The 122399-nt window shown below is 43.7% G+C and overlaps 5 protein-coding genes across 6 annotated transcripts in view; 1 reads left to right on the forward strand and 4 right to left on the reverse strand.

Annotated features, from left to right (window-relative positions):
• The window catches only part of LOC311139479 (gonadotropin-releasing hormone II receptor-like), a gene marked incomplete at both ends in the record, with an annotated part of 4493 nt that extends 2232 nt beyond the window's left edge, over positions 1-2261 (forward strand). Inside the window, 2 exons of the mRNA XM_084174362.1 lie at positions 1467-1668; positions 1840-2261. Coding sequence (XP_084030488.1) covers positions 1467-1668; positions 1840-2261 — 624 coding nt within the window. The remainder of the gene's footprint in view (positions 1-1466; positions 1669-1839) is intronic.
• A 19094-nt stretch (positions 2262-21355) lies between these two features.
• Positions 21356-45263, reverse strand: LOC311139099 (immunoglobulin superfamily DCC subclass member 3-like; the record flags this gene model as incomplete). The annotated part of the gene is made up of 14 exons (XM_084173985.1): positions 21356-21472; positions 21598-21724; positions 21916-22045; positions 25577-25693; positions 25965-26153; positions 26482-26646; positions 26856-27106; positions 27251-27416; positions 32823-32981; positions 33351-33488; positions 33651-33781; positions 33866-34010; positions 34794-35099; positions 45212-45263. The coding sequence occupies 14 exons, from the start codon at positions 45261-45263 to the stop codon at positions 21356-21358; spliced, it is 2193 nt and encodes a 730-aa protein (XP_084030111.1).
• A 13591-nt stretch (positions 45264-58854) lies between these two features.
• Positions 58855-92291, reverse strand: LOC311140282 (DENN domain-containing protein 4B-like). The gene is made up of 27 exons (XM_084175264.1): positions 92179-92291; positions 78520-78837; positions 77766-78018; positions 77582-77651; positions 77199-77368; positions 73310-73551; positions 73089-73155; positions 72295-72353; positions 71963-72107; positions 70144-70319; positions 69928-70028; positions 69493-69708; positions 69132-69277; positions 68768-68901; positions 68414-68528; positions 67559-67894; positions 67296-67440; positions 66993-67148; positions 66617-66854; positions 66218-66500; positions 65779-66059; positions 65225-65372; positions 64890-65129; positions 64676-64775; positions 64407-64572; positions 62104-62162; positions 58855-62007 (listed from the first exon to the last, which is right to left on the reverse strand). The coding sequence occupies exons 1-27, from the start codon at positions 92229-92231 to the stop codon at positions 61862-61864; spliced, it is 4563 nt and encodes a 1520-aa protein (XP_084031390.1). The 5' UTR covers positions 92232-92291; the 3' UTR covers positions 58855-61861.
• A 3694-nt stretch (positions 92292-95985) lies between these two features.
• Positions 95986-113592, reverse strand: LOC311140351 (CREB-regulated transcription coactivator 2-like; the record flags this gene model as incomplete). The annotated part of the gene is made up of 14 exons (XM_084175374.1): positions 95986-97482; positions 97750-97951; positions 98091-98165; positions 100804-101418; positions 101980-102458; positions 106452-106690; positions 107606-107735; positions 107878-107904; positions 108093-108193; positions 108608-108676; positions 109754-109815; positions 110037-110150; positions 110396-110497; positions 113419-113592. 14 exons carry the CDS (start codon positions 113590-113592, stop codon positions 97286-97288), a joined length of 2586 nt encoding a protein of 861 aa, XP_084031500.1. The 3' UTR covers positions 95986-97285.
• A 569-nt stretch (positions 113593-114161) lies between these two features.
• Positions 114162-118709, reverse strand: LOC311139600 (zinc transporter ZIP1-like). Of its 2 annotated transcripts, XM_084174510.1 has the most exons (5): positions 118560-118709; positions 117776-118081; positions 115917-116047; positions 115365-115551; positions 114168-115259 (listed from the first exon to the last, which is right to left on the reverse strand). In XM_084174510.1, exons 2-5 carry the CDS (start codon positions 117966-117968, stop codon positions 114856-114858), a joined length of 915 nt encoding a protein of 304 aa, XP_084030636.1. In that variant the 5' UTR covers positions 117969-118081; positions 118560-118709; the 3' UTR covers positions 114168-114855. The 2 variants fall into 2 exon arrangements, with proteins under 2 accessions (XP_084030635.1, XP_084030636.1); XM_084174509.1 differs by having other exon boundaries at positions 114162-115551.
• Positions 118710-122399: the final 3690 nt, after the last annotated feature.

The raw sequence follows: 122399 nt of genomic DNA on the forward strand, positions 1-122399 counted from the left end.
AATTCAAGATCACACTGCGGGGCATCTTTTTGTCCTGTAAAAAAAAAATATATATATACTGTATATAAGTCATCTGATTTATAATGTAGCCTAAGGAAATACACTATACAGTACATAGCTTAATGTAGTTAGGATTGTTCTTGGGTATATTCCTGCACAGTATGTGAAATGGTTTCAAAGAATAATGGTATACTACTGCACCACAACTTCAAAATAGTCCAGGCTTCTCTACATTGTTTGGATGACTTACTTCAAGCAGCAGAGTGACTGCGCTTGAAGGGGGGAGAGTGTCAGGGTGTGGGACAGGAGGTTGAAAGGGGGGGAAATGGCACTCTGGGGGGCACAATGAACTAACTAATATCAGCATGCTAGGAATTAAAAGATTTTTTCGCTGAAATGCCTCCTCATTCCCATCTGTGCAAACTGTCCCTCATGAGGATAGATTTATGAATCTGAGGAGACAAATAAGCCTAATTTGCTGTCAGAGTGGCGCTGGGGCTGCTGTGAGTTTTATCAGTGCACCTGCTGCTAGGCGAGTGATTCACCACAGAGCATGAGTATCTTGAACGTCTCGCCTCAGGCTCTTCCCCTGTAATTTAATTTTCAGGGTTGCAGAGTGCAGAGGGGCGTGACAGGATTTACTTATCAGTGCCGCACCGTCAGAGGTCCCACGTAATCACCGCCCGTATGCAGCAGAGGGGCAAGGACAAGGGGGTAGATAGACAGATAGGGATATGCCTTCTGGAGTCTTCCTGGAAATGAGGAGGCATTTCAGCGAAAAAATCTTTAAATTCCTAGCATGCTGATATTAGTTAGTTCATTGTGCCCCCCAGAGTGTGAAATGTGATTATATTACTGAGAATTAGGAAAGTGCAACATCAGCCGGGGAAGGAGGGAGATGTTGTAAAAGCAAGTATTTAAACACGGAAAACAATCAAATGTTTTGTTAATACATAGGGAATTGGAAAACAAGTAAAACTGCATTGGTGCAAAAAACTAACACAACTCTGCCCCCAACTCAGATTGGATACAATTATAAAATTGTAAACCATAAATCAATTCAATATTTATATATGTCTGTCATGGTGATTTATGTCCCCAAATCATTTTGAAAGCCATTTCAGAATATGGATCCACCTTGAAAGTTATTGTGACAAGCATTCAATAAAATGCTACTGACCACTGCATTAATTCATCAGAAAAGACTGCAGACATGACTCAGCCACTGCATTTTCTCATTAAACCACCCCTTTCTGGCCAGTGCTCTGGCACAAAATAGCAGCCAACACCTCAACTGAGTGTTATACTTTGAAGGCAGATGAAATGATCCCCAACACAACCTAAAGTAGTACTGTAGTAGCCGAGTGTATACCTGTGTGAAAGGTACTACTGTATTTACAGTAGGTGGATTGTCATACATCTTAGATGTTGTGGTTGTTGTTACTCATTGACTTCCTGTTCCCCAGCTGTTCATCTTCCGGGCCATCAAGGCCGAGGGCGTAGACTTCACCCAGTGTGTAACCCATGGCAGTTTCAAAGAGCGATGGCAAGAGACGGTCTACAACATGTTCTACTTCGTCACTCTCTACGTGTTCCCGCTGCTGGTCATGAGCTTCTGCTACACACGCATCCTCATTGAGATCAATCAGCAACTCCACAGGAACAAAGGTACAAGCTAGCTATTCCAATCTGGCAACCACAATACTTGCATGGCCAAAATGGCAACCTCAGGAGGCCTATATGCTGTTCCAACATTAATTATACATTGACAATGTTTAGGAGAGATATGATAGCTGCATTAGCTTTAGGATGCTACTAACCAGTGCCATACTTTTCCAGCTGGCGAGTCCTGCCTGAGACGCAGTGGTACAGACATGATCCCCAAAGCACGAATGAAGACTCTAAAGATGACCATCATCATCGTGATGTCCTTCGTGGTCTGCTGGACGCCCTACTACCTCCTGGGTATCTGGTACTGGTTCCAGCCGGAGATGCTGCAGGTCACGCCTGAATACATCCACCACGCCCTGTTTGTCTTCGGCAACCTGAACACATGTTTTGACCCGGTCATCTATGGCTTCTACACGCCCTCGTTCCGGGCCGACCTGGCCATGTGCTGGTGCTATAGGAGAAGGGACATTGATATGTCGCCCAGGTCTCTGGACCGCCTGTCCGCCCACCAGGGCCCCCACAGCGGAGAGCAGGACTCTGACGCCCCCAGTGTGGACCAGACCAAAGAGACTGGAGGTGACGGTAGATGACTGGTGCTGACAGTAAGTACATCTGTAAGTTCGGAGGGCTGAGGGAGAGCAGACCTGGAAATGAGCGGTACTAAGGAGTATGTAGACTGACCTACTCATTCTGTCAGGTGAAGACAGTGACAGGCTAAACAGCACCACCAAAATGTCTCCCCTCTGACTGTACGCCCATCTTTGACATTTTGAGGACATTGTTGAAGCATGGGAAGAGGCACTTGAATTAGGGGCCAAGCCCAACCTGAGACAAAACTTTTATGGAAGCCAAGGGTTGAAGGGATCAAATCCTTCAGGATTACTTTACCCAGAAAAGACACATGTTTTCTGGGCCTAATCTACAGCATTAAGCACCATGGCTAAGGAAGTTCAGAGGTAGCCTTCGGAGCCACCCTGATCTTGCGAGCTTACATGAATGGTTCGTTGTATCCAAGAGGTCCAGAGGGAGGCAGAACAGAATCAACTGGGCTGCAACAGGTTTCTGCCAACTTTGGATATCCAGTTATACAGCAACAGTTAAGCACATGCCATTCTATTTCAATTACTATAAAATGGAAAGGCAAACTAATTTTAAGCGCCGTTCCACAACTTTCTACAAACCATTAAAACCCTTGGGTGTCCCCTGATATATACACCATGCTGCTTATGTCACACTGCCTGCTGTCTGCCTACAGATTGCTTTTCCATGCAACACTGTGTCCTTACAATGCCAGGCTGCATGAGATGATCTCCATAGCCACAAATCACTATACAGAACTGTCAAATTACAAAACAATGTACAGATGCAGTAGGTGGTACAATAAAATGGTTGGCCGTTTCACTCGAAAGACAACAGTCCAGAGGACTGTTACATTCAGTGCATGTCATGGAGAAAAACATAATTTGTATTGTACTTACTATTCATGCATTCACCTCAGCCATTCAGGTTTGAAAACCGAAGCACAACTACAGTATATTATAATACACTGAGTGTACAAAACATTAGGAACACCTTCCTAATATTGAGTTGCACGCCCTTTTGTCCTCAGAACAGCCTCAATTGGTCAGGGCATGGACTCTACAAGGTTTCGAAAGCGTTCCACAGGGATGTTGGCCCATGTTGACTCCAATGCTTCCCACAGTTGTGTTAAATTGGCTGGTAGTGGATCTCTACTCCGAATAGCTCATTCCATCTCATCCCACAGATGCTCAATTGGAGTGAGATCTGGTGACTGGACAGGCCACTGCAGTAAGCTGAATTCACTGTCATGTTCGTGGAACCATTCCTGGACAATCCTAGCCTTGTGGCATGGGGCATAATCCTGCTGAAAAACTCCACTCGCAGATGGATACACTGCTGTCATGAAGGGATACACCTGATTGGCAATGATGTTAAGATATCCTGTGGCATTCAAATGTTGCTCCACTTTTATCAAGGGGCCCAATGTGTGCCATGAAAACATACCCCACACCAACACCAGCCTGCAATGTTCACACGCGGCAGGTAGCTTAGTGGTTAAGAGCGTTGTGCCAGTAACCGAAAGGTCGCTGGTTCTAATCCCCGAGCCGACTAGGTGAAAAATCTGTCGATGTGCCCTTGAGCAAGGCACTTAACCCTAATTGCTCCTGTAAGTCGCTCTGGATAAGAGCGTCTGCTAAATGACCAATTATTTATTTTATATTTATTATTTATGTACTTGTTTGGTTTTCTCTATACCCTAGTCCTCCCATCAGCATGAAACAGCAGGAACTGGGATTCATCAGACCAGGCAATGTTTTTCCAATTCTCCAGTGTCCAGTGTTTTCGTTCCTTAGCCCACTGCAATCGCAGTTTCTTTGGGCACCAGTCTTTGGGCACCAGTCGTTGGGCACCAATGTTGTACTGAACTGTCAGTTGACTAACAGTAGCCAGTCTGTTTCTCTGCACAATTCGTGTCAGCCTCTGTCCTCTTTCATCAATTACATGTTTTCGACCACTGGCCTGCCATTGGCTGGATGTCCTTTGTGTGGTGGACCATTCTTGATACACACGAGAGAGAAACTATTGAGCGTGCAAAACCCAGCAGCGTTGCAGTTCTTGACACACTCAAACTGGTGCCCCTGGCACCTAATACTGTACCCCATTAAAAGGCACTTAAATATTTTGTCTTGCCCATTCACCCTCTGAATGGTACACAATCCATGTATCAGTTGTCTTAAGGCTTAAAAACCATTATTTAACCTATCTCTTCCCCTTCATCTACACTGATTGAAGAAGATTTAACAGGTGATATCAATAAGGGATCATAGCTGTCACCTGGATTCACCTGGTCAGTCTATGTCATGGAAATAGCAGTGTTTTGTACACTAGGTGTATATGGCAACAGAGTGCAGACAGGTGGAATCAATAATGCATCAAGCCCATTCATCTTACCATTGTGCTAAAGGGGTCAAGAAGATACTTGTTAGTAGGGTCACAAGTAGTGGGCTAAGCCAGTCATTACGCTATATACAAATCAATTCTCCTGACCATTCTCCTGTAGCTACAGTAAACTCGAGCTTGAGGCAGCCACATTGATAGAGTCATGTAATGTTCCGAATATCATATACTCAGAGGTATGAATTCACTTAGGGGTTGTTCCATCCCACCTAAAATCTGTATATTCCTGAGCCGGTAAGAGTTCTAATAAAGGGAGAGTAAGATTTGTGGATTTGCCTTGAACCTTGTGGGGAAAAACAGACATTTATCAAATTATACAAATGTTGACACATAATTGTTTTTACCCACTTCAAGTAACAGACATTGTTTATGAAGCAGGGTAGCAAGATAAAGCAAGATAACAAGGTATAGAAATGTGTTTAGAATAACTACACAATGCATGTCTGTGTAAAGCATTGGAATTATTGTGATGTTCAGTGTACAGTATTTGCTGTTTACTGTTGTTCGGAATTCACAGGGTTATAAAGTAACAGGATTGACAATAACAAGGTTGACGACTTCATCTTAAATCAGCCAGAAATCCCCGTGTGATAGAGGGAATGGAAGCTTGTGTGTGTTCAACAGGGAGTGGCAATTGAATGCAAGCTTAAAAAAATAAATACTTTTTTTTGTTAAAACCTTTCTAGCCTTTCTGTCTATGGGTAACAGGTTGACGTGTTATGCTCGACCCACTCAGTTTCCCACCACAAAACACCAGAAAATGCCCACCAGCTCACCTGCTTTTACACTGATTTGACTATTAATGTTCAATGTTCCACTATATTAAAATGAGAGTTCAGTTCACATAACAGGGTTGACGTTAAAATGAGGCACATACTGTAAATGAATCACTAATCACATTAAATAAATAATAATCTTCAGGAACAAAATAACTAGGGCTTTACAATGATCGTGAAAACTTGGAGAAGTTTGGGGTTAAGTGGGTTAAAATCTCCCAGATGTCACAGAAGGTGCACAGAGGGACTTGTCAAAAGTCTTTATTGATATAAAAAATCAGATTTATTGAATTCTCTATGTGGTCTGTATTAATGAATCGTATCATGAATAATCACCCTGAAAATAGATAAAGGGAGAGAGAGAGAAGGAGGAGGAGGAAACCAGTGTTAACTACACTGAACAAAAATATAAACGCAACATGTAAAGTGTTGGTCCCATGTTTCATGAGCTGAAATACAGGAGTATTTCTGTCTGTAATAAAGCCCTTTTGAGGAGAAAAACTCATTCTGATTGGCTGGGCCTGGCTCCCCAGTGGGTGGGCCTGGCTGCGAAGTGGGTAGATCTATGCCCTCCAAGGCCCACCCATGGCTGCACCCCTGCCCAGTCATGTGAAATCCATAAATTAGTGCCTAATGAATTTATTTCAATTGACTGAATTCCTTATATGAACTGTAACTCAGTAAAATATTAGAAATTGTTGCATGTTACGTTTATATTTTTGTTCAGTATTGAAATCAATGAATCTATCATAGCTACCAGTGTTAGTGACATGTGGTGGTAACATCCATCCTGTGGTCCATAGAGGCAGTAGAGGTGTGCTAAGCTGACAAGGTTTAATTAACCAGGAACAGAACAACACAGGACTGTAACAGCCCTCTTATCTACTGGAAGGTCACCATAATGACTCCCCATTGCAGTTCAAAGGGTCATACTGTCAGCCTTATCCAGCTTCATTCACACACACAAGCATACAAATTCACACAGTGCTGACACCAGGATCTCTGATATTGATCTCTGATACTGTTCTGATATCCTCACAGTGACCATGCGTACATATCCCAACCAGAAGCCATGGATTACAGGCAACATCCGCACCAAGCTAAAGGCTAGAGATGCCGCTTTCAAGGAGCGGGACACTAATCCGGATGCTTATAAGAAATCCCACTATGCCCTCAGACGATCCATCAAACAGGCAAAGCGTCAATACAGGACTAAGATTGAATCCTACTACACCGGCACTGACGCTCGTCGGATATGGCAGGGCTTGCAAACTATTACGGACTACAAAGGGAAACCCAGCCGTGAGCTGCCCAGTGACTCAAGCCTACCAGACAAGCTAAAAGCCTTTTATGCTCGCTTCGAGGCAAGCAACACTGAAGCATGCATGAGACCACCAGCTGTTCCGGACGACTGTGTGATCACGCTCTCCATAGCCGATGTGAGCAAGATCTTTAAACAGGTCAACATTCACAAGGCTGTGGGGCCAAACGGATTACCAGGACGTGGACCAACTGGCAAGTGTCTTCACTGACATTTTCAACCTCTCCCTGACCGAGTCTGTAATACCTACATGTTTCAAGCAGATCACCATAGTTCCTGTGCCCAAGAAAGTGAAGGTAACCTGCCTAAATGACTATCGCTCCGTAGCACTCACGTCAGTAGCCATGAAGTGCTTTGAAAGGCTGGTCATGACTCACATCAACACCATCATCCCGGAAACCCTAGACCCACTCCAATTCGCATACTGCCCCAACAGATCCACAGATTACGCAATCTCAATCGCACTCCACACTGCCCTTTCCCACCTGGACAAAAGGAACACCTATGTGAGAATGCTGTTCATTGACTACAGCTCATTGTTCAACACCATAGTGTCCACAAAGCTCATCACTAAGCTAAGGACCCTGGGACCAAACTCCTCCCTCTGCAACTGGATCCTGGACTTCCTGAAGGGCCGCCCCCAGGTGGTAAGGGTAGGCAACAACACATCTGCCACGCTGATCCTCAACACTGGGGCCCCTCAGGGGTGCGTGCTTAGTCCCCTCCTGTACTCCCTGTTCACCCACGACTCCAACACTATCATTAAGTTTGCTGACGACACAACAGTGGTAGGCCTGATCACTGACAATGATGAAACAGCCTATAGGGAGGAGGCCAGAGACCTGGCAGTGTGAGTGCCATTGACGGTATTAACTGTAAAATACCATATTTAGAGGAGGATTTGTTTTTTGGGGGGAAGTATTACATTTTACAGATGTTGGAATCTGTCCCCCCCCCCCCCGAACGTAGCATACTCTACACTGGTTGGTTGGTGACAGCTATGTTGTCTGGCGCAACCACCTGTCAATCATGATGTGCGTTACCAGGTTACAACTGATTGCAATGTCCATCAAAGAACACCAGCTGTTGGCTGTCATGGAGGGTATGTTTAAATGTATTTCTTCTATGACTAGGTAGCAAGCCTTTTTTCTTCTTTTTAATTTGTTTTTGAAAGCTATTGTCCAAGTCATTGTTATTAAGAGTTTGTAACTCTAGCGTTGTAGTCTGATACTAGCTACCAAAATCGATTAGGTAAAGTTATTTTGCAAGCTATTTTTAAGCTAGCTCGTTAGCTTGATTCTGTATGCCGCAATAGCTATCTAGCTAGCATAATCATTCGAAAATGAATCTTTCACCTGTTAAGAACTAGCAACTGACATAAATCCCATGGTTTATTATGACTTCAGTGGGCAAATTCTCACCTTCGATGGCCACTGGCACGCTGGAGAAGTGTGCTCTTCATGGATGAATCCCGGTTTCAACTGTACCGGGCATATGGCAGACAGCGTGTATGGGGTAATGTAGGCGAGGGGTTTGCGGATGTCAACGTTGTGAACAGAGTCCCCATGGTGGCGGTGGGGTTATTGTATGGGCAGGCATAAGCTACGGACAACGAAACACAATTGCATTTTATCGATGGCAATTTGAATGCATAGAGATACAGTGACGAGATCCTGAGGCCCATTGTTGTGCCATTCATCCACCGCCATCACCTCATGTTTCAGGATAATGCAAGGCCCCATGTTGCAAGGATATGTGTGACCAACAGATGCATATCTGTATTCCCAGTCGTGAAATCCATAGATTAGGGCCTAATGAATTTCAATTGACTGATTTCCTTATATGAACTGTAACTCAGTTAAATGTTAGAAATTGTTGCATGTTGCGTTTATATGCTGGTTCAGTACATTTGGACAAGTAAGGAATTGTTCAAATGTGATTTACCAATGTTGAGGAGTTTTCGAAGACAGCTGATCAGGGGATATTTTCCCTGTCCACAAGACTGTCCAGCAAAGTAATCTAGGTCCAGAGTCCAGACCATGGCCCCTCCAAAGCCCTTTTCCTTTAGGTAACGGACCTTAGGAAGGGAAAGGGAGAGCTTAAGATGATAACAGGAGGATGGAATTTTTACTGATGTCTTTGATGCCTTTGTAATGCATTAGCTTAGTTGAAAAAGCATTTTAGAGATGTTTGGTCTACCATTTTGGATTAGAACCCAGGAACACTGTTGTATACCTTTGCATCATAGCGCTCCCTATTGTCAAATCCCACCCACTAATTTCCTTTAGACTTCTTTGGTATAATGGAGTTTGCAATAATTAATGTGCATTCCGCCACTTCGGAGCTAGAGCCTTAGACAGGAACCAAATGCATTGTCTATCATATATGTTTTTTGCGGAGTCACTGGCCGTGTCCGAATACCCATGCTAGCGTACTACATACTTAAACTGCATACTCATATTTTCCGACTCACTTGTTTGACAGCTGATAATCAGATAAATTGACACGCTGTACCAAAATTAACAAATGGCGGGAGTTGCGTATTAGGAGTACTATTTTGAAAATTTCACATGCAATAAAATATATATATTTTTCACACTAGTATGGGTATTCGGACATGGCCAGTGTCAAAAGTTCCCAGGGTGACACAACTTCATTGTAGTATCTTCCTTATATAACCCTTTCAGATGACAGAGACTGATAGAAACATCATTCTCTTCATGAATATTAAGTGACAATTTGAATAACAAAATGTCTCATGTTGATAGAATCTGTGTGGGAAAAAGTGGAAACTCACCCAAGTGGCAAAGAGCCAAGCACAGACCTTGACGAGCACAGATTTAGAGTCAAGCACAGATAAAGAGAGGTTGCACATTACACAAACAGAATATACATGAACATATTGAAAATATTTTTACCTGCAACTAAAGTGAGCTTGCTCATTGTGCCTGCTTCTCTGCTAGACAGGTAGGAGGACTTCTTTATGTCTTTCTCACAAAGAGGATGAGGAGAAAAGTGAAATGACAACTATTTGCCCATGATATTTGGTTCCACTCTCTATGATTAATTATTAACCCGGGTTAATCATTTGACGATCCCCCAAAATAGCTCTGTCATTCCTGTCTGTCATAGGTCTGTTACAACAGAGCAAACAATGTCTCATCTTGTGTAAGAAAAAAGCTGTGTTGGTAAAACAGTACACACTTACACAAACAGCTTCCTGTTCTCATACTTTCAGTATGAGGTTTAATGACCATAGCTACAGTGAGGGAAAAAAGTATTTGATCCCCTGCTGATTTTGTACGTTTGCCCACTGACAAAGACATGATCAGTCTATAATTTTAATGGTAGGTTTATTTGAACAGTGAGAGACAGAATAACAACAACAATATCCAGAAAAATGCATGTCAAAAATGTTATAAATTGATTTGCATTTTAATGAGGGAAATAAGTATTTGACCCCTCTGCAAAACATTACTTAGTACTTGGTGGCAAAACCCTTGTTGGCAATCACAGAGGTCAGACGTTTCTTGTAGTTGGCCACCAGGTTTGCACACATGTCAGGAGGGATTTTGTCCCACTCCTCTTTGCAGATCTTCTCCAAGTCATTAAGGTTTCGAGGCTGAGGTTTGGCAACTCGAACCTTCAGCTCCCTCCACAGATTTTCTATGGGATTAAGGTCTGGATACTGGCTAGGCCACTCCAGGACCTTAATGTGCTTCTTCTTGAGCCACTCCTTTGTTGCCTTGGCTGTGTGTTTTGGGTCGTTGTCATGCTGGAATACCCATCCACGACCCATTTTCAATGCCCTGGCTGAGGGAAGGAGGTTCTCACCAAAGATTTAACGGTACATGGCCCCGTCCATCGTCCCTTTGATGTGGTGAAGTTGTCCTGTCCCCTTAGCAGAAAAACACCCCCAAAACATAATGTTTCCACCTCCATGTTTGACAGTGGGAATGGTGTTCTTGGGGTCATAGGCAGCATTCCTCCTCCTCCAAACACGGCGAGTTGAGTTGATGGCAAAGAGCTCAATTTTGGTCTCATCTGACCACAACACTTTCACCCAGTTCTCCTCTGAATCATTCAGATGTTCATTGGCAAACTTCAGACGGCACTGTATATTTGCTTTCTTGAGCAGGGGGACCTTGCAGGCGCAGCAGGATTTCAGTCCTTCACGGCGTAGTGTGTTACCAATAGTTTTCTTGGTGACTATGGTCCCAGCTGCCTTGAGATCATTGACAAGATCCTCCCGTGTAGTTCTGGGCTGATTCCTCACCGTTCTCATGATCATTGCAACTCCACGAGGTGAGATCTTGCATGGAGCCCCAGGCCGAGGGAGATTGACAGTTATTTTGTGTTTCTTCCATTTGCGAATAATCGCACCAACTGTTGTCACCTTCTCACCAAGCTGCTTAGCGATGGTCTTGTAGCCCATTCCAGCCTTGTGTAGGTCTACAATCTTGTCCCTGACATCCTTGGAGAGCTCTTTGGTCTTGGCCATGGTGGAGAGTTTGGAATCTGATTGATTGCTTCTGTGGACAGGTGTCTTTTATACAGGTAACAAGCTGAGATTAGGAGCACTCCCTTTAAGAGTGTGCTCCTAATCTCAGCTCGTTACCTGTATAAAAGACACCTGGGAGCCAGAAATCTTTCTGATTGAGAGGGGGTCAAATACTTATTTCCCTCATTAAAATACAAATCAATTTATAACATTTTTGACATGCGTTTTTCTAGATTTTTTTGTTGTTATTCTGTCTCTCACTATTCAAATAAACCTACCATTAAAATTATAGACTGATCATGTCTTTGTCAGTGGGCAAACGTACAAAATCAGCAGGGGATCAAATACCTTTTTCCCTCACTGTATATACAGTATAAACATGAACTCAGTGAACTCAGAAGCGTGAACTCAGTATAAAAAATGAGAACAGTTGCCGAAGAGCCTACAGATAGCTGTGCAATTTTAAGCACTCATACAGTACTATCCTGTCTTCTTCAGTACTGTATGCTCTGGTGTAAACTGAATGCAATTCCCTGAGGACTCCCTGGGCCAGAAGCTGCGGTGGGTCCTGTCCGGAAGAATCACACCTGCCACAGATCAAATGAATGCCAAGTTGAATTAGAAATGACAGTCTATTTCTGTGGTGTCAGGGGACAAATGGATGAAAATATACATATATGTATTCCCCACACAACCCAACATGTGACAACAGACACTACCAGAAATCGCTGATCCTAGTCCTATGAGAAATTAGATGGAAGGTTCCACTGAAAGGAGACAGGCTTAATATAGCTTGGATTCTGTATTGTTTGCTGTTATGTCAGGAACTGTTTGTGACTGTCAGGTCCTATGTAATATATTCTTCAATAATGCTCTATATGTAAGTGTTAGATGGTTGTCATGTCGAAAGATGCCATTACTGCACTACAACATGATTGATGGCCTTTAGATGGTGGTTATTGACCTTCAAAATGAATATTGATTTGAAGTTTTGGTAGCACCTTATTTGACAGTGTCAGTATAACATTGGTATGACAGTTTCTTATAAATAGAGAAGAGAACACAATCACAGGATCATTTGGATCTGAAATAAACGTCCTAAAAAACTGTCCCCAGTTGTGTCCATGGGAGATGAGGATATGAAGTGCCATGCTAGGCTAATAGTCAGACTGTCCATGAACCTGTTATGACATTAAGCTCATCGGAAGATAATTGAAATGGTAAATGGCCTGTATTCCAAAATGAGAATATGCATTTCATCACCAACAGGATATCATTACCAGACAAAACAACTAAATAAATTCCAAAGAGAAAGTGGGTGCATCTCACTCTAACATGGCTCCTCGTCTCCTGTCCTTACTGCATTGACATGAAAGAACAGACCAATGATGACTACCAAGAGTTAACTTTCACCTATCCAGTTCTTACACATCATTTCAGAAAGGAAAGGAGACAGGGAGAGGAAAGTTCTCATAGCTTTCCCCCTTTTTCTTTCCAATAGTCACATCTCTGCTAGCGGTATAAAAATATTAAGTTTGCTCCATAGGTATCTGTCTCTCAGTCATGTATGGTCAGGGCCAGATTATTGAATGGGCCCTGGGGCCCCGACCTACAGGCACCAACCCCCCCAGATAGCATATGATAGCAAAATGTGTAGAATAGCAGGAACGTCAAAATTCTCTCTCAGCCTCATGGCAAAATGTAAACAAAAGCAGAAAATTAGCTTTTTAAACTGCAACATTTTCTCTATGACCCATGGCAAAAGTGTAGAATTGCAGGAAATGTGCTATATTAGCCTCATGACAAAATGTGTAGAATAGCATTATAAAACTGCAACAACAAAAAATACGGTAGTCAAATACGGTAGTATGGCTCTGTAAATGGTAGTAATTAGTGGTAATGTGATGCAGACAGCAGTTTGAGCAAACTGCCTCCAACAACTTTATCAGAAATGTTTGCACCATTTTCAAGATAATGTGTCATTGGCGGTCTTAATGTTGACATCTGCAAGCTGGAAAATGTCTCCATGGGGAAATATTTACGTAGGTAGGTAGGTAGGCAGGTAGCTTAGTGGGTAAGAGCGTTGTGCCAGTAACCGAAAGGTCGCTGGTTCTAATCCCCGAGCCGACTAGGTGAAAAATCTGTCGATGTGCCCTTAAGCAAGGCACTTAACCCTAATTGCTCCTGTAAGTCGCTCTGGATAAGAGCGTCTGCTAAATGACTAAAATGTAAATGTAATGTAAAATGAAATAAATCCCAGTGTGGAGGAACATCTCCTGAGAGACATCTTCAAATAAATATGTTATTCCTGATTGTGAGGTAAGCAATGGGCATTGAGCATCTCATTGACTTTAGTACTGCCGAGAACAAAAGAGAGGGATTCAGCCGGACATCAAGAGCGTGTAGACAGCTTTATGCCTCTTATGGGTCTTGTTAATGTCTCAGTGATGTCTGGTTAAGCCTGCCACTTTCATGTCACCTAAGCCCACACCCTCCTATTTTTCTCTCCCCCTCATAAGGGCTATAAATACACATGAGGATTCACACACTGTGGATGGTCATTACTCTCTGAGCAAAGTTATATCCTGACAATTACTCACACAGGTGAGAACATGCCGCTAATTCAATCTTGTCTGAGACGTGGTGAAATTATGGTAAGCGTTACAGATAATGGTGAAATTAACTTTCCTTTTTCTCCACTCTCTTCTCGCCTGCCTACCTACCTACCTACCTACCTACGTAGGTAGGTAGGTAGGTAGGTAGGTAGGTAGGTAGGTAGGTAGGCAGGTAGGCAGGTAGGCAGGTAGGCAGGCGAGAAGAGAATGGAGAAAAAGGAAAGTTAATTTCACCATTATCTGTAACGCTTACCATAATTTCACCACGTCTCAGACAAGATTGAATTAGCGGCATGTTCTCACCTGTGTGAGTAATTGTCAGGATATAACTTTGCTCAGAGAGTAATGACCATCCACAGTGTGTGAATCCTCATGTGTATTTATAGCCCTTATGAGGGGGAGAGAAAAATAGGAGGGTGTGGGCTTAGGTGACATGAAAGTGGCAGGCTTAACCAGACATCACTGAGACATTAACAAGACCCATAAGAGGCATAAAGCTGTCTACACGCTCTTGATGTCCGGCTGAATCCCTCTCTTTTGTTCTCGGCAGTACTAAAGTCAATGAGATGCTCAATGCCCATTGCTTACCTCACAATCAGGAATAACATATTTATTTGAAGATGTCTCTCAGGAGATGTTCCTCCACACTGGGATTTATTTCAGTAAGGTTACTGTGGGTTTGAATCCTTTCATGACTTTCAGGCAGTCAACTGAAAATGTCTACCTTTAACATTGGCAGTGTTTCTTTTCTAGACTGATTTTGCAACTGTGGAAATGGCACTATAGATGTTGGGGTCACCAGGTCATATATGACATACTTAATACCAATATACTTTGTAAGGGCATTAAATGGCATTTGTTAGACATTTGTCCCCTGTACAGTATAGTTGTATGACAATGTTGCAGGTTAAGCAGATTTCTTCAAAACAAGAAATGAGCTCTCTCCATTTTCGAAGGCCTTATACAAACAAAAATAATTTTTGCTGGCATCACAAACCCTAAAAACACTTTTGAAGAAATACTCTCTCTCCCCTTGCTGAGTCTGCAGTGTCATTAAACTGCAAACCAACAGCAAAAACATATTTTCCCCATCTGAATTGGCAATGACATAAAATAAAATCGAATTGGTAAATGCTGACTCGGTTTTCACCTTGGCCAGAGCTTCTCTCTCCTCTACCTGGCATCAGGCCTAATCAGATTCTCAGCAGGTGTTAGTTGGGGCTGGCACTAGCCTGGACTCCCTGGGCAGAGTGTGGGGGCAGCAGGCCATATAGAAACATATGCATCTATGCCAGAGCTGAGTAGACTGGTACACTCTACACTGTAGCAGCATCTGATCGTTTTCGAGTTCAGTAAATATAATTAGGTGTTCACAGCAAAGCTGTGAAAACTATTTTATTCTTAGATTATGATCAAATAACTCAAGCATAAATTGGTCACTTTTTTTCTCATTTGGCACATAGAAACTAGAGGCCATAAGTAACTGATTGGCCTATAGTTGACACTGTTAAAAGCAGTCTAATTTAAACCCTCGTATCCACCGCCACATTTGACCCAGAGACTTGAAACTTCAGATAGATTTTCTCCATTTTGGAAATTCTGGAAAACCAAATTTGGAATGTAGGCCCATGGTACATGTCTTAACTTAGTTTGAGAAAGCTATGGGATTGGTCAAAATATGGCTGAGTTATTGACAAATCAAAAATCTGATTTTACGTGTCCATTTAAACCACTTTAAATCCACTCCAATGTGGCCTATCAACTTTAAACGTGGCGTCGCTATCATGGACGTCCCTAAGATAAAACACACTGAATTTGGTATTGATATCTCAAAAAACAAGGAAACTGTTAACGACTCATTCTTTGCATATGTAACGCTAATGCTCAAAATCTTCTCCTCATAAACCATATGTCAGATTCACTCCAGATGTTGTATTTAGACTCATGATTGCACATAAAGGAAGATAGTTCCTACATGATAAGACTGCTTGCTTTGTTATCCAGCTGATCTTGTGTCCTTTCTGTCATCCTGTGAACCCCCTGCTCGCTGCCATATTTTACATTTCTTTTTTAACTACATGTTGAACTGTTGCATTTCATACAGTAGATCTACAGTATATCACTGGGGCTGGAATTCAATCAAACCCACACTCTGACTAACCTTGCATTAGGGAACAAATAATTGTCGCTGCTTCTGAAAAAGGCACACTTTATGGTGTAATTAATTCAACAGGGTTGACTGGGTGAAACCAGGCATGACTCATTTTAAATTAAATCAGCTTTAACATTAACCATTACATTATAATATTCTAATTTTAGCTGGTTCAGGTCTGGGGTATATCTTTTTGATAAAAGTCTACAACACACATCTTTGAATCAACAATAAAGGTTATTGGAAGCCAAACCCACTGGCTCCAGGTCATCTATAAATCACTTCTAGGCAAATCCCCGCCTTATCTTAGCTCATTCGTCACCATAGCAACACCCACCCGTAGTATGCGTTCCGGCAGGTATATCTCACTGGTCATCCCCAAAGCCAACACCTCCTTTGGCCGCCATTCCTTCCAGTTCTCTGCTGCAAATGACTGGAACGAACTGCAAAAATCTCTGAAGCTGGAGACACTTATCTCCCTCACTATCTTTAAGCATCAGTTGTCAGAGCAGCTTACCGATCACTGCACCTGTACACAGCCGATCTGTAATTAGCCCACCCAACTACCTCATCTCCATATTGTTATTTACATTGTTATTTATTTTGCTCATTTGCACCTCAGTATCTCTATTTGCACATCATCTTCTGCACATCTATCACTCTAGTGTTAATACTAAATTGTAATTATTTTGCACTATGGCCTATTTATTGCCTTACCTCCATAACTTACTACATTTGCACACACTGTATATAGATTTTCTATTGTGTTATTGACTGTACGTTTTGTTTATTCCATATGTAACTCTGTGTTATTGTTGTTTTTACCGCACTGCTTTGCTTTATCTTGGCCAGGTCGCAGTTGTAAATGAGAACTTGTTCTCAACTGGCTTACCTGGTTAAATAAAGGTGAAATAAATAAATAAAAGTGTTAATACATTTAAACTTTCATTCATTATGAGGGTATCACCAGCATTATAAATTAACTCTCCGGGATGACTGATGTCTACATAATGATCTTAGTTTTATTTGGTTTACAGGTGTCATTTCATCTGAAAGGAGAAACATAAAGAAACAGTTTACATATTCAAACAGTCATATCAACCAGAGACCTATGGTATAAAAGTCAGGGACAAAAACAACTACAATGTGATCTTACTCTGCGTTAGTTCAATTCAATTAATAACCAAACAACGATCCATTTGTACAGTAAAAAAAAAGAAGAAAAAAAGATAAATGTTACGGTCTCTAGTTATGCTATAATAGTACACATTATACACGTCTTCCTCTCATCTGGTCTGTAACTAGTTTAAAAGCAGTTTAAAGCTTTGGGGGGGGGGGTTCTTATGACACACAAAAATGAATGTTTTTTAGAGAAAAGTAGGAACATTAAAGCATTGGTTTTTTCATTGGTTCAAGCATTTATTCACTACATTTCAGGTTTTTTCTACTATGTGTAAATGTTTAGCAAGAGGTAGGTTGTGCGTCTGGCATCAACAAATACTGTACTCAATTGATAGGTTCCAATTCAGTAACCTGATATCAAAGTATGGACTGTAATACACAACAGTAGTGTAAATTATGGCATAGGAAAACTCCTATATGGCTTATTTTAGTATGGCAAGTGTCCATCTTTGCAAATTAACTTAACAGGGTTGGTGCTGAGCTGCTGCTAATGGAGTTAAGAGAGGAAATATACATTTGGAGAATGCAAGACAGTTTGAGGTATCGTTCCTTCAATGTCAAAATGCTGCTTTTTACACTTCCTTTTGCTGACAATACACCATTCTTTTTAAAATTCTCAAATTTCTAGCAAACATTTTCCACATCATTCAACTACAAATAAAACAGAAACTAAAAGAGCCAACCAATATGAAAATCAAAAGGAGGGAATCCAAAAATGCCAATAATTATAATATTAATAACAATAATAACATTTAAAAAAGGAACTCATTAATAGGTCTTAATTTTGGCAAGATTTCCCATACACAGCAGGACAGCCTTGAGAGGGAAAATGTATAAAAGGAAAGAAGAAGAAATGTTCTATAAAAAGAAAAGCCAAACTTATTGTTAGCATCCTATTCTTTTCAACATTTGTTGTTTTGTTCAAATAAATATTGGGTCAACTTATGTCTTGTTATTCAAATAATAAAATATTGACCGCAATTCTTTTCCTTTTTTCCTTTTGGTATCACACATATCATACTCAAATAGAAAAAAAAATGGTAGATAAGGTATTCACAGTAAAAAAAAAAAAAAAGGAAGGCATCAGTGATACCTGGAGTAAACAGTTGATCTAGAACCTTGAGGACAGTGGCACTATGTGGCTTTGTTAGGGTATGTGGCGGTCGCTAATCCAATTCTGCACAGAATACTAGATTCAGAAACTGGCAATGAAAGATGGGCCTCCACACAAAATAGAGACATAACTTGTATTGAGGCTAAGTCTTTCACAGCCATTCAAACAGTTACAACACAATATATTTTGAGGATCTGAAAACAAATTTACTTAAATGGAATCCTCTTATGCTTGATGGAGACTTGCCCGAGTATCTCCAGCAAATTGACTGGAATTTTAGTCAGTAGTTACAAAAGGGGGAAAGGCGATGCTCTACCACAAGATTTTTTAACAACACAGATATTCCTGTGCTTAGGTCATTAATAAATGGAACATAAATTATTTAGAATGTTCGAATATGTATGAGTTATTTGGTCATAGTATTTCTATAATTCAAAGGACAGTTATTTGGCAATTTCAACTCCATCCTTCTTTTAACAATATATGAAAATATATATCCCATTTTCGGTTTTCAAAGTAAAATGTTATATTGAAAAGAAACTGAAAATGTGTGGAATTCCATGTCTCATGTGGTCTGTCAGTGAGAAACATGAAAAACAACCAGTGAACATTTTACAGTGTTACAGGTGGTTTCATGAATTAGCATTGAATTAGTTTTTTTTGGTTTATGTAAGCTGTTTATGTAAGCTTGCTTGTGTGTCTCGTCATTGGCTAATGGCAGCCCCTTAAAACAGGAACCCAACTGAAAACAACTTTTTTTGGGGGGAAAAGGTTAATCAAGGAAAGACTGAAAACCGTAACAATCACACATCTTTGGATATCGTTCGACTTGGTTTTCATAGAATATTTTGAAAGTTTTGTTGAAACAGTCTACGGCAAAAGCTAGTGTCATTCATGCCTTGTGAGTGTGAGGTAAGAATTGAATATGAATACACATGAAGACAAAATACAAGACAAATGAGTCATTAGAGAAATTGAACCATGGTCTGCTGAACAACAGGTTCCAATGACAACAAAGGTATTTGACGCACTGCAAACCAATCACCTTTAGTTGGTGACAGAAAGCTTCCTGAAAATGGCCGTCTCAGCAACAAAATACATTTATAATTACATTTTGGAATTCTGCAGGAAAGGGCAAGAACGTCAGCAAATTCATCCATAACGGAATGGTGAAACTTGGGCTTTATGTTCCTTAATGTCCATACTTTCATGCAATGTTCAAAGTTGAAAAAAAGCTGTGAGTTCATATTTATTGCTCACTTTCTGTCAGGCTTTCAACTTTGTTTCCTGTTGCACATTTCTGAGTCATGTCTTCCTCCAGCGAGATGAGATGGTGGCAGCAGCAGGTGGTGCCTTAATAAAGAGACATTCATCTCGCTTTCCCTGTTTGACTGAGGAGACATGTTGTTGTTCTTGACAGCTTGTTGTGACATCATCAATGATGGTGGTCTCTCCATCACCCATTTGTGAAGCTGCTGAGTCTGAGGTAGAATATGTGCTTGAATCATAGCCATGTGCTTCCATACTGCATGTCAGTAGCTGAAGTGGCCCAACTCTGAATGACCCGCTTAAAATTAAGGCAGAAGTTCAGGGTTTGGACAAATTGTTGAGACCCAATAGCAGGGTTAGGAGCTGGCAGTAGATTCAAGCAGAGAATCGGCGATCAGGAATCATACAATGTCAAACAACATAAGTGAACTTGCAGACCCACAGATCCAACCAGTTACATTCTGGGTAGAAATTGGGCCCAGTGACATTCAATCACAATCCAAGGCCTCCTTCTTTTCTTGACAGGAAGGAATCGAAGAGTGTACCACCCTCTGAACACAAGGAGTGGCAGCTGGCACAGGACTGACATTGGCACCCAAAAAGAAAAAGGAAAAGGGGGTACAGAAGTACCCTTTTGGTTGAGGTAGGTATGCTTGACCAGCAGCACGACAGGGAAAATGGTTACCTTGATAGCTCTGACGTTCTCGTCAGGCTGAGGTAGCTATCTTTGGAGGTAAAACGTTTTGGTGGGGGAGCAGAAAGGTAACAAAGAGTTTGGGATAGGGGTTGAACAAAAATGGCTGAATCTGTGATCCCTTGACACCGGACCGCCTCAAGGCTAACATGGTGAGACAAACTATCAACTCAGTCAGGTTCGGCAAGGCTAAAGCAGACCACGTTACGTAGCCCTGAGGTACAATCTTGTGGAGCTAACCAGAGAAAACCTATCGACTGACAACATTCACTATATCTACTGTTTCACAAGCTGAACATAGAAATCCCTTTGGTACTGGCCTCAATGTAAGATGGAGACTAATAGACTTTCTATCTCATCCATTGACTCAAGCTCAACATCTAATCATCTGAGAGCCACGTTCACTGTTCAAACTGGTAAAAGGCCTCAGTATATCTATCTGTTTTTGGCAGAACCTGAAAATGGCACCATTGGCGATTAACTTAAAATTACATAAAATGAAGCTATTTATGGGTTTTGGTTTTAAGAAGATGCACAATGTCCAATACCACACAGAATATACAAGGACTATAGTAATTTGCAGTTTTCTTCAGAGATGAGCAAGCAGCATTTTACCTAATGAGTCATTTTGAATAATAAATGGTCTGTGCCCATTTCTTCTATGGCTATCAATACATTTCCATGGAACTAAAAATAAAATGTTAAAATAAGGCTTTCAGCTTTGGTGTAAAAGACACAAGACAGTAAGTTGACTTGAAATGGGGTTAAAATCTCAATAGTTACTCATGACTACATTGGTTCTACTTTGTTTTTACTTGAAGCTATTATGAAATACCTTTTTTCCTTTGTGGTATTGGACATTCAACAGAAGTCCTCAACACATCATCTCTTACTCTCAATTTCATTCTCAATCTCTCTCTCTCATTCAGTGCTAGAACTATGGCTGGACGCTGCAATAGGCAGACTATGGCTAAGGCGTTGGTGGGCAGGTGAGGTGTGGAGGAACCATAGAACAGCCATTCATTTCTCAGGGTAAAGGGACTGGGGTTGGGGGAGGTAAGTGGAGTGGTGTTTGGGTGCTTTAGCCGGTGCCTGTGCCAGGCTGGCATGGTGGGGGCTGCTCGATGAGGACTTGGCACTGCGCTGGGAGGGCTTGACCCTTAACAACCATCACTGGAGCAGTGATAGAGTCACATCTCTACAGGCAGAAAAGAGAAGGATGGTTATTATTATACTAACCGCTCCATAGGACACAGAAAGCTAGAACTGGGAGTGTGTATGATGTAGAATATTTGTAGAATTGTGCATGTTACAGCTCCTTACCTGAGGCACTAATTCAATGACCTCGGGCATGCGGATCACCCCCTCTTTTGGTGAGCCAGCCCGCTGGTTCCTGTCTCCTCCTCGGGGCCCTGACCAGCCATCTTGGGTCCCCTTCCTGCAGAAGAAGCTGGGAGAGAAGCATTCAAACATGGCATGAGACCCATGTCCTCGAGTCAAAGTGACTCAATATCCAGGCAATAATAAATAAAGCAATGTGCAAATTAAAATCTAGAGTTATTACACTTCCTATTACTATAAAACCATATTAAAACCATATTCTGCTACCATATTCAATTTTACCAAAAAGTGCCTCCTTACCTGCGGCGGTAGCCAAACATGAGGAACAGCACACAGAAGATGATGCATACCATGCCAATGTGGATTCCCACCACAATGCCAGTCATTGACCCCTCGTCATCCTGCCTGCAATTACATGGGCTCTGCCCACCTGGACAAACACACACAAAAATGGGTTGCGTTAGTAGAGAAACAGTAGTGGGGTACACATTCATACGCACACGCACCCACACAAACGCCATGACTCACACCATCTGTGGTGTCGATACAGCGATCTGCTTTAACTTTAATATAATGAGGCAAATATTGTGCACTAATTACACCCAGAAAGAGTTGAAAACAAAAGTACCCAAAAAACACATTCCCTGTCCTTGTGTACAGTGAGGGATAAAAGTATTTGATCCCCTGCTGATGTTGTACGTTTGCCCACTGACAAAGAAATGATCAGTCTATACTTTTAATGGTAGGTTTATTTGAACAGTGAGAGACAGAATAACAACAAAAAAATCCAGAAAAACGCATGTGTTATAAATTGATTTGCATTTTAATGAGGGAAATAAGTATTTGACCCCCTCTCAATCAGAAAGATTTCTGGCTCCCAGGTGTATTTTATACAGGTAACGAGCTGAGATTAGGAGCACACTCTTAAAGGGAGTGCTCCTAATCTCAGCTTGTTACCTGTATAAAAGACACCTGTCCACAGAAGCAATCAATCAATCAGATTCCAAACTCTCCATCATGGCCAAGACCAAAGAGCTCTCCAAGGATGTCAGGGACAAGATTGTAGACCTACACAAGGCTGGAATGGGCTACAAGACCATCGCCAAGCAGCTTGGTGAGAAGGTGACAACAGTTGGTGCGATTATTCGCAAATGGAAGAAACACAAAAGAACTGTCAGTCTCCCTCGGCCTGGGGCTCCATGCAAGATCTCACCTCGTGGAGTTGCAATGATCATGAGAACGGTGAGGAATCAACCCAGAACTACACGGGAGGATCTTGTCAATGATCTCAAGGCAGCTGGGACCATAGTCACCAAGAAAACAATTGGTAACACACTACGCCGTGAAGGACTGAAATCCTGCAGCGCCCGCAAGGTCCCCCTGCTCAAGAAAGCAAATATACAAGCCTGTCTGAAGTTTGCCAATGAACATCTGAATGATTCAGAGGAGAACTGGGTGAAAGTGTTGTGGTCAGATTAGACCAAAATGGAGCTCTTTGGCATCAACTCAACTCGCTGTGTTTGGAGGAGGGGGAATGCTGCCTATGACCCCAAGAACACCATCCCCACCGTCAAACATGGAGGTGGAAACATTATGCTTTGGGGGTGTTTTTCTGCTAAGGGGACAGGACAACTTCACTGCATCAAAGGGACGATGTACCATCAAATCTTGGGTGAGAACCTCCTTCCCTCAGCCAGGGCATTGAAAACGGGTCGTGGATGGGTATTCCAGCATGACAATGACCCAAAACACACGGCCAAGGCAACAAAGGAGTGGCTCAAGAAGAAGCACATTAAGGTCCTGGAATGGCCTAGCCAGTCTCCAGACCTTAATCCCATAGAAAAATCTGTGGAGGGAGCTGAAGGTTCGAGTTGCCAAACCTCAGCCTCGAAACCTTAATGACTTGGAGAAGATCTGCAAAGAGGAGTGGGACAAAATCCCTCCTGAGATGTGTGCAAATCTGGTGGCTACAACTACAAGAAACGTCTGACCTCTGTGATAGCCAACAAGGGTTTTGCCACCAAGTACTAAGTCATGTTTTGCAGAGGGGTCAAATACTTATTTCCCTCATTAAATTGCAAATCAATTTATAACATTTTTGACATGCGTTTTTCTGGATTTTTTTGTTGTTATTCTGTTTCTCACTGTTCAAATAAACCTACCATTAAAATTATAGACTGATCATTTATTTGTCAGTGGGAAAACTTACAAAATCAGCAGAGGATCAAATACTTTTTTCCCTCACTGTATATACTTGACAAACATCTGTGCAGACCCACACTGACATGTTCTTTCTGTGATCTGAAAGTTTAACTAAAGAGATTTACATTACATTTATCTTTTCATAATATAGCTGACACACTTATCCAGGATGAGTATATGTTTTTACTTATATCCCCTGACTAGGTTTGCAAAGCCACTGGTAATTTACCAAAGTAATTTAGGTAATTAACAGAAAATATAAGGCAATCTATGGTAACTTTGGTAATTTACAATGCATTTAGGAAAGTACTCAGACCCCTTCCCTTTTTCCACATTTTGTTATGTTACAGCGTTATTCTAAAATTGATTTAATTAATATTTTCCTCATCAATCTACACACAATACCCCATAACGGCAAAGCGAAAACAGGTTTTTATACATTTTTGCAAATGTATAAAAAATTAAAAACAGAAATACCTTATTTACATAAGTATTCAGACCCTTTGCTATGAGACTCGAAATTGAGCTCAGGTGCATCCTGTTTCCATTGATCATCCTTGAGATGTTTCTACAATCTGATTGGAGTCCACTTGTGGTCAAATTTATTGATTGGACACGATTTGGAAAGGCACACACCTGTCTATATAAGGTCCCACAGTTGACAGTGCATGTCAGAGCAGAAACCAAGCCATGAGGTTGAAGGAATTGTCCGTAGAGCTCCGAGACAGGATTGTGTCGAGGCACAGATCTGGGGAAGGGTACCAAAACATTTCTGAAGCATTGAAGGTCCCCAAGAACACAGTGGCCTCCATCATTCTTAAATGGAAGAAGTTTGGTACCACCAAGACTCATCCTAGAGCTGGCCGCCTGGCCAAACTGAGCAATCTGGGGAGAAGGGCCTTGGTCAGGGAGGTGACCAAGAACCCGATGGTCACTCTGTCAGAGCTCCAGAGTTCCTCTGTGGAGATGGGAGAACCTTCCAGAAGGATAACCATCTCTGCAGCACTCCACCAATCAGGCCTTTATGGTAGAGTGGCCAGACGGAAGCCACTCCTCAGTAAAAGGCACATGACAGCCCTCTTGGAGTTTGCCAAAAGGCACCTAAAGGACTCTTCTCTGGTCTGATGAAACCAAGATTGAAACATGGCACCATCCCTACAGTGAAGCATTGTGGTGGTAGCATCATACTGTGGGGATGTTTTTCAGTGGCAGGGATTGGGAGACTAGTCAGGATCGAGGCAAAGATGAACGGAGCAAAGTACAGAGAGATCCTTGATGAAAACCTGCTCCAGAGCGCACAGGACCTCAGACTGGGGCGAAGGTTCACCTTCCAACAGGACAACGACCCTAAGCACACAGCCATGACAACGCAGGAGTGGCTTCGGGACAAGTCTCTAAATGTCCTTGAGTGGCCCAGCCAGAGCCCGGACTTGAACCCGTTCGAGCATCTCTGTAGAGACCTGAAAATAGCTGTGCAGCGACGCTCCCCATCCAACCTGACAAAGCTTGAGAGGATCTGCAGAGAAGAATGGTAGAAAATCCCCAAATACGGGTGTGGCAAGCTGGTAGCGTCATACCCAAGAAGACTCGAGGAAGACCCAAGAAGACTGTTAGAGGCTCTGGATAAATTACTAAAATAAAAAATGTACCCCTGACACACAAACTGACTAGAGATCATCATTGCTCCACATCGCCACCTGGTGTTTGACAGTACTCTACACATAGGGTACTGATCCTAAGGTCAGTGTTTGTGTCTCACCGGTGCTGGTCTTGGCGCTGGTACCACTCTCAGCCAGTGAAACCAGACGCTTGTTGGCAGCGCTGTCCCCATTGCCGTTGTAGGCCACCAGTTGGATCTCATACACAGCAGCGGGTTCTGAAACAGATGGCCAGTTACTGGGAGGTTGTACATATGGAGTGTGCGACTCTCTTTATTTTTATAGCTTACAGTTAGGAAAATCAACCATAAACAGTTTTAAAAAGCAACACCCTAATACACAGATTTTAGTTACATTCATTCCATTTCAAAGGTCCTTTTGGTACCAGTGCTGGCGCTCTGCATTGTGAAAATGTCTGCTTTGTGTGAGTCATTGCAATCTGAGACCCTGCAGTGACATTGGTTAGTAGTATGCTGCCTCATCACTGACCTAGATGGGAGATGGTGTGGGTGTTGATGTGACCAGGAAATGCTTCCTGCCCCTGGAAGTTGGGCTGGGGGACCTTGCGGTAGGACAGCTTGAAGCCCTCTACCTTGCCCGGCTTACTGGGCAGCTCCCAGAACACCTGCATTGCCGTCTTGTTCAGCACCTTGGTGAAGAAACTGGGAGAACTGGGTACTGTGAGGGGAAAGACCGGGGAGAGGAAAGAGGGGAGAGAGAGAGAGGGAAACAGAGAGGATGAAGGGATTAACATACACATTGAATTCCACACATGAGAAGACAGATAGAGAAAAGGGAAAGAGATGAGTGAGGCTTCGAATAGACAGAAACAAAATGTGAAAAACTGAAACTAAGAGATTTGACAGAAACAGGAAAAGATAGAAAGGTGAGAAAAATAAAAGAGATAGAGGAAAATATAGGAGCGATAGAGGAACATGAGAAATTAGGCACTCTGATATGCAACCGCTTATATCTCCTTTAATTTCATGATATCTAAATGACCTACCGCCCCCTAGTGTTGTAGCCACAACAGTGCTGGACTGCTGGCTGGCTCCCAGAGGGGAGTAGGCCTTGAGGTAGATGGAGTAGGTGGTGGCCGGCTCCAGGGTGGTGAACTCATGCTGGAAGGTGGTCTTACTGACGGCCTCCTGCAGCTCTCTGCTGTCTGGCTCTGGAGGGGACAGGAAACAGGAAGTGAGGTCATCATCTTTGCATTTTACGACAGGAAGGTATTCAAAAGAGGCAGTCTTGTGTACTTCTAGATGCATAAGTGTCAGCAAAAAAATGATATTCAATTCTCCATATGAATTACATAAGACAGCAAAAATATAGATTCACTTTGGACAATGAAGTAGTATTATATTACAACAGCCTCCTTACCGCCAAACATGCGGATGTGCAGCACATATCCGATGATGCCGTCGGTGACCTCTGGGGAGGGCTGGGCCCAGGTGAGCTGCAGGGTGGTGGGGGACAGGGCCATGGCCGTCAGGTCCTGGGGGGCCTCAAGCAACTCCGTGGACTGGTTGAGGGCCAGGCGGGCACTGGCCTGGTTGGTGCCAGCGCTGTTCTCAGCAATACACTGGTAGATGGCCTCGTCCTCCGTGGTGATGCGCGTTACCGCCAGCGTACTGTGGGGGGGAGGGTAGAGGACATTGTTAAGAGTTGGAGTGACCATGATAATGGTGGTGTAATGAATGTATTAATTACATTACTTAATCTTATATTGGCAGATCTAAAAGTAAATGTAGATGAGTAAAAGCATACTACTGTACCTGTTATTGTTGGTGAGCTTGACGTTGTCACCAGGCGTCAGGATTTTGCCGTTCTTCAGCCAGATAAGGTGAGGCTCGGGGACACCCTGGGCCATACAGGTGAACACTGCACTGCTCCCTGCTGGTCTGGAGACAGACTGCGGCCACTGCAAAAACTCAGGAGGAGCTGGGAATAGAGTGAAAGAAAAAGAAAGAGAGTGAGCTTCTCCTATTTCTCTATGTGCTATGTAATTAATATATGTGATGCAATGTTCTGCCATCTTTTACTATCTCAAAGACTGCTTTGCAATATCTACATTATGTTGTTTATTTAAATTTCATTTATTTGAGAGGGGGTGCGGAGGGAGATGGATAGGGGATGAGATACTGCTTGCCATTATGGGGCTCAGGGGCTGCTTTGACTGTGCAGTTTTGCCTATGTCTTGCAATTACTATAAAGCACAGTAGAGGGCAGCAGAGATGTTTCAGCAATGCACTTGACACAGATGGACTTGATGTTATACTGACCATACTGGCTGTGAGACTGAGATGAGTTATAAACTTGCCAACATTATGTTTGCGATAATGGACAGTGTACAAGAGAAGGGGAAAAGTACAAATGTGTAGATACAATCTTAATTTAAGTTCTAGGGTTCATTCAATATTTTATATACCCTGCTTGTGCTCAAATGAATATAGTTTAGGTGTCAAATATTACTTGAAGGACTTGAAAAGGACGAAATGTCATTCTGTTCTGTGTTTTCTGTGGTCAGGATGAGTGTTTGCCTCTGAATCCAAATCCCCAAATAATCCACAAACATGAAGAGCCACCATCTCCAACAAGGTCCAGACTCGGACTCCAGCTGAGCATGAGTCCAAAATCAAGTTCATGAGCCATGACAGCAGCATCTCGTCCCCCAATTAAAGCGACACTCCTGTCCGTCCCTCTCGTGACACCCGAGTGGAGAGGGGGACAGAGGGGGGACAGATGCAGTCTCTCTGCCACAATGGCACATATCTGTGTGCAAAAACCTGATGCCTCGCCTCCCTCTACACGCATCTCTACTACTACCCCCACCCCCCTCGTAAAAATTAGCCTGCTCACAAATCCATTGTCAGGACTCTGGGAAAAGCGGACCAAGAGGAGAGGGGGTGGGGGGTGTAGGGGTGAAGGGACAGGGGGCATGGGGGGTTGAGGCGGCCATTAATCAATGGCAGGGATGGATTTTATTTCTAACCAGGACGCTGAGCCTAAATCTCTTTGCATTAATAAAGGACAGGAAAATAAAAGATGATACGCAAGCTGGGCCTCTAAAGCTTGTGTACCGAAAAGATAAACAAAAATGCTTGGTTTTATCTTGTGGAGATTTGAGGATATTGAGGAGATATATATCGGTTAGGGTTCCCAGGGTAGCAGAACTTGGATATGACAATAAATTGTGCTAAACGTTTTTATATTACCACAGGAACACGTTTAGTCCTCCTTACAGTGTTTTCTACAGTCTCCCTAACATAAATCCACCTGAGAGCAAAGGGCCAAATATTGGTTTAAGTAAAGTTGAAACAGTAAGCTACCATAGATGGCCCTCTAGAGATATCCATCAGCAAAGAACTGTCCAATACCTTATGCCTAGCCTGACAGGAGTACTCCAAACAGTCTAGAATACGTGTTTAATAAGTGTGTATTTCACTTCAGCTCCAGCATTGTGGAGAACTGAAATTGAGTTCGAGTAAACCACTCAATCAATGGTGGATATGTGTGTGAGCCTGGTGACAGAATGGCAGTCAGGGTCATTGTCATTGTCATTCTATTTGCAGAGAGAGCTCCCCAGCTGTCCCAGCCTGCCCCTCTGCAGAAGGGACTGAGGGAGGAGAGAAGAGGGGGAGGAGGGGGACTGTGGTTAGGGTTAGGGTGCAGGTTTGCTGGTTTACTCATTTGCGAGCAAAAGAGATGGCTGCCTTTATGAGAGTGAATGGGGGCTGCTCCATACTACTGCATTTGGGGGAAGGACGGGTAATGAATCTAACCTCTAGCATCCCTCTCTCCTGTGCTAGAGTGCACTTCACACTTGAACATGGGCAAGGCCATTTATTTAGAGTAGAGATGCATTCAAGCCCTGTTATTTCAATGAGGGTTAGCGGTTCCTATTATTTCAGTGAACTAGAGGAGAAACCTGCAGTGAATGCTTTTCTTTGGGTCTGCCTGTCCCTCTGTCTAGCTGTTTGCCTACCAAAGGTGTGGCTGGACTATCTAGAGTTTTCTGTGTTTCTGTACGTCTTCAGCATCCTGGACACACACACAAATTTGGTCACACACACATTTAGGTCCTCAATCATGAAAACCAATCATAGATTGGTTTTCAACTGTTTCGCACCATTTCTCATACAGAGCTATACCGAAATATACTGAACTATCCAGAAATATACTGAATATGTTTTCCTCTCTGTAAACCTGATTCAAGTGTCATCAGAGCAATACAATGAGAGGACCATGACCAGGGCTAAAATCTAACGCAACACATAGGTCCCAATCAAACACCACATGACAATTGTGAATTGTCCTAACTTCCCTGGAATATTATGCACATATTCAGAAGGTGTGAATGAAAAGTGACTCTCAGCTTTCCCTATGCATGAGGATGCTAACCAGAAGCCATGGGAATGGGCCTGTAGACCTACACATAGACGTCCCTTAGAATAAGCTGTTTTGCAAACATACAATGGCTGTCGTGTCCCTTTGTGTCCTGAGCCCTTCTGTGTGTCTGTCTGGCACTCGGTGGCCTCTGTCCCCTGAACTTGGCCTTGCCTGTGTTTGTCGCCTGCAGCTGTGACAAAGACAAGTGTCCCCACAGGCCAGGGAGGTGAAGCGGGGACCGTCTCGCTACTCTATCAAGGCCTGCCAATCAAAGGCCTATAGCACCAAAAAACCCATCATAGCTCCACCCCCTAACACCATAACTCAAACCCCATCCCCAACCATCTCACGCATAATTTCATGAGGGCCTGCAGGGAGAGGGTCAGGGGTGGGAGGTCAGAGGTGATCCCTCACTCTGGCACGATTACTTTGCTCCCCCTCCTCCTGCACTTGGGCTTTGCTAGCATTGTCTGTTTTATTCTGTTTCTATATCTTATCTTTTTCCAGTGCTCTGTTTTCCAGTTTCTTCTGTATCTGTTCTCCCTCTATCTCTCTTTTTCGCTCTGTCAACCTACAGATGTAGGATCTTAATTTGATCACCCAGTTGCAGAAAAACTTTCCTGCAATGCACTTGTAGTGTATTTGAGGTTTAAAAAGGCTTCTTAAAAGGCTTGTTTGTAAGTTCGACTTTAACATTTCAGACTTGATTTTCCCCTAATGATTTTTTTATTATCAACCCCCTACAAAAATGTCCATTAATTATAATCCACAAAGTAATTCACATTTCCTGTTGCTGCAGGATTATTTTCCTTCTGTCGCAAACTGCTCAAATTCAGATCCTACATCTGTACTTCTCACTGTCTGTTTTCTCATTTCTTATTTTAATTATCCCTTACTCTACCTCTCCCTGCTCCCCTGTATATCTCTCCTTGCTGTCTATGAGTGTGTATATCTGATTACTGCAATACTCTATTTCAATATGCATTTGTTTCCCTTCTCTCTTGTATTTATTGTATGTGTACATGTATCTCTATTTCTCCATGCATCTTCCCCTCTCTCTGTCTCTTTCTCTTCCCCACAGATGGTGGCTATGCAGCCATTGTCTGACTGTGGCCTGCATCTGTCCTGGTCAGGTGGTCCACTGGTGCAGCCAATTTATGACCCCCGGCAGCCACAAATGAGTTTGGGGAGGGGGTCAGGAGGCAGACGCAGCCAGGGAAATTAAGTCTGAATGGGCATCCCATAATATGCAAAGTCAGCCCAGACCGACCCTAGACTTGACTGCATAACACTGAAAAGGTCTGCAGAAGCTAAAGGCTGGTCAAGTTTAAGTAGAATCAGTGAACTTGGGAGACTTTCAGGCACATTGAGGCAGATGGTATTTGACATGAGATATCAAGTGATTGAGTTAACTAGAATTAATATGGTATTTTTTATTGATGTTAGATTTGGGTATACCCTGGGTCCCTGATATAGATGGTGGTAACATTATAGACGGGATTGTTATCTAACCCCACATTAACTGTATGAGTAGTTTTAGAAAGAGCAGCAATTTTATCCACACTAACATACCTGTTTTGATCAAGTTATCAAAAAGCACGGTTAACTAAACCGATTCATATCTGTATATGAACATTGACTGCAATTGTCCTCCTCCAAACGTAGTTATGGTTTGACCTCTTTGTTTTCAAATAAAGTTATGCTCTTTGTTCCTTTTACAAAGTCAATCAATAAATGAATGAATATATTCACCAAGCACAATAAGGTTGCTATGCCAGACCCTGATGTTGAAAGACACAGAAAGCAGATATTGATTGATTGAGTTGGGTGGAGAGGACAAGCTGATAGACTCAGCCATTAACACCAGCTACCAGTATACATTTACAAATGTGTGTACTACAGTGTAATTTGGCAGTGTATTACTGATGTACAGGAAAGTATCACCTGACTAAACACTCCAACTATGAACACATACACACTCACTCTGAAACTCAAACAAACACATATAATTTGAGTGTGTTTGTGTTTGAGTGTGCATCTGAGTTTATATTTGCGTGAGCATAATTGTGAGTTGAATCCATGGGATGAACCACCATTAAGATTATATAGTATAAAACAAGGTATCATGAGCTAAAATAGGTAGAGCAGAGAGGTAGGTATAGAAAGCCTCGGTGAAGTAGAGGTAGGGTCATTTCAGCAATAAACGATATCTCCTCCTTTATCTGTGGCCAGCTGGAGCCCAATATCAACCCATTTCAATAGAACATGTTGGCCAACAGCAGAACATCAAGGACCCGTGCCAGGAGGTCAGAAGAGTTGGGGGATGTCAGTTCACCCTTAAGGTCATGATCAAATCCACCAAAGGTTAATATAGTCTGACCTTCCCAAAATAACCCCAGCATCACCCCCATCCTACATTCTGCTTATTACCTCTCTCCCTCCATCTCCCCCATCCCTTCCCCACATCCCCCTATCTCTACCCCCCCCCCCCCCCCCCCCCCCCAAACAGAGCCCTGGGATGGTCAGGTGCTCCACCGAGGGAGACTTGAGATGAATTTTCAAATTGACCACCAGCCCCTACTACCCCAGGCTCTTCTGTAGATCTGGAAAGATCACATAGGTTTGAACCAGATGCTAACAGTTTCACATTGTCTCCTGATTGGCAGGGTGGAATGTCTGCCATGTTTTTTCTACCTATCCACTCATTTGAGATCTACAGGAGTGTTTTGGGGTAGGAGATAGGGGGGCATTCAGCATAGGCCAGGGAGGCCTAGGCATTGGTCTATTGAGGTGAGTGGTTTCCTGGAGGCTGGTAATGGTGTGTGGGGGATATAATTTTGGGGGTGGGAGATCTGACAAGTGCTGTATCAACAAAGCCAATATTGCATTGTGTGTGTTTGGGATTTGAGGGTCAATACTAGTGTGTTTGGTGTGAGATTGATGGGTACTACTACTCACCCTGCACCACCAGTCTACCCAGCGCGGTACGCCTCATCCTGGTGCCAGGGCGGTTGGCAGAGCACACGTACACCCCAGAGTGTTGCAGGTTGGCATCTGAGATCATCAGGTTCCCCGTACCCAGCACCTGGATACCCTCCACCCCGATGGAGCGCCCGTCTGGAGGAGAAGAGACGGATAAAGAGAAAAGGGGGAGAGTTAGAGAGCTGAAGGTTTCATCTGTAGCAAACATGGATGACCTATTTAGCACAGAACTACTCAACAATATCAAAGCAGCGTTCAGTCAATGTTCAACTACCAAGGCAGCATTGAAGTCTTATATCATGTGTATGTTTGCTGTCACTTCTGTAATGCTAATAGGTGTCACAGAGGTGACAATAACAAATAGATTTTACCAGTTAGCGATAACAAATTGATGTTACAAGACAATACTCTCTGTGGTAGAATAATTTGGTATTGGGTTTGGACAGTGATGTAGGGTGTGTGAGAGGGGACAGTGATGTAGAGTGAGAGGGGGCAGAGCCCTACCCAGCCGACTCCAGGACACGATGGGTCGAGGGTTGCCAGTGGCGATGCACTCCAAGATGGCAGTCTGGTGCACAGTGATGGTCAGGTTCTGAGGACCCGACAGAATCACCGGCTCCTTGTAGATCCGTGGAGCTGCCACTGTAGAGACAAAAAGAGAGAGAGAGAGAGAGAGAGAGGACAGGAAATGGTGACAAAGTAAAAAATACAGATATCAGTAAATACACAAACAGATAGGCATATTTGTTATTAGCAGATCTGATCACTGACACATTCAGACTCAGAGAGGACAGCTTCTCTTACCAGTGACAGTGAGCTGGGCCTCGTGGCTGTAGCGAGTGTTAGCGATGTTGGAGGCTACGCAGCGATACACACCACTGTCAGCCCGCCTTACACCGGTTATCTGCAGGATCCCCGTGGGCAGGATGGTGTACCTGAATACAGGAAAGGAGAATTATAGTGTGTGTGTGTGTGTGTGTGTGTGTGTGTGTGTGTGTGTGTGTGTGTCCATGCGTTACCTGTTATCGTCAGTATTCAAAGCGGTTCTGTTTTTCTCCCAGGAGATGTTGGCCTCTGGGATGCCGTTCACCTGGCAGGTCAGTCTGGCAACGCCACCCTCATCCACCGACATGGACTCTGGGTGTATGTGGAACTTAGGGAGAGCTGTGTGTGAGAGAAAATAGATCAGAGAATTTAAAAGACATGTCCAAGACTGTTTTCAATGTCCTAGAACCCAAAAAACAACAAAGTCCCTGGAGACAGGTCTTTCTGATAGGCTTAGAGCAACTGCCCAACAACCTATGCGATTTTGTAATCAATACGGTTAGGGCATTTTTCTTAAATGAAAGTTAATCTCCATGGTAACCCCTTTCCCTGAGGGGAGCACCACCAATCCTCCCAAGAGCCATAATTCTGCTGGTTTACCCATAACCCCCTGCATCTCCCAACCCCCAACTGCCCACTTCTAGTTTTATTTGGCCAGAGAGAGGGGTCAGGGGAGTTAGTGAATGAAAGGTTGTCTACTCAGTGGGGGGTTTAGAGTGGGGGGAGGTGCTGTGGTTATTAATGTTCAGTCCCAACTGGGGGGCTGGTCAGATAATGGAGGGAGGATTAAAGCAGTCAGGTATGATTTAAAGGCACAATGGGCAGTATCAAATGAATGAACACACATAAAGAATGTCTTGACCAGCATGAGAGACGGTTTATGTGAGATGCTATGTTCACTTCAATGGCTTGCTAGCCATTTCAAAATAGTTTACATATAACTTCTGCATGACATGTAATGTGTCACACATGACTCTTACAGTATACAGTATGTGTATCATGTGTCTTATGTATGACTACTAATGTGTGTGTGTGTGTGTGTGTGTGTGTGTGTGTATATGAGCGCTCCAATATGTCTCTGTGCCTGTGTGTGTGTGGGTGTCTGTGGTGTGTGTAACTTACATGCCAGCTGAACCCTGGCCTTGCGGCTGATCAACATGCCATAGTGGTTCTGGGCAGCACAGTCATACTCCCCAGCGTCCGTCTCGTTGCTCTCTCTCCTCTTCTGGAAGCTCTTGATCAGGAGAGTTCCGTTGGCCAACACGCTAGCCTTCAGCCCGATGGGAATGGGCACGCCGTTACGCCGCCACGTCACAGAGATAGGCCCCTCCCCTTCCACCTGGCAGTCCAGCATCAGGGGCCGGTCACGCACGGCGATGACATCATTGGGCTCCTTCAGGAAGGCCAGCTCAGAGGCACTGCCCAACACTGGGAGAGAGAAGAGGAGCATGGGAGGTCAGGTACTGCTAAAGTTCTCCTCCATTCAGATGATGATGATGATGATGATGATGGAGGTAAGAGGGCTGATGAAGATGACAAGGGAGATCCTCAGGAAAGAAGTCAGCCACGGATGATGATGATGGTGGTGGTGTTGTTGATGATGAAGAAGAGGATAATGATGGAAGTAAGAGAGCTGTTGAAAAATGACAATGATGAAGAAAAGATGAGAATGAGGATGATAATAATGATGACACACACACACAAACACACACACACACAAACACATACACACACAAACACACACACATACACACACACACACACACAAACAATATTTTTTAGACTGAACAGGCATCAGGAATATGACCTATCACCTGCTATTACAGTACTAAACCAATCATTCAGTGATTCCAGTACAGCGCCTTCAGAGGGCCAGAAGTTGAATCTCTCCCTGCCTGCAGGCTTTACAATGTTAACCTCAAGAAGCAGAGAAGGGCCAGGGGTGGTGCTCCTCAGTTTATAGAGTCATGAACGAATTGAAGACCCCTTTTTACGATGCCACTCAACATCAAGGTGAGGGGAGGAGGAGGGAGGAAGACACTGAAAGATGGCTGATGAATCCATCCAAGTGCTGATATCATCAATCTAAGTGGACTTTTTTCGTAAATTATTCTCTGTTAACGACCTAACTATAGGTTTCGTGTAGTGCCTTAAGCACATATCACCTTGTGTTAGATCACCATTGTAAAATATAACTCCTAGATAGTTAGCAGGTTTAGGAGCTTCCAATACCGACAATATATGGCCATCTGGTTCTGGGGAAATATATTGAAGCACCTCGCTTGGTGGATTGATTTATATGAAATAAACAGTGTGTGTTAGAGTTCTTGAGAAATCTACCATTCCTACCCCATTCTCTACTGACATTTCGTATCTTGTTTAATCTATTTTCCATTATTCATCTTGCCCTACAGCTCCTTTATATATACAGTGGGGAAAAAAAGTATTTAGTCAGCCACCAATTGTGCAAGTTCTCCCACTTAAAAAGATGAGAGAGGCCTGTAATTTTCATCATAGGTACACGTCAACTATGACAGACAAATTGAGGGAAAAAAATCCAGAAAATCACATTGTAGGATTTTTTATGAATTTATTTGCAAATGATGGTGGAAAATAAGTATTTGGTCACCTACAAACAAGCAAGATTTCTGGCTCTCACAGACATGTAACTTCTTCTTTAAGAGGCTCCTCTGTCCTCCACTCGTTACCTGTATTAATGGCACCTGTTTGAACTTGTTATCAGTATAAAAGACACCTGTCCACAACCTCAAACAGTCACACTCCAAACTCCACTATGGCCAAGACCAAAGAGCTGTCAAAGGACACCAGAAACAAAATTGTAGACCTGCACCAGGCTGGGAAGACTGAATCTGCAATAGGTAAGCAGCTTGGTTTGAAGAAATCAACTGTGGGAGCAATTATTAGGAAATGGAAGACATACAAGACCACTGATAATCTCCCTCGATCTGGGGCTCCACGCAAGATCTCACCCCGTGGGGTCAAAATGATCACAAGAACGGTGAGCAAAAATCCCAGAACCACACGGGGGGACCTAGTGAATGATCTGCAGAGAGCTGGGACCAAAGTAACAAAGCCTACCATCAGTAACACACTACGCCGCCAGGGACTCAAATCCTGCAGTGCTAGACGTGTCCCCCTGCTTAAGCCAATACATGTCCAGGCCCATCTGAAGTTTGCTAGAGTGCATTTGGATGATCCAGAAGAGGATTGGGAGAATTTCAGATGAAACCAAAATAGAACTTTTTGGTAAAAACTCAACTCGTCGTGTTTGGAGGACAAAGAATGCTGAGTTGCATCCAAAGAACACCATACCTACTGTGAAGCATGGGGGTGGAAACATCATGCTTTGGGGCTGTTTTTCTGCAAAGGGACCAGGACGACTGATCCGTTTAAAGGAAAGAATGAATGGGGCCATGTATCGTGAGATTTTGAGTGAAAACCTCCTTCCATCAGCAAGGGCAATGAAGATGAAACGTGGCTGGGTCTTTCAGCATGACAATGATCCCAAACACACCTCCCGGGCAACGAAGGAGTGGCTTCGTAAGAAGCATTTCAAGGTCCTGGAGTGGCCTAGCCAGTCTCCAGATCTCAACCCCATAGAAAATCTTTGGAGGGAGTTGAAAGTCCGTGTTGCCCAGCGACAGCCCCAAAACATCACTGCTCTAGAGGAGATCTGCATGGAGGAATGGGCCAAAATACCAGCAACAGTGTGTGAAAACCTTGTGAAGACTTACAGAAAACGTTTGACCTGTGTCATTGCTAACAAAGGGTATATAACAAAGTATTGAGAAACTTTTGTTATTGACCAAATACTTATTTTCCACCATAATTTGCAAATAAATTCATAAAAAGTCCTACAATGTGATTTTCTGGATTTTTTTTCCTCATTTTGTCTGTCATAGTTGACGTGTACCTATGATGAACATTACAGGCCTCTCTCATCTTTTTAAGTGGGAGAACTTGCACAATTGGTGGCTGACTAAATACTTTTTTCCCCCACTGTATATATATATATATTTATATATATATTTATTTATTTTGGTCATTTAGCAGACGCTCTTATCCAGAGCGACTTACAGTTAAGTGAGTGCATACATTTTTCATACTGGCCTCCCGTGGGATATTGAAATATCATGTAAAGGTTTAGTCAAAAAACAGAAAAAGGCCCAAACTTTTCCAGTGCTCTATGTAAACCAAGTTATGCATCTCTGCCCAACTAGATGTTGGACACAATCCAGGCCCTTGTGTTCTCAATAACACCTTAATTACCGGTGAATAACAGGGTTGTTAATGAGAGATTAAGAGGGGAAAAAGAGGGGAAAAAGAGGACGCTGGATTACTCCTTGGCTGGGTTTATAGCGCTAGGCTGGGAATCACACACTGATAAATGGCCAGTTTCATTGAGCAAGAGCAGACAGCCTGAAGCCTTAACTCTTCCCCCACAATGAGACCCTGTGAAAAGTGGGGCTGCCTCTCTCAGTGGTGAGCACCTCACACTGTGTGCACTAGTGACAGCTTCATTCTCCAGACGGGGGTGTGTGTGTGTGAGAGAGAGAGAGAGAGAGAGAGACAGAGAGAGAGAGAGAGAGAGAGAGAGAGGGTATTGGACTGAAAAAGTGAGAAACAACAGCACAGAGGGAGGGGAGCAAAGAGAATGTCTTCAGAGGAGTCTGTTTGGGTAGTTTTCAGAAGGGTGAACTTGCACTTGACTTTCCTCCAGCCTGATTGATAGCTCTGTTAGTTACCTCCACCCCCCATCCTATTCTGCCTTTCACAGTGCCCCCCCTCCTTCCCAGAGCACGCAAACACAATTAATTCCCCAAACTGCCTTACAATAGTGCCGAATGCCATGGAGCCATTGAAGCAAGAGAGGGCCTGAACAATGCAAGAAGTGGGGAAGAAGGGGGGAGAGGGAGAGGGGTTAGGGGTCAAGTTTGGATGACTTCAATGGAGTCTGGGTGGATGACAAGTGATAGCCCCCCCACACCCCCTTTCCCCTTTCCCCCTCTGTCCCCGTTAGTCATCGCCCACTCGGATGAGAACATCTGCCCCCCTCTCGCCATACCCTCTACTGCACCCCCCTGTCCCCCTCTCCCCTTTTTAACTTGAACTTGGAGGTGACTTTCCCATGCCACCCCCATCGCTCACACTTCGCCGAACCCCGTCACCGATTCCGTCAACACGCCCGTCCCCCCATTATACGCACCATTTGGCGACACCCCTTCTGTTCTCCCTGATTTTTAACCCTCTCTCTTTCCCCTGACCTATTCTAAAGTCCAATCCACCTTTCCCAGCTGTTCAAGATAAAGAGGACAGATGCTGAGCCGAAGAAAAGGTTCCATTCATTTTCGGTCTCTTATGTTTACGTGGCAAGCTGTGGAACTGTAGCGTGTGACGTCTGGATCCCCTGACCCTGTGACCCCTCTGAAGAACAACAATACACACTACCCAGACACAACAAACATCCTCCAATATCAACACAGCTGACCACAGCAAACCTCTGCAACGTTCAAACATCCCACCAAAACACACCAGACAGCTGCTCTTTCTTTCCTAACTCCTTCCCCCCATCCATCCATAGTCTTCCCATCCTCTCCATAGTCCTCTCCCATAGCCCCCTCTCCCACATCAGACCATTCTGGGAGACCCAGTCTAAGCTCCAACTCTTGGCTCTGCTCCAACACATGCTGTGTAATCTCCATTGCCTCCAGTTGTTTTTTTGTTTGTCCAATTAGCCTCCCTTTACTCCATTTAATCCCTCCCCCTTTTCCCATTAATCCACCTCCATTGACTCCCTCTGTAACAAATAACAACTAACCAGAAACTACAGTCTATTCACAGTATAGCTGTGCATCCACACGGGACAGATCCTTAAAGCATCTTAATCTAAATGAAGATATCTTCTCGCTCCAGTAGATACCTGATCATTACATTTAGATTGTCGTTAGACACCTTATAATCACTGACATGCAATTATTCTCAATCACCTGCACTTCCAACAACTATATATTATATGAGTGCATGGGCCATTCTAGGTAAAACTCCATCACTTACACAATCAATGCACACATGGATGCATGCCAAACCAGCAGCCGCAGTACAAGGAATCTCAAACCCTTCGAAACATAACTTATTTTACAATCTCCTCCATATTTGCTCTGCAATATATATACATTCTGGATTTCAATACCATGACCCAGGACCACAGCCTCCTCTGGGGCAGATCACAGCAACCCAAGCCCAGGTCCAAGCTTAAACCACTGGCCTGGAGTCTTAGAACAGGCTCCAAGTCACACTTCCTGACACAGCTGGGAACTTTGGGCCCCAGGTCTTTGTAGTTCAGAACGACTGCTTGCACTACCCAGAGACACTCATTCAAGCTTAACATCTGATGTAAGGGGAAGCAGCGGATAATGGAATACCTGGGGATGGCTATGCTGGGGATGTAAAGAGAGTGAGATGTCGGTCATGGTAACTAAGGATTAGCTGCATGTCAGATCTTCTGTGGGGACATATTGGATTAGCGATACCTGGGGACTTCCATGCTGGGGATAGTGAGAGTGTGTAATGTAAGAAGAAGGGACTATGAGGGAAGCAGTTAAGTGCACAGTTAAGACTGATGTCAAATTGTGTTGATTGAGGCTTTGAGGGGTGAGAGCGCTGGAATCAGCACATGATTTTTGGGTTGCTCAAGAAGGAAACAATCATTTGTTTTTAGTGGTAGTTTTTTTTGCATTTGACCTTGAAATCAGAGGCATAAAGCAAATTATTATATTATTTATCATCTATGTATGCCATATAAAAGCAGCCAATCTCAGCTGTGCCTTATAAGTTCCCAGCTGTATTCCACACAGTCAGAATGCAAAGCCCATCTTTACCACTGCAGCCCTGCATTCACCCCTGTGCCCCGGAGTGTGATTAAGTGTTAAGTTTAGGGATAAATTCGCCACCCATCTGGGTGCTTATAATAAGCAGAAGGGGGGCTATCCAGAACCCTAGCTTTCCCTCACACTCCACCCCCCAAAATCCCAAATCTTCACCCTCAGCCCCAGACTGTGACCCCAGCCCCTAAAAGGTCATGAGAGAGTTGGGTGAGGGGACTGAGGGGGCCGGGGTGGAGGACAGCTTGCATTCGGTCACCAAAGCACCCCCCTACCCCAGTCCCTTCATTGTTTATTGTCGCCTCAGACTTGGCAGTGAACTTCACAGTTTCCATTGTGACTGTGGCGTGAAGGTGGCTAAGCCCCCCAGGACGATGAAAAGGGGGTTCAGGGTTGAGGCAGAGAAGGCAAACACAAGTAAATCCCTTCATTGGTTGCGTCCTCTCTATATTTATCCCTGTGTGGGTTTGTATGTTTGCTAGTGAGTCAAGCCCAGTTGCAAGTGTGTCGCAGAATCCTTAATTGACTCATCCCATACTATCCCCTCTCCCTAACCCTGGGAATCCATGCATGAAGGGGAGAGGCCAACTTTGGAAATAGACGGACACCATAGTGAAAATGTGCGCTTTACTTTATTCACAGCGCTTTCTCACAGTTTTACAGTGTTGATAAGCTCCATTAGGTGAAATGGATGAGATCAATGACCATGCTATAATGAGCTTGATAGAATTCTAAAGGCTTAGTTGTATTATCAGCTCAAGTTGTACCACAGGCAGACCCTCTGGTATAGGCTGAAACATGTCTTATTACCAGTGGATACTGCTATGGCCAGCAGCTTTCTCCTTTCACCTTTTCCTTCACTAGCCTCCTTCACTCTTCATCATAGCAGAGGGATAGGCACAGATGATGTCTACTGAATTAGGCCCATGCAGGCAGGCAGGCATAATGGATAAATTGGAGGGGGGTAGATAGGCCTGTATAAGTGTTGGGGACTGATTCCTGGGCCCAGCTGGAATTGAGGATTGGGGGTGCTGGGGGTGGGGCAGGGGGCTGTGTGGATTTGGGGACTGACGTCGCAGGGCTGGGCCTATTGTCCCACTAATAGGAGTTAAACTCCCCTCTCTACCCCTCTCCCAGCCCCCCTTGACTAGCTGCGTGGCACGCTCTTTTCTTTTTTATGGCTGGTGATGTTGCACCAACGGATCTGCTCCCAGCATAGCTCCTCTTCTATTGTTTAAACACCCACTTCTTCATTAATTGCCAGCCAATTTGGCATTAGTGTGTGTGTGAACACGAGACCCTTTTCCCATTCACTTCCGCCTACAAGCACTTCCTTACACAACCATGGGTGTGTTCAGCAAGGGTAGGGGGCATTTAATGACCAATAATTACAAGGGGTGGCATTGTAGGAATGTGGGCAATGTTGGCAACAGACCAGGCATCTATTATGCAACATTTTGAGATAACATATTTAACTTGTCTGTTATTCATCATTCTACAACCCTTAATAGCCTAGTTAATGACAATATATTCTAATGACAACACAATGAGATGATTAATTCATCAGTATTTTAACACTTGTTCTAACTACTTAGAATATGCTCCAAGCATATTTTCCATTTATTTTTAACAGAATCTGTATTAAAGCGAAACTCACTTTCCTCAATTTTTCTCACATCCAGTTTGCTATAAGGGGGTTCGGCCTATACTTTGTTCAGCACTCTGTGGCCATGTAAAAACAACACAATCAAAATAAGACAGATCCAAAATTAACCAACTTCGCTTTCCCTTTGCCTCGGCCTGAGTTCCTCAGAAACATGTTAGATTGATGCAGTGGAGCGCATTTTGTCAAAGCAATCGCAACCCGAATCGGGATGACCAAAATGTATTGACATTGTTGCACAGAAATTGTCTATGTCATCTTGTATTGCTGCTTGTGAAAGTGGCTTCTGTCAAGAAGTCAACATCAGGTCTCACTGACCACCAGCATCTGACCGAATGGATTTCACTTTTAAGAACATGAAGTCTAGTTTATCTTGAATTGAAAACAATGCCAGAACAAAGGTTGTTCCATATTTCTATTCAGTAAAAGGGGCATCGGTATTGTTTCAATTAAACTGGTAGATAGAGATGGACATGTTTTTCCAATACTGTCCTCAGAATTCACTTTTCAGGCTTTCTTGATAACTTTCTTTCTTGAGGTCAATAAACCTCAGTCTGTCTTTCTCTTGCTCTTATAAAAGGTTTAATTGTATAATGAACACAATTATATTTTCGATTTCTGTTCATCCCACCTCAAAGGGAATTGGGAGAATTTTGCTCTCAATGCATGAGACTCGTGGTGTAAATTGTTCTTTCACCAAGCCCATGATACACAGGCAATTTTGTTAGGCAATATCAATCTTATTGACTAGGTGGCCTTGACGATTAATTTTCCCCAGATAATAAAACGATTCACATTTGCAATGGAAAAAGTTGCGGCAACCATTGCATCACATTTTTTTAGGTCTTGCTAAAAGTTCCATAAAATGTAATGCATCTTGAAACGTACAACCTGCAAACTAGATGTCATTCATAACTGCTGTCAAAAAGGGTTATTGAATACCTAAAAAATTTATTTGGTCTATGCATGTAATTAACTCATTTCTTAAACTGTGGGGAACGTTCTTATCCCTCATACACACAGCAATAACTGCCAGCAGCACTGTTTATATGAGCCAACTTCAGTCTTATTTGTTATATATGAACCCCAGCCACATAAGAGGTGAAGAAGTGGGGAGGCCACCAGGGAAGGCTATGAGGCTATGGCACAGAAAGCAAATAAGTCTGAAGGAACTAGGGCCAAGCTATCGGGCCTCATGGCAGGGTAGTGCCTTGGCCCTGATTCCACCTCATTGTAGATCTTTGGGATTAACACCCCCAGTCAGAGGGGTGTCTGGTTGAGATTAGGAGAACACTGTCTGTGCAGGCTTGGGGAGAGTGTTTGTGTGTGTGTGTGTGCGTGCATAGGTTTTAGGGAATGTCTAATAAGGCAGCTGCAGGGTGATTACTGAACACCCAATCCCCCACATACACACACCATCACACCCCTAAATGGGGGGGGGGGGACAGACAGAGAGGGTCTGTCTGCTTTATGTAAATGAGGGTGTGAGGAGGTCAATCATTGTTTGACCCCAAGGTTCAGTCCAACTGGCTGCCCTGTGTCTGACCATGACCACGAAGGGTAGATTAGTCTGATCTGACCAAATATCCCTGATAAGATTTCAATACACAAGATGTAGCCAAAACATCAACATTTCCTACCATACAGTTATTGGATTTCCAGATATGTTCTTTGCCTGAGTTTAACACTTTTTTTATGAGAAGTGTAAATGTGGATCTTATGGAAACAGTTGCAAACTGCACATCTTGGTTAAAAGATGATACAGTGTTTTGAATCAGATGGAGACTTGAACAGCCAATACCTGCTAAGGAATAAATGCACAAGAGACAGTAGTGGGGTTCAGGGGATGAGTCAAATTTACTAACATGTTCAAGGTTAGTATTGAAAGGTTGTATTGGATTATCGTTGTGATTATTATGTTAAGTTTGTTTCATGGATAGCCATTGCCATTAATTGATCTTAAGTGGTGTATCAGAGAAAATAATGTGGGAGCTGACAAAAGTCAATATCATGAAGCCTGTCCTGTCCCCAAATTGCCTTACAGAGAAGTAAACTTCTGCGTAAAAGGAGAGCGAATAGGCTAGTCTCTTTATGCATCGGCTGAATGCTGCATCATGGTAGCACACCGTTGAAATCTGTGATCAAACATATGTAAACTTTTATGCTGATAACAGCGGCGGCAGGTAGCTTAGTGGTTAAGAGCGTTGTGCCAGTAACCGAAAGGTCGCTGGTTCTAATCCCCGAGCCAACTAGGTGAAAAATCTGTTGATGTGCCCTTGAGCAAGGCACTTAACCCTAATTGCTCCTGTAAATCGCTCTGGATAAGAGCGTCTGCTAAATGACTAAAATGTAAATAACACACAATTAATGAAAAGCATTGGAATGAAAAACGTTTTAAAAAAAGGTCTCTATTGCTCTTGTATTTCACCTTACCCGAATCAATAACAAAAATGTTTTATATTTTTTGAAGGCTCTCCATTCTGCTTTCCAAGCATACTGTCAAATTAACACTATAGACATGTATGTTGAAGGTCAAAAGCCTCCCTCCAAAGACACAGTTGTAAATATCCTAACGGTTCCAACGTGGCCATTCATCTTTACGCGCGACTTAATAGCCCCCATTGATTTCTCAAATTATACCCATGGTATCCCAGAGGCTGCAAACTACACGTCCCCTTATCGACACCAATTACTTTATGGAAGACAGATAGAGACGACACGGAGTGGACAGGAACGGAAAAATTGCTTTTACGCACTGCAATAGGCTAGAGAGGCAGGTGCCCACTAAAGACGCATGGCTTCACGTTCATCTCAAATACTGTGGATACTGAGGCTGCATGCTAAAATTATTTCAAAGTCACATGCAAGTAGCAAGGCATTCCGTGCGTTCCGCATGTAGGACATTCACTTGACGTTTACTATCATCACCCGTTCAAAGCTCGAACATTCAGCCGCTTAAATATGAAAAGCATTACCTGAAGATATGACCACCAATAGAAAAAGCTGAAAAATCCTCGTCTGGTTCATGGTTTAGTATAAATCCCTTTTAGTTTGCGGTCTAACTATTATAGCGACGCTTTAATAGCGAGCTTTACTCCTTAAAATGTTATATATTTTTAAAAATCCAACAAAATCTCAAAAAAACATTTACGCAGTTTCAGTCCCACTGTCCAGCGAACGGCTGGCTTCTGGACGCATTCAAGGCTGCTTTGAGAATGTCCTGTTTGCTATTGTATATGGACTCTCGGGGGGTTCTGGGGCTATTAGTTATGCGTAAGCTATTGTTGTCCCCGCTGACATCCCGGTCAATGAATGGACACTGATACTACAATAGAACTGGCCAGCGGAGACTGGGGGTATGTAAACGAGCCAATGGCAGGATGGGGGCCAGTCAAAAGGCGGGGCCCTTTCTGCACCCCAAAGCATCACTTGAGGGGACCTGCTATAAAGAGGCTCCAGAAGCCAAATGTTGTCTTGATATGCAGATCATCATCATTCTATTATCAACCTTCAACACATTTACATTTTAGTCATTTAGCAGACGCTCTTATCCAGAGCGACTTACAGTTAGTGAGTGCATACATTTTTTTTACACTTGAATGCTTTTATGGTGGTTATTGCTGTCAGTTGTGGAGGTGCTGATTATTACTGGCAATGACAATGTTACTGGTACTCCAGTAACCACTTTCCAAATGACATTGTGAGCATCTTCCACATTTTGTTACGTTACAGCCTTATCCTTAAATAGATTTTTTTTCCCATCCTCATCAATCTATACACAATACCCCATAATGACAGGTTTTTAGAAGTTTTAGCAAGTAAAAAAAAAATACAAAACAGAAATTCCTTATTTACATAAGTATGAGACTCGAAATTGACCTCAGGTGCATCCTGTTTCCATTGATAATCCTTGAGATGTTTCTACAACTTGATTGGAGTCGATGGTCACTCTGACAGAGCTCCAGAGTTCCTCTGTAGAGATGGGAGAACCTTCCAGAAGGACAACCATCTCTGCAGCACTCCACCAATCAGGCTTTTAAGGTAGAGTGGCCAGACGGAAGCCACTCCTCAGTAAAAGGCACATGACAGCCCTCTTGGAGTTTGCCAAAAGGCACCTAAAGGACTCTCAGACCACGAGAAACAAGATTCTCTGGTCTGATAAAATCAAGATTGTAACTCTTTGGCCTGAATGCCAAGCGTCACGCCTGGAGGAAACCTGGCACAATCCCTACGGTGAAGCATGGTGGTGGCAGCATCATGCTGTGGGGATGTTTTTCAGCGGCAGGGACTGGGAGACTAGTCAGGATCAAGGGAAAGATGAACGGAGCAAAGTACAGAGAGATCCTTGATGAAAACCTGCTCCAGAGCGCTCAAGACCTCAGACTAGGACGAAGGTTCACCTTCCAACAGGACAACGACCCTAAGCACACAGCCAAGACAACGCATGAGTGGCTTTGGGACAAGTCTCTGAATGTCCTTGAGTGGCCCAGCCAGAGCCCGGACTTGAACCCGATCGAACATCTCTGGAGAGACCTGAAAATAGCTGTGCAGCGACGCTCCCCATCCAACCTGACAAAGCTTGAGAGGATCTGCAGAGAAGAATGGGAGATAATCCCCAAATACGGGTGTGGCAAGCTTGTAGCGTCATACCCAAGAAGACTTGAGGCTGTAATCGCTGCCAAAGGTGCTTCAACAAAGTACTGAGTAAATTATCGGAATACTTATGTAAATGTAATATATGTTTCTTTATTTTTAATACATTTGCAAAAAAACTGTTTTTGCTTTGTCATTATGGGCTATTGTGTGTAGATTGATGAGGGGGAAAAATTATTTAATCAATTTTAGAATAAGGCTGTAACGTAACAAAATGTGGAAAAAGTGAAGGAGTCTGAATACTTTCCGAATGCACTGTATGTACACCTCATATGTTAACACTTTATACGGTCATAACCATGTCATAATTTCATAACAGCTGACATAACTTGTCATAACCTGTTATAATATGGTCATAACACTGTCATGACACATATTTAGACCTGTTGTGACATGTTACGTTATTTTATAGCTGGTTATAACACCTACAAAAGAGTGCTAAAACCCACAAATTCCATTAACACCATAACCTACGTTTCAACAGTATGTTTATGTTATATTTAAAAATATATATTGACCATGTTAAATGATCATTGTAATTGCGCACATTGACGTCAGACATGCACCTACCCCAATGCTCTGTTGCTGATGACTGGGATGAATGCAGGAGCAGGACAAGACACCCTCTTTTTGACTGATGACGGATATAAGGGCATGTACTGTACGTAATAGGCCTATCTGGCATTATGACGGTCATAATGCTTCCCGACAGTGTCATAAAGTGTATTTTCTTAGTCAAACTAAAGTGACACAGGATGGTTATAATGCTTCTCGACAGTGTCAAAAAGTGTGTTTTCTTAGTCCAAGTAAAGTGACACAGGATGGTGATAATGCTTCTTGACAGTGTCATAAAGTGTATTTTCTTAGTGCAAGTAAAGTGACACAGGATGGTCATAATGCTTCTCGACAGTGTCAAAAAGTGTATTTTCTTAGTCTAAGTAAAGTGACACAGGATAGTGATAATGCTTCTTGACTGTCATAAAGTGTATTTTCTTAGTCCAAGTAAAGTGACACAGGATGGTCATAATGCTTCATGACAGTGAAATATTATGGGGGAAAAAACATGACTGTAAAGAATTCATTACAACAACAAAGGATTTAAGAAACAAACTTTCAAACGAAAGGAACTTCTTGGCAGGGAAAAAACAAATTTGAATAAATGTGGGTTTTGACACTCTTATGTAGGTGTCATAACCAGCCATAAAATAACACAATATGTGTCACAACAAGTGTAAATATATGGGTCATGACAGTGTTATGACCATATTATGACACGTTATGACAAGTTATGTCAGTTATGACATATGACATAGTTATGACAGTGTCATTACGTGTTATGACAATGTGTGTCAAAAAAGTATTACCCATAGGGGTAGTGAAGTAACAACATTTGACATGAAATTACAACATAGGTATTGTCATAATGTCATCATGTTCTTCCTCTTTGGTAGTTTTTTCTCTCCTAAAAAAGTGGATTCTTGATGATGAGAAGGTGAAGCATATTGTACTGCAGCTTTCCTAAAAACAGTCATAGTAGCTACAAGCAAGTTGAAGGTCTGTTCAACGAAGACCATTCACCAACTCAAATCATATCATCTCAACCCCACCAGCCTCAAAGAAGTTCTCAACCTTGGGTACAAAAACGAATGTTTAGAAAGAAAACAAACACATTCAGCCACCCTCTGCCCCAACGGTCCTCACTATGGAGTTGTAAAGGAAGGGGCTCCATTACCCAAGCTGTTGGAATGCGGTGCGGCTCACAGCAGGACAGACCAGCCAATTAACAGGCATCAGCATACGCAGCAGGACGCCCACCCCCAACACACATTATATGCACCCCTCTTAAGAGAGAACAACAGGCTAGTAGCAGTGTGCTTTTCATTAGGTGGTCTTCTGTTCATATAAAGGGATCTAATTGGGGATCGGTCCAAGTGGGAATGGCCTGCTCTATTATGAGGGAGATATCAACATGCAAAACAAGGATCTGGGAGGAGAATGAGACGCATGTTGTTAAGCCATCTGAGGGAAGAGGCATAGATCCTACCTACACACACAGTTTTTGTCATCTTCTTAACTAGCTCATTAGTAAGTAGCTCAGTGACTGTTCCTATCCTAAACCCCCTGGTTCTCACCATCATTAAATCAGGACCTCATCATCTGAGGAAGAGGAGCATTTTCTTCTTCTATGTCATTAGAAAGGTATATTTTGCATATTTTATCAAGTGAATGAAAGAGTATTTATAGAATTGTTTTAGATATATCAAAAGTATACTGACTGTCTTTAGAATAGTAGTTCAAATATAATATTATTGTGCAATAATGCTTGATAGAAGTCTTACAAAAATTATCTGATCTTCTGGTCACTCATCCTACTCTAAAATCAAGCTTATTTTCCCATGCTCCCCACCCACAGCACAACATTTATTAAACTCACCATATAATGTACTCCCCATTTTTTTACTATTTTTGAACCCCAAATATACATGTTTTACAGTCTTGTAAGGGAGTGAAGGTGGTCATGCTTGCCAATTTTACTGCACAGCATCAATCAACTGTCCCCCATCGGCTAGTTAAAACTATACTGCAGTTGCATCAGAATCTCATATCATATATTCTCCTAATCTGGCCATTAAAGTTGCTAGGGAGATAGAAAGGTTAGAGGACATGAACAAATATAATTAGGGGTCTGGTCCAACTGGGAATGGCCAGAGATATATACATGGAAAGAGTCAGAGAGAAAGAGGCACAAAACATGTCTACCCATTCCAGGTTTTTAAAAAGGTATAGACAGTCACCCCTTAGCCCTTTGTGATTTTCTTAGGTAACTCATTAGGCAGCCCAATTCTGATATTCTTTCCCAATAATTGGTCTTTTGACAAATCACATCAGATCTTTCACATCAGCTCTTTTTAAGAGCTGATCTGATTGGTCAAAAGGCCAATTAGTGAAAAAATATCAGAATTGGGCTGTCTGTCTAAACGCAGCCTTTGTGATTCCTCATAATCACCCTGGTTCTTTCACCACCATTAAATCAGATCCTACTGAAAATGTACCTTCATTTGCTGAGCCCAGTATGTTTAAATCTACATACTGCAAGTATCATATGGTGTCAATGTGTACATAATGTTTTGTAGACTTGTAGTGAAGCCAATCAGGCTTTACTGTGCAACATCACTCAAATATCCCTCATTGACAATAAACCTCTGTATGATGCAGTTTAAGGTTTAAGAACAAAACATCTAACCTCATATATTGTCCTAATCTAGCCAGTAAAGGTTGTTGTCACAGAGATCAGAGAGAGCAGATTGCTTGAGGGTGGTTGTTGCTATGGTATTACAGGCCTGGCCAGTGAGAAGTGATCCATGTCTTATCGATCAGTGAGGGATTATAGGTCTCCCATCCTACATTTCAGAGTGTTTCCTGACTTTATAGAAGAGAAGATAAACTAGTATTGTCTGTTTGGAGTATGTTAATTTACTCAAAATGGTCAAAATCATATTTTGAAATATACACACTTCTGTACATGTTATCACAATTGAAAGGAATTCAGCGTTTCAGAATGAAGTTACTTTGGATTCAACATTCAAATTAAAGGGATGCTCAACACTCAACAAACTGACATGAACCTTCAACCTGTAATGAATCAGATTATCTGAATCAGTAATCTTACCCTGCAGGTACATCAGCTTATAATAACCTATGATATTTCACCCAAGAGAAAATGGCAAATGGGCATTCCAATTGATAGGAGCAAGGACTATCGGTCCTGCACCTTAGCCTCCATAGTTTGCATACAGAGACTAATAGAGTTATTCCCAGGCCTCTGTGGTTAAGCAGTGAGCAGTAAGCATGGCTGTATTGAGAGCCCTCTGTAGCTCATTGTCCGCCCAGCAGTAGCAAAGCTTTATCCTGTTAGCCACATAATGGGGTTTAGGGTTTCACATAGCGAGGATCACAGTGGTCTAATCTGAGCTGGCCTGGAAAGACCTCCTCCTCTCACTGCACGCATACTGTTCAGATTTTCACACCATTCCTCTCTACCAGGCTCATGTTCATGGAGGAAATAGGATGGAGGAGAGAAAGAGTGGAGATAAAGATGATTTGATTCCCCACATTTGACATTTCCCTGTTTACATTTCAGAAAACCAATGTTTCCTGCAGCAGACCTGTCCTTGATTACACAATGTACCAGAAACTACATTCCATTTCATGGAATAGCAAGTAGTCAGAAAATAAACAAACTGAGGCGTCTAAAGAAGATCAAAAGAACAGGGGGCAAAATGACCCAACACCTTTTGTGCCCAACCGCCAGGGGAAAAATACCACTTTGATATATTGTTCTTGAATTAAAGGTGTCATGTACTGACTTATACTGACTGTGGAATAAAAAGGTCCATGGCAACTGGACCAGATGAATTGGTTTGGAATGTATACCCCACTGGGCTGATACAACTACTGTACAATGTAGATCAGACAGAGCTTTAGGGTAAGATGACACCGCCACCTAACCTTATGCAGGATACGATGATCTCATACTGATCTATACAGTGCCTTCGGAAAGTATTCAGACCCCTTGACTTTTTTTGTTTACGTTACAGCCTTATTCTAAAATTGATTAAATCATTTTTTCTCTAATCAATCTACACACAATACCCCATAATGACAAAGCAAAAACAGGTTTTCAGACCCTTTACTCAGTACTTTGTTGAAGCACTTTGGCAGTGATTACAGCATCGAGTCTTCTTGGGTATGACGCTACAAGCTTGGAACACCTGTATTTGGGGAGTTTCTCCCACTCTTCTCTGCAGAACCTCTCAAGTGCTGTCAGGTTGGATTGGGAGTGTCACTGCACAGCTATTTTCAGGTCTCTCCAGAGATGTTAAATCGGGTTCAAGTCCGGGTTCTGGCTGGGCCACTCAAGGACATTCAGAGACTTGCCCCGAAGCCACTCCTGCGTTGTCTTGGCTGTGTGATTAGGGTCATTGTCCTATTGGAAGGTGAACCTTCGCCTCAGTCTGACGTCCTGAGCGCTCTGGAGCAGGTTTTCATCAAGGATCTCTCTGTACTTTGCTCCGTTCAGCTTTGCCTCGATCCTGACTAGTCTCCCAGTCCCTGTCGCTGAAAAACATCCCCACAGCATGATGCTGCCACCAACATCCTTGACCGTAGGGATTGTGTCAGGTTTCCTCCAGACGTGAGGCTTGGCATTCAGGTTCAATCTTGGTTTCATCATACCAGAGAATCTTGTTTCTCATGGTCTGATAGTCTTTAGGTGCCTTTTGGCAAACTCCAAGCAGACTGTCATGTGCCTTTTACTGAGGAGTGGCTTCCATCTGGCCACTCTATCATAAAGGCCTGATTGGTGGAGTGCTGCAGAGGTGGTTGTCCTACTGGAAGGTTCTCCCATCTCCACAGAGGAACTCTAGAGCTCTGTCAGAGTGACCATCGGGTTCTAGGTCACCTCCCTGACCAAGGCCCTTCTCCCCCGATTGTTCCGTTTGGCTGGCGGCCAGCTCTTGGAAGAGTCTTGGTGGTTCCAAACTTCATCCATTTAAGAATTATGGAGGCTAATGTGTTCTTGGGAACCTTCAATGCTGCAGAAATGTTTTGGTACCCTTCCCCAGATCTGTACCTCAACACAATCCTGTCTCGGAGCTCTACGGACAATTCCCTCAACCTCATGGCTTGGTTTTTGCTCTGACATGCACTATCAACTGTGGAACCTTATATAATGTCCAATCAATTGAATTTACCACAGGTGGACTCCAATCAAGTTGTAGAAACATCTCAAGGACGATCAATGGAAACAGGATGCACCTGAGCTCAATTTCGATTCTCATAGCAAAGGCTCTGAATACTTATGTAAATAAGGTATTTCTGTTTTTTGGTTTTAATAAATTTGCAAAACATTCTAAAAAACAGTTTTTATTTTGTAATTGTGTGTAGATTGCTACTCTTTCCCTTCATGACAGCTTTGCACACTCTTGTCATTCTCTCAACCAGCTTTACCTGGAATCCTTTTCCAACAGTCTTGAAGGAGTTTCCACATATGCTGAGCACTTGTTGGCTGCTTTTCCTTCACTCTGCGGTCCGACTCATCCCAAACCATCTCAATTGGGTTGAGGTTGGGGGATTGTGGAGGCCAGGTTATCTGATGCAGCACTCCATCACTCTCCTTCTTGGTAAAATAGCCCTTACACAGCCTGGAGGTGTGTTGGGTCATTGTCCTGTTGAAAAACAAATGATAGTCCCACTAAGCCCAAACCAGATGGCGTATCGCTGCAGAATGCTGGTTAAGTGTGCCTTGAATTCTAAAGAAATCACAGACAGTGTCACCAGCAAAGCACCCCCACACCATAAAATATCCTCCTCTATGCTTTACGGTGGGAACTATACATGCGGAGATCTGTCACGACTTCCGCCGAGGCTGCCCCCCCTCCTGGTTCGGGCAGGCTTCGGCATTCGTCGTCACCGGAGTACTAGCTACTGCCGATCCCATTCTCATCACTCCACTTGTCATGTCTTGTCAATCACACATACCTGGTGCTCATTCCCCTAATTAGTATGTGTACCTTGTCTTTGTGAGTGGTTGTTTTGTTGTGAGAGCGTGTAGCTCGGTTGAGCTACATTTCACTGTGTATTTGCCAAGGTGGATGTTTTCCCTTGTACAGTTTCGTTTGACGCTTGGGGCGTTTGATTTATGCAAACGGATTAAACTCTGGACTTCGGTATTTTACCTCCTGCGCTTGACTCCCTCGTCACAGAATCACTCACCTGATCTGATATGGAGTCAGCAGGAGAAGACCGTATGCCTGGAGTTGTGGCAAGGGTCCAGGAGCATTCCTCGATGTTGGCCAGCTTGGGGGAAGCGATGGATCGGGTTCTACAGGTGGTTGAACGCCTGGAGAGGAGAGGATCCGATCTATCGAGACCAGCTGGTCAACCGGATCCAGCCACCTACACCCCAGCCCCTGGAGGGATCCAGATATCCCGGCCACTGGCATTTGACGGGACTGCAGCGCAATGTAAGGGATACCTACTCCAACTGGAGTTGTATTTCTCCAGCATCAGACCAGAGCCCCGGGAGTGGGAGAAGGTATCCGTCCTCATTTCCTGCCTTTGTGGGAGAGCCCTGGAGTGGGCCAACGTGGTATGGAACGAGGGAGGTACCACGTTGGAGAACTACGGGGAGTTTGCTCGCCTCTTTCGGGCCGTTTTTGACCCTCAGGCGGGCGAACGACTGGTTCATCTAAGGCAGGGGACGAGGACCGCTCAGGACTACGCGCTGGAGTTCCGGACGCTGGCAGCGGGGTCCGGGTGGAACGAGCGGGCCCTGATAGACCATTTCCGGTGCCACCTAAGGGAGGGCGTCCAACCTGAGCTAGCCTGCCGGGATGCCATGCTATCGTTCTCCCAACAGGTGGACATGGCCATCCGGCTGGACAATCTGCTAGCAGCCAGAGGATGTCCTGGTAGGGGTCTGCCCGTTCCCACTCCGGACGACTCTGACCCCGAGCAGATGGAGCTGGGGGGAGCCGCCCGTCGAGAGAGCGCAGGAGGACAGCGACAGTGGCATTCTGGTGGCACGAAGGGACAATCCACCTCACGTCGCCGTCAACGTTCTTTTGGGTCTGGAGGCGGTAGGCAGGGTACACACGCATCACCCCAGGTAACGAACACCCAAACGTGTTCAGAGCCCTTTGCGACGCACTGTACTTGATCTATCTCCTTTCCAGATCACTTGGTAGGTTCCCAGTGTAAGGCGCTAGTCAATTCAGGCGCAGCTGGGAATTTTAAGGACAGGGCATTTGCACACCGTCAAGGTATTTCATTGGTCCCCCTAACCATTCCAAGACGCAAGCGACTAAATTACCACCTCATCGGGAGGGGGATTGCGCGATAAACCTTCGGGTAGACGCTGTACCTCCCAGGAGTCATGTGTATCCCCTGTCGCAGGCTGAAACGGAGGCTATGGAAATATATGTCACTGAGTCCCTGCGCCAGGGGTATATACATCCCTCCACTTCACCTGCCTCCTCGAGTTTCTTCTTTGTGAAGAAGAAAGATGGCGGTTTTTCGCCCATGCATTGATTATCGACCACTGAATAATGTGACGGTACGATTTAGTTATCCTCTTCCCCTCATTCCTTCAGTGATTGAGTCAATGCATGGGGCCCCTTTTTTCACCAAATTAGACCTCAGGAGTGCCTACAACCTGGTGCGTATTCGGGAAGGGGATGAGTGGAAAACAACATTCAGCACAACCTCGGGGCATTATGAATACCTGGTGATGCCCTACGGTTTGATGAATGCTCCATCCGTTTTCCAGTCCTTTGTGAACGAGGTGTTTCGGGACATGCTTGGTCGTGGTGTCGTGGTCTACATCGATGACATCCTGGTGTATTCCGCTACGCCCGCCGAGCATGTGTCACTGGTTCGCAAAGTACTGGTCCGACTTCTGGAAAATGATCTTTATGCCAAGGCAGAGAAGTGTGAGTTTTTCCAGCAGTCAATCTTCTTCCTCGGATATCGCATTACCACCACCGGTGTGGAGATGGAGGGAGACCGCATTGCAGCTGTGCGTAATTGGCCGACTCCAACCACGGTAAAGGAGGTGCAGCGCTTCCTTGGCTTTGCCAACTACTATCGAAGGTTTATTCGGGGCTTTGGCAAGGTCGCAGCTCCCATTACCTCCTTGTTGAAGGGTGGGCCGTCCCGGCTCCGCTGGTCTGCTGAGGCTGATTTGGCCTTCAGTAGATTGCGGGGTCTGTTCACATCAGCCCCGGTACTGGCTCACCCCGATCCATCACTACCGTTCGTAGTGGAGGTGGATGCATCCGAGGTAGGGATAGGAGCTGTCTTATCCCAGCGCTCGGGCACGCCACCTAAGCTCCGCCCCTGTGCCTTATTTTCTAAGAAGCTCAGCTTGGCGGAGCAGAACTATGGCGTTGGTGATCGGGAGCTGCTGGCTGTTGTCCGAGCTTTGACGGTGTGGAGACATTGGCTCGAAGGGGTGAAACACCCTTTCCTCGTCTGGACAGAATGTACTCCGTAACCTGGAGTACATTCGGGCAGCGAGGAGGCTGAATCCTCGCCAGGCCAGGTGGGCCCTCTTCTTCACCTGGTTTGATTTCACACTCTCATACATTCCGGGTACGAAGAACGTGAAGGCAGACGCACTGTCTCGGCTGTATGACACAGAGGAGAGGCCCAGAGACACACCCCCATACTCCCGGCCTCATGCATTGTGGCGCCGGTAGTATGGGCGATCCATCTCCACCGCAGTGTCCAGCTGGGCTGCAGTACGTGCCTGCGCTTATCCGTGATCGTCTGATCTACTGGGCACACACGTCACCCTCCTCTGGTCATCCAGGTATCGGTCGTACAATGCGCTGCCTGACCGAGAAGTACTGGTGGCCTACCTTGGCTAAGGATGTGAGGGTGTATGTTTCCTCATGCTCAGTGTGCGCCCAGAGTAAGGCACCTAGGCACCTCCCAGCGGGTAAGCTACAACCTTTACCAGTTCCACAATGACCATGGTCTCACCTGAGTATTGATTTTCTCACTGATCTTCCCCCCTCCCAAGGTAACACCACTATCCTGGTCGTTGTGGACCGCTTTTCAAAGTCTTGCCGCCTCCTTCCTCTGCCCGGTCTCCCCACGGCCCTACAAACTGTGGAGGCTCTGTTTACTCACGTCTTCCGGCACTATGGGGTACCAGAGGATATAGTGTCCGAACGAGGTCCCCAGTTCACGTCTAGAGTCTGGAAGGCGTTCATGGAACGTCTTGGGGTCTCGGTCAGCCTGACCTCTGGTTTTCACCCCGAGAGCAAGGGGCAGGTGGAAAGGGTGAATCAAGATGTGGGTAGGATCCTGCGGACCTACTGTCAGGACCGGCCGGGGGAGTGGTCGGTGTTCCTGCCATGGACAGAATATGCTCTGAACTCCCTCCGCCACTCCTCCACTAACCTAACACCCTTCCAATGTGTTTTGCCAGACCGAGGCTCCCGCGGTGGATGACTGGTTTCGGCTTGGGACGCTGCCCACATTCGACTCCAGCACGCCATACGTCGTTAGAAGGCCAACGCTGACCGCCACCGCAGGGAGGCCCCGGTGTTCGTACCGGGGGATCGGGTCTGGCTCTCGACCCAGAATCTGCCCCTCCGCCTGCCCTGCCGGAAGCTGAGCCCGCAGTTTGTCCTACTTACAAAGCATGTAGAGGTCTGTAATTTCTATCATAGGTACACTTCAACTGTGAGAGACGGAATCTAAAACAAAAATCCAGAAAATCACATTGTATGATTTTTAAGTAATTAATTTGCATTTTATTGCATGACATAAGTATTTGATCACCTACCAACCAGTAAGAATTCCGGCTCTCACAGACCTGTTAGTTTTTCTTTAAGAAGCCCACCTGTTCTCCACTCATTACCTGTATTAACTGCACCTGTTTGAACTCGTTACCTGTATAAAAGACACCTGTCCACACACTCAATCAAACAGACTCCAACCTAAGGATAGGTTGGAAGGATAGTAAGGACATCAGGGATAAAACTGTAGACCTGCACAAGGCTGGGATGGGCTACAGGACAATAGGCAAGCAGCTTGGTGAGAAGGCAACAACTGTTGGCGCAATTATTAGAAAATGGAAGAAGTTCAAGATGACGGTCAATCACCCTCGGTCTGGGGCTCCATGCAAGATCTCACCTCGTGGGGCATCAATGATCATGAGGAAGGTGAGGGATCAGCCCAGAACTACACGGCAGGACCTGGTCAATGACCTGAAGAGAGCTGGGACCACAGTCTCAAAGAAAACCATTAGTAACACACTACGCCGTCATGGATTAAAATCCTGCAGCGCTCGCAAGGTCCCCCTGCTCAAGCCAGCGCATGTCCAGTGACCAATGACCATCTGGATGATCCAGAGGAGGAATGGGAGAAGGTCATGTGGTCTGATGAGACAAAAATAGAGCTTTTTGGTCTAAACTCCACTCGCCGTGTTTGGAGGAAGAAGAAGGATGAGTACAACCCCAAGAACACCATCCCAACCGTGAAGCATGGAGGTGGAAACATCATTCTTTGGGGATGCTTTTCTGCAAAGGGGACAGGACGACTGCACCGTATTGAGGGGAGGATGGATGGGGCCATGTATCGCGAGATTTTGGCCAACAACCTCCTTCCCTCAGTAAGAGCATTGAAGATGGGTCGTGGCTGGGTCTTCCAGCATGACAACGACCCGAAACACACAGCCAGGGCAACTAAGGAGTGGCTCCGTAAGAAGCATCTCAAGGTCCTGGAGTGGCCTAGCCAGTCTCCAGACCTGAACCCAATAGAAAATCTTTGGAGGGAGCTGAAAGTCCGTATTGCCTAGCGACAGCCCCGAAACCTGAAGGATCTGGAGAAGGTCTGTATGGAGGAGTGGGCCAAAATCCCTGCTGCAGTGTGTGCAAACCTGGTCAAGACCTACAGGAAACGTATGATCTCTGTAACTGCAAACAAAGGTTTCTGTACCAAATATTAAGTTCTGCTTTCTGATGTATCAAATACTTATGTCATGCAATAAAATGCAAATTAATTACTTAAAAATCATACAATGTGATTTTCTGGATGTTTGTTTTAGATTCCATCTCTCATATTTGAAGTGTACCTATGATAAAAAAATTACAGACCTCTACATGCTTTGTAAGTAGGAAAACCTGCAAAATCAGCAGTGTATCAAATACTTGTTCTCCCCACTGTATATACTTACATTTTTGTAATGTACACAATTGAACAATATTTGCTGCTCTATCTAGCCTGAAAGCTTTTCAATACTTAAGAACAAAGATGGGTCAGAGAATACTATTATACTATACTATATACTACTAATACTATTTGAGGAAGTAATTTAGAGCCGCTGTAATACTATTGTTAGGCATAGAGAAAATCATACATTAAATCACACACAAAACGGAACTTTGGGGAATCTGTGTATTTTCTTCTATAAAACAAGACATTTACAACTGAAATCACATCCATATAAATTACAACAGCAAACACAATATATTTTAAATACAGATCTCCTCTCTTCATTCCTTTGCTCACTTGACCAATAAAAGAACAGACAATATAAATGTCCCTTATATTCACTTGCAGTCCGGTGCATTGAAATAGTGGCCATAAATGCAATATTGCCTACGTTGGGGAACAAAACTACCTGCATTATTTTTATCATCTAACTGCGGACTGGGAAATATCAAATTGCACGTTATTTTATCAACGTATTATCCATATAGTTCACTACTTTAAAGAAGAGCCAAATAGGGTACAATTTGAGACGCTGACGATAACTCAGTCTTAACTTTTAAACAGCATTCCGTCTTGGGTCTCCTTTACGTCATGACCACTGATAGGTAATTTGAATAAACAAGTTCCCACCATGTTATTACTAAAGACATGTCAACTCCAAGACCAGGGTCAAGCCTAATTCCCCTACCAATGGATAGAACTGGTCTCTATGTCTTACTGCCCTCTACTGGTTGAGAATGCTCAATGCTTTGCTACAGTCTGTATATCCCTGTTGAATGGATGGCTTTGTGCAAACAATGTCTCCATTGTACTTGAATGATATATGGGTAGACACACAATGATATCAGTGCCATTTTAAATATCTAACCCTCAGGTTAAGGCTAAAATATGAGATATGAAAAGTGTTCTCCCTACAACTTCACATCCCTAGTTGTAATTACAGCTTTACTCCCCAGGTGGGACAATAATTTCTGTCACTCACACAATCTTCAAAGGCAGAACACAAGGTATTCTCTCGTGACTCTGCTATATAACACTGCAACAAAAAAACTGTATGAAGGTAACAGAGACATTTAACAGTGTGACAACATTATATGAAATTGAAAGAAAATGAAAAATCCATTGTGCAATTGATATGTTTTCATGTACAAAGCTGAACAACAAATAAAGGGTTAAAATATGAGGGGAAAAGGCCTCACAGGTACTGTACATGAAAACAAGAACCTAGTAGGTAAGTACGGGCTCCACAGTGAAGTACCTTCCTCTCTTTTAACCCTTCCACTCAAGTGAATTTTCTGAAGTTTTTAAATCTCTGCCAACAATTCTTAACCCACTACTGGACTAAATGTATGGTGAATGAAATACTGGTGATGTGTGACTAATATGCATTGTGTTGACAACAGATCCCAACTACTAAAGGTCCATCACAGTCATTCCCTTGTGGACCATCCACCCAAACAAATCACTCCCATTTAACTCGGGAAAAGAGGTGTGAGATGAGGTAAATATGCATAAAATCAGAGAAAACACGACATCATACATACCATAATCAAACCCCCCCATACACATCATCAACCCCCCCTTCCACACTTTTTTTCTTTTTTTCTTCTGTCAGCCACTTTTCTGCTACAAATGCCTCAATCACTGAGAATCAGTTCTTAAACTGAGAACCCCCAATCACACTTCCAATTCACAAGAACAGTACAGGGAATTAAAAACGCAATACAACTCATAAATCCTGTATGTAATATGTATATGTGTCCGTGTGAAAAGTCCTTCCTTGTTGTGACGTAGGGGTGCAGGATTGGGGTTTTATAGGACTCGTGGATTCTCCTTGACTGTCAGTGTCTGTTCCCAGTCACACCCTCCCTCCACTTCCTGCCTAACAGGCATAGAAAGACGCCTGAGCAGAGTTCCCACTTCCGTTAGATTGAAAATACCGTATCCCTGAAAACCGGATGTTAGCATTTTCTGGCGACTCTGCATAGGCTATTTCCTGCCTTAGCCAAAGTTTGACCATAGCTCCATTCCACACCATGAGCTGGAAAACACACACACTAAGGAAACCATAGTGACAGTGATCAAACCATTACATTGCTGATCCCCACTGCGCAAGGTTAGAGGTGTTCTGAAGCCTCACCATCTGCTCCCAAGACCGATAGTTAACATCATCCTCTCCCAAAATCAATAGGAAACATCATCCTTTCCCAGTCGACATCATCCTTTACCAGATTTGACATCATCCTTTCCCAGACGACATTACCATTTCCCAGGCGACATCATCCTTTCCCAGATTCGACATCATCCTCCCGAAGTCATCCTCTCCCGAAGTCGATAATCAACATAATCCTCTCCCAGAGTAAACATCCTCGTTTGGATTGGCTGAGACTTGCTGAAGCGGTCTCAGCCCAAAGTGATAGACTTTACCACCAAGGTCCAGTTGACAGAATTCATTCCAGAGGGTGAAAAATAGCAAAAGAGTCATGAAGTGCAATCTAATCTAAAGATTTTGACTGTAACTGTGTGTGATTGGTATGTACCCTTCCAATGTACTTTGTGTTCAATTTCGATATTGACACTTCACATCCCGGATCACTAGACATCTCCCACTCTTATGAGATTTTCTGTCTGAAAGCAATGCAAGTTATAGAATATGTTCACATTGAATGCATAGATTGCAGGTCGGTAATATGCCTTACATGTTGCATACGTATGAAATGCATGGTTTATGACCTACAAACCAGTACGAGTTATATTGGTGAGGCAGAGGCCATGTATATACGAGCAATGAGCAAAGTCCAAGGGGGCTGGGTTGTATGTACCAGGTCCAATAATCCCTGTAGCCAAACTATAGGCCGAGAGGGTTGTGGTTAGTTGTTGAGGAAGCTGTCCAAAGGCCAGTTGCACAATGGAAGTGAATGAAGGTCAAATGTAGATATCGGGTTCACACAAACAAGGATAGTGAGGTATAGTTGCACGGTCAGGAGGGCTTTTATAGTGTGGCCAGGCTGTGCTAGGGGGAAACACAGCGGAGAGGTCCAAAGTGAAGGCAGAATTATTTTGTCTGTTGTTTTCTGTCTAGCTTTTCTCATCCCTTCTTCTTGGCAGCCTGGTATCAGTGTTCCGGGGAGCGGAGGCAGCAGCAATGGGGCCAGAATTGGAGTGGGTGGAGGCTGGAGCTGGTATCAGCACTCGAGGGGCAGCAGGAAGCTCCGTCTGCAGTCCACAGCCTTGGGGCTAGGTGGCTGGGCTCGCTTCCTGCGGAGTTCCTCGCGACCCAAGGAGCCACTCAGCCGTTGGTACGCAGCCTTGTATTTCTTATCAAACGCAGCTAAAAGACAGAGAAAGTGCTGTAAGCAATAAGCCTGGTTGGTCTGAAACTATATTGAAGTTCTAGCATTCTAACTGTCTTAAAGAGGCTGCTTACCAACGTGATCTCTACCCATGGCAGCCAGCGTGAGGAAGAGCATCTCTCTGTACAGACTCCTGGACAAACAACACAAAGTACTGTCGATCACAATTGTGCAATCACATAACCAATACAGTGCCTTCAGAAAGTACAGTATTCACACCCCTTGACTTCTTCCACATTTTGTTGTGTTACACCCTGAATTTAAAATGGATTAAATATATTTTTTTCTCACCCATCTACACACAATACTCCATAATGACAAAGAGAAAACATGTTTTTAGAAATGTTTGCCAATTTATTGAAAATGAAATACAGAAATATCTAATTTACATAAGTATTCACACCCCTGAGTCAATACTTTGTAGAAGCACTTTTGGCAGCGATTACAGCTGTGAGTCTTTCTGGGTAAGTCTCGAAGAGCTTTTCACACCTGGATTGTGCAACATTTGCCCATTATTCTTTTCAAAATTCTTCAAGCTCTGTCAAGTTGGTTGTTGATCATTGCTAGACAACCATTTTCAGGTCTTGCCATAGATTTTCAAATAGATTTAAGTCAAAATTGTAACTCGACCACTCAGTAACATTCACTGTCTTCTTGGTAAGCAACCCCAGTGTAGATTTGGACTTCTGTTTTAGGTTATTATCCTGCTGAAAGGTGAATTCCTCTCCCAGTGTCTGGTGAAAAGCAGACAACCAGGTTTTCCTCTAGGATTTTGCCTGTGCTTAGCTCCATTCTGTTTCTTTTTTATCCTGAAAAACTCCCCAGTCCTTAATGATTACAAGCATTCCCATAACATGATGCAGCCACCACTATGCTTGAAAATATGGAGAGTGGTACTCAGTAATGTGTCATATTGGATTTGCCCCAAACATAACACTTTGTATTCAGGACAAAAAGTTAATTGCTTTGCCACATCATTTTTTGCAGTATTACTTTAATGCCTTGTTGTTTTCTTTCTCTGCGACAACTTAGGGAGTTAGGAAGGACACCTGTATCTTTGTAGTGACTGGGTTTATTGATACACCATCCAAAGTGTAATTAATAACTTCAAGGATATTCAATGTCATATTTATTTATTTTCTACCAATAGGTGCCCTTCTTTGCGAGGCATTGGAAACCCTCCCTGGTCTTTGTGGTTGAATCTGTGTTTGAAATGCACTGCTCAACTGAGGGACCTTACAGATAATTGTATGTGTGGGGTACAGAGATGAGGTACTAAAAATCATGTTAAACACTATTCATGCAAATTATTATGTGACTTGTTAAGCAGATTTTTACTCCTGAACTTATACTGTAAAAAATATAAACGCAACATGCAACAATTTGAATGATTTTACGGAGTTACAGTTCATATAAGGAAACCAGTCAATTGAAATAAATAAATCAGCAGGGGCGCAGCCATGGGTGGGCCTGGGAGGGCATAGGCCCGGGAGGGCATAGGCCCACCCACATGGGAGCCAGGCCCAGTCAATCAGAATGAGTTTTTCCCCTCAAAAAGGGCTTTATTTCAGACAGAAATACTCATCAGAAGTCAGATGTGGAGTTCCTGGGCAGGCGTGGATACACGTGGTCTGCGGTTGTGAGGCCAGTTGGACATACTGCCAAATTCTCTAAAACGACGCTGGAGGCGGCTTATGGTAAAGAAATGAACATTCAATTCTCTGGCAACAGTGGACATTCCTGCAGTCAGCGTACCAATTCCACGCTCCCTCAAAACTTGAGACATCTGTGGCATTGTGTTGTGTGACAACGGCACATTTTAGAGTGGCCTTTTATTGTCCCCAGCACAAAGTGCACCTGTGTGTTGATTATGCTGTTTAATCAGCTTATTGATATGCCACACCTGTCAGGTGGATATATTATCTTGTCAAAGGAGAAATGCTCACTAACAGGGAGGTAAACAAATTTGTGCCCAAAATTTGAGAGAAATAAGGTTTTTGTGCGTATGGAACATTTCTGGGATGTTTTATTTCAGCTCATGAAACATGGGACTAACACTTTACATGTTGAGGTTATATTTTCGTTCAGTATATTTAGGCTTGCCATAACAAAGGGTTTGAATACTTATTGACTGAAGACGTTTCAGCTATTCAATTTTAATTAATTTCTAGAATTTTCGAAAAACATAATTTAACTTTGACATTATGGGGTATTGTGTGTAGGCCAGTGACAAAAAAAATCTAAATTTAATCAATTTTAACAACAAAATGTGGAAAAAGTCAAGAGGTGTGAATACTTTCTGAAGGCACTGTATTACTCACACAAACAAAAAATGTAATCAACAATTGATGATTCAGAGGCCATTTCCTGCACTCACCTTTGTATCTTGGGCGTGCCTGGTTGCTTGGCGATGGTTTCCAGGAAGAGGGTGATTCCCTTGTGTACCTCGTTCATGCCGACCCAGCGCAGCACTTCCTCCAGGAAGACAAGGGTGAAGGGGTGGTTGTGCCTCCGCCAGCTGTGGTTCCGCATGGGTACGCCACCTGAGAGAGCGAGCGAGAGAGAGAGAGAGAGATATGTAATTCATGAAAGGATCTGAACCTGTATCATCTGACCATTTCCATGTGAATAATGTGTGTATTTTACTGTGTATCCTCCATAGGATGTAGAGTGGGGGCCAGTGGTCTGTGTCAGGGGTCAGTGTGTCCCACAACAGCCTCACCCTCACTGCTGAGTTCTCTGAAGTCTGACATACACACAGACAGGAGCTCAACATTAGTATGAGGACATTATGTATTGTGATATACTAAAGCTAATAATTAATCACTAGGCCCCAAGAGAAGCCTGGGAGCGGAGTTACCTGTGCTAGTTGGTTGGCCAGCGGTGAGGAGCTGACCAGCTGCAGCAGGTTGCTGGGCAGGCCCAGGCGATGGAAGTACCAGACCAGGTTCCAGAAGATGATGGAGTGGCTGTCCAGGAGCTGGCCCTGTGCCAGCACCGCCTCGCCCTCGTTCTCCAGCAGGCTCTCCAGCTCCTTGCGAAGCACCAACGGGCTCAGGTAGGCTACCGTCACCTGGGGTGACCCGCCCACCGACAAACCCTGGAGTCAATAACACGTTAACTGTGGTTATAGACTGAATATTTCCCAGAAGCCGACAGATAAAGATGAAAAATAAACTAGTGTTGGTAGAGTACCGTGGTAGCGCTGCTGCTCTCAGAATAGCTGCTGGACTCAGAGCTGGAGTCCTCACTCACACCGTTGTGACCCAGGATGGCCTCCTGGCCACCAGGGGGCTTGGCGGCACTCTCCACCTCCTCCGTGTTCCAGTTGGTACGCTCCAGGCTGTGGTGAGCGCTTTTTGATGTTAGTCAAAAGGAAGGGATTGGGTGACAAAAATGTCTAACGTTCATTCAGTTTAAGAATCATACAGTCCTCACCATACATCATACAGTCCTCAACATACATCATACAGTCCTCAACATACATCATACAGTCCTCACCATACATCATACAGTCCTCACCATATGTATTTAGACAGTAAAACCGTAGCTTCACTTTCCAAATACATATGGTAAGGACTGTATATGGCCCTGAATAGACAGATTTAATATGAATAGAGTCAAAATGAAGGGATTGTTTTGACTTCTATGGGCCCTGGTCAAAAGTAGTGCACTATATAGGGAATAGGGTGCCATTTGGGACGCACTTAAATTTGAGGGTATTGTTATGATGAGAGGAGTAGTCCTACCTGCTGACGGGTCCTAGGTCACAGATCTCAGCGTTGAGAAGGGGAACAAAGGTGGTCGAGCAGAAGGGACAGCTGGAGTTGAGGTTGGAGTCGTCAGACGTCCACCCGGCCATAATCTCCTCGTCATAGACCAGGGAGTTACAGCTCCGACACAGGGAGCAGCTCGACATCAACACCTCTAGTCCCGCTCCCTCTTGGTTGGTGTCCCAGGACTTGCGGAGAGGAAAGGCCAAATTGGTGGTGTCAGGCAGGTCAATGTCACTCCCCACCGACAGAGAACTCTACAGAGGGAAACGATGTGGGAACATTAAGCATGTTTTGACAAGTTTAATATTTCTCCCTACATCTGCAAATGCATTCACCCCAGTAAACTAAATCAGTTGGCCAATACAGTATAGTTAGACTATAAGCTACAACAACCCACATGTTGTCCCCTCACCTCAGAGGTAGCATTGTAGAGCCTCTCCTTAGCCTTCAGGAGGCTCTCAGCCACCTGGGCTTTTCGGGACTGTCTCTGTTCCGACACCCTGCGCACCGTCCCGTTTTCTCCCCCCGTGCGCCGGGCGTCTACACTGGCGGCCCGCCGCCCCGAGACTCTATGGCGAGTAGGCGTGAGCAGCTGCTGTAGTTTCCCCGCCAGGCTGCCTTGACTCGGCGGTGACACATTGTTGTAGTTCTCGTCCACGGCCTTGCGGCTCACAGTGTCTCTAGGCCCAGGTGGCCTACATTGAGAACAGAGGAATGGGAGACATACTCTTATAGTATATCAGAGTGATATTTCAACTGTAATCCCAAAACATATCAGAACATATCAGCCCAAGCTTCTCCACCCCCTCACCTGCCGTCTCTCTCCCCAGGCTGGCAGCTGAAGTCGGGCTCAGAGTCGGCCGTCTCGGCACAGTCTTTGTAAAAGGTGGACAGGCACACCTGGTCGCGGCGCACCAGGACACCACCAGGGGGAAAGGGAGAAGGGGTGGAGGTGTCTCGTGTCCCCACGGGGGGCTTACGGGAGGCGGGGTCGCTGCAGCCATTGGCACCTGCGTTCCGGAACACCGCATTCCTTGAGAGCTTAGACTCTGTGGGGTGGAAATTGTTAGGAGGGTGGTTCCCAAACATTAGGCACAGTTGTTTGATGAGAGTGTTATGTTATATTAAACATTATATAACATTCCAATGACAGTGCTATTACCATATAATAGATATCTGTCACTCACTGTCTTTTGAGCCTCTCATGCTGTTTAGGCTGTTGCTCTTCACCATAGATCCCGTCAGCGATTCGTGGCTGGAGCTTTCACTCAGGCCACTCCAGCTGGATTGACGAATCAGGTTATATTGTGGGCGGGACCGTTGGTTACTGTCCATTGTAACATCTTTTTAAAAAGACAAAACATGTTTCACCTCTATGTTTTTACATATATAATGATTTTGTTTAAAACCATGCATATGAGGCTCAATGACCATTTATTGTTACAAACAATAGTAAAAAACAACAACATGTAAATATGTCCTGTCCTGACCTGTCCGCGAGCTTACTGAACCACTCTTCTGCCGTTGTCTGATTGGCTGTCTGAACTGCGCCACGGCCATCAGAACGTTACGCAACTTGGCCCAGCGCAGACGGCCGCCCTGATTGGTAGAGGGCCACTTGCTCTCCAGCACTGCCTGAGGAGAGACGGCAGAGCCAGAGGTGAGTCAATATGGAAAGAAAAAATACAACACTACAGATGGGATCACAGACGTGGTTCAACTCATTTTTTAATTCATGTAAATAATGGCTCACCTTGTTGTAGTATGCATAGGTGATGGTGTTGGGTGTGATCCCAGCTTTCTTCATCTCCAGAAGTACCCTAACAGCGAGCACAGGCTGCCCGTACTGCCCACACAGCTGCATCAGGATCCTGTAACACACCTCATCCGGTAGTACCACCTTCCTGGTCTCCATGTGCTTGAGCACCTCGTAGGCCGTTTGCAAGGCACGCACCTTGGCACTCTCCGCCCGCACAAATGTGGGCAGGTAGATGAACCACAGCCCATAGCAGTGGCCCAGCAGGCATTTGGACCACATGTCGGGCACTGCCGAGTATATCTGTGCCCGCTTCTGTGCCAGCTTAATCTCCTAAAGGAGAGACAGGGACACAGAGGAGTTAGATAATCCAATCTAGATTTACTAAAGCCGTAATAATGTGGTTCCTATGTGTCCTAGTAGGGCAAACTTAACAACCCTGAAGGGTGCTTGGGGTATTCACCCAAAATACACAGCCGCCACTGTGCTTCCTGCTTTTAAATATTGAATGAAGGATGAAACATTTATGCTCATTAAATTAAAATGGCACAGAAAAACAGTGAAGCATGTTCCCTCTTTGGCTGTGGAAAATTGGGTTATCATAAAGCTAACTTGGGAGTCGTGAACAGATCAAGTTGATTGGTGATAATACATTTGATTTTGATTTGCAGGCAGGGTAATGCTCTTAATAAATAATAAAGATTGAAATTAAAACTGTGTGAGTCAGCCTCTTAATATTATTGTATAGTTCTTAGTAGTTTTGGTGCAGTGGATCTACTGGGGTTGTGTTGGCTTTCAGTGGGGTTGTAGTGTGTTTTAAGGGGCTCTGGTGTGGCGGGTTTGGGTCTGTACCTGTTTAGTGCGTCGCGGGGCAGGGCTGCTGGGGGCACTCCCCTTGGTAGGGACACGTAGCTGGTCCTGAGGCCGGTCAAAAAGATCCATGCAGAGCACAGGGAACGTCTCATAGCTGTAAACAGACAAACACGCCGTCACTGGTCACAGCATCAGACAGTATAAACAAACACAAAGTAGTTACTGTAAGTGCTGGGGCTTTATTCGCAAAGTGTCTCCGAGTGGAGGTGCTCATCTAGAATCAGGTCAACCCTCTTATTATTTATGATTTAAAAGGCTAAACTGATCCTAGATCAGCTCTACTCTGAGAAGTTTTGTGAACACGAACCCTGGTATATGTAGTGCCTGTGTTACCTGTAGTGAGTGGGGCACTCTGAACCGTCTGGCTCCTGGGGTTCCTCTGGGGGCATGATGAAGACTGTGTGCTCCCCACTGTGGGCCTCGTCCAGGTCTATCAGACGCACCTCCTCAGGCTTCTCCACATCCGACTGCTTACACACACCACATATATATACAGATACATGCCGCAAACACAGGTCACATACACAGGAATACACAAACATTGACAACATAGAGGGCAGGAGTGGGATCACACATTTCCATTAGTTGTGTAAATACAAAATACAAATCCGGTTTTAGCATTGGAATCAATACACTAAGGCTTCCATAAGATATGGTGTATCACTAAACATGTAAAACATGAAGATGTGATTCTGACCTTCTGGACACACTCGTCGAAGAATTCGAGACAGGCGTGGCGGTCACTGACGAAGGAGCACTCCTCGATGAACTGAGTGAACATCTGGGTCCTGGTCAGCTGAATGTAGAACTTCTGGTGGGTGCGTTCACGAGACTTCAGGAAGCCTGCAAGAGCCAGGGAGGGGTTAACTTCAGACACACATTAAAATACTAGCTTCACAAGGGTGTTGGTTGTGGACATAGTAAGTAGGTGAGGTAAAATACCCACCCACACACACACGTACTCAGCCTGAATGTTATATCATATTTGTGTACACTTGTGTCAATCTTTTGTGAGTTATGAGTCACACACACAGGTAGTCACCCCCTCCCACACTGACCCTGCAGGTTGAAGAGGGAGCTGCAGTCGGTGGTCCTGTCTGAGGGGGCCTGGGTGATGGGCAGCAGGTAGGTGCGGTAGCCCCTCAGCAGGCAGCTCATGAAGCGCAGGAAGGCCTCCTGGATCTCCAGCTCCAGCTGCTTCTGACGCCCGTAGATCAGGTCATAGTCCGTCAGCAGGAACTCCAGGGTGGCCTCCTCTTGGCCAGGGGTGTAGACTGATGGATGGGGAAGTGTGGGGGAGGGAGAGAGAGATAGAACGTGAGGGAAATTGGGGTAGTGGTGGAGAGAGGGACAGAGAGAAATAGCTGAAGACACAAAGCATTGGCACATTGAATTATCAGAGTCAGATGTATTGCACCAATATGTTTTAGCTTGTACTTATTTTCCAGCATCAGTCCCTAGATAAGCTTTAGAATAAGTAGGCTATCACTCACTTTTCTCCAGGGTCTTCATCAAGTTGGTGAGGGTATTCACCAGCATCTTGCCATGCTTCCTTGGTAGCGATCGCCATGACAACGGCTTCTTGTCCTCTGCTCTGCAGGAGAAGAGAACACAAAACTATGGATTTCATCCTTTGTATGTTTGGTTTTTGTTGCTTCCTCTTCCATCAGTTGCATCAGGTCCAGTTCCTTCAAGGTCAGTGTACTCACTGAAAGATTGTGTTGGTGTCCAGGTCAACACACACCACGTCAGTAGGGGGGTCATAGAGGTCAAAGTAGCTGGAGTGGACGCCCACGATGAAGGGCATGGGGGCACACAGTACGTCTGCCAGCCGCAGCGGGCACAGGGGGATGTACGGGCAGTGCCAACGCAGAGGGAACGTCATCTGGAGGGATAGAGTGCATTCTTTGATTAGGATGAGTGTGTGTACGTACAGTGGGGGAAAAAAGTATTTAGTCAGCCACCAATTGTGCAAGTTCTCCCACTTAAAAAGATGAGAGAGGCCTGTACATTTCATCATAGGTACACGTCAACTATGACAGACAAAATGAGGAAAAAAAATCCAGAAAATCACATTGTAGGATTTTTAATGAATTTATTTGCAAATTATGGTGGAAAATAAGTATTTGGTCAATAACAAAAGTTTCTCAATACTTTGTTATATACCCTTTGTTAGGAACGTTTTCTGTAAGTCTTCACAAGGTTTTCACACACTGTTGCTGGTATTTTGGCCCATTCCTCCATGCAGATCTCCTCTAGAGCAGTGATGTTTTGGGGCTGTCGCTGGGCAACACGGACTTTCAACTCCCTCCAAAGATTTTCTATGGGGTTGAGATCTGGAGACTGGCTAGGCCACTCCAGGACCTTGAAATGCTTCTTACGAAGCCACTCCTTCGTTGCCCGGGCGGTGTGTTTGGGATCATTGTCATGCTGAAAGACCCAGCCACGTTTCATCTTCAATGCCCTTGCTGATGGAAGGAGGTTTTCACTCAAAATCTCACGATACATGGCCCCATTCATTCTTTCCTTTACACGGATCAGTCGTCCTGGTCCCTTTGCAGAAAAACAGCCCCAAAGCATGATGTTTCCACCCCCATGCTTCACAGTAGGTATGGTGTTCTTTGAATGGAACTCAGCATTCTTTGTCCTCAAAACACGACGAGTTGATTTTTTACCAAAAAGTTCTATTTTGGTTTCATCTGACCATATGACATTCTCCCAATCCTCTTCTGGATCATCCAAATCCACTTTAGCAAACTTCAGACGGGCCTGGACATGTACTGGCTTAAGCAGGGGGACACGTCTGGCACTGCAGGATTTGAGTCCCTGGCGGCGTAGTGTGTTACTGATGGTAGGCTTTGTTACTTTTGTCCCAGCTCTCTGCAGGTGATCATTTCGACCCCACGGGGTGAGATCTTGCGTGGAGCCCCAGATCGAGGGAGATTATCAGTGGTCTTGTATGTCTTCCATTTCCTAATAATTGCTCCCACAGTTGATTTCTTCAAACCAAGCTGCTTACCTATTGCAGATTCAGTCTTCCCAGCCTGGTGCAGGTCTACAATTTTGTTTCTGGTGTCCATTGACAGCTCTTTGGTCTTGGCCATAGTAGAGTTTGGAGCATGACTGTTTGAGGTTGTGGACAGGTATCTTTTATACTGATAACAAGTTCAAACAGGTGCCATTAATACAGGTAACGAGTGGAGGACAGAGGAGCCTCTTAAAGAAGAAGTTACAGGTCTGTGAGAGCCAGAAATCTTGCTTGTTTGTAGGTGACCAAATACTTATTTTCCACCATAATTTGCAAATAAATTCATTAAAAATCCTACAATGTGATTTTCTGGATTTTCTTTCTTCAATTTGTCTGTCATAGTTGAAAATTACAGGCCTCTCATCTTTTTAAGTGGGAGTACTTGCACAATTGGTGGCTGACTAAATACTTTTTACCCCCACTGTATATGTCTTTGTGTGTGGTGGTGTTGTGTGTGTGTGTGTGTAGGTTTTGCATGTGTGTGTGTGTGTGTGACTCACAGACACCAGGGCCTCACTGACGGAGGTGAGGACATCGGGGCGGAGGGAGTGGAGCAATAGTTTGTGCTCCGTCAGCACGGCCAGCAGCAGGACACAGGCATTCTCAGGGCCCAGGTTCTGCAACAGCTTCACAAAGCTGGCACCACTACAGACAGAAAAGAACAGTCTCTTTATCAATTCATTATTGTATTAATGGATTCACTTCAATATGATAATAGAAATCCCTCAGGGGAAATTAAGGCATTGTTGGAGCGCTAGCGCCTAGCGCACAATAACGCATTACACCACACAGTTTATTGTGACTCAATCTAATGCAGATTTACTGTACTGACCTGAGTGGTAAGGGGGAGGAGACGGGCTGACACAGTAGAAGGTTGTCATAGGGGGAGAGCTGAAATGACACACACACAGTTTTCATTAACAAACCAACATGGTGGACAATAATCTATAGGTCTAAGGAAGAAAGTTTAGCCATGCTTCAATTTCATAGACCACCATTCACCAAATTGATATCTGTTGATTTGAAACAAGCCATTAGGAATCAAGTTTGAAAAGCCCCATTTGACTCGATTTGAGTTTTCTAGAAATCCCCAAACTACTTAAACAATCGTCTCTACTTTCTAGAGCCGGAAGGATCATTCAGTGTTTTGTGAAATAATTTTATATCCACAGTATATTATAGATTGTTTTGATTGGGTGTTATTTTTACCCAGTCCATCTTCACACACTAACCAGTGAAACCATCAATTCATTCAACGGCCATTTCCTGTGGGGGAGGAAGTCAAATCTTTAGTGTAAAACACCACAATGCTACTGGTGTCAAGTTCAAATAGAACTCAAGCGGAGGTTCCACTTGTAACTCACAAACAGGCACATACAAGCACACACACAGAGCAAGCAGGTATTGTTCTAAACTAGCACTAAAACACCTGACTCAACTAATAATCACAGTCATGCCTTACTTGAATTAGGTGTTTTAATACTGCCTTCTGTATTGCTCTGAGCTAAATCAGTGCTTAGCAAGGTTTTCCATTCCACTCTTCTGATGCTTTAAAGTGCTTTGATGTGTTAAAAAGGAATAAAGATCAGAGAGAATGTGAATTGAGTTAAAGACAAGTATCCATACCTGCACTAGGATGCGAGGCCGCTGAGGGGAGGGGAACGGGACGTTGTGCATGAAGCTGGAGATGTGCCTGGAGAGAGCAGAGTTCATGCTAATAAATCAACCAAACAACCAACTATAACATGAATCAATAGCTTATAGGCCTACGGTATGTTAGCCAGTAGATTAGCAAGTTTAGGTTTATAAAGACACATAGGTGATATTTGCCATTGAGGGCCACTGACTTCTCGAGGGGCAGCACGTGGGGTCCGGAGATGGAGTATCGGTAGACGAAGGTGAGGAACTTCTGGAAAACGGTGAAGAAGGGCCAGTGGGAGAGAACACACACGCTCTTCTTCACCTGCAGGGTGCGGTTGGTGATGGGACGCCGGTCCACCACGCTCACCAGGCCCAGACGCACGCTCTGCCGCTCCGAGAGGCACTCCCGTGGGAACGCCTCGTAGAACTGGATGGCGGCACCATAAACCTGGGGCGGGAAGAGGAGACACAGTTAAAAAGTTAGGATTCAGCTAACGCTAGATGCTTTGAACTGTGTAAACAGTTAGCAAATGCTAGATACTGTGAGAAATAGTGGCGTTAAATAAAACATTTTAAAACTGTGAGCGAGTTCATGCTGGAGTCATTCGCATCTCAATGTTTTTGTTGTTATTTTTATAGGTTCTTGCTGCTGTCGCAGACAAAGTCTATATAGTGGGCCAATTTAAAACTTGTAATTGAGGTAGGCAAGCATGATATTGAATAGCTGCATTGGTAAATAACTACACACAACCCAAGCAACAAATAGTTGGTATTTATCAACATTAGGATTTGTCACTGTTCATATATCACACTTGATATACATTTCATTGTGAGTGTGTATTTCTGAAACTTGTCAGCTACCTTAGGCCATGGCATTTTGTGGAATTAAAAATATTCCAGCCCATTTGGTTCTAGAATTAGATTTTGTGGTAGCAACGATAGAATTAGCAACATACTCCTTACTGGTGGCCTCACTGGCTTGTCATTGTGATGTCATCACTCATGATCATAATCAGATGAGTTCTGAGTTACCATAGTGATGATTACTATATCATCATCAAACAAAATCAATGGAACATCATATTCCAAAATTGTCAGTCTGTGAAATATTCCTTTGAAGAGACAACCTTGCTATTTCTGCAGATATTTTCGAGCTGATTTTTCACATTCCTTGGACCCTATGTTCAACAAAGCAATGAATCGAGGACTAAGTGTGTCCATGTCCCGAAGAAGGGCAGTTTATGACGAAGAGAAAATTGTCAGCCGTGGGAGAGGCCGATCCAGGACTAGATGCCACTGCCCTACTTCGGTAAACCAGCCAATACATAAGATTTTACTTATTAGTAATACAGATGTTCTGTGATAAGCTTTTCAGTTCTGTTTCAAATGAAGGCAAATGTGAGAGTGGTCTTGGCTGAGAGTTGTTGAATTTTGTCTCAACAGATCCATACAAAGGAGAGAGAAGGCACTGACTCTGTGACCCAAACAGTGGAACATCCTCAGAAGGCAGAGGAGGACGTTATGAATCGTGGACGGAGTGAGTCTGTCCCTCGAAGAAGGGCAAGATCTGTAAGTTAAAAAAAATCTATGAAAATGTTGTTTTAACGTGATAGCCTAATCTCAGATTTCTTAATCTAATGCCATATGCTAATTATTATTGAGCCATGTCATGTTCTTGGTGATAAAACATTTTCTTTTTTCAGGAGGATGAGAAAACTGTCTGCCGTGAGAGAGGCAGATCCAGAACCAGACGGCACTGCCCAATTTTGGTAAACCAGCCCTTACATTCTTTGGTTAATACAGTATGGATGAACACTGACATTTTCAGAAAAGTTATTATTTTTTTTTTTACACCAGGTTCCGCCTCAACTTTCAATGTAGGCTAACAGTTGTTTCATTGTCTTAACAGATCCATACAAAAGAGAGAGACGGCACTGACTCTGTGTCCCTAACAGTGGACTACTCTCAGAACGCAGAGAGGGACGTAATGACTCGCGGACGGAGTGTGTCTATCCCTCAAAGAATGGCAATAACCGTGAGTAACAAAAACTTACAAAAAAGCTTTAAAAACACACTACACTAATCTCAAATTCTTCATCTCATGCCATATGCCAATCATTCTTGATCCATGTCATGTTCTTGTCATAATGATAATTGGAACCTTTTCTTTTTTCAGGACGACGAGAAAACTGTCTGCCGTGAGAGAGGCAGATCCAGGACCAGACGTCACTGTCCAACTTCGGTAAACCAGCCCATATATCACTGGTTAATACAGTATGAATGAACACTGACATTTTCTGATACGTTTTTCAGATACGTTTCAAGTGAACGCAAATGTGAGAGTGGTGTTGGCTAAACTGTCCATATAGGCTAAGTGTTGTTCCATTTGTCCTAACAGATCCGTACACAGGAGAGAGATGGCACTGACTCTGTGACCCAAACAGTGGAACACCCACAGAAGGCAGAGGGGAATGTAATGAATCGCGTACGCAGTGTGTCTATCCACCCAAGAAGGCCAATAACTGTGTGTAAAAAACTCACAAATATTGTCTAAACACTACAGCCTATTACCTGATTTTCTGATGCCATATGCTAACCATTATTGATCAATGTAATGGTCTTGTTTGCATGATTATATGGAAACCTTTTCTTTTTTCATGATGACAAGAAAATTGTCAGCCATGAGAGAGGCCGTTCCAGGACCAGACACCACTGCCCAACTTCGGTAAACACTGACATTTTCTGATTCGCTTTTCTGCTCTGTTTCAAGTGAAGGCAAATGTGAAAGTGGTCTCGGCTAAACTTTCCATATAGGCTCATAGTCGTTTCATTTTGTCTTAACAGATCCATACAAAGGAGAGAGATGGCACTGACTCCCAAACAGTGGAACATGCACTGACTCCCACTGACTCCCAAACAGTGGAACATGCACTGACTCCCACTGACTCCCAAACAGTGGAACATGCACTGACTCCCACTGACTTCCAAACAGTGGAGCGCTCTCAGAAGGCAGAGGGAGATCACATGTGGGAAGAACAGGACCTAACCCTTTTTGAACAGAAATGTAACAGAATGTTCAAGAGAGAGAGGGAGTGGTTGGAGGACAAGAGGAGAGAGATCAGAAAGAGGAAGATCCTATGGAGACAGAGAAAACTGGAAGTAGAGGGAAGATACCTAGCCAAGATGGAGGGATTGCTAGAGGACATGGCATGGCGAGTCCAGGCATTGGATTTGTTCACAAAGAAAGATGGAGAAACAAAGTGTGGTCAATCAAAGGTGAGCTTTAGTGACTATTTCAGCACTATAATGTTGTTTCTACTATCCTTCTGTTGAGGAAACTATAATCTCTTCCAACGTAGCCATTTTAGAACTAATACAGTAGTAGCAGTAACACAACTAAACATGGATCAGTAGGTATACTAGTATTCTGTTGTTATTGCAGTTAAACAATACTTGTTATCTTTCTTAGAAGAAGAATGGCCAGGTCACCCAGGTGACAGGACAGTACAAGGCAGGGGATAAATCACAGCTTGAGAGCAAGGCTGAGAGGCCAGAGCAGAAAAGGAAGGAGAGGGAACAGAGAAAGGAAAGGAAAGGAGAGGAGGGTGGTGATGGAGATGATAATGGTGCAGGGAAATAATAAAGGGGTGGTTTGGCTTGAAATAGGTCTGAGGAGGGCCTGGAAACGGTTGAAGAAAGGGATCACATCCTACTAGGATGATATGATTTACTTTTTGGAATAAACAGAGCTTTTATTAGAACATCTTTTGCTTGTTGTCTGGATTCAATACGAATGAGGAAACTTTACTATTACCATTATGATTATCACTGTTACTGCAGGCATCATGGATGGAGTGAAGTATTTCAATGTCTGACAAATAATGACATCTTAAGTTATTGTCATTTGTTGAAATGAACTGTAAACCGTTGACTTGCAATGCGCTAAAATAGATTATACATTCACCTGATATTATATCCAGAGAACTTTCCTACACAGCTTAATACATAACCTACTGGATTCAATAGCTCAGCCACTGTGCAGTGTTAAGAGTGTTGGAGAGGGTGTGTGAAAGGGAGGCAGACAGGCGGACCCACCTTGTCACCACAGGCGCTGGTGAGGACGAAGGTAGAGAAGACAGGGAGCTGGTACTTGGTGTTGAGGGGCCAGCTCTCCACCGTCACACCCATGGGCAGACAGAACATAGGCACAGACTCTGGCAGGGGGAACGACTCCACGTCCGCTTCCGGATACCGACTGATCAGACCTAGGAAACACACACAGAGACAGACAGTTAATAAAAGTACCATGTTGATTAGTGACTACAGAGATACTTTCAATTTTGGTAGATCTTTCTACTTCTAAATGTCTTTAATTGTGAGAAGTAGGTCAATAGGCCTTTTCTGTTTACACTATGACATATGGAGACCCAGCAGAATGAGAGCTGTGATACCATCAGTATGGAGCAGTCGACACTCACCTGCTTCATAGACTAGGGCGTTGGCTTTGGCTACAGCTCTCTTATAGCACACGTATAATGCTGGACCCCACTGTGGAGCAAACACAACAAAGCACAGTGAGAGAGAGGGAATGAGGGAGAGCGAGAGAGATTAAGAATTAGAACAGAAAATACAGAGTAGAAAAACAGTATGCTTCAAACCCACTATGCCAGTGTTGAGGTTCTTCTCCACCCGGCAGAAGGTGTGGGGGGCCACCTCTCCCTTGCTGGGCAGCAGGAGAGAGATGTCTGTGACCCCCAGGGTGTGGAGGGCCTGGGACTCTGGGGCCCGGCGGTATGTCAGGAAGGTGCGGTGGGTGGTGGGGCCCCCGGAGCTCAGACTGGCTGAGCGGCTGTAGGGGGTGGTCTCGATCACGTACCAGCCCTGCTTCACCACCTCTTTGCCCTCGTACAGCACCCTGGGGACCGGGGGGAGGGGGCAAAGTCAGGACAATTAGTCAGTCAATGTCACTAGTTATCCAGTTAACATAAACCAATTTCTATCACTCATTCAAGGAAAGCTTTTCTTTTCATGTTTAGAAGACGTCCCACACTTTGTCCAGAATGAATGTATCATGTGACGTACATAGCTCTTTCCATTAAATAATCTATGGGTATGTATACAATTACATTTTGCAGCCACGTATGGCTTGGCCAGACATGCTTCATTTAATGATTATGGCGGTTTAGGGCTACATAGCAATAGCATACAATGAAACCTTTCTGTGGTCAGACGTGCAAAGTTACAGCATGCGGTATGTCTATAATTGCATAATGCAAGCTCAAAGCATTGTTATGCATTAGCTACAGTATGTGAACTCCAAGCACCATTCATAGCTTTACATTGATGTTGTGGTTAATGTCTGACTCCATCACACATTAGAATGGTCATTGTTTTCATCACTGCTGGAGTGTCTCACCCGAGGTCGAGGATGGGTGGCTTGTCATGCCCACGGCGGTAACACAGGTACATGTGGGGGTTGTTGATGAGTCCGGTGCTCAGCTCGGCCGAGTGGCCCCCCTGGGTCTTCTCGATGCAGGTGAAGCCCTCGGGCACCTCCTCCCCCAAGCCCCGGGCGATCACCGCCAGGTCTGTGACCGGCTCCACCACCCGGCCCCCTCTCTGCTGGCCCTCTTCGTCCAGTGGGGCCGAGCCCCCCGGAGCCAGCCCTGCCACCACAAAGTAGTCCACTAGCTGGGGGCATTTCTCCTCCGTCATGCCGCCTGTCTGCCAACTGCTGTGGAGAGGGACGGAGAGAGGGGGAGAAAAAGAGAGTGAGAAGTAGAGAGAGGGGGACCCAAGGTGAGATTGTGCGATCTCTCTTATGTAAACATACAACTGGCTGATCAGTTGATTATGTATAATGGATGTCTTCCTTCTGACAGTCCCTTGACAGTCTCACAGAAACAAAACCTTATCCAGACAGACAATATTTGGTTCTCATCATTGGCAATAGATAAACAACCAGGAGAGTGATAACAATATCATTGCATGTGGATGCACGCACAGTCCCACACACAAATATTTATTTTGCCTCAGAGGCCTTTAGTCATTCGCATTTCATACAGATCTGACCGGTCCGGGAGGTAGTGTGAGGGTCAATAATAGGCTGCTGCGTTCTGCTGAGGGGGGAGATCTGACCTCATCCTCTCCTGCTCATTAGTTTAGTTATTACAGTATCCATGGCAACGAAAAGTTGAATTTCATATGCATCAGGAAATACAACAAGAAAACAAAACAAATCAATAAATGTGATACAGTTGGCAAATCAAGAAAGTTCAGAAATCATAGATGGGATCAGAGTGTTGCACTTTGGATGGTCAGCGGAGGTCCATAGCCTCAGCAGCACAGAGCACACCTCTCCGTTCCCAACTTCCTCTCTGTGCGTTGGGTTCGTAGATAAGCCTAATCCTACCCTAACCCTTCGTAGATGCCACTCCTGCCACTGGCGCACAGGCTCACCATACATTTGGTGACAGTCAGAGTAGTGGACAATCGTCACTACTGCAAGCCATCTCTGCTAATGCAGTACTCTTTGCTTCTGCAGTGTTGCGGCATTCAAAGCTAGCTATTCAAAGCTAGCTAGCCAACATCGCTAGTTACGTAAACCAAACCAACTGCCAACAGTTACATCATATCTAATTAAAAATTTATCAAAAAACAAAATGTGATTCAGGGAATTATTAGAAACATAATGTGGATGAAAATGTAAATCCCCCAAAAAATCAAATGATAAGAGGCCATTCACATTAATGGATTTTCCCCTCTGGGTTCCCTCTCCAATCAATTCAGAGGGAGTATTACTGTCTAGAGCAGCATTTATACAGGATGGATAGGCCATCCTCACAGAGCGGATGAGTCGTTAAGTCACAACTGCTAGGAAGACAGGACAGTGTGTGTTGCGTTTTTATTTCCACTGTGCTTAGTTACAAAATCAAAGTGTGATTAAACTCAAGTGCACTGAGAGCGGAGGGGAGGGTTGGAGGGCATAAAAATAGGATGCTGTTGTGTCATAGTCAGTGAAAACTGTACCAGTAAAACCCTCTTATGTAACTTAGGCTCTCCCCCTCTCTCTTTCTCTCTCACTCTCTGCAGCCAGCACACTTTAGAGGATCCAAAACGTTTTTTTCTTGTTCCTTCTAGTCGTAATAGGCTTGGGACTGACTGGGGGTTTTCGGTTGCTCTCAGATAAAGCACTGATAGGACTGCTTTTCAGGCATTTCCAGAACGAGCGCGCAGAGTGATAATAAGATTGAACAGAAATTAGGCGAATGAAAGTTGTAGCCTACAACCGAGCATGCCTGAGACTGGTAGCCTACTCTGCCTGAGACTGGTAGCCTACTCTGCCTGAGACTTGTAGCCTACTCTGCCTGAGACTGGTAGCCTACTATGCCTGAGACTGGTAGCCTACTCTGCCTGAGTCTAGTAGCCTACTATGCCTGAGACTGGTAGCCTACTCTGCCTGAGTCTAGTAGCCTACTATGCCTGAGACTGGTAGCCTACTCTGCCTGAGTCTAGTAGCCTACTATGCCTGAGACTGGTAGCCTACTCTGCCTGAGTCTAGTAGCCTACTATGCCTGAGACTGGTAGCCTACTCTGCCTGAGACTTGTAGCCTACTCTGCCTGAGACTGGTAGCCTACTCTGCCTGAGACTGGTAGCCTACTCTGCCTGAGTCTAGTAGCCTACTCTGCCTGAGACTGGTAGCCTACTATGCCTGAGACTGGTAGCCTACTCTGCCTGAGACTGGTAGCCTACTCTGCCTGAGACTGGTAGCCTACTCTGCCTGAGACTGGTAGCCTACTATGCCTGAGACTGGTAGCCTACTATGCCTGAGACTGGTAGCCTACTCTGCCTGAGACTTGTAGCCTACTCTGCCTGAGACTGGTAGCCTACTATGCCTGAGACTGGTAGCCTACTCTGCCTGAGTCTAGTAGCCTACTATGCCTGAGACTGGTAGCCTACTCTGCCTGAGACTAGTAGCCTACTCTGCCTGAGACTGGTAGCCTACTCTGCCTGAGACTGGTAGCCTACTCTGCCTGAGACTGGTAGCCTACTCTGCCTGAGACTGGTAGCCTACTCTGCCTGAGTCTAGTAGCCTACTATGCCTGAGACTGGTAGCCTACTCTGCCTGAGACTGGTAGCCTACTCTGCCTGAGACTAGTAGCCTACTATGCCTGAGACTGGTAGCCTACTCTGCCTGAGACTGGTAGCCTACTCTGCCTGAGACTGGTAGCCTACTATGCCTGAGACTGGTAGCCTACTCTGCCTGAGACTGGTAGTCTACTCTGCCTGAGTCTAGTAGCCTACTATGCCTGAGACTGGTAGCCTACTATGCCTGAGACTGGTAGCCTACTCTGCCTGAGTCTAGTAGCCTACTATGCCTGAGACTGGTAGCCTACTATGCCTGAGACTGGTAGCCTACTCTGCCTGAGACTAGTAGCCTACTCTGCCTGAGACTGGTAGCCTACTCTGCCTGAGACTGGTAGCCTACTATGCCTGAGACTGGTAGCCTACTCTGCCTGAGTCTAGTAGCCTACTATGCCTGAGACTGGTAGCCTACTATGCCTGAGACTGGTAGCCTACTATGCCTGAGACTAGTAGCCTACTATGCCTGAGACTAGTAGCCTACTATGCCTGAGACTAGTAGCCTACTATGCCTGAGACTAGTAGCCTACTATGCCTGAGACTAGTAGCCTACTATGCCTGAGACTAGTAGCCTACTCTGCCTGAGACTAGTAGCCTACTATGCCTGAGACTAGTAGCCTACTATGCCTGAGACTAGTAGCCTACTATGCCTGAGACTAGTAGCCTACTATGCCTGAGACTAGTAGCCTGATGGGTAGGAGCGTTGGGCCAGTAACCGAAATGCTGTATCGAATCCCCGAGCTGACAAGGTAAAAATCTGTCGTTCTGCCCCTGAGCAAGGCAGTTAACCCACTGTTCCCCGGGCGCCGATGTCGATTAAGGCAGCCCCCCGCACCTCTCTGATTAAGAGGGGTTGGGTTAAATGCGGAAGACACATTTCAGTTGAACGCATTCAGTTGTACAACTGACTAGGTCTCCCCCTTTCCCTACTGTATTTAGCACATCTAACTTGTAAGAGTACTATACATGCCTAGAAAGTGAGAGAATTACTAAAAGGCCATTGAAAAAGTGAGAGTAGAGGAAATCCATGCAGGTTGGGCTCCAAAGGTTAACTGGCAAACAGGAAGTGGCCACTGGCAGCCTGTTTCCTGTTATATTCCAAGAGCTCATCAGTAGCTTCCTAGTGACACTGGAGCACGATGACACTTCTCCAGGGGGGAAATTATGACAGGACACAGAAGGTGATAATATACAGTGAGCTCCAAAATTACTAATTTTGTTGTTGTTTTAGTTCTGTAATGCTCTGAAATGATACAATGACTATGAGGTTAAAGTGCAGACTGTCAGCTTTAATTTGATTGTATTTTCATCCATATCGGGTGAACCGTTTAGAACTTTTTGTACATAGCTCCCCCATTTTAGGGGACCAAAAGTATTGGGACAAATGTACTTATGTGTATTAAAGTAGTCATACGTTTAGTTTTTGGTCCCATATTCATACTACATCAAGCTTGTGACTCTAGGCATTTGATGGGATGCATTTGCTGTTTATTTTGGTTGTGTTTCAGATTATTTTATGCCCAGTAGAAATTAATGGTAAATAATGTATTGTGTCATTTTGGAGTCACTTTTATTGTAAATAAGAATATAACATATTTCTGAACACCTACATTAAATGTGGATGCTACCATGATTACGGACAATCCTGAATGAATCGTGAATAATGATGAGCGAGAAAGTTAAACGCACAAATATCATACCCCACCCCAAAAATGCAAACTTCCCGTTATTGTAATGATGAGAGGTTAGCATGTCTTCGGGGTATGATATTTGTGCGTCTGTAACTTTCTCACTCATCATTATTCAAAATCCATTCAGGATTATCATGGTAGCATCCACATTTCACCCAATTTCTAAATGGTTCACCCGATATGTACTAAAATACCCACAAATTAAAGCTGACAGTCTTGCACTTTAACCTCACAGTCATTCTATCATTTCAAATCCAATGTGCTGGAGTAAAGAGCTAAAACAACAACAAAGTTGTCACTGTCCCAATAGTTTTGGAGCTCACTGCATTATTATTGTCTTATGAAAATAAATATTTCAGTGCAGCATTTGATGCAAAACAAACACACCAGTATAAGGGATCAGTTAGGCCTGAAGGCCTACAATGGCAATATATTAAAAGGGTGTTGCTCTGCTGGGAGCTTGTCAAGGACACAATCTCAGGGGTTTTCTGAAATTGCTGATGTAGGCTAATAATTGCTGGTTCCCCTTTTCATAATCCCCTACGTGCATGGTAACGTGCACTCTCTCTCTCACACACACACACTCGCAAATGTACACACAAACACTGGAAAACCCCTTTTGAGTACTGGATTGCCCCAATGTCCAACATGTCTTTATATTGGTCACAATCCTTGCGACTGCAAATAATAATAATATGCCATTTAGCAGACGCTTTTATCCAAAGCGACTTACAGTCATGCGTGCATACATTTTTTGTGTATGGGTGGTCCCGGGGATCGAACCCACTACCTTGGCGTTACAAGCGCCGTGCTCTACCAGCTGAGCTACAGAGGACCACAGTTCAATATCTTTGTCAACATAACTTAGAAATGAATTCATTCAAACTGTCAGTGGTTTGAGTGAGAGAGGGCGAGAGAGAGAGCGAGAGAAAGAGCAAGAGAGCGAGAGCAAGAGAGAGCGAGAGCAAGCTCTGGGACTAGAGCACCCACATCCTGACAAGAGGCTTTTGAAGTCCCATTTGTATGAAACCCAGTGCATCATAGATATAGAATTGAATACGTCATATTTAGAAAAGCAACAAGAGAGCAGTAAAGGTCTTATTCCCCAGAATTATGACGTGTCTGACAGTGCACTTCAGCCTGGAAGCAGTGGACCACCACCATGATCATACGAGCTGACATCAATGTGAAGTAAAATGTCAAATGTAAGTATTAGACCATGGCCTCCTACTGAATGGGAGAGTTGGAGCTGAGAAGAGGGGTTGTTTCAGGGCAGGGGTGCTGTCTGTCATTCTGCTAGTTCTCTTTCCTCCCTGGCACTTCATTCATAAATCTAACTGATAATAACGAGTGCGGCCGTCAAGGACTAGAGTTGTGCATCCCTGCTTGGCTTAACTAATGTCAGAGTTTCTGACTCATAACTCACAAAAACATCTACAGGTTGTACACAGATATGACATAAGATTTAAACAAGTTGAGCACATGAATTCGGGTCGCTACCCACTTCAGAAATGATAACGTACATCTCTGTGTAGTCTGTATTGCATCTTGAACATATCAGCCAGCCTCTCCCTCTGGCTGTTTTCCCCAGATATTATAATCATGTACTAATGTGATTATTCAGTGCGGTGATACAATACTTAAGCATACAAAAACAAAGTCTGTTGTATGCACCCTGAGGGTTCCCCAGGAATTCATTGAGAAACACTGGCTTATGCAATTTGTCAAAATAGGCTAGCTAATGCTCAGAAACACAACTGCCACTGAAAGCCGTCCAGCCACTCACGTCACACACTCACACCTCCTCAGAATAGTCGTTTCAAACAAACAAGAGGTCATGGGTTTGGTTCTTCTTTTAATTCACCTGCTTTTGTTGAGCACCAGCCAAGAAAGGCTTGCATTCTATCAATATACTTCCACAAGATTATAAACCTCTAATGCAAGCTACTGAGGAATGAGTCATTTCAATGAAAGTTTTCTAGGAAAGGAGAGAGATTTATTCTACCTTACGTAGGTTAAATCCCCATATGAGTCAAATATAGCAGTTAGTTATAGCTCACTGTGTATGTGTGTGTGAATTACAGAGTAGCCTTGCCTCCAACTGATTGAGAATAGCTATTTCTGAGCCAGTGCAGTGACAACAGTCAACCCCTGCCCCCACATCTCTCCAGGTGTGAGCTCCTGATAGATAAGGACACTCCAAACGGACAAGGAGAGCTCTATTCAGGCTTTGCAGCTAGCAATCCTGCCCCCAACACTAGCACTGGCAGACTGGCACTCTCACTCTTCCTATAAAGCAGGTTGTCAAACTTCTGACATGTTTGAGAATGTGTGAAATGATGTGTGTGTGGAGGGGCTGCACGCATCATTTCACAGGTCAATATTTCTTCATGGCTTTGTCAATAACACCCTCGAAAGGACAGATTTCTACTTTGTGTTATGTAATAGCTGGCGGGAACATTGTGACAGCACAAAAGTGTGGCGATCTTAAAAAAAAAATGTCCAGATAATTTCAAATACTCACCACAGCACTTTCAAAATGTATTTGAAATACAGCAGAATGTACAGTGCTAACAGCTGTTATGAATACTTGTATCTTGCAACTTAATGCAAAACATTCTTCCTCAAAACATGCTTGCCAGTTGATTTGCCTGTCAAAACAACATGGAAAGGAGACTTTTTGAAGTAAAACATTTTAAAAAAAGTAAAAAATGCTTAAGATAAAGTTGTTAGGGATGAATGCTGTCCAGTGGCAGTGCCTTTGCTCTTATCAGAATGCTGCTGCCTGTAGCTGGCCTTCAACCCGAGCCACAGCTAGTGACAGAGGAGGTATTCAGGGTCGCTCTTCCCAGTGAGATGATGCTGGAAGTCAGCGACGGGGAGAGAGATGCCTGGTAGCTGGTACAGCCATGCCCACGCCAACTCAGGGGCATCGCTACAATACCACCCTAAAATGGAAGCCCGGCCAGCCCACAATGCCCCTTTTGTCGGCACGGGGCAAGCGCGTGATGACGTTAAGAGGGGACATACATTCACACACGCGCGCGCACATAGCCTACACACACACACACACACACACACACACACGGTGAACAGAGTGAGGCCCAGAGGGGAGTACTGTCCCACAATGGTCATTTCACAAGCTCACCACAATAAATAGCATTATCCAAAGTGTTGACAACAGTGAAGAAATAATCATTATCACACACTGTTTACCGAAGACCACAACTCTGACTTAACAGAAGCTGCCTTGAGCAAAATGTAGGCCTAGAAGAGTGATAGTGGAACAACACGATAGGGGAACCTTCCATTAGTGTGAACTTAACTTGAAGGGCATGGTGATTCAATATTGTAGGGTAGTGGGGGGACAAATCCTTCTCTGCCTGAGGAGGAATGTCCCTTAAAATGCAGGGCATGTGTATAGTCAGCATGTTGCTATAAAGGTGATAAAGTTGATCTTGACCCATTAGACCACGAAAGAGAAAGCATGACTTACAACAATGTTTTTGCAGGTTATCAGGAATCGACAAGCTATGCTCCTCCTTCTTGGAGTCAGTGCTACTTAACTAAAACTAGCACTTAAGGGTAGACTAAAATTGGTGTTAGCTCATCGGATGTATGAGTAAGTGACATCTCATGGGCCAGTGCCAGTCCAGTCCAGGGGTTGAGAAACACTTCTCTACATCTCTTCAGATGACATGAGTCAGGACTCAGCAAAGGGGGGATTCATAAATAGCAGGCTGTTGATAGTAGACAAACTAAATTGAAGTGAACAATCCAACCAAAACAAGGCCTGGCTGGGACATTCTAACTGAGGCATGGTATACCTGAGGAATAGGTATAAGGTTGATACAGATTAGGCCTAGGCCTACCTAATAAGCTTCATGTGGATACTGTGTTTAATTTTTAATTCATCACTTTGCATTCAGCAAGTCAATAGTAAATAGCTTGCACCACGTGATGTTCTATATTTGACTCTGGGATTTTCAAAGTAGTTCATAAACATTGTCTTGCTGATGTTGCAACACAGACTGGCAGAACTAAAGGATCAGGGAGCAAGAGTGTCTTCGATGTGGATAACTTCCAGAGTTGATCCTGGATAATGCTTTAATCAATTTAAATGCCATCCACAATTAAATTCAGGAAACTTGATACAGGCAACCACAGTGGGAAAGGTTAGTCATTTCGCTTACTCAGAAAAACCACCACGACTAGGCCTACTTAGTCTCAATTCAAACAAAAAGATTTCCTCTGCTAGACACTCTCCTCCCACTCACTTTCCTAGGCCATAACAAACTAAAAGGGGTCGAGAACAAACCCAACACAGAGAGCCTCTCACGCTGCATGGTCCCCTGACCACTCCACAACTCAACATTGTCCGGTGTGTCTAAATTCACCCTGGTGTTACCTCAGGGCAAGGAAGAAACACCACTCTCAAGACCACAGAAGATTCTAATAACAGTTCTGGTTGGTTCACCCAAAGTCAGAGAGCCAAACAGATTCAGGGGCCTCGGTGGCCCTAACACCAGGGTTCATGCTAGCAGCGCTGTTAATTCCGCTCCAGCAGCGTCCATCGAGCCACGTGGCTGGCACTGTCTTTGACTGTCAGCACTCCTGAGAAACTGTTATTTCAAACGACGCTTCTATTTAAAGTCTGCTCAGCGAGTCGGTTCTGCCGCTCGCTAATAAATAGACCTGCTTCAGACGACTTCAGCAGCACTCTTCTTCTCTCTCTGTTGCTGCTGAAGTATTAGAATTCAAATTCAAACGTCTCCAGGTATTGGTGTGATAACTGACTTGCACTTCAACAAACAATAACAGCAGCTTCCCAGGATTTCTGGAAAACTGTCTCTCGTGGGCCTCCTCTGAATTTAAAGGATTAGCCTATTGCCAAACAACAACATGGGAAAGACGACAGACCTAACTGTCGAAATGAGAGAAGATAAAATGATGACAGACACTTGAAGGAGATTAAGATATCTAAAGTTATAAATATCCAAGACTCCCTACTGGGAGAGGCCGAGAGCATCATGAAAGGCACTTCAGTCAACGCTGGCTTAAGTTTACAATATGCTGCACCAACCAACTGTCTCATTATCTGGAATTTGGATCCTATCCATGAAAAGAAAAAGTGTCATTTCTTTAGACGCTAGAACCAAGATGTATCCATCCACATTTAGCAGTAGATAGGGTACTAGACAATGTTAGACATTTTGGTGTGGGCAATAGCCCATTATTGTGATCGTTCTACCAAGACCGAATGCCCATCTTTTCCTTGTTGTGGTGCACTGTGCTTTTACCTAACCCCTATGGTAATACGGCTACAGTGTTTATGCTAGTTTAGTGGATAGAGGACGAAGGGATAGACTGTGCCTTTAGCTGGCAGAGATGGAGTTCACATATAGAAAGGAAGGAAGAGGCGGGAGGGATGAACTACAGGCTGTAGCAAGGGAACTGGATCTCTGTGTGTACGACAGGCGGGGATAGACGCAAAGTGTGTGTGTGTGTTTAGGTGACACACTGAAGGTTGCCAAGTCAGCTAGGGCTGACAGAAAGTATGAGCAACAGAGGAAGAGAGGACATATGACAGGGAAGAGGCAGAGAGCATGATAGACAGAAAGAGAAATGGAGAGGAGAGAAAGGGAGCGTAGAGAGAGAGAGGTTTATTCTGAGCAGTCGCCAGCACAAGTGGGATGATCATTCTATTGCAGTGGTCAAATATATTCCCTGACGTTGAGCGAGGTGGACTATAAATGTGGCTGGCTGGTGCAGTGTGTGCTTGTGTTTGAGGCTGTGTGCATATAACTGATATTCATGCATTCCCTACTAAAACTTTGCATAATTTCTCCTCCTCTTTGCTCTTTGTGTTGCATAATGCAGCATAGAGTAGGCCTACATATTACACACGGTATGAGGCATAAGTGCTGCTTCGTTTTGAGCACAGTAATTTACACTGCGTTAGCCATAGCTAGTGAAGAAAATATACAGGACGCAGGGAGCACGTGAAAAGAGGAGACACATCCATCGCAGATGGTGACAGAATCTTGACGTCGGCCGTTTGCCAATGGAGCTGAAGGCTATAGGGCTGTTCTCAGAGCTACTCAGAGTGTATGTGAGTGCAGACAACCCAACAGTAGCAATACAGGGCTAAGGACAGGTAACTGCTGATGCAAACCTCGATTGACATAGACTGGCTGACTGTTACTAAGCCTGTTTCTTCAACAGCATCAGGTTTGCTTTTAGGAGTGACCCTGTCTGAGAGGAGAGGGGCTGACACGATACACAGGTTTAGGCTAACAGAGGGGTTGCATGACTTTCAACGGCCTCCCAACCTGACTTCATTATGGACGGGGGGAAGGGGGGTGGAGTGGGGAGTGGGGAATAACAAATAGGCTGTTAGCTTCCATCTGCATTACCAGTGATCACAGTGCACCTGGACTCCACTAGGAGATGTAGACCCAACCTGCATCATCTTACAAACCTATTCACATCATATTCCTCCAACAATACACCCACTTCCTAATCTGATATTCACTAGTTGGATGATATGCCACTTCCTCCGGTTTTTTTATTTATATCTGGCAGCTGCCTAAGCACTTTCAACACACAAATGAAAGACCTCGTTCCTCTTCTCCGCTTATGATGACGAGGGAGTGCCATACACATCTGGGAAGGACTCTCTGGCCTTTCATCAGTATCTGTGTGACACTAGGTCATAAAGCAAAGGTCAGTGGTTAAATAAACTTTGAGGAATGAGGCCAAAGTTCCCTATTGAGATGAATTGGAATATGGCCGCTGGCCGGTATGATGACCAACTGAACATGTCTCAAGACAAACCCTGGTTCCTCCTTCAAAACATTCCGTTTCCACTTCATTGTTATGACATTCAACATGAACCATTCTATTTTGCATTAACTTATAGGCTTTTATGTAAATGTGGTACTAGTGTGAAAGGTTAAGCAGAAACATACACAATCCATCATGCACAAAGCATAGCCTACCTCTGCAATGAGATATGATGTGAAAGGAAACTAGGAGTCCTGGGAGATAGTGTATACACTAAAGGTGGAATGCTGAGGAGCTAGTCTGTAGGTAAGAGGTGAGGCACAGGCTGTTGGAGACTAGACATATCATTTCAGATAAACATTCTGTAAGGATGGCTCTAACGCTTCATGATTAGACTATACTTTGAGCATTCAGCTTCTATTCAGAAATTGAAAAATCATAATTCAAAGTAAATCGCAACCTTCAATTCTGGAATTGGAATTTCTTGACTGAATTGAAATGTAATTGACCCCCAAACCTAGTGGCCACAGTGTTATGAACACTGACAATGCGTTGCTTTGAGGTTCCTTTCTTCAAGAAACTTTCCCCAGCTGTAGCAAACCCCTAACAAGAGGTGACAGGTCTCAAGTGTGATCACAATCTCAGGTATCATGCAGACAGACTACTGGAGAGCCATAGAGAGGTATATTTAGCAAAAGCTGATAAGTTGGCCTAAATGAGGACTGAGAGTACCCTCCGGAAACTATGTCCCAAATTCTACTAAATGGGTTTTGCTAAAATCAATCAGTTTGTGCATGGTTAACCTAACTACACTAATGGAAAATGAGTGACTGGTAAGTGGTGAGGAAATGGAACAATTAACAATGTAAGCCTCCTTTGTCTATGCAGAAGAGTAGCTAAGTAGGCCAGCCAGCAGCGAATAGGAGTTGTAGTATTACTCATTTCATGTCAGGTAGCTGTCAGCTCAGTTCCTCTACTACTTAGACTAGCTTATCTCTATTTTATAAATTAGTGTAAAGAGACCTATCGTATAAACCATTTGTCAAAACCTGTGCCCACAACATCTATAGATACATTTAGACTGATTGCGCTTCTCTGTGCGCACTCAGTACACCACAACAAAGTAAGCCCACACTTATACAGCTTATTTTCCCCTACTTGAAAATGTAGGTGTGAAGTTGAAATCGAATGTATTAGATTTTGTCTGGAATTTAGTAATCTGTAAGGAATGAATGGGCAAGAATACATAGTGAAGATTACTGACAGCATGATGATGTTGAGCTTAATTAACATGTGCGAATAAATTTTTTTTACAACAGGGGTTTGTAACACAGCAATGTTTAAACACCAGGAACAGATAGAGGCCATGCCATGAGACTGACACTATACACGGAGTATACAAAACATTCTAAGACTTTCACTGACCAGGTGAAAGCTATGATCCCTTGTTGATGTCACTTGTTAAATGTCACTTGGTTGCAACTCAATATTAGGAAGGTGTTCAGGCTAACTGTTGTAGAAGATAATACTGCATGAGCGTTCCAAAAATCATGTTTATGTGTTTAGCCTACAATTCTCCCTGCCCACAGATATTTCACCCTTCACATCGGTAAACATACCTATTTTTATAGGGTATTTTTTTAAGAGGCAGAAATATATCTGTTTTGAGTATTTGTTGTCGACTCCGTCAATGATTGAAGGCAATATTCTTTGGTCAATATTCTTTAGAAATATTGCTCGGACCTTGAAGGTGGCCCACGAAACTGCGCTACGCCACTGGTATTCCCATATCGTTGTGGAATATGAAACATTTGCAGGATGTAGGAATGCTGAATACTCAAGCAGAAACACGATTACAGTATGCATTTTCACAAAGTACCATGAATGGACAACACAGTATATGAGATGGCCAATGTAGAAAAATGCGTTCCAAAGCAAAGCGTGATGCACGCGCAGTACAACGTGAAATAGCCTTGATCAATGTCCGCGCTGGCAACATATTTTTACATTTTGGACTAGGGGCAGGGAGCACCAGGAGATGTAGTTTAACTACCAACCTTTAATTGCTTTAAAATCTGTTGTACCATATACATTTGGGTCAGTGTTTGGTACCGCTTATTGGATCACGGCACCGGCCAGCATGAGAAATAGCCTAACGTTACACACACCACCACACTACTGTTTTCTCGCTTCGCACATTATTAACCGGTTAGCGCAGCACTACGGCCACATATACTTTGGTATAATGGCTAACAACTATTGTTGGTTTCGATTATTTTTTTTATCGAGGGGATTTGGGTTTGAGTTGTCACCGCTGTCGCACCATAACTGAATTGTGTGGCATTAATCCAGAGCAGAGGCTAGCATTAGCTAGCTAACGTTAGCTTACTAGCTAGCTAACAAACCAAATATTGTGGGGCAGCTACTACCACTAATTAACTAGCAATCTATTTACCTTGTAATCCTTGCTGGCAGTTCCGATAGCTCACTTTGGATATCATCCTGCATAGGTCATATTTAGACATTTAACGTCCATGTTTGCGGTCGTGTGCACCATAGAGTCGGTTTCTAATTCTGAGCCAGCAGATGTCTGTCGTATCAGTCCGCTTCTTGCTGGCAGGGAGGTTAGCTGCAAACAGCTCCTTCGGTTGAGATGGGAAACCAAAACGCTGTCGTACTTCCAGTGTCACAGACCGAAAGCGCTCTCAGAACACAGATAATAGCGCCTTGGTTGAGCGCTACTATTTTACTAATACATACAAACGAGTTATTAATTTGTGCAACTCCCTGCCGTCTATTGTTATGCATTTAAACGTGTTTGCTGTGGCAAGATCCATGACACAACTAGAGGAAAATAAATTGCGAGAGTAAAAACAATTGGTGGACAACCCCGCGTGCATGCAGCTGTTGGGTTTTGTTTACAGCTGTCACTGTACTGGAGACCAGTGAATCTGTTATGACAACGCGGATAATAATGCAATATAAAACTAGCCTTTGACAGTATTTTTTCAATGCTTTATTTTTTGTAAAATAGTGTGAAGTACAGTCTTTAAAAAATATGTTCTTGTTAGGTTTAAGATGCACAGTGGTTTAGGAACATTATTTACAACAGACATGGGTTCCCTGGTTATTACAAGTTTAAAATAAACATGTAAAATAAAAATGTAAATTATAACTCTGAAAACGCAAAATACATATGTTTTTTACCTTAAAACATGAAGCAAAAATGTTTTTGCTACAACCGTAAAACACACTGAACAATAATTATACAGCAAATAATATAACGTACGGCCATCTGACTGATCCCAATCACACATTACTTCACTGTTCAACAGCATCCCCTACTGGCACTGTGTTACTGCGGTGCATGGTATTCAACTACAACGTTATTGCATAACAGACATAACAGACAGATGCTGAGAGATCTATGAAGTTGTAAGCGCAGAGCCTCCTTGTCTGAAAAACCGGAAATGAAACCTCTGGTTCGTTCAGCCATTCCTATGGAGGAAATAAATGGGGTTTGTGGATAAACGCCGCAAATAAGGTCCGAGGTTAACACAGGTTTAGGATATTTTATAGGCTTTGTTCTATGAGATAATATCTGTCAGTTAACATGACCTTTATGAATTATGAAGCAATGTGCTTATTTTGATTACATAAATGCTTCAAAATTCACAAAAAGTTACTTAAGGTGATGAAAATGATCTCATAGAACAAAACATATAAGATTTCCTAAGCCTGTGTTTGCCACATAGACCTTATTTTTTGCGTTTATCAAAACAAACAAACAAAAATGTCTCCATAGGCTTTGGCCAACGAGCCATGGCAGAGTAAGCCTAGCTCCGTTAGTGCCTACAAAATTACTGCATTACTATTGCTCTCTATAGCCATGACAGCTGAAACATCAATTGCAGCTGTGAAGAATTGTCAAGATGTGAGACAAATTCACTTAGTATAACTAACTAATACAGAGGGGGAAAACATAATGAGCAAATATTGCTCCTTTTCTCAGTAACTAAAATCTGCAGTGTACACATTCAAAATGTCCACAAAAAATTGTCCATATCTCTTTTGGATACACATGATAATTACCTGAAGAAAACAATTTTTCAACAAGCCAACTATATTGGTAAATTGACCGATATATCTCTATGAGGCATGGCGTAACATTGTCACAGATTATAAATCAAACAACTGGTAGAGCAAACATGCTTCACCCTGGACTAATCAAGCAGGACAACCAAATGGTGGGCGTGCTCTTGGGTTTTCAAATGACAAAGTGCAGAACAACAGTGAACACAATAAAATGACTTTCTCTGCATTTCAAGTCTGTTCTCACACCAGGTGAAGATCATATAATCGTCACACCTCTCGAGTCAACTGCCAGCACTGACCCTGAAACTAACTGGTACTTCATCAGAATACCCTTCAGACCCAATCCAAAACATACTACCCACACCTACATGGATTCCTTCTAAACAGACAAGACATTTCATCCACTATGCCCTACAGTCCTATTTAAAAAAGGCCTCATCCCCTATCAATTCAAATATCACTTCAAATAATCTTTTCAGTTTTGGTTGGGAATGTTCCTCAGTGCAGTATTAAACAAAATCAGAAAATACAGGAAACCTGCCACAGAAAATAGGGGGAACACAGGACTAAGCAATGCAGAAAAACTTGTAACACTTCCAAATATGATTTTCACGCAAACTTTTTAAATGGCTAAAACGAAAATGCATTATTATGACTCTTCAAAACTACCTTGTGGTCTTACCAATACCACCAGCCTAGTAAGAAGCAAGATATACACTGAGGCACAACGTTGGCTCACAGTGGTAAAAGGGGACTTTGCAAACCCACACTATTACTGTTGGATAGGGGGCAGTGGTGAATGGGTTTTACCATAGGTTTGATACTCAAACCACCACTCCTGTCAAAACAGATTTGCATTTGGCGCATATGATCAGTGTAAAAGCAATATGATTGAAATAAAACATACCGGTAATAAGCGATACTTCAATATCTGTCAATAAGGGGGTTAAACTATGTTAGAACAACTTCGGAACAGCACTACTTTATTTTAGGGTGGGTGTTACCACCAATCTATGATGATGTAACAGTTGCATACAGCTTTCTATATCCAAGTTGCAACGCTTGTGTTTTATTAAGTCTGTCAAACATGGCCTCTTTCAGTCCACACTGGAAAGAAGGGCTGATTTTCATAATCTTTGTCATTATGAAAGTTCAACGATATTATCTCAAGCGCTCTAACTTCCTGTTGCTTCCACACAACATCAAACTCACAGTAGTCTTTACTTTAGACACCAATATCAAACATTGTCACCAAAGCAAAATATGACCATTTAAAAACACATGAAAAGCTAAAAATATATATTTTAAAAATGTATTTTCACTACAATAGTATGATGCAAATGTTCTATTTGCAAATGTACTAAATGAAGGATAAAAATGCCAGAAAATGTATTTGACAACTCCCAGACAGTCACACGAGACATGCACAAGAACATTTTGCATAGCAAATGGACTACATTATTCAGAACCTGTTGCTTTTCAAATCATGCAACCGGTTTCAGGGTGTTGCAGAACCAAGAGGCTTCTCTTAAATATATTCTCAGTTATTTATACATTTATATACAAAGACATATAGACCACCTTTGATTAAAAAATAAAACTTCATATTAATAACTACTTTGTTACATAAAAATATGTTACTATAATCTGGCTATGGCTTTTGCTGTGGCAAGACAGGTGCAGCAGGTGGGAGGGGTTAGAGGTGTCAATCACAGTGGCAAGGATTACCTGACTAAAACGGACACTAAAGCTCCAAGGCCTAAGGATAGTAGTAGCAGTTCAAATACATATTATGGCAAAAATGTAGCTATGCATTCGTCTACTTGGTTTTGGCCTTGCCGTTTCCCAATTACTCAATGATAAAACACACAACTCCAATTCATGTCACTGAAATGTATTGAGGGCTTTTGCCCTCAATACAATGCCAATTCTCTTGATGGAAAGCAGACACTTTGTGAATAGCACACATTTAAAAACAAACAGTCCCTAGTTGCTTTAAAGGGAATGTGCAGAAGAGGGTAGGTCTAAGATCTGAGGGAGAGCTAGCAGTATAGCAGGCACACAGGGGTGGTACATAGCAAAAGGTCCTCAGCTCAAGCTTATAGAGAAGATCAATGGTATAGAAGCAGGCTGGCAGAATGGCAACAGCTGCCATGTTGGGAAAAATAATACAAACATGTTTTATTATCACATACACCGGATAGGTGCAGTGAAATGTGTTATTTTATGTGTTGTTTTTATAGACAGGGGAGTTGGATAATGGATTCTATGGACTACTTGGTTCAATATGAGGACAATATCCTTAGACGATTGATTTAGTCATTTTTGAGATTCGGAACCATCAAGACGATTCGAGTTGACAGACTAACTGAGAGGTCAAATGAGAAAGGTCAATTTAGCTGGGTCTTGAACACAGCCACAGTGATAATCTTACAGATGAATATGCCGTCCAGACACTAAAATGGCCCCATAAGTGCCAACTTGTCCTGAGTGACTGAGAAAGTCACCTCTCCAAAAAAAACACTTTCTTCTCTTTGTCCGTTGAAAGACTGAACTATATCTGAACTATAGCTAGCAAGGTCCGCCATTGAATTACCTTTACCAAACTTAAGTAAAATAGAAACACTTAGACATGTCAATTGGCCACTATTGGTTGAACAGTCTCTGGTTGGGTTGACGTAATCCAAAAATACCCCAGATCTACTGTATGTTCTTGCAGTAGAATGATGGCGCACATGGCCGATATTCCAGCCTGCCCATACTGGCGTTGGAATGATGGAACACCGACAGACAAAGCCGAAAGACCAGTCAGGAAAGTCCTGTCTTATAGAATGTATATTGTATGGTTTTTAAGATGGCATTTTCAAGTGTAACCGACCTCATGCATGATCCCTGCGTTTATGCATTAACCGAAGTGCATTTGTTTACATGCAGATAAGACTCGTACAAGCTAATGCCTACATTTTCTTATTTTCTCTTAAGCATCACAAGTGCGTTTCCGATAAGTGCCTGGATGTAGCGGAAAGAACCTCAAACAAACTTGCTCCACCACTGACATATCAGTCCCTTCCTCCAACCTTCCCCACCACCACATCACCCTCACAGAAATGCATGTGGTGAGGTCCCCACTAGACCAGGTACCTCCAATTCTGGTCCTAGAGAGCTACAGTGCATGCAGTATTGTATTCAAGCCCAGCACTAAGACACCCGATTCAAATAATCAAGGTCCAGATTGAAGACTGTGATTAGCTGATTATTTGATAGGTGTATTAGTGCTGTGGTGGAACAAAAGCCTGCTCCCCAGTTGCTCTCCAGGACCAGTCAGAGAACCCTGCACTTGACTGTCCAAAACCTCCCACCTGACGTCTTATTCGGCTTAACATGCGTTGGGTCGATCGCCAAGGAAGGGGATGCAAAGCAGGGCTCAACCCCACCTGTTCCACTTCAGTCTGGGGGGGGGGGTGTCACTATAGGCGGTCGGACCGGAAGGAGTCTTCCACGGCGGGGTCGGTCAGCATGAGGTCCCCGTCCAGCATGCCCAGCCCCTCAAGGGCCAGGGGGTCCATCCTGAGGGGGTCGTCCAGGGCAAAGGAGTCCATCTCAAACCCTGGCACGTGGGACAGGGCGCTGGCGATCTCCTTGGAGAGGCCCAACGAACTGTCTCCTGGTGAAGAGAGAAAGGAGGGCTAGTAATATAATAATAAATGTGCCATTTAGCAGACACTTTTATCCAAAGGGACTTTCAGTCATGTGTGCATACGTTTTCGAATGGATGGCCCCAGCGGGAACCGAACCCACAACCCTTGCAAGTGGCATACTCCACCAACTGAGCCACTCAGGGTTAGTGTGTTAGTTATAGTTATAATTATATACTTGGAAAGCATTCCTCTACTACAGGGAAGTAATAGCCGAAGTGGTAGCCCAGGCTCACCTGTGAGGATGATGTTAGGGACATTGTGGCATCCCTCTCCCCCGAAGTTCTGGTTGTTAAGGTGTTGCCTATCCCCTGAGTCGTGGAGCGCCAGGAAGCCATGGTTGGGGTGGTAGGATTCCTCCTGGCCCTTTCCACCACTCCCACTGCCCAAGCCACCATGGTTGAACGACAGGCTGTCTCCCTGAGTCTCCATGTTGAACTGAGACGGGGACAAAACACCAAAAGTGAACTCAGGCAGACAAATACAGTACAACAGAACTCAGCAATGAAAGCAGAGGTACAGTAGTCAATAGAAATATGAGCCTGAGAGAAATAAAGTGTCTGCAGAAATGGTGTACCTGCTGGTTCTGTCTGGAGGCGATCTGCAGGCCCAGGTAGGGATCATCCAACAGAGAGTTTAACAGTAATGTGTCCTACAACACAAAACACAGGTACTTTAGTGTAAAGATGGAACAACACGTCATTCCAAATTATGTTGGGTGACATCACCTACAATATGTACTGTAGCAGTGAAGTGGGGCTTCATTGATGCTACATCCTACAGGCCAATTTCACTGTGGTCTCAATAGCACAGCCCCTCAGCACACAAAGACAGTCTGCTCTCTGGACTGCTATTAATAGAGCCATTCAACAACAGAGCCCAGGATCCATTTCACCTCACTTGGGCATGACATCAGCGTTCCCTATCAAGATTCACACACCGCAATCTGCAGTTAAAAAACTTGTGTGCATGTTCAATGACATCATCTGTCAGAAGGATGTTGTGAAACAATCTCCAGTGGCAAGTTTTGGAACAAAGTTGAGACTTGAGTGAGCATTGGAAATGTATTGAGAAGCTATACAGGTACAGGAAATGTGAAGCATCAAGTAGGAAATTATTGAGCCACAGTTTTAACAATATGGCCTCTTGAATAGCCCAAGTTTTGTTTTAAATATATCCCATGACAGCAGAGTAATGTCATGGGTAAAGAGATGATATTATATTATTTCATACTTGAGTATGTCACACACTAGGAGGCTTAACAGTGAGCAATTTGCATGGCCAAATGTATAAATAAATGAATAAAATCAGCTGATTACAAAATATACAATACAAAATAGTGAGCCAATTCTAGCAGTTGAAGTCGGAAGTTTACATACACTTAGGTTGGAGTCATTAAAACTCATTTTACAACCACTCCACACATTTCTTGTTAACAAACTATAGTTTTGGCAAGTCGGTTAGGACATCTACTTTGCGCATGACACAAGTAATTTTTCCAACAATTGTTTACAGACAGATTATTTCACTTATAATTCACTGTATCACAATTCCAGTGGGTCAGAAGTTTACATACACTAAGTTGACTGTGCCTTTAAACAGCTTGGAAAATTCCAGAATTGGAGGTGTACCTGTGGATGTATTTCAAGGCCTACCTTCAAACTCAGTGCCTCTTTGCTTGACATCATGGGAAAATCAAAAGAAATTAGCCAAGACCTAAGAAAATAAATTGTAGACCTCCACAAGTCTGGTTCATCCTTGGGAGCAATTTCCTAACGCCTGAAGGTACCACGTTCATCTGTACAAACAATAGTACGCAAGTATAAACACCATGGGACCACGCAGCCGTCATACCACTCAGGAAGGAGACACGTTCTGTCTCCTAGAGATGAACGTAGTTTGGTGCGAAAAGTGCAAATCAATCCCAGAACAACAGCAAAGGACATTGTGAAGATGCTGGAGGAAACAGGTACAAAAGTATCTATATCCACAGTAAAACGAGTCCTATATCGACATAACCTGAAAGGCCGCTCAGCAAGGAAGAAGCCACTGCTCCAAAACCGCCATAAAAAAGCCAGACTGCGGTTTGCAACTGCACATGGGGACAAAGATCGTACTTTTTGGAGAAATGTCCTCTGGTCTGATGAAACAAAAATAGAACTGTTTGGCCATAATGACCATCGTTATGTTTGGAGGAAAAGGGGGGCTTGAAGAACACCATCCCAACCGTGAAGCACGGGGGTGGCAGCATCATGCTGTGGGTGTTTTGCTGCAGGAGGGACTGGTGCACTTCACAAAATAGATGGCATCATGACGAAGGAAAATTATGTGGATATATTGAAGCAACATCTCAAGACATCAGTCAGGAAGTTAAAGCTTGGTCGCAAATGGGTCTTCCAAATGAACAATGACCCCAAGCATACTTCCAAAGTTGTGGCAAAATGGCTTAAGGACAACAAAGTCAAGGTATTGGAGTGGCCATCACAAGCCCTGACCTCAATCCTATAGAACATTTGTGGGCAGAACTGAAAAGGCGTGTGCGAGCAAGGAGGCCTACAAACCTGACTCAGTTACACCAGCTCTGTCAGGAGGAATGGCCAAAATTCACCCAACTTATTGTGGGAAGCTTGTGGAAGGCTACCCAAAACGTTTGACCCAAGTTAAACAATTTAAAGGCAATGCTACCAAATACTAATTGAGTGTATGTAAACTTCTGACCCACTGGGAATGTGATTAAATAAATAAAAGCTGAAATAAATAATTAACTCTACTATTATTCTGACATTTCACATTCTTAAAATAAAGTGGTGATCCTTAACTGACCTAAGACAGGGAATTTTTACTAGGATTAAATGTCAGGAATTGTGAAAAACTGAGTTTAAATGTATTTGGCTAAGGTGTATGTAAACTTCCGACTTCAACTGATGACAGAGTGAACTCTTAAAATAATATGCCCTGGTGTGACCAGAGGCCATCAGGCTGACACTGGTTATGGTCTTGATAATAGCTGTACAGATGAGTACATCATCCGGATCATTCTAGTTGACCTCATTTTCTATCACAACCAATGTTTATAACATTGCGCTTGCTTTAAAACCATGCTTTTACAAAGACATCAAACCACGCTGCTTTGCATGTTAGCTGGCTGGCATGCCCCTCTGCCCCAGAGAGGTGAGGTAGGTTAATCGTGACGGACCGATAGTAGGAGGATGTAGAAGAGAAAATTGTGGCTTTATTCGGCCAATTGGGGCAGTGTGTTGTGTGTATGGGCTGGCACTGACTCTACTCACGTTGTAGAGGCCCAGGTCTGTGGCCAGGGAGTGGCTGATGTGCTGCAGCTGGGTGGGACTTCCCTGCGGCCTTTGCTGCTCCATCTGCTGCTGTTGGTCTTGCTGGTCCTGCTGTTGTTGTTGTTGTTGTTGCTGTTGCTGCTGCTGCTGCTGCTGCTGCTGCTGCTGCTGCTGCTGCTGCTGTAGCTGCTGTTGTTGTAGCTGCTGCTGCTGGGTCGACCGCAGGTCTTGCGTCTGTAGGCACTGGGAGTTCTGGCCCTGCTCACCCTCAATTTTGACCGACACCCTATGCTGCTGCTGCAGGTGCTGCATCTGCTGATTCTGGGAGTTGCGCAGGTTCTGCAGGTGCAGCTGCTGGAGGGCCTGCTGAGACTGGGCACGTTGCTGCTGGTGCAGCTGGATTTGCGGATGCAGCTGATGGTGTTGGTGCTGTTGTTGATGTTGTTGTTGCAGTACCATGGACGGCTGGGAGAGCTGTTGTCCTGCTTGAGAGGCCTGCTGGGGCTGATGGGATGCTGGAGGACCTGGCTGATGAAGCTGCTGCTGGGTTTGGCTGAAGGGGTAGGGAGGGAGCCTCTGGTCCATGGGCAGTTTGCTGGTGTCCAGAGGGACGCCCTGGGAGGAGATAAACACATTGATTGGAAATGGAATACAAACTCAATTGGCATGCAGATCGGCCAATGTTATGGTGCCGTGTAGGCTTGGGCGGTATTCAGTATAAACTATATACCGGGGTATTTTGAAATACCCACAGTATGGTTTCAATACCGTCAAAACATTTTTAGCTTGTTTTGTCATCAATTTAAATATTAGTTATTTTTAAATAAATACCTACAGTCAACTTGTGCACTAGGTTAATAGATAAAGCAGCACTAGCTACCATACCATGCTGACAAAAAGGGCAGTTTAATAAAAAACTAGCAGTAATTTAGTAAAAGTCTAGTCAGGTTATTTTGGCTAACTAAGTAGCTAGCTTACAAGATCAATCTTCTTGGTTACAGCAGAGACAAATCCCCTCCTGGATCAAGATCCCTGCTGTCTACAATTTATTTTGTGCGTGCAGCACAGGAACGGCATGATGGCATGAAAATCTGGATACCGCCCAACCCTAGTGCGGTGCTTATTCTGGCCTATCTGATTAAATCATGGTTAAAGGAGAACGTAGGTAGACATTACCTGTGTTATGGAGGACAAGTTAGGAGAGATGGTGGGGGAGAACTGTTTGGAGTGGTGCCTGCGAGACTCCCCTCCCATGGGTAGGATCAGAGGGGAGAGCTGAGCTCGTCTCCGTGGCGACGTGCTGAGTGGTGACTGCCCCTGGCTAGTTAGCAGTGGCGAATAAGAGGAGCACGAGCCGGACCCTCCCACCCCGCTACTGTAACTAGGGTTACTGGCCGTCGTCTGGAGGGACTGGCCACTCAAGGAGGAATTGCTGAGGGAGGAGTGCAGGGATTGGTTGCTCAGGGAAGACTGGAGGGAGGGGGAGGAGCTAAGGGAGGACTGCAGTGAAGGGTTGCTAAGCGATGAGTGCAAGGAGGTGGAGCTGAGGGAGTTGGGGAAGGAGTGGCTGCTGAGAGATGATTGGATGTTGGGGTTGCTTAGCGAGGACTGCAGGGAGGGGTTACTGAGAGTGCCCTGAAGAGATGCTAGGAGACCTGTTCAAATAAACAAGACCGATAAATAAATGTGAATATAGAGCTACATAAAATAAAATACACATTTTGAGTCCTGGTGAAAAAAAGTTGTGGTAATGCGTTCATAATACAATGAACAAAAATATAAAAACAACATGTAAAGTGTTGGTTCCATGTTTCATGAGCTGAAATAAAAGATCCCAGAAATGTTCCATGTGCACAAAAAGCTTATTTCTCTCAAATGTTGCGCACAAATTTGTTTGCCATTGAAAAGAAGTGAAACAACATTCCACATGCCACAATCAACAGCCTGATCAACTCTATGCGAAGGAGATGTGGGTAATGGTGGCCACACCAGATACTGACTGGTTTTCTGTTCCACGCCCCTACTTTTTTTTTTTTTTTTAAAGGTACTGTATCTGTGACCAACATCTGTATTCCCAGTCATGTGCAATCCATTGATTAGGACCTAATGAATTTATTTCAATTGACTGGTTTCCTTATACAGTGGGGGAAAAAAGTATTTAGTCAGCCACCAATTGTGCAAGTTCTCCCACTTAAAAAGATGAGAGAGGCCTGTAATTTTCATCATAGGTACACGTCAACTATGACAGACAAAATGAGAAAGAAAAATCCAGAAAATCACATTGTAGGATTTTTAATGAATTTATTTGCAAATTATGGTGGAAAATAAGTATTTGGTCAATATCAAAAATGTCTCAATACTTTGTTATATACCCTTTGTTGGCAATGACACAGGTCAAACGTTTTCTGTAAGTCTTCACAAGGTTTTCACACACTGTGGCTGGTAGAGGTATATCTCCTCTAGAGCAGTGATGTTTTGGGGCTGTCGCTGGGCAACACAGACTTTCAACTCCCTCCAAAGATTTTCTATGGGATTGAGATCTGGAGACTGGCTAGGCCACTCCAGGACCTTGAAATGCTTCTTACGAAGCCACTCCTTCGTTGCCCGGGCGGTGTGTTTGGGATCATTGTCATGCTGAAAGACCCAGCCACGTTTCATCTTCAATGCCCTTGCTGATGGAAGGAGGTTTTCACTCAAAATCTCACGATACATGGCCCCATTCATTCTTTCCTTTACACGGATCAGTCGTCCTGGTCCCTTTGCAGAAAAACAGCCCCAAAGCATGATGTTTCCACCCCCATGCTTCACAGTAGGTATGGTGCAACTCAGCATTCTTTGTCCTCCAAACATGACGAGTTGAGTTTTTACCAAAAAGTTATATTTTGGTTTCATCTGACCATATGACATTCTCCCAATCCTCTTCTGGATCATCCAAATGCACTCTAGCAAACTTCAGACGGGCCTAGGCATGTACTGGCTTAAGCAGGGGGACATGTCTGCCACTGCAGGATTTGAGTCCCTGGCAGCGTAGTGTGTTACTGATGGTAGGCTTTGTTACTTTGGTCCCATCTCTCTGCAGGTCATTCACTAGTTCTCCCCGTGTGGTTCTGGGATTTTTGCTCACCGTTCTTGTGATCATTTTGACCCCACGGGGTGAGATCTTGCGTGGAGCCCCAGATCGAGGGAGATTATCAGTGGTCTTGTATGTCTTCCATTTCCTAATAATTGCTCCCACAGTTGATTTCTTTAAACCAAGCTGCTTACCTATTGCAGATTCAGTCTTCCCAGCCTGGTGCAGGTCTACAATTTTGTTTCTGGTGTCCTTTGACAGCTCTTTGGTCTTGGCCATAGTAGAGTTTGGAGCATGACTGTTTGAGGTTGTGGACAGGTGTCTTTTATACTGATAACAAGTTAAAACAGGTGCCATTAATACAGGTAACGAGTGGAGGACAGAGGAGCCTCTTAAAGAAGAAGTTACAGGTCTGTGAGAGCCAGAAATCTTGCTTGTTTGTAGGTGACCAAATACTTATTTTCCACCATAATTTGCAAATAAATTCATTAAAAATCCTACAATGTGATTTTCTGGGAAAAAAATCTCATTTTGTCTGTCATAGTTGACGTGTACCTATGATGAAAATTACAGGCCTCTCATCTTTTTAAGTGGGAGAACTTGCACAATTGGTGGCTGACTAAATACTTTTTTTCCCCACTGTATGAACTGTAACTAAAATCTTTGAAATTGTTGCATGTTGCATTTATATTTTTGTTCAGTGTAGAAGACTTCAAACACATCTAAATTCAATGAAAATGTATTGCAACATTTCATAGTTTTAACATTTGATTTGACAAACTGCAAACACAGTTTGTCTCCTGGCGGTCATATCAGGAGAGGTATAACGCTAGCTCCCATAAAGAGGCCCTGAGCTGTAGGGTGCATCTCAAGAGTCTAGGTTTCCTTTTATTGTCTCCTTTCCTTCATTTGCCTCGTATCCTTAAATTTGCACTGATGTGAACGAACTAGAATAATACCAGCAAATATCTGGTAAGCATTCACCATACTGTTTTCACCCGTTTCCGTCAGTGCCGAAGAGAGGAGACAAGAAGAGCACGCCACCTCAGACTATGGACATGCAGCTCTAGACTGAAGTTAACAACACTCGGCGACTCAGTGTCAGTTTCCTGTGTATGGTCAGCCAAATCACCTCAACACAGATCCAGTAGGGCCCTATAAAATCTGTTTAATTTCTTGCCTGATTCCGTTTCGTTTTTTCCCAAAATTTCGTTTTGTTTTTCCAGGTTTCCGTTTTCCCCGGTTTCTTTCAGGTTTTCGCTCTCACACTTGAATTGAAAATAACTAAATGGGATTTTTTTAAAGTCCACAACAATGCTTAAACCACATAAGGAGACCACTTTTGAGGTCTGGGATTTTTTTGGGGGTGTAGTTACCCTTTAATACCAGTGCACACTGATATTATGTTTTTATGGTATAAGATGTCATGTCATAGTATCGTGGGGAACAGGTTACAGTTACTAGATAAGTGGTTAGGAGACAGAAAGTCTACATTCCATTATGTCAAAGGAGATTACTGATGTTTAGGATAGCATGAGTGATGGGCAGGATACTGACTTGGGGTAAAGAGTGATGAACATCAAAGACAGGGAGTGCCCATGGAGACTTACCAGATGTATGCCAAGAAGAGGGTAACAGAAGGTATATAAGGTAGAGTGTCTTTTTTGTTCAAGTTAGTTCGTAACATCAAGGGCAAAGCTCTGGTCATTGTTGTAACGAACCCGGTACCGATCATTAAACATTTGCATTAACTGTCTACAAAGTGTCTAAGTATATCCTTGCATCCTTGATACCCGAGAGACTCATCATAACACACACCTAGCAAGAGGCTGTTCAGCTGTGTTTTGTTATGGTAGAGTTTGCATAACAAATACCCACTGGATTGATGCAAATAATCATGATATCATTCTGCCAGGTAAGCATAGGCTACTTTGTAGTTAACATTTAACTGAGAAGGTTTTTGGGAAAGCCTTTCCATCTACCAGAAGATTTTTCATTAGCATCATCGCTAACAGCTACACAAAGTGGTAGCTGCGCGCACCACACATACACAGACGGGGGAATTCTCGTTGCCTCTTCAGAAAGTTGCAGGAAATACGAATCACTGAAGCATTCTGTTCATGTCTTATGATAAACTTGGGCTAATTAATTCATTTTCAATACATTTAGTTGACTCCCTTACTAATAAGTTCAATACATGTTTGTAATATTGTTGACTTCCGTTTTATTGTCTGGATTCTCTGATTCTGTCCGCGTTCTCTGTTTCAGGGACAGCTACCTTTTCCCCAATGCACAGCCCTCCACTTAACCTCCACTTTCACTTTCTAAATAAATCTTACACGAGCCCACCTAAATTAATATAGGCCTATCTCCCTCTTTCACCAACACCCGCTAGCTTCTTCCGTTTGACTCACAACTTAGACATTTTAACTAGTGTAACGGAAAGGAAGTATTGTTCCTAGCATGCCTGACTGAGCACACACACTAACATACATGCAAGAGAGAGGTGCTGAAGATCAACATGGCACACAATAGCACACACACTCTTCAACCTCTATCCCAGAGCCCCTTCCTGTACCTGGCGAGTGGCGGAAGGCATTTCTGGCATTGATGCCCAGCTGGGTGAGGGTGGAGGCCAGGTTACCCGTGCTGCTGCCCCCACTCAGGGACGAGGGGTAGCCCGGCTCGTCTGGGTCCAGCGGGGTGGGCAGTGGCGAGGGGAAGTGCAGGCTGGACAGGTCGGGCAGGGAGCCCCCCGTGTTCAGGGCTGAGGGAGCATGGGGGGTGCTGGACTGCTGGTCCGGGGAGGGGAAGATACTGGAGGAGGAGATGGAAAAACTATTTAGGAGGGGAGGGAAACCACAGTGGTGTCTCATATTCGTCAAGAATTAGACACTGGTGTGCGTGTGGTTTCCAGACAGACAGGGTGATCTCAGCGTCCCAGAGCTAAACTGACTCACACCCAACATCAGCAGAGAGAAAGAACGACAGAGAGAGAAAAATAACAGAAGAATGGACCGAGAGGGGAGAAAGCGAGCGAGAGAATAAATTACAGAGAGGAGAGAGAGAGAACAAGAGAAAAATAAGAAATGGAGGGAGATAAAAGAACAAGCGAATGAGAGAGGAATAAAATTAAGAATGTCCACTACACACACATTCCAATCTCAGCTATGAGAGAAAGAGAAAAGAGTGCGTAACGAAAAGGCTTGGGGGAGTGTAACGTCATGTCAACCAACCCTCTGCATCCCTGGCTACACCGACTGTTAGTCATGACGAAGAAGAGGAGGATAGACAAACAGAGGCTGAGAACGGAAGGAGATATTTCAAATGGATGTTTCAACGGAGAACAAATGGAGATTGATCGGAGGCTTTTACGTCAACAGAAATCGGCCATGGATTCATAAATGTATGTCATACCTGAGGGCACATGCTAGCCATAGTACAATACCGTGTCTCCTATCAGACTCCCCTCCATATATTGCTGCTTCACATTAAATTAAACAAATTACATTAATGTAAGCAGCAATAGCAACAACAATTTACATTAGGTCTACATTAATGCACGACATTGCGGGTTTGTATAACCGTGTGTCTGCACTGAAACAGATGACTGTAGATTACTGTAGTAGGTTTGCAAACTGCTAGAGCCACAGATACTTCCACACAAGTTATTCTCTCCTGTGAGAAAAACACTTGAAATGACTTGGATGTGTTTTAGAAGGATTGACTTACTTGATACCGGGAACTTCACAGGACTTGGGTCGAGAAGACAGCAGGGGCAACTTCTTGGTGTCCCAGGGCTTGAGCAGTTTACCCTGATCCAGAACGTTCTCCTCAATAGGGGGAACTGGGTACGGAAACACTGTGGGTGACAACCAACATGACTGAGGAAATCAAATCGCTGTCTCCTGGTCATAGGATTTCATTCCATTGTCAAGATTATTTGTGGTGTGTTCACATTACAGAATTGTTAGTGTTTAGCGAGTTTGACTGTTAAGACTCACTTCTTCTCCCCTCTCCTTCACTCTGACCTAGAGAAGCACAGAGAGATACAAGTCAGAGCACTGGGGCAAACTGAGAATGGGCTTAAGGCACAATCACGATTAAACAATATGGTCATTTAGCAGACACTTTTATCTAAGTGGCAAACCCTCAACTCCCACTCCAATTTGTTTACTAAAAACATATGCTGTTGGTTTAGTCTTTAGTGAGTCCTCACCAGTGCGTCTGCCCTGAGGGGTGAGTGTGTGTCCAGCGCTGAAGGTGTCTCCTGCAGGTGGGTTCATCACACTGGTGTGTAGGGCAGAGTCTGAGTTGGTCCTGCATAAAGAAAAACCATTAGGAGAGGAGAGAGAGATAGAGGGAAATATCCAGGGGGTCTCTTTCCATTGCCACATCAACCCACATACACCAAACAGGAACCAACTACGAGTCAATCCATGACTCATTTGAAAAGTCCTCCGGTAACAACATCATGAGAATCACCACTTGACTTTAACTTCTGCGCAGCCACAAACTAACTCCATCCATGATATATTGGAACTCACAGTCATACTTAAATATCCATTCATTCAATATAAAAAGGATAAACTCATTCAATATACAAGATCTTGGAAGGTCTTTGAATGGCCATATCTCGCACTGGCACGATTGTCTGGTAATGTCTGCCCCAGGACAGTGAGTTGATGCCCTATGTTGAGGGGGAGAAAATAAGATGGAGAGGGTGGGATTCACCTGTTGAGTGCCGTGGTGGGGAGGCGAAACAACTGGCTTTTGTCTCCTGGGAAGTTGCCCGAACAGTTCCTTTTGTGATCAACAACAAAAATGGCCGTTATTCTCCAGAGAAGGATTAAAAGAAGAAGAAAAAAAGAGTAAAGGCTTGGGACGAACGGCGAGGAGATGCAGAGCTAGAGAGAGAGAGGGAGGGAGAGAGGGAGACTGACATTCTACAGAACACATGGCCCATCCCATAGATGCTTTTTTCTCATGTAGGTGGATACAGATAATATTGAGTGAATTGAGTGCATTTGTGGGTGTGTATGTGTGTTACTGCATGCTCATGTGCACAAATGTATGCATTCGCAAGAGTGAGCTTGCGTTCATGCATGTGTGTGCTCATGTGCGTCTGCAAGACTGGCTATTATGTAAGAGGTTCTTAAATTCTCTGCTAGACTGGGGTCTCGCAGCGATCGGTTCACGTCAGTAGAATTTATGAGGCTGTATATCAGTGTTTCCTGGAAAGAATCGGACAGACTTGTGCTGACTCCACCACGAACAAACTTCAGGAGCAGCTCCCTCCATTCACCTGATTGATGGAGGCCATTTCTCAAAGTTCAGCATTCAAGCGAGCAGAGATGAGAAACGCTGGTTTAGAGCGGCCTTCATCTCGACATGGCTTTATTTTTGCAGAGATTAAGATAAAAGTGTTGGGAGGTGTGTAAGAGACGTATCATTTCATGTCAAAGCCGTTGTCCCTTTCTCAAAGAGTATGTCCTTTTCCATTTAGCAGAGAAAGAAAGAAAAAAGAAAGAAAGAAAGAAAGAAAGGAGAGGACTGGCAAGAAGGGAAAAGAGGTGGGAGTTACATTCTTTTTTCTTCAAGTTTTAGAAAGAAAGTATTTGGATGCCAGAAAAAAGGGAGGAAAGTAGAGAAAATAAAATAACTAAAAGTTCCGAAAAGCAACTAAATTCAGGGCTATGAAGGTAAGCTGAAATCAGGCGTCTTGTTAGTCAGTCCAAATCGCGTTAGTATGCATTGTTACCTTGAGACCAAGCTATAATGCTGCAGAGAAAAACAACCAAGCAAGATACATCAAAAATAAACAGGCTTCCCTGAGGACACCCATGTCTCTGCAGATTGGGGTCCACTCCAGATCATTACCTTCTCCAGCTGGAGTCCGGAGGCGGGGACAGATAGGCTGAGTTGTATGGAGAGCGGTCCACCTGAGGAGCACACAAGTCAAGGCAACAACTAAATCTACTCTTCTCATCCACAATCAGGGATTTACAACCAGGGATTTGGTCAGCACAACATAGAAAATTACAAAATAATATATTATCAAAGCAGTCCTTTGCCTAGATAGACCAAAACTCTGGGTAACTCCTAGATTGTGCTTTATGGAACACCTCCCGGACTCTGGTCTCAGAGGTATTGTGAAGGATACTTGTCTCCTGTAGGGGCGCACTGGGGAGATGAAGCTTCTGTCCCTCTGGACCCGCTCTACCAGGCCGTGGTGTCGTGTGGAGCGACTGGAGTCCAAGTTAGAGTGGAACAAACCCTGAGAGGGGGGGAAATATGAAGGACACAAGTAGGAGAACAAAGAAACAGAAAGGGAGAGGATAAAGATGGGTGCAAGAGAAGAGGGAGAGACGCCATGGTGTTTAAATTGGTGTCAAGTGATTGTATGGATAGATTTTTAGGCCATATATATATATATATATATATATTATATATATATATATATATATATTAATGTGGACCCACACTCACACACTGTGGATAAAAGAGGTGAGCCTCTCTCACCTGAAAGTCGCCTGGGTTCCTGCCAATCTGATTAACGTTGGGTAGGGAGCCCCCGTAGTACGGGCCCTGGGTTCTAGCCAGACGCACTTTCTGAGCCTGGATCTGGAGAACAAAGAGGAGATGGAGACTTTAAACTGCAATACTTCACTGCTGGATTGCTGCATAGCCTACACAGAGACAGAAGCCACATCAGTGGATTGAGATAATCACCAATTGGGTAACAAGATCATCAAGAGTTTGTTGTAGTGTGCTTTATCACCTGCAAAGCTGTGGTTGCCCTATGTCACAATAGAATGTTTGAAATGAGCTGGCCCGTTCTTTTAGTAAGACACTGTCTGGCCATTTCCATTAATGACACAGCCAAACATATTGGTGTCTTTTCAGACCTTGTTCTTTTGAGTAAAAGCTTGACATTTTGTAATGTGCTGTCCTGCCTCTGACATCTTTCATGCAGTCCCTCAACCTTTAAAACAGGGGGCAGTGAGTTCATCATTGTAAAAGAAATGGACAATCATTCACAGGGAAAACCACAAGTATTGAGGAAAAGCTGGCCTTGTGTTTAATTATTATTTCTAAGAAAAATAAGAACTTTGAAAACAATCTTCACAAAGCAACAATATCCCCACATTGGCAGTGTAACATATCATTATAACAGCAGAAGAATTTGAGACAAGGTCTTCATAGGACATAAGATTAAATCTGCCCTTAAACGGTTCCCTTCTCTTCCGAAATGGATTATTATGAACCACTACTGTTCCAGCATACAGATTAGATAGGCCTACTCTGTTAGATTTTATGAACCCATCTAAAAATGCCCAAAAACCAAAAAGCTGGAATCCTTAATTGTGAAACTCAACTAAACAAAAGCAATAACAACGGCCGTGGGGCGGACGGTGGTGCTGTTTTCCCTACTGCGGATTCCATCTTTAAATCCCCTTTCTCTTTTACATAGGCCTACCCGCAGGCGAAGACGATTACAGTAGCTAGTGCTTTCCGTATTCATCACACTGATGACAATATGAATTCTCCACACACAAACAAGTTGTACAACCAAACTGATTCATTAAATACAATAAATGAATGGAAGTGGGCAAATCCATGGTAATAGATTTACGCTGAGACTTTTTCACTTAAAAATGTATAACAAACAAAAAACATTGATTTCTAAGTTTAACAAACCATATAACTCTATGCACAAGTACTACTTGTAACAATTTCCACTTAACATTTTACAAAAGTACATTTACAGGATGAACTGTGCAGATAAAGTCTGTAAAAAGAATAAAACTGAGGGAGAATTTACCGTAATTCTGTTACCAAACTTTGCATCTGCACAGTTTCTCCAGTAATTGTTTTTTTTATTTACTGTGTAAATTGTTCAAAGTAGTCATTGTGCATAGAACTGTATGGTTAGTTAAACTTTGAAATCAATGGTTTTGTTTGGCATACATTTTAAAGTGAAGTCTCAGCGTAAATCTGTTTACAGCGTAATTCTGTACTACTCTACTGCATCGTTCAGGCCTACTTGCTCTCTCGCTCACACACACAGAGTCAGCACATCAATTTCACAGCATGCTCCGTCTCCATTTACCGTTAACCGCCACCCTGCCTTGCTATTAGGCTGATTGGACCGCCCTGACGCTCCTGCAGTAAAACGTATATTACATGGGGAGGTTGTAAAGGACAGGGCTCAAAGGAATTCCCAGAAAAGACAGTGGTTGAGATGGCAAAGGGGAGTTACCATGAATTAAGGAAGTGGGGTGTTTTGAGGGGTTGGGATGAGCCAGTGTAAGACTTGAGCCCTTGACTGTGCTGCCCAACAATGCAATTTATGAGAGGGTGAGACTTCACTGAATTTGATTTGCCCTCTTCTCCTTTCTATTCCTCCTTCTCAGTCTGCATCACATTCACCTCATAAAATGTATAGGCTATTCGTAGAGGGGGGACATTCTGGCCATTACCATGTTTCAAAAATATTTAATGTTCAAAAATATATATTATTGTTGATTTATTCATTAATAACTAAATTAATAATTAGTATCTGTTTGAAAAGCAGTTAATGCTTTATTCACTTCAAATTGAAAGATCCTTAGAATGAACTCTGGGGTGTATTAATTATGTCTTGCAACGGAAACCAGTTTACCGTTTAAGAACCAAACGTACGCAAACGATGAAAAACGGGGAGGGCCCTACCTGAATTTGTCCAAATGAAAATCTCGTTTTCATTGAAAAACGTTTTTGTTTGGAGTAAACGGTTACTATTGCAACAGACGACACGTTTTACAACATAATCGGCGTAATTAATACACCCGTGGAGTTCCTATAAACACACAATTTTGTGAATGTTAAACTCAAGTGGGAAAAGAATGGAGTGGGTTGCAGTATGCCAAGAGTTTGCAATCTGTTCTGCTGTGGTGGTTGACAGCAGCCACAATGTGCCACTTCACTTGATGCACTAGCTAATCACTGAAAAGCTAACGTTAAGCTAAAACATGGCTGGTAACTAACGTTATCAACCAGTCACACAGTTCAGCAGTTCTTAGGTAGTTTGGTTTGTAAATGTGTGACAAAATAAAATGTATTAAAAGTTAGTTATAACTACAATGTCTCGTTTAACATTAGCTTGCTAAGTAGCTAGCTAACTTACGTTAGATAAGTAACGTAACTTACTACTAGTTAACGTTAGCTACTGAATTTGAAATGCTACTTATCCACAGATGACTAACTCAGGGCTCGCTAACTAGTTCATTTACGCTAACGTTAACTAGCTAGCTGGTTCGCATTACAATTTTGACAAGTTCGATAAGATAGCATTCAACATCGTAGTTAGGTAGGTGAAATAACTCGGAATTTACATTTAACCTCCATCAACAGATAGGAGGCAAATCGTGGATAACGTTCATTCTTGGCTAGAGTTAGCTAGCTATATTTGTTTAGCATTTTCGTATTTTTAGTTGACTCCTTTGACAAGCCCCGGGCCTGTACTTACTCCAGCTTTCCTCTTCTGCCTCCCCCCGACTTACCCTGGTAGAGGTGATGTCCATCATAACCTCCTGAAAAGCGGCAGTCTCTTCAGCCTGACGTTGGGTATGTAGAGCTATTTTCTCGCTAAATTTTCGGGGGTTTGATGCCCCGGACCCAGCACCCGAACTGGGTCCTGGTCCGGGTCCACAACCGCCTACATCCGTAGCAGACATCTTTGCCGAACGACTTCACTCAGTGGGATGATCTGACTTGGTCGTCACTAGTTACCATAACCACAAAGTCATACGGGCCGCCTATTTCTACAATTTCTCTTCTTAAAATGTGATTTTAAAGCTAACTTTAACCACACAGTTAACCTTAAATGAAGACCAAAAAGCTATTTTTTGTTTTCATGAATTTGTACGATACAGCCAATTTTGACTTTGTGGCTGTGGTAACTAGATAGTCGAAACCATCTGACTTGGTGGGAGGAGGAGAACGTGAGAGCGCCCAAGCGCAATCTGGGGCATGTAGTTTATATATATATATATATATATATATAAAACGCTAGGTCAACACAGAAATTACAGTACTGTATGATGGATATTTTGGATATTGATTAAAAAACGTTAAATTGTTCCACACACAACTATTGTATTGGTTGGTTTCTCAAAATAAAAGGGCTGCATATAAACCAGATTATTCAGTAGTAAAATACACTGCCAGACTGGTTGTCTCATCACTATCGTACTCATCACTAATCCTATCACTCTCCAGGTGAAAAATAACTAGGCAACATGTTGAAAATTATTTCAGATTACTTTTAATCAGTAAACCAGGTACAGATAAACAAGTGCTGATATAAAAGTGAACATAAAAACGAACAGCCATTTCAATTATTCAAACTCAACTTTTCAAGAGAATAGAGGATTAATTCAAAGCTTTCTCACCACATGGCAGTGAAAAAAATAAGGGCCTATATTTAGATCGCAATGTAAGGCTCTGACAAAGAGCAACCAATCCATTTAGCTTTTTAAGCATTTAAAGTAGTAGCCAGCTGTATATGCTCTTATTATGTTTTTTGTAGGGGCTAGGCAGTCATACTACTGAACAAACAAATGTTATGTGTACAATTCAGGACACTGCTAGTTAGATTTCACAGCTAACAAAACATTAGGTTTGCTATAATATCAAACCAGGAGTTATAAATTATCATATTTTCTTTTTTAATCAGGTCATTTAGACCACATCAAGCTGTTTGTGAAGTATGTCATTGTTTATATAAAAAATATAGATACATTCAAATTCTCTAAAATAGAAAACGACATATGATGTTAATTTCAAAGCATGGCAGGATTAGCATATATAAAATCTGAATGCTTATCAGTCCAAATTGCATTCTCATGGCAAAAGAGGAAATAATTGTTTGTCTTTTATCCCAGAAGGGTTGTCAGTTTTTGATAGAATCAGACACTAAGGACTGATCTACAGAATATTTACATTTTGATGAACAGCACCCCAGTGACCACTGCGAACCCAGTGAGCATCATGGCCACCTTGGGGATGCGGTTCTGTGGGGAGCTCAGCTCATGGGGCAGGATCTCCATGAAGGTGATATACATGAAGGTGCCAGACGCCAGGCCTTCTAAGGTGGACCTGGCCAGCTGGTGCTGCGGGGATGACTTGGTCTCAGTGAGGGCGATGCCCAGCCCAATGCCCAGCGGGGACATGAGGGCAAAGAGCAGGAGGCAACCCACCACGGCTGCCCGCCGCAGCTTGCCCTGGACCAGCTTTAGGGCTAGACTGAAAGAGATTATGCTCTTGTGGAGGAGTAGAGCCACACCGATCTCCAGCACCTCTTGACTGTCCTCCTGTAACCCCACAGCCAGGCCCTCGAACACTGAGTGCAGAGATAAGGAAAATACTAGAATGAAGGCCCGGATGGCCGAGGTGGAGTTAAAGTCCACATGAAAGTGGGCATCCTCTCCCCCTAGTTCCTCCCTACCATGGGAGTGGTGGGAGTGTCTCCGGCAATCTCTGTCATGTGATTGGACGCTGGGGTCCACCAATAGTGCGCGTCTTTCTTCAGAGTGGCCCGCCGATCGGTCTTTGAGGGCCAAGACTATCTGCTCCAACACCAGGACCAAGAAGAAGCCCATGGCTATGATAAACTCGGGTAGAGGGAACTGAAGCTGGAAGGGGTAGATTGACAGATAAGAGGATAACACACACTTTATAACTTACCTGGCAGAATTACCACAAAGTTAGCCTAATCAGTCAGCAGATTAAGCTGACAAATGTAACCTACATTTTATTCATTTATAATAAAGTGTCTGCGGACAGAAATTGATGAGTCTTCACAGAAAGTCATTAATCTGTATTTTTCTCAGCATTCAACTTTGACACAAAGATAAAAAATGTAATTCTGACATCAAGTAATACAGGGCAGGCCAAGATAACACTGTACTTTCAAAATACTAATCAGATGTGAAATGTCTAACCGAAGGGCAGAAACCAAAAAAATACACAGCTAATGGGGACATCCCCAAATTCTTACTGTGATACCCAGGCTACTAAATGCTTCATTGATCCCAGATAGGTAGTCAGGCACCAAGTCCAGAAGGCAAGTAGCGAAGAACACTCCTCCAGCGAAGCAGCTCACCAAGCTAACTACCTTGTGACGCGTTTCTGTGGAATACAACAGACCCAGCTCAGCCACAAATGTATCAGCCAGTCATGTTTATTGAAAGGGTCTACAACAAGTAAGGTCAATGTTTTAACCTGTTGGTTTCCATCTGGTCTCCATGGAAAAAATATTCAGATTTGACGGACTACATCTTGACAACATCCGGGAACAGATTACACAAAAGAGAGCAGGTATGTCTCCCCTTTACTAATTCACCTGCACTTTATTATTCAGCCCTGTGCAAAGTTATCGGATGTGCATGGAAGTTGAACCCACTTACATTCTACTGTCTTTTCAATGGGTTTGGGGGTCTTAGTGTTTCGTGTAGGGTTTGTGAAAGGAAGGAACACATAGGAGTCAGCAAGTAAGTTTACAGTCAGGACTTATTTTCAGGTAAATCCATTTGAATTCAATCACTTTTTGACAGCATCCCTTTTGATTTAAACAACATTTTCCTACATGGAAGAAGTGGTCGGAAAGTTACTTTTTGGACCTGAATCCCAAAACATTCAGGAGTAAAAGGTGCTCAAAGTTGACCCATTTTGCATACCCCACCAGCACCATACACTAAGACATCCATGTCTTCATTACTGGAAAAGATAAACAGTTGAGTTTGATATAATTTAAAAGCTTACAAACAGGGTTATCAAACTATTTTATAATTTCTTGAAATATATATATATTTTTTAAAATAAAGATGACATTTTTTTACCTTTTAACATCAATTAGCTAAAAACGCGAAAGTCTGATATTTTTCCTTCATATTAACATATGTTGTAGCTTAGATCCTATTTTTACATCATCTGAGGTTTTTGTGTTGTGCCCGCCATCGGTTGAGACACAACATGCTTTTGAATACAGGATGAGTGTCATTTCAATCATAGAAATATAATTCATAGAATGGACCTATACCTTCAGACCACTGCAATTTAGCTGGTACACCATTGCCATTTTAATTGAATTGACATTTTTACTTCTAATTACTAACACAAAGATTGCTGCTGGTCCACCCACTATCAAATGTCAACTTAAATGGTCATGTCTATTCTATTATCTATTTTTCTATGATTTCAATAGGTTTCCTATGGAGGATTAACAGTATAATTTAAAAACAACAGATATTCCCATTCAAGTCAACATTGTGTGGACCTCCACCCATCTTTGTGGTAACGTTTAAAAGTTGAAATTTCTATTTCATTCCTATTTTAGTACATACTGTACAGTAGATCAGCCAAAACATGACACCCATCCTGTATTCAAGAGCATCTTGTGTCTCAATCGATGGTGGGCACAACATAAAAATCTCAGGGTCTAAGCTACAACTTGTGCGAATATGAAAACAATCGGTAGATAATTTACATGTCAGCTAAAAAAAAAAAGACAATTTTTATTTAAAAACAATTTTTTGAAAGAAACTATACAATAGTTTCAAAACCCTGTTCGTAAGCTTTTAAATATATCAATCTCAACTGTTTATCTTTTCTAGTGATGAAGAGATCTCATTGTATGGTGGGGTATGCAAAATGGGTCAACTTTGAGCACCTTTATCTCCTGAATGTCTTGGTATTCATGTCCAAAAAGGAACTTACTGAGCACTTCTACAATGGGAAAATATGTAAGGAAGGTTTCATTCAATTCAAAAGGGGTGCTGTCAAAAAGTGATTTAATTCAAATGGATTTACCTTTAAGTCACATTTTCAAAATTCATTCTGATCTAAAGTGCCACTTACCTGGGTCAACATTGCACCTCCCTGCCCCCCTGACGAAGCACAAAGGGGCGAAGCCACAGACCAGTGTGATGGAGAAAAGAACAACCAACGCTCCCAGCTTTACCTCCAGGCCAGGGACATCAGCTGGGTTCATCTGCACTTCAGATGGCCACGCGGAAAGGGCAACAGAAGATGATCCTTTTCTGAGAGCCATCTCTGCACTACCTGCTTCACTCTCACGTCTGAGTCAAACAGCAAAGAGTAGCTCTCAGACGCACTCCATTGGCTTACAGTCGAATGGCAATAAAATGGGGAGGGGGAAACCACCTGCATCAGAGAAGTTTTAGGAAAATGTGCCTACATTCAAATCAAGTCATTACAAATAAACGCTGTTTGACATTTATTGCATACATTTTCATAGTGCCCAGAGGGTGAGAGACTTCTGTGAAAATGTCACACTGTGACATCTGCTTTGGGATCTTGGCAAACAAAGAATATTAATTCCCAGATACAGTATGTGAAAGGATGGGAAAGTAATGTTTGGGTATGAAAGGAGGGGAGGGGGGGGGGAGAGAGGGGAGGGGAGGGGAGGGGAGGGGGGGCATAGAAAGCATGTGACTGATCTAACATCAGATAACATTAAATTGCTTTACTGGGACTGTTATAATATCATGTATAGCTGGTTAGAAAGTTTTAAAAACTATAGCTAGTCCATCAAAAGTTTTCAACAACTTGACTAAAGGTATAGCTTTCTGCCTATGGCATCTCTCACATTACAAATCGCAAGCAATAAATAATGTACTACCTTCTGTCGTATTCTCACATAAAAGGACAGCCTTGGTGAGCAGCTTGTATTGGCACAGACTTAATAAAAAGTGAATAAAGGCAGCAAAATTACATTACTGCGATGCAAAAAACTGCACTCTGTACGGGAAGTGGTGAGTCAGCTGATCAGAATGAGGCTGGGACGAGCTCGAGGGAGGGGCATGTCCCGGATTCGTCAACGCTCAGTGAAATCTGATCTCAAGTCAGATCTGCGCTCAAGCCGTCGATAGTTCATCTCAAGATTGGGGGTCAGCTAAACAGATCCTTTTAGATCCTTTATCAGTTGTTTCGGAGCAATTTCGAACTTTCGCGGTCTATTCATTGGTGGACTTTTGATACAAGAATATACTGGACATTGTATCACTCATTCAATCGCACACAATTGCAACAGAGGAAGGGTTGAGAGGACATCATGTGCCATCTCTAGACTTAGTATCAGTCCAGTAAATGTGCGGAATATGAGACCTCTGCTGCATTCCCTAACCAAGAAGACTACATACCCGCTAAGCATTTACCGTCAGGCGACGTAATTTGGAGGTCTTTATTTTGGTCCTGTCTGGACTAGTGGTCTTTATTTGTATTTTTGGTGCGGTCCGGACTGGCCTTGATTTTAACGTCAACAGACGTCTATGATTGGTTTAGATTTGGGCCAAATATAGACTTCTATGATTGGTCTGGTAGGGTGTTTGCCTTTCACGCAACAATCCAAGTTTGTTGTTCGCTACACTGGTGTCAGAAATAGGATGGCAGCCATGACCGTGAAACATCATGACCAGTAGCCTAAGCAATATGGTGGAATCTCCTTCTACTAGCACAATATTCCACTGATCCTGCTTTTAGATTTGTGGGAGGTATTGTAGTGAACATAGGCCTACACTTCCCACTAAGCATGTACAGACAGTGATGTCTTTTTGTTTGTTTTTTTGTGCAGTCCGGATTAGCCTGGATTTCAACGTCAAGGACCGTCTATGTTTTACAAGTTTGGACAGCGTACAGTGCCGTACAGTAAAGCACAGCAGAGTACAATACAGTACAGTAGAGTACAGTAGTGTACAGTAAAGAAAAGTAAAGTATAGGGCACTGTATTGTACCCTACTTTACTCTAATGTACTAAACTACTTTATTACTCTATTTTTCATTACTGTACTGTACTCTATTGTACTCTACTGAATAGAACTAGACTGTCCTGTGCTGTACCGTACTGTACTCTACTGTACTAAACTGCCGTACTGTAATGTAGCAGGTAGCTGACTAGTGGCGGCTATTCAGCACTCTGATGGTCTGGGGGTAGAAGCTATTGGCCAGTCTGACAGTTTTTGCCATGATGCTCCTATACTGCCCGCGTATGAGTGATGGAAGTGGGGAGAACAGGCCATGACTCGGGTGGCTGAGATCCATGTTGATCTTCTTGGCCTTCCTGCAACACCTGGTGTTGTAGATGTCCTGGAGAGCAGGCAGTATGAACCCAATGGTGCGTTCGGCTGAGCGTACCACCCTCTGTAGAGCCTTGTGGTCAGCGGCGGTGGAGTTGGATTTGTCGTACCAGGCTGTGATGCAGCCCGACAGTATGCTCTCGATGGTGCTCCTGTAGAACACTGTGAGGGCCCTCAGGGACAGGAAACATGTCTTCAGCCTCCTGAGGTTGAAGAGTCGCTGTCGTACCTTCTTCACCACAGTGTCCATGTGGTCTGCTAAATGACTAAAATGTAAATGTAAATGTAAATGTTTGACCATTTTAGCTCCTCCTCCTGCGTAAGCCAAGGAACTTGAAGTTTTTGACCGTCGCCACGGGGGTCCCGTTGATGTGGATGGGGACGTGCCCAGCCTGGTTCCTCCTGAAGTCCACAATCAGCTCCTTTGTTTTGCTGATGTTGAGAGAGAGGTAGTTTACCTGGCACCACGCTGGCAGAGTGCCTGCCTCCTCTCTGTAGGCCGTCAAGCCATTGTTGGTAATCAGGCCTACTACTGTCGTGTCATCAGCGAACTTGATGATGGAGTTGGAACTGTGTGAGGCCACGCAGTCGTGGGTATACAAGGAGTACAGGAGGGGACTGAGGACGCACCCTTGTGGGGCCCCAGTGTTGAGGATCAGTGTGGAGGAGGTCATGTTGCCTACCTTCACCACCTGGGGGCGGCCCATCAGGAAGTTCAGGACCCAGTTGCATAGGAAGGAGTTCAGTCCCAGGGCCGTGAGCTTTGTGGTGAGCTTAGAGGGCAATATGGTATTGAATGCCGAGCTGTAGTCGATGAACAGCATTCTCACATATCCTCACACTCCTTTTGTCCAGGTTGGTGAGGGCAGTGCAATGGCGATTGCGTTGTCCGTGGATATGTCGGGCGGTAGGCGAATTGGAGAGGGTCGAGTGTGTTGGGGAGGGAGGAGGTGATGTGGTCTTTGACTAGCCTCTCGAAGCACGTCATGACTGAAGTGAGTGCTACGGGTCGGTAGTCATTCAGTTCAGTTACTTTCCATTTCTTGGGCACAGGAATGATAGTGGACATCTTGAAGCAGGAGGGGATAATGGCCTAAGCTAGAGAGAGATGAAAATGTCCGACAACACATCAGCTAGCTGGTCTGCACATGCTCTGAGGTTGCTGCTAGGGATGCCATATGGGCCGGCAGCCTTGCCAGGGATAACACGTTTGAATGACTTACATACGTCCTCTGTGGAGACCGTAAGCACGTAGCCCTCGTTGGGGCACTCCTCCGCAGCTCAGAGTCGTTACGCTTGAAGAATAAGAAAAAGGTGTTTAGTTCGTCCGGTAGAGCGGCGTTGGTGTCTGCGACGTGACTGGCTTTCTTTTTGTAATCGTTAGAAGCCCCTGCCACACCGTCTCGTGTCCGACCCACTTTGTCCATATACTTGTGTCTTGCCATCTTAATCGATCTGCGTTGGTCGTATTTGTAGTGTTTAACCATACAATTGTCCCCGGTCACCTTGCCGTGTTTATAAGCAGCATCTCTCTCTTTCAGTTTCCTGACAAGGCTATCATCAATCCAGGTTTTTTATTTGCTCATTCAGCAGACGCTCTTATCTAGTGCGACTGACAGTCAGTGCATTCAACTAAGGTAGATAAAGAACATATCACAGTCATAGCAAGAAAATAAAACCATCTGTAACCGTTACTAAGAATGTTATTGTAGTTGAAGTGGTCTGTCGGTTTATTCTGTAGGTTGGACTACTTTGAACATCATCGCTGCCAGTTTTAAAGCTTTTGAAAAAGCTAACTTTCAGTGCATTTGACAGATGGGAGCAATAATAAATATTATTTTGCAGTCTTCAGTTGGCTCCTCTTTCCTATATTATTGTGATATAATGCTTACTTCATTGAGAATGTGCATATAAGACGTCTCTATGACGTCCGGAAAATATGAATTTTCAACATTCTGAAAATACGTATTTTCGACATCCATTTCAAACATATTTTTGATGTCCATATAATACGTCTTCTAACCTTTCATTCAGCACCTGAAATGCACCTAATGTCAATGTCTGGAAAAGTATTTTCAAAGTAATTTTGCTTACTGGGTAATGTAGGTTATTATATCCTGTATAGAATAAAAATATATTGATTGCATAGTATATTGTGAAGACTTTAGGCCCATCTGTTTTTCAAAAGATTACAAACACAATTTAATGTATTTATTGAGAGAGGCAGAAATTGCTGATGCCACAACCCAGTTCTTATGAGGTGAGATCATAAACAGACAAACCTTGCCTTGTATAAAAAAAGAGAAAAACAGAGTACCATGAGTCATATAAAACTGCCCTATTTTGCCATAAGTTTATATTTGCCATAATAAATATAAACTTATGGC

This window comes from Coregonus lavaretus, assembly GCF_964263955.1.
Source record: "Coregonus lavaretus genome assembly, chromosome: 13".
Taxonomy (NCBI): Eukaryota; Metazoa; Chordata; class Actinopteri; order Salmoniformes; family Salmonidae; genus Coregonus; species Coregonus lavaretus.

Excerpts from the sequence above, each read along its gene's own strand:
- LOC311140282 (XM_084175264.1), bottom strand. The coding sequence starts at position 92,231 with ATGCAGGATGATATCCAAAGTGAGCTATCGGAACTGCCAGCAAGGATT. Across the intron at positions 72,354-73,088 it reads GGCCTCGCATCCTAGTGCAG|CTCTCCCCCTATGACAACCT; the intron begins GTATGGATACTT and ends GTGTCATTTCAG. Across the intron at positions 67,895-68,413 it reads CCCCGCGACGCACTAAACAG|GAGATTAAGCTGGCACAGAA; the intron begins GTACAGACCCAA and ends TCTCTCCTTTAG.
- LOC311139600 (XM_084174509.1), bottom strand. The coding sequence starts at position 117,968 with ATGGCTCTCAGAAAAGGATCATCTTCTGTTGCCCTTTCCGCGTGGCCA. Across the intron at positions 116,048-117,775 it reads GAGGTGCAATGTTGACCCAG|AAACGCGTCACAAGGTAGTT; the intron begins GTAAGTGGCACT and ends TGTATTCCACAG. Across the intron at positions 115,552-115,916 it reads TTAGTAGCCTGGGTATCACA|CTTCAGTTCCCTCTACCCGA; the intron begins GTAAGAATTTGG and ends TACCCCTTCCAG.